At 42.3% G+C, this 144,179-nt stretch overlaps 2 protein-coding genes across 8 annotated transcripts; one reads left to right on the forward strand and one right to left on the reverse strand.

Annotated features, from left to right (window-relative positions):
- The first annotated feature begins 36,583 nt into the window (after positions 1–36,583).
- Positions 36,584–98,283, forward strand: UXS1 (UDP-glucuronate decarboxylase 1). Of its 7 annotated transcripts, XM_049834269.1 has the most exons (16): positions 36,584–36,781; positions 49,900–49,927; positions 52,641–52,689; positions 54,428–54,471; positions 58,537–58,597; positions 63,820–63,894; positions 64,697–64,877; positions 73,151–73,255; positions 74,604–74,663; positions 77,026–77,147; positions 87,402–87,521; positions 89,952–89,995; positions 91,203–91,263; positions 92,746–92,803; positions 95,270–95,373; positions 97,408–98,283. In XM_049834269.1, the coding sequence occupies exons 1-16, from the start codon at positions 36,685–36,687 to the stop codon at positions 97,537–97,539; spliced, it is 1,341 nt and encodes a 446-aa protein (XP_049690226.1). In that variant the 5' UTR covers positions 36,584–36,684; the 3' UTR covers positions 97,540–98,283. The 7 variants fall into 7 exon arrangements, with proteins under 7 accessions (XP_049690226.1, XP_049690227.1, XP_049690228.1 ...); XM_049834270.1 differs by lacking the exon at positions 63,820–63,894 and having other exon boundaries at positions 64,670–64,877; positions 97,408–98,282; XM_049834271.1 differs by lacking the exon at positions 63,820–63,894 and having other exon boundaries at positions 97,408–98,281.
- A 6,596-nt stretch (positions 98,284–104,879) lies between these two features.
- ECRG4 (ECRG4 augurin precursor) lies at positions 104,880–122,926 on the reverse strand. The gene is made up of 6 exons (XM_049834358.1): positions 122,776–122,926; positions 110,594–110,658; positions 109,802–109,899; positions 109,051–109,098; positions 107,211–107,368; positions 104,880–105,286 (listed from the first exon to the last, which is right to left on the reverse strand). The coding sequence occupies exons 3-6, from the start codon at positions 109,884–109,886 to the stop codon at positions 105,125–105,127; spliced, it is 453 nt and encodes a 150-aa protein (XP_049690315.1). The 5' UTR covers positions 109,887–109,899; positions 110,594–110,658; positions 122,776–122,926; the 3' UTR covers positions 104,880–105,124.
- Positions 122,927–144,179: the final 21,253 nt, after the last annotated feature.

Raw genomic sequence — 144,179 nt, forward strand, 5'->3', positions numbered from 1 at the left:
GAGGAGAAGCAGACACTGGAAACTGGGTGACTTCGGTTCTGTAGTGCACAGAATTACTTGCTTCTCGTGTTTTCATTGACAGATGGTCTTATTAGACACAGTTTTCATCCCGAATGAGATGACTGTAACACTTGTGCCTTTGAAGGGTTAATTAGAACTACATCACTGAAAAATGCCTTTTCCTATGCCCCTTTGGGAACTGAATGACTAAGGCTGCCTTTGGATCATGTCCCTGGGTTTCTCTCCCTGAGGCTTCCTACACCTCCAAATCATCCTGAAGCTGCTATGTTCTCCAGAAATTACAAGCTGAGGTGAAGCAAGAGTCACCACATCGCAAGTCAAGGCCAGACTATCTAGTCCCCTAAACTGATTGCTGACACCTCAGGGAAACCAATTGTTATGTGCAATCGGGGGGATGAGTGACTACCTTTCTATCAGGCTGTGTCCCCAAAATCTGCCTGGAATGGCCGATGTCCTATGAAAGCTGGAACCTCCTCTAAGAGAATTATTCAAACTTCACGTGGTATTTGCGTACTCGTCTTTTTACACAGCTTGTTTATTCAATCAGTCACTAGTTTTATACAAAGTAGAGTTCACTGAAGACACGCTCTTTAATCCTCTTTTATTCTCTAGCAGAAGCCAAGCCCTCCGGGGTTTCCTCAAAATACTACGTGACAACTGTGCGATGTGCCACCTCACAACCCACCCTTACCTCTCCTCGTGCAGTAAAAGTGTGCTTAGCACAGTCCTTAGCAGTAACACCTTTGTATAGTGCTTATCACACCAAGACCCTCTATTCACAGCGGCTTTGCCGCTGCCAGTCACTGGCAGAGAGACCACACTCTGGGAGCAAATACTTATTTCACCATGAGGCAGCATGGAGAGAGCTATTTCTTGGGTTTTATGACAGTTCTCACTGCCTAAACCACCCTTACAACAGTGTCGGCCATCTGAGAAGGACCTGTATTTCTTGCTTTTGTAATGGCCCCTCTGAACGACTGCAGAGACACAGAGGTCCTTAGTTTAAATACACGGACCGCTCGTGCCGCTGCATCCCTCTCATTCCCACCAAGGGGACCCCTGAGAAGGGGACGGACAGGTTTTTCCCTCCTTTGCCCCACAGATCGAGAGGCCGGCTGTGGATAGGCAATGCAGACTGTCCTGCTGTCGCCTGGCATCCCGCATACGGCTGGGTCCTTCGATCTGTCCCCTCGCATGGCACCATTCTCCAGGAACGCTCCCGGCCTCCGGACCAGACGCAGCGGTGTCTCCCGTCAGGGGAAAAAATCTGGGAGACCTTCAAATGGGTGGGTTTAGACCGCAAGAGGCCCACACAGCTAGTGTCTTTGAGCGAACGAGAAAGATGGTTTCTCAAGACGGTGACTCAGAAGTAGTTCTTCTCATTCCTCTGCTCTACAAGCACTATGCCTCCCTCAGAAAAACAGTCTGCTCCGCTGATTTCTTGTTATCCTAGCTCTGTTGAATCAAATGTGGGTGCTGATAGTTGCTAACGAAGGCACATTCAGCAGTTATTTTTGCTAATATTTGCTAATGAACGTGCATTCAAAAAATATCCTATAGCCACTATTAATTTAGAGTTACCAGGTAAAGCATTCATTTGCTCACGATATAGATTACGGGGTGTGTGGGGGGGGTATATATAGGTATTCATGTGGTCTTTACATGCCTATAAGTCAATACAATGTGTAAATGAACCACATTGTCCACTTTAGCCATTGAACTGGTCTCATTTAAAAAAAGAAAAAGAGAATTGGTAAGATTAAAACACAGGAAACAACTAACAATGGTAATGATTCAGAATAATAGCTAAGCCTTCTGCATATCTTGAAAACACTGATACCAAAGAGAGCATTTCATTGCTTTCAATTAGTACTGGCTCCAACCTAGCAGTCACTTGCACTCCAAGGACAGTAGCAGTCGTATGCATTAAAAAAACTTCTTTAAAAAAAAATTAAATTAGATTAGACCTTAGATTTAGATTAGTCCAAGGAGCAAAGGTGTATAAATAGGAAAAGGCAGAGGTGACATCATGAAAATAAAACGCAAAATGCAGCAACATTCTGCTTTTCGTAAAATAATACAAAAATGCTGTGCTAGCCAACTAATTACCATTTCATTTTTTCCTGAAGTGTTTTCCCTCTCAGATTGTCCATTTTTTCTTTTTAAGCTACTACTTCAAATCCACTCAATTATATGATTGCATTTGTAACACATATAGTAATGCAGTTGGCATTAAAAGGAAAATCATGTTCAGAACAAAAGTTTTAATTACATCTAAATATAGATTTATAGTTATTTCAAAAGGCTTTTGAATCATCAGAGGTTAATTGTCAACATAATACTGATGTGATTAAAGGGAATAACTATGTCACATTGACTTGGCTCAACTATAACCCACTAAGTAAATCCTAAATCACTGCATTCCCTCTAAATCAGCCTGGTTATTGAAAGTAGGTTCTTAAAACACTACGATGAAATTATCTGCTTCAGTCCCAGAGATTATGGTAATATTGTTCTAGATAATTGGAATGCTATATATCTGAACAAGCTGCCAATGCATGAAGGTATTGCACTGATTTAGCAAAGCACTTGCTAGGTTGGGCAATCCCACGGGTTTTTGAGTTCTTTCTGAGGCATTTTGCTTACGTGAGGACAAGTTACTCAATCTGCAGCAGAGCCGAGCCCCCAAAACTCTTGACAGTGTTTAATTTGGATGTGGATCTTGTATCGCTGAACTCAACTATTTTTTTTCAAAGAAAAGCTGGAATTACGCCTGGTGCTGCCGAGATGACAGAAATTGCTGTTTCCAAATATTCACAGCAGCAGCTGATGCTCTTCACGGAGAGGCAGAGCCTGGCAGAGCCAGGCAGCAGGGATCCGATGGGTCTCAGGCTCTTGAACTGGCACCGTGCTAGCTGCTGTGTCTAAACTGAGCGCCCAAAATGAGGGGATGTGACTGCGGGTACACAGCCGCCACCCCAGTAATAACAGAATTGTCCTGGACACCTCTAGAAAAAGGTTAATTTAAGGTATTGCCCCACCTCAACTTAATGAGGGTGAGCATTTCTTCCATCGTCGGGATCGGTAGGAATTTCTTCAGCGTGGAAATCAGTCCTCCAGGTGCCCCTTGTGCAAGCAGAGGGAAAGAGGCACTTGGAGGTGGAACGCATCCCCAGCCGGAGGTGATGACCTCGTTCCCTGGCCTACAAGGGCAACTTGGAAAAAAAGACTAGACATTTCACATTTGTGGATTGCTAAAATTAGCCGAGAAGATAACCGCTTTGTGGGTCTAACTGGGTCTAATGTGATTCTTCCAGCTCGTACCATGAGCAGACTGGTGTTGGATCAGCGTACTCGGTAGAGGCAATGCTCTCGGGAGTTCATGTTCTTCCTTGCTGGTGCTCAGGGATGCAGCAGGCTCCGAGAAAAGCCACCGAGTGCCTGCTGCTGCCATCCCAAACAGCCGCACGCAGGGCTACACGTTCCCATTTCCCCACAAGAAAAGCCCCAAGGACCAGGCAATGGAAAGGACGCAAGCTCTTCTTCAAAAATTCTGCATGGCTTTGTAGCCAGCATTTTCAGCTTGCTGCTGCACTACAAATAGTGAGGGCTTTGGGGTTTTTTAGGGGTTTTGTTTGTTTGTTTGTTTTTTCTGCACTCAGACACAGCAGCGGGGAAGAGTTTTCTTCCAACTTCAGCACATTTCTAAATTCCTAGAGCAGGGAAGCCCCAGCATGTCTGAAAACACACTCCTCTCTTTCCAGCTATTGCTGCAAGAGTAATCTAAAACTTGCAAAGCAATTTTAACTATATCAGGTGCAACTTGTCTGTCACTGAGCTGTACCAGTACCTGAATGTGCTGTGGCTGGTACCACTCTACAACCACTATATACAAACCTGCAATTTTTGCATATACAAATAAATACAAAAGCTCCAGAGCATCTGAGGGAAAAAAGTGGTTGTAAGAAATTCCAAAGTAGCCACACAGCGCAAAATTAAAAAAGCTGGCATCCACCACTAAATGTAGGCCACCTCCTCCTGTCCAAGGAACATCTCTTCACTAAAGGGATTTTGGTTTATCTGCTTCTAAAGATGCAGGGGAAAGCGTAGTAGGGTTTGGCTAGAGGTACGCTGAAGGATGGAAAGGGAGTTAAAAAAATCACCACCTCACTTTGTGAGGAAGGACAAGCTTAAGGGGGCTGGATCTTGCAGAGCCCACTGCTGTCAGGGGAACTGGGGCACCCACAGGACAGCGCAGGAGGGTGAAGGGGTGCTGGGTGACGAGAAGCAGATTCCTGAGAGTGGGTAAGAGCAGGCTGAGCCCGTACAATTCCTCTCCCAACTATCGCTCCACATCCCACCGTTTGCATTTGTCTTCTGGCCATGTGTCCGGCTGTCCCTTGAACCTGTGTGAAGTTTTAATACCCAATTACACTGTCTGATAATCTAAAAACATAGTGCGGGAAGGAGACTGAAGCAAAAACCAGTACAAAAGGTCTAAGAACAAACTTCCTACACGAACTGTAACCATCTATGAGTGACATATAAACAAAATCCAGTCAAGGGCAGAGATGAAGGCTTGCTGCAGTTTTACTTCAAGCATATTAACATTTAATAACATTTCCTGAATTATGCCTTTGTTACGCTTTTGCTATACTGTAATATGTAATGTGTTAAGCTCCGTAAGTAATCCGCTGAGAGTGCCTTGTTCCCAAAGAAATTTTGAACATCAGCTATTGCAAAATGTGTTAGAAATTGTAAGTCAAGGGAAGAAGGTAATTTATAAGCAAACGGCTTCCTCCTTTCGTGCTACTCGACTTAACAGGGAAATGGGCATTTTGAAGACACAAAAGTGATGCACAAAACCTTCCAGGAAGGATAAAAACAAAAAATAGAAAGTGATAAAATATGTTTAGACAACACATGTAAACTGGAAACTGGAGAACTTGTTCGGGCCACTGTTTTTTTCCCAAGAACAAATCAGAAAAAAAATACATCCTATTACAGCAAGGGGCTAGTGTATGTATTAATGAAAAAAAGGGAAACAGAGGCATGTAAGAGACGAAAATAGAGATTAAAATACTTCATAGAAAGTAAAGAATCAGAGGCAATGTCTACTTTAGCAAGGACGCAGGTGTAGGAGAAGTGGCTCAGCATGGCAGCAATCAGTGCTTATCTTATACAGCTATACAAGATGGTACAGGGCTTTTACTTCAGATCAGATTTGATCCATTCCCCTGGCTGTGGACTGACGTTGTCCAAAGGACCGTCATCACTGATTCAGACCCTTAGGTCTTTTAGGTGTTGAGGTGCACTTGATGCACAGCAGGAGCACAGCTTCTGGTTTAATATCCACCAAAAGGATATTGGGTTTACACACATCCAACTGCTCTACAAGCCAAATCAATCAACGGACGTATGGGGACAGCTGGGGGAATTCACTACGTACCTTCAATACTGCATCAAAGTGTGACGTCGATGCAGCTATAGATCCCCATAACACGCTCCAGAAAACGTCAAGTCATGTCTTCTATGACCTGCTTGTCTTTAAATCAGGAGAATTAGTACGGAACCATTGAAAAATTGGAGATTGAAACGTAACTTTTTGGTGGGAACGTCAGTATTTTTTCATAGCTGGTAGGAATGTAAAATATTCATGAAAATGAGGAGCCTGTGTGGGGAGGAGGGGATTGTGGAGATGAATCCTGCTACTGCTTTCAATTTAAAATCACAATAAAACCAATACAACTTTGTGATTTCACACTGATTTTTGGACAGACATCAAATCATATGTGTGTCATATTGGATAAAAACTCAACTTGCAGAAAATTTCTTTAAAAGCAGAATAAACAGAATCTGTGAGGAACTGCATAATTTTTCAGTCATTGTTCTCCTGGTTGAAAAGATTTAGAGGTTATTTGCTGTGCATTTCATCAGTTTTGTCTGTCACATTAAAAAATAATTCACTTTTCAGCCACATGAGAACTTTTTCTAAGCTGAATTTTCTTTCTCCATAATGTGTTATCAGCTTGCAAATAAAATCCAAAGTGGGATCCATTCTTCCTGTTACTGATTCCACAAAGCAGGTTCTTGGAAAGCTGTTGTGTATTATTAAGATAATGAATAAATAAAATACAAAAATTTCAAATTCTAAGTAGAGCTTGCAGAATTTCAGTTTCCTTGTAGGAGACAGTATTTCAAAGTCCAAACTTGTGAGCTCCTTGTTCTTTTTGTATGAGTTTGGGATCAGAGTGTATTATTAGACTTCCGAAGTCATGTTGCCCTTCATATTCAATATATGGCTTTTGGGCTTTTTTAGATTATACAAAAAGAAAATCCATTAATTTTGGTCTTTACGAGACTACAGCACTGGATTTAAACACATACATACCTGGTTTCATAATTTCTGTTTCAATTTGAATAGTCACTCCCACATAGCTACAGTTTAAAACATGTATTCAAACTTTCTTCATCATTATCTGCAAAGCCCCAGAATAAAATTCCTTTGCAAGCAGTGGATTGAACACTGGCTGGAAAACTGGGCAGAATAGGAAAGATGCATCAGCAAGTGGAATTCATTGCTTTCAGTTTCCTCACTGATTCAGCATGGCCAAATGTGCTGAGCAACTGATGCCAAATCAAACAAGGACAAGGTGGAAAGTGGAAAATAATGACTAAGCAGAAAGTCTTTGCCTCAGTATTAATTTTTTCTTATCACTTACCATGTGAAAAATTAGGTGTTATGAGTTTTTCAAGCTTATTCTTGGTCAACATGTTCTCCAACCATCTATCTATGAATGTAAGATAACCTTTCAGTTTAACAAACAGACTACACAAAGAGTCAGCATTGCTTACCATCACACTCTTGTATTAACAGCATAGAAGCAGGGAAGACAATATTCTAAGAAACATTAAAAAGTCAGTGCTCTAATCATCCTAGATACTTCCTGATGGCTAAAAGAACTGTGTGAAAATTTTGAACAAAACCAATTTTTAAAGTTTTCAATTCCAAGTTTTCAGTCAAAATCATGAACAGCAGCAAATCTCACTTCTTTTTCTGAAAAAAAAAAACCAAAACAACCCCAAATCCTGAAAAGCAAAAAATAATTTATTTTTTTGAGAAATTAAATATTTCAGTAATCAAAGGGGTCTTATTTAAGAAGCCCTAATGTAAAACATAATGCAAATCCATTGTCTCAAGCGTCCTTGTTTTCCTTGGGACAGAATCCCAAGCATGATTCCTTTTCCTGGTATGGATTTCATGTGGGTACTCCCAGTGTAACCTCAAATGAGTCTTCAGGATGGGAGACCACAAAACACAGCTGGGGCTTTATTTGAATGAAGGAGCCTCACCTCTACAGAAAAGCCTGCCATGAGAAACCCAAACAACAGGTCCTGTGGGTACCTCTGAGTTAATCTTAGATCTTTTATTTTTAGTATTTTTCTAATTTCTGGATTTTCTTCTAATTCCTCCATAGGTAAAAAAAAATAAAACCATTGGCATAAAATAATAGAAAACAAAGTTGAAGGTTCTCAAGAAGTCTTTCAGTTCACAGGATCAAGTAGACACACACCAATTCCAGAAAAGTCAATCTACCATGTTTTTTAGTTTTCAGTGGTGTAGTTTCATAATGGAGTTTAAAAGAGACACAACAAATCCCAAAGTATACAGCAAATGAACAATGTGGATGTTCTGCAGCACAAGAACCATTTTCCTTGACAAATATTCCTTTCCTCGCTGTTGTGAGGGCAGTATCTTAAATCCTGGTAAATTCCAGAGCCTGCTACAAGACCTGTATTTGTTGACACATATATTACGTTTTTTGCCTGTTATGGCCAGGAAGGAGAAGACATCTGCTGTGGGAAGTGCCTCATGGTGGAGAAGAGGTGGTGGACAATCTGTAAAAGGATGTGGCTATTCAACATTTAAATGTTATCCTCTCCATCATTTTTTACTGACCTTGCTAAAGTTTGAAAAGTTTTGAGAAATACAGAGTTGCAACCCGTGAAACAGACATGTGCTTCCCTGTGCTGGTAAAATTTGTTTAAAAATAACCTTTGTTCACTTTTTAAAGAAATAGTAAATGCCTCTGGTAGAGAAATTGTAATCTCAGACTCATAAAAAATTGCTCTAGAGCACCCCATTCTGAAAAAGACAAGACTTACTCAAGTGCCACCCAGCTGCAAGTCTTTCTCCGGACTCTAATACCTGGACAAAGTCAGTATATATGAAAAAATTCCCAAGCTCCAATATATGCAACAGCTGCCTATGTTCTGGATGTCTTAGAGGGCTCAGGTGAGGGCAGAGAGGAGTCATGGTGCGCCAAGTCCTTTTTTTCCACGGTCCTAGAGATCTCTGTGTCCACCTTGCTGGACCTCTCAGCAACTGAGTAATCCTTAGCAATTGGGTATTTCTAACTTGCCCATAAAACAGAGTATGAAAAGAGGACCCAGAAATAGCTTTCAATCCTTTCTCTGCAGCAGAACTCAAAGAGGTTTGAAAGAGAACAGTTCCTCCTCTCTGAAATTCTTACCACTAGAGACTTGTAGGGTTTGTTATTTCTGCTGCTTCTTTCCAAAAGCATAAGACCACAAGATGCTGGGAGTTTAGCTGTGCTGTCCTAGGGTGGCTCATTTTCTGCTGATGGAGAGAATGAGCCACACTAGAACTTCACTGCAATTTTTGAAGCTTCTGAAACCTTCCTCCCCAAAAAAGCAATCTTGGATGGAAGGCAGCTGTTTCAAGGGAAAGAATGGTTATCCTGACATAATCCGGTCTAGAAATAATAAGTGCTTCGAAGAACCAAATGTACTGGAGATAGAGTTTTCCCCTTCCATTGAAGGAATGGGACTAGTGCAGCACTTCAGTAGATTGTCTAAGGGCTCAGAGTCCCCATTAGCTGCTCAACAAGTAATTCCCAGGAATGCAGGGCAGGGCAGCGGGTAGGTGAATCCTGAAGGCTCCTTCCAACCCCCTTTGGCACACTACTCTGATGGCAATCAAGCATCCTCCACAATGGAGTAGACCTGAAGATTTTGGTAATCTTTAGCAGATTTCTTCGCTGTTTGATTGTCTCCAGAACTGTTGGTGCCACCATTAACATTACTTCAGAAATCACTGCTATTCCAAAATTTTCATCTGCTCCTAAGCCAGAACTCTGGAATGCTTCAGAAAGTCTCAGCAGAGGTGTCATTATCAACCCAGCAACATCACAGTGGCAACAGGAATCAGCATGCTCAATTAGTCTTAATGTACTGTATTTGCGTTCCTAATTTAATAGCCTTGCAACCTTTCCTGCAGCAGCTGTTAGCTGCAGCAAGGTCATCAGCTCTTTCATTAGTGCTGAATGGCAGAAAGAACTGGCAAAATGCAGTCTACTCTGAAGACCCAGTTTCCTGAGTGTCACTAATGATTATTATTATAGATAGCACTGCTTTCCTACAGAGTCACTCTGCCCTTCGGTAGGGTTGGAACTAGGTTAGCAAATGACAATTCTTCAAACTACACTAATTCCAAAGATGGGAAATTCGGTGAAAGAAGGACTATAGACAAACAAAAATATAGTGAGTTTAATAATATGTACCTTACTTTCTCAGCAATAGGAAAAAAAAGTCGGAGAGGGTGTGTAAATCAGAGAGGATGTGTAAATCTGCAAAGTATCAAAGGTACTGGTAGGGATGACTTCTGAAGCTTCTCATTAGCTTTGTTAGAATTCAGTTGCCCATAAGGAATCCTTGACAGAAGTACAAAATAAACTAGTTAGCTCAGTTAAAACTTCTAAAGCAGCAGCATAGGCAGGATAATTCAGAAGAAAACATGTTATCTTCTCTGGACCAATTGGACGTTGGTCATCTAAACTGAGGTTTGCCATGGTTAGGTGGTAATTTATTAATTCTAATTGTTCAATATGTAGACCTAGAAACATATATAGAACTAAAATCATGGAACTGTGGAAGTTCACAACTCATATGCACCAAGAGGTTTTAAACAAGATATTTTTATAAATATAGACTGTTTGCGGAAATGCTATATAGATGAATAAGAATAGAAAGCAGATGAATCAGCACAACTGATACTGGTCTGGTTGTGGCTATCCCTGGAAGACATTACAGTATCCTGAAACTGAGGCCATAGTTTAACTGGTGAAGCCTGCATAAGCAGCCCCTCCAGCTAAATAATCACCCCAGCTGTCTGCCAATCCCCAGATTTAATAGCATACTAAAAAAACCCGTCTGTTTTCACCAGGTCAGTTCCCAGTTTGGTTCACTGCAGCTGCATGAAAGGCAGGATTGCTTCTTTCAGCACACGTACGGTGCCTTAGATTATACAATAAAAATAGAACAGCTCAGCTCTCCAAAGGTAGGTAGGTCACTTATAGCCATGTTCTGCCTCCCATACTTGAGCTGAGTATCTGGTAAATAGTCAGGGAGAACCGTCATGGAAGGAAGTACTCAGTAACCTGCACAGAGAAGTAGGCTATGGCCACCTTTGTCCTTTTTGCTTCAGCATCCTACTTGTAAAATTGGAGTAAGAGCAGTTCCCTGTTCGGTGGGGCTTACTGTAGCTTGCCAGTGTCTGTGGGGCATTCAGCATCTGAGGCAGCTTGTAAAATCACTGGCACCAATGCAAAATGAGTACAGCCAAGCCTGAAGGCTTGATGAAGGGAAGCATGCAGGACAAACCTCAGTTGACATTTGGATATTGTTTTAAGAGGAACTCTGCTACACCACAATCAACTCTGAAAGGATGCCTACTAATACTGATTCCTGCGCATTCTTGATCTAGGTAGGGATCTTTACAGATAGTGACTGCCTGAAAAAAGCAGATTTTGTGCTTGTTTAAAAACATCTTTAGCCAGGACAGGTCACATTCCAAAACATATATCCTGTGGTATAAGGATAAATAGAGTTGAATTCTCAATCTGGTAAAATGCAGAAGCACACACATCACCACCACCAAACACCAGTTTTCTCAGGGTCAAAGTGTTGCTGAAAAACTCGGAATAAAGAACGTATCGACACCAATTTAGTGTAGATAAGCAGACACTTCTTTATTGACGGTCGGGTGCGTGGGTGAGTCCTCTCACGAACCACGCACACCGAACTCCAAAATCGTACGCCTTATATTGAAATTACTCATTCATATTCATTAGATTTCCAAGAAGTCATTAGCCTACATTAGCATATGTTAATGTCCTTTACGCATGCGCATTGAAGGTCTCTGGTGGTCCTCTAGAGTCCTCTGGTGGTCTTTCATAGTCTTCCTCACTTGTCCGCTTCTTGACCTCCTTCAGGTGATTCTGCGCAGTCTGGTCCTTGGTAAATAACTAACTATATCAGTTTCCATTAATTTGAAATTCTGACATCTTCTCCATTCTTCTAGTTTGCTATAGTATACTCCCACTGACAAACACTATATCACTAGTTTGCTATAATATACTCCTACTGACAAACACTATGTCAAAATCATCTTAAATCTCAAGCTTGTCATCTAAGTTCTAAATGTTCCTACTAAAGGATTTTGACCAATTCCTCCGGCCTTGGTAACAGGTTATACAGAGAGTTTCACAGCAGCTGTCGGTTGTTAATTAAATATGCAAAATGCAATAAAAATACCTTTGCTAAACTATTTCTTACCATTTCATATTCTTAATAAACATGACTTATCCTAACTACTATCAGATCAATAATAAATCAAAGCTACTAACCAATCAATAACAAATCAATAACATAATCAATAACCAATCAGTAACATTTTCCCCCCTTTGAAAGTGTTGAAAATTATTTCAATACTTTCACATTAACTGCATAATATTTCTCTACTACTATTTTGAAGGTCAATATTTGTTTCAACATATTGTGGTGGTGGACTATATTCTGGTGGAATAGTTGGAACCTCTCTCATGATCATGCGATTGACTGCAATTCTATTAGTAAGTTGTCTCTTTAGACAAACATACGTCAGCATGATCATCAAAAAGACAATTAGTAACAGAAACAAAGTTTTAATTATAGATTTTAACCATGAACTCAGATTCCACCCTAACCCGCTAAAAATTTTTCCCAGCCAATCTTCTGACATATCCTCTCGAATGGTCTCGGATTCTTCTTCAACTTTACTCAATAGCTCCAGATCATGTTCTATGTCTTGAGTAACATTAGGAATATGAATACAACAATGGTCCAATCTATCCTTGAGGTATCCACACACTCCGTGTTCTTTAAGTAAGAGTAGGTCTAAGGCCATTCTATTTTGAAGAGTCATCCTGGAAGTTGCTTGCAGCTGAATATTTAATTCCTTAAACCCTCTCTTTGTAATGTTTGCCAATTTTTCTACCTGACCTGTTAAATGATAAAGCCATTCTCTATTTCTATATGAAGCTATAGGGTTCAAAAGGGATTCCAGAGCCCAGCCAATTTTTATTCCTGTTGATGGTTCGTTCCATATCTCGTCATCTGTCTCAGATCTCTTAGTCTGTTTTAGCCTTAAATTCTCCAAGGGCCCTTTAAGTGGTGCTTTCTTCCAAATCGGACACAATGTTGGCATGCCTAAAATAATTTGTTTTACCGTACCATCTAATGATAACTGAGTAGTCCAGGTTCCATCACTTAATGCCCAAACCAAATGTCCTGGACTCTGAATGGTAGTTTTTCTACAACTGAAAAAGGTTCCTCTTTTAGGTATGAATGTTTCAGTTAATTTGAGATCATTTTTAAGTCCCCTACACAAGCAGCCATATTTCAAGGCCGCAGCTAAAGGGGGAATTCTTTCTATTGCTGGGTCTGTAGTACTACAATCGTAAATTTTCTCACATTTCCACCAAGATACTATTTTCTCTTTTATTCCCAATGTGCTCTTTCTGTCATTTACAGATGGCCAGACTGTAAAAACTGATCCATCCCAAACAATACACCAAGAAGTTTTGGCCATATATTGAAATTGAGACATTATGGCCATAGACCATATTGAATCCCAACTAACTGCGCTTTCTGGGATAGTCTGATTAGTCTCATTACATTTCCATTCCATAATGCTCCGACTCCCGTTAGTTTTGACTTGTACATCATACGAGCACCAACCCCTAGGACTACCCACAGCAAACATATCTCCTATAGGGGAGGCCGGTGTAAATTGATGATTCAATAATTTCAGACAATCTTCTTCCCTGCCCATCCATTTCCATTGTTTTCTGATGACCTTTACCTGCTCGGACCATTGTGTCACTGGCACTTGTTTACAATGAGTGGTTCTGGTTTTATGTTCCAGGGTGGTTAAGTTCATAGTTAGAATTCCCCAAGGGATAGCTTCCCCTACTGCTCTTGGTATTGGTAAACAAGCAGTGATCTGAGTAACATTTTGTAAGTGGGCAAATCCTTTAATCAATCCTAACATCAAATTTTCCTCAGCCGATTTTTTGGAATGCCAATCAATTGTTCTGTTTCTACTTGTCTCTTGTTCCTATTCATCAGTTCCGTCCAGGTTCCCACCAACATCATCTGCCAAACCAATATAAAAGAACAATCACAAACTGATATGAAAAATTAGACATGTTTCAGAGTCAGTTTCAAAGTCTTTGGGTCACGGGTAATAATTTTCCATGAAGCGGGTGCCATCTTCACTCGAGTGTAGTGTATCCAAGCGTCTGATTCGGCAATCTTAATCGCCGTGAAGGTGGTTAACAGTACCTGGAAGGGTCCTTTCCAGCGTTCTTGCAAGGGTTCAGAAGCCCATGTTTTCACGTAGACATAGTCTCCTGGTTGGAAGTCATGGACCGGAACTTCCAAGGATAATGGTCTATTCCACACCACAATCCTCCGAATTACAGCCAAAGTTTTTCCTAGGGAAAGCAAATAGTTATACACATCTTGTTTCCCTTTTACATACATGTTTGGGTTTGGTTCTGGGGACTCATAAGGTTTCCCATACAACAATTCATAAGGTCTGACGGAGGTTCCACTCTTTGGCTGTACTCTAATTCGTAATAATGCCAATGGAAGTGCTTGAGGCCATTTTAAATTAGTCCCCTGACAAATTTTACTTATTTGCCTTTTTAAGGTTTGGTTCATTCTTTCTACTTTCCCACTGGATTGTGGTCTCCATGGGGTATGCAAATCCCATGTTATACCCAGAATTTTACTAACATTTTGAAGTACCTCTGCAACAAAGTGTGGACCTCTGTCAGAAGAAATTCCAATAGGAACTCCGAACCATGGAATTATTTCTCGTAGTAACCACTTTACTACTTCCTTTGCTTGTGTGGAACGACAGGGAAGAGCTTCTGGCCATCCTGTAAAAGTATCAACCCCCACCAGGATGTACCGATACCCATTTTGTCTAGGTAGTTCTGAAAAATCTACTTGCCAATAATCTCCAGGCTCTGTACCAGATTTTATTCGACCCATTTGAACCTTTTTCCTGATCACTGGATTATTTTTTAAACATACTTCACATTTTGCAGTTATCATTTTTACCATCCCTAACATTTTGAGCGATACTACTTGTTTTTGTAAAGAGGCTACTAAGGCTTCTGCTCCCCAGTGACATTCCTGATGTTTCATTTGAATTATTTCTCTCATCAGAACCGGTGGAAGTACCACCTGTCCTTTAGGTGTTACCCACCATCCATCTTGGTTTTTCTTAGCATTTAATAATTGGCCTAACTTGTTATCCTCTTCTGAATATCTTGGTTCCTCCCTAGGAAGGGTTACTGTTTTGGAGGGAATTAATGCCATTTGTAATGCTCGTTCCTTTGCTACCTTTCTTGCCGCTCTATCGGCAAAATTATTTCCAGCAATTTCCTTTGTGTTTCCAATTTGGTGTGCTTTACAGTGCATGATTGCTACCTGATCTGGTTTTTGAACTGCCTGTAATAATTGTAAAATTTCATCTTGATGTTTGATATTTGATCCCTGAGAGGACAACAATCCTCTTTCTTTCCACAATGCTCCATGGACATGTACCACCCCAAAGGCATACTTTGAGTCTGTCCAAATATTTACTTTCTTCTTTTCACTTAGTTCCAAAGCTCGAATCAAAGCAATAAGTTCTGCTTTCTGAGCTGAGATATTACTTGCCAATGCTCCTGCTTCTATAACTGTGGTGTCTGTTGTTACCGCATATCCAGCGTATCGGACTCCTTGCTCCACAAAGCTGCTGCCATCTGTATACAATTCCCAGTCCGGTCGCTCCAATGCTACATCCTTCAAGTCTTCACGACTGGAATAAACGTACTCAATAGCAGCCAAGCAATCATGTTCTAATTGTCCTTCTTCCTGTATGGAACTTAAAAACACTGCTGGATTTACCAGGTTAGTTGTTTTTAAAATTACATCATCTTGTTGAGTTAGTATTACCTCGTATTTCATCATGCTGCTCGGAGATAGCCAGTGTCCCCCCTTTTGTTCTAAAACAGTTTTCACCATGTGTGGGACATAGACTGTTATTGTCTTTCCCAAGGTTAATTTCCGAGCTTCTTGTATGACCATTACTGTTGCAGCCACTGCTCGAAGGCAATTTGGCCACCCTTTACTCACTGTGTCCAATTGTTTGGAGAAGCATCCAACTGATCGTTTCCAGCTTCCCATCTTCTGGGTTAACACACCAAGTGCCAAGCGTTGTCTTTCATGAACAAACAACTGAAAATCCTTAGTTAAATAAGGAAGGCCTAAAGCAGGTGCAGACATTAAAGCCCGTTTTAACTCCATAAAAGCCCTTTGCTGTTTTGGACCACACAAAAAAGGAGAGTTCTTTTGGGCTTCATACAACAGTTTAGCTATTAGACTGTAGTTCATGATCCAAAGATGGCACCACCCCACCATTCCCAAGAATGCTCTGAGTTCATGGACGTTTTTTGGCTCAGGTATACTACAAATAGTCTCTTTGCGATCTTTTCCCAATTGTCGCTGACCTTTTGAAATCTCAAAGCCCAGATATATCACAGTCTGACATGCTATTCGGGCTTTCTTCCTGGATACCTTGTACCCACTTAGTCCTAGAAAATTTAAGAGATCAATGGTTACCTGTATGCAGGTAAATCTTTCTTCTGTAGCAATCAGGATGTCATCCACATATTGTAAAAGTAAATGTTCAGGCCTTGGTTTGTCCTGTTTCCAGATTTCAAGCTCTTTTGCCAGCTGATTTCCAAAAATTGTTGGGCTATTTTTAAATCCTTGGGGTAATCTTGTCCATGTCAATTGCATCTTTCGCCCAGTTTGTGGATTTTCCCATTCAAAAGCAAACAGCTTCCTGCTTTCTTTCTCCAAGGGTATGCAAAAGAAAGCATCTTTTAAATCAAGCACTGTAAACCACTGGTGAGTCTCCTTTAACGCTGTTAGCAACGTATAAGGATTTGCTACCACAGGATATATGTCCTTAGCTATTTGATTCACTGCTCTCAAATCTTGCACCAACCTATATCCACCTGAGGGTTTTTTGACTGGTAAAATAGGAGTATTATATTCTGATTCACATTCCTCCAAAATTTTATACTCTAAAAATTTGTCAATCAATTTTTTCAGCTCCTGCCTAACTTCTGGTTTAATTGGATATTGTTTAATTTTTACCGTTCCTGCACCTTCCTTTAAATCTATTTTTACAGGTGCTGCTAATTTTGATTTACCAGGAATATCTGTTTCCCACACTGTAGGAATTACTGCAGAGTCCACCTCCAGTGGAATTTCCTGCTCCTCCACCTTCTCTTGTATCATCAGGATTTCTCCTGTTTTTGACTCAGGTACTTTCAAGAAGAGTTCTCCTTCCTCAAAAACAATCTGTGCATTTAATTTAGATAACAAATCCCTTCCTAACAAGGGTATCGGGCATTCTGGTACATACAAATATTCATGTGTAATTATTTTATTTCCAAATTTCAAATCTAGAGGTTGCAGGAATGGTCTATTTTCCTCTTTCCCTGTTGCTCCTACTATGTTTGCTGTTTTTGTTCCAATTTTTCCTTTACAAGTATTTAATACCGAGAATGTCGCTCCTGTATCCACTAGAAATTTAACTTCTTTTTCTCCCAGCTTAATCATAACCAGAGGCTCAGCTGGGTTCCCCTCCGGTCCCCTTCATTCATCCAAAACCATCATTCTGGCTACCTCCTTCCAAATATTTCCTCCTGAACATTGCTCATTTTTAGGACAATCTCTTTTCCAATGTCCTTCCTCCCTACACAAAGCACACTGATTCACTCCTAAGGGGGTGTTAAAACTTCGATTGCTAAAATTCCTAAATCCTTCCCGTCCACTGACACCTCGTCCTCTTCCTCTACCTCGTCCTCTGTCTGCCGTTCCTGTCATTATGGCCAGTAATCTATTTTCTCTGGTTTTCCTTTCCTCTTTTTCCCTGTTATTATATACTTCCCATGCTGCCTCCAGCATTTTATTCAAACTCCTTGAATCCTCTCCCTCCAGCTTCTGAAGTTTCTTTCTTATGTCCGGTGCCGACTGTTGCATGAAAATCAAAGCCAACTGTATCTGGGCTGCCTCTGTATCTACTCTTAAATCAGTATATTTTCTGGCAGCTTCTTTCAGCCTCTCCAGGAACGCTGAGGGAGATTCATTCTTATCTTGTCTCACCTCATATATTTTAGACCAATTCAGAGATTTAGGCATAGCATGTTTAACTCCGTATAAAATCCATTTCTGATACTGTCTCAGCTTTTCTCTATGTTCCACATTATTTGGATCCCACTGCGGATCCCCAGACGGAAAATTCTGCTCTAATGTTCCACCTGTTGTCCCACTTACTACAGCCACTTCTGCCTGTGCTTTGCCAGTCTTTAGTACCATCTGCTTTTCTGTATCATCTAACAAATTATCCAAGATCACCTGTAAATCACTCCAGTCCGGATTTTGCATTCTGATTATAGTATCCACCACTCTACCTACTCTCTCAGGATCTTCTCTATATACTCCAGCTGCCTGCTTCCAAGCCATCAAGTCCGTAACCGAAAAGGGCACTTTTACATACACCGGCCCATCATTCCCAACTCCCTGCCACAAGGGAGCTATTGTCTGTGCCTGCTGTCGGGTCCTCCGAGAAATGGGAGTATGAATTACAACTTCAGACGGTCCTTCCCCCACATCCTCTATTCCACTGCTTTCTGGTTCTTCTATCTGTTCCCTATGCTCTTGATCCCAATTCCTCCCTCTCCTAGGGGGGGATATATCCAACTCCGGCCCTTCATTTTCTCTGGGGACAGTTATTTCCTTTATACACTCTTTTCCAGTATCACACGTCAAACAACATTTCTTCTCTTTCTTATTATCAGACGTTATAACTATCACCAAATTGTCTCTATTAATTAGCTTACATTCATCCTGCCAGTCCCGTCTCTGTCTTAGATAAAAAAATAAATCCACATATGGTATTTCACTCCATTTCCCTTCCCTTCTACAAAACAACATTAACTGCAGAATGGTATTATAATTCAGTGTCCCATTCATGGGCCACCTTTCCTGATCCTCTAATGTATACAGAGGCCACCAATTATTACAATATTCAATCATTTGATTTTTCTGCAAATCATCCTGAAAATCTCTCCAATGTGCTAATAAACATCCTAACGGAGAAGTTTTCGGTATCTTTTCATCAGTGGACAGATTTCGCATACTCTTACTCTTAAATAATTTGGCCAATGCCATTATGTTTATACCCTATACCAAGTAGCTATTATATATATATATCAAATATCAAAAATCAAATTCAATTTGATCAATTATCAAATGTCCAATACCAAACTAAATATCAAATGCCAAATATCAAATACAAAATTTCAAATACGAAATGTATACATCAAATACCAGATATCAAATAAATACAAATAACAATTGTTGCCAGGTAATGGAGTCCACCTGCTCGACTAGGGCACGGACAAAGCCGACTTCCCTAGGCAAGAGTCATAACCAATATCCCCTGGCAAATTATTAACCAACAAAATGTATTCACACTTTATAACTTCCAGCCTCAGTCAGAGCTGTACCATACAATATATAATTACTCAAACCCGACACCTCAGTCTTCCAAACTCCACACTCGGTTCGTGCACGTCTCACACTTACAGCACTCACACTCACACCTTTCCACAAAAATACACATATATTCTTAAAGATTCCTTAAAATTGGGACTCAAACCCCAAGTTTCCAAAATGCTTTTGAAGCTGGGACTCTAACCCAGAATCCTCAAAAGTTGTGGGACTCTAACCCACTCCAAAATGCTTTTGAAGCTGGGACTCTAACCCAGAATCCTCAAAAGTTGTGGGACTCTAACCCACTCCCAAATTGTCCAACCCAGCGATAGCTTTCGCTTATGTCTTACGGGCAGACACCTAGGCTTCCACTTCAGGATCCTTCAGTCTAACCCTGCGCAGCATTCGCTGCGTCTGACACGCAGACGATACGGTGGGACTCTAACCCACCAGTGGGACTCTAACCCACTTTGGTGGGACTCTAACCCACTATAGTGGGACTCTAACCCACTATCCCTAATATTTCAAAGAAAAGAAGTGTCTTACCAAAATCCAGGGGACGTCGCAAAGAGCCTTATGGATCGGGGATCGATGGGTATCCCTGAGAAATCCTCGGTGCCGGCTGGAACCGATCAGTTCCCCGACTCCTCCGGTCTCTCTCAGCGAGGTCCCATCTGGGTTGCCAGAAACTGTTGCCGAAAAACTCGGAATAAAGAACTTATCGACACCAATTTAGTGTAGATAAGCAGACACTTCTTTATTGACGGCCGGGTGCGCAGGTGAGTCCTCTCACGAACCACGCACACCGAACTCCAAAATCGTACGCCTTATATTGAAATTACTCATTCATATTCATTAGATTTCCAAGAAGTCATTAGCCTACATTAGCATATATTAATGTCCTTTACACATGTGCATTGAAGGTCTGTGGTGGTCCTCTAGAGTCCTCTGGTGGTCTTTCATAGTCTTCCTCACTTGTCCGCTTCTTGACCTCCTTCAGGTGATTCTGCGCAGTCTGGTCCTTGGTAAATAACTAACTATATCAGTTTCCATTAATTTGAAATTCTGACATCTTCTCCATTCTTCTAGTTTGCTATAGTATACTCCCACTGACAAACACTATATCACTAGTTTGCTATAATGTACTCCTGCTGACAACCACTATATCACTAGTTTGCTATAATATACTCCTACTGACAAACACTATGTCAAAATCATCTTAAATCTCAAGCTTGTCATCTAAGTTCTAAATGTTCCTACTAAAGGATTTTGACCAATTCCTCCGGCCTTGGTAACAGGTTATACAGAGAGTTTCACAGCAGCTGCCGGTTGTTAATTAAATGTGCAAAATGCAATAAAAATACCTTTGCTAAACTATTTCTTACCATTTCATATTCTTAATAAACATGACTTATCCTAACGACTATCAAATCAATAATAAATCAAAGCTACTAACCAATCAATAACAAATCAATAACATAATCAATAACCAATCAGTAACAAAAGTACTACTGATTTTTCTTTTTGGAACTATGAAAAAAACCCTCAGTCTCAGGAGAATACAAAATATAACAGGAGCAATTACCTATTCAGTGTTCAGTGTACTCTCAGAGACACTGGAGCTCTGGATACAGTGACTCCATAGCTGTTCCGTGTGTTGTGTTTACTCATCCCAGCTCCTTTACCTTGATTGCACATGTATTGACCAGAAAGGGTGGTTGTGAAAAAAAGCTACCAGTTTCTGCTCTTCTGAATTATCTGTCTGTACTTCAAATAGAGGTAGCTGCTGATGATCCTATGAACACAAGTTGGCATAATTTCTGGAGGGGAGCGTTAAATTATAGTGAGGTTGATGGTCTGAAAAACTTCCTCTGGGAAAAACCAAAAAGGATTTCAGTTTTAAATATTTGGGTTGTAAAAGAGAAACACTTTCAGGGCTTGTTTTCCCCTAGAGTCTCAATGGAGAGCTAGAGAAATGGCAGGGCTATGATACGACACATACTAAGAACTCAGAGTGATCAAGCAAAGCAGATGAGATCATCATTCACTGTTTGAAACACCTCAGTTGTGCAATTTGTTGTTGTTTGATTAGAGTTAGTTTACATTCATTTAATTAAACTATCCGCAAGAAATACTGTGTGAATCACTCAACACCTCGGCTCTTTTAACTAGATGCTGAATAAGTCTTTCAGCAAAGGTATAAGAGATAAGATTTCTGCTCCTGATATTTCCAACATTAGAAAGTGAAGCAGAAAAAAAGTGGGAAAAAGCCTGGGAAGTGCTGCTCATTCTGCAAACATGAAACCTTTCATGGTTCTGCATTTTGTTCTCTTGGATTTTTTAAAGAGAACTGATAAACTTTATTCATCTTTGCAGATCACCTGCAGTGAAATAGTAGGTACATGCTGACCTGCTGATCCAAAGCCAGCTGAATCTGGACCGAGACCAGAGCACTACATTATTTTCTCTCTGTGGAGCCACACAAGATGGTATTTGGCATGCCAAGACTCAGTGCCACATGCCAGTTTTGTTGATTAACCTTTCCAAAGCAACTGATACATCGAGTCTTTCCAGCCATTTGATAAAAATATTTTACTGTGCCCAGGTCAAGTTAAAGCCATGGGGGTTTAAAAATTACTTAGTCCCTTAATCTTGAACTCTTCATTTTGGTGACAGTGAATAAGCGTGAGTAAAGGAAGTATCAGCAGTCTTGATCAGGGATCGTGCCTATCGGCTATTCTTTGCCACCTGTTAATACTCTGCAAAGCACCCACACAAGAAATGGCCTGTGTTTGCAAATACATCCAATGAGTATGCATGCAAACTAAATGTTGATATTGCTGGTCCTCCAGTTCCAATCCCTGTATTACCAGGCTTGTATTTGTTTGCTGTGTTTCTCCTGTGTTCTGCATTTTTCATTTATTTCTGTTCTGTTTTCATTTATCTCTGTGACACCAACAGAGAGCACAGATTGCCAGGAGCTGACATCAATCTTCTGATAAGTTGCGGTATGGTACCAGTAAAACACATCAAGAAGGAAAATATACTTATAATGACATTTTTATGTTTAGCAGCCAAAAAAAAGAGGCAGAGAGGCAGGGGAGTCCACTTACTGCACTGCAAAGCACTTGCTGGTTGGCAGACTGAATTCCTTAATGACATTCTTATTAAGTTCTTGCTGCCAAACGCGGTTTGCTTTTGCTGTCAGAACTGTCTCCATTAATAATGAGTAACTGCTTGGAAGCTACTTCCATAAAGCATTGTTTTCACGTCACTGCCATAGACAGCATCTCTGAGCAGACGAGAGAGCACCTTGTGAGCGGGTTCATCGAACAGTCCTTTTTAAAGCACTCAGGATGGGACAGCGTTTCTGTGGACACAGTCACATTGGTCTGGACTACAGCACCTTCAGGATGATGACCTACCATAAGAGCTAAGACCTAAGACCTAATGTACTCTTCATCTGAGTGGTCTGATATCATACTTTCACTATGTTTGCAACTGAGTTAACTGCTGTGAAGACAGGCTTTTAGCAGTAGTTATGAGAGTAGCGAGTGAGGTAGTTGTGGGAGACCCTCCAGACAAATGTGAACACGCTGAGTAAGCCAATGCCCTAGTGTAACACCGTCTCAGAGGTAGAACCCTCCTGGCAGATGGGGAAGGGTTGCTACACATAAGTGAGCTTTCTGGGAAGCCTTGTAAAGCCTTGCAAAAATTACACCGTTTCCAGAACAAATAAACCAAAGGAAGATGTCCCTTTCATTCCACACGCTGCAGTTTCTATCTTTCTGCTTTTGCCTCAAATGTATCGATGCTCTTATTTCCCGCTGGTCAACACCAGCTCTGTATGCAGAACATATAAAGAATACATAATACAGAGTGAATGTCTGACAGTGAAATTTCCACTGTGGAGCTGATTTGCTTGCAGTAATTTGTTACTGTGATGATGTGGTCTGTGTGAGTTCTGGATATTGCTGGGAAGTTGCTACCAGTAAAATTCTCTCTTTGTGAATAATCTTGTGTGTAAATGTAATCCAGTAACTGTTGATGGATCACTAATACGTCTTTTCCAGATAAGGTCTGATGTAGATTTAGCTGTAGGCAGCTAAATTGTTTTTGAAAACTGCAAACGAGGCTTTTAAGAGTGAGCAGTACATAGCATGTGTTAGAGTCCTTCTCAGCTTTAACAAGGTATTACCAAGAACAAGTTTTAAAAAGTGGAAAAACCATGTAGTAGTAATGAGAATTTAAAGGGGGGAGAAGCTCTAGGAGAAGCCTACAAACCTCTAAAATGTCAATCCCAATGAGCACTAGTCCAGGTCATACAGAACTTGTGTAAAAAGGTAGAAAAGAGCCTTGCTGGCTGAAGAAAAGCCACAACTATTTACTTATCCTCAGATATGTAACCCACGCTTGGCCCCCTGGCACATTGGCTCCAGTGTGATTGTATCACCTGCGTGTTGGGTAGTTGTATTCACGCAGTGTAAGGACAAGCATGACTGAAAACTGCTTAGAGAGACAGACAGACAAAAAGAAGAGATCCTGTCTACTTCCAAACATCTCTGTATAGTGTATATAGGTCAAACTTTCACACCTATCCGGATTTGACTTTACTGGAAAGGAGCACAGTAACATTGCTTTGGTAACTCAAATACCAGCAAAACTACATCAAAATTAGAAACTGAAGCCTAACATACATTTCAAGTTTTATCATTTTTAAGTATGGTGGTGAGAGGGTGTATGACTTTTTTGCCAGGTTGGTTAGTTCTAGGTGCCATGTATTCATACAGTCGATAGAGATTGTTGCAGTTTAGGTGACATCCATCCTATTTCTCAGTGACAGATGAAGAAAAATATCCATTCACACAATCAAAACCAGACAAGCCTTTATTCTTGGTGTTGAAACCAGACTCCTTGTCAATGAAAAGCATTGAATCAGAATGTGAGATGTAGCTAGCTAGCTATGCTTTGTGGAAATAGAGAATAACAGCTGAACTACCAAATTAATTTAGATGCAAAAATTAGTGAAAGACTGAGAGAAGAGCCTTGTTATTAAGTTCTTTATAAAATCTCTACAAACCTATAGTCATTCTTCCAAGCTTACACAGACCACCTTTGTTATTTAAATCATGTAATACTGATTTTGCTAGCTGTTCTGCAACCACTCCAACCTGCAACCCCAGGGTATTTTAGGTTGCTCCATTGTTTTCCTCTTTTTCATGAAACAAGGGCAAAGATAGTTTTGATCTAGTCCCATGATGATAACCGGTGCAAGAGAGGGCTAGCCACAATGAAGGATGTTCAAAAGAGAACTAGTTCTTGTGGGAACCTGGTAGGCATTTTGAGCTAGAGCTGATGAAGGACACAATCACCTAAAATTTGAACCCCACAGAGTCTAATATTTAGACGTCTGACCTCAAAGTTGAAGCTATACCCCTGTGCCTTGAGTTCTTTGCATAATATATGAGGAGACACAGCTGGCTCAGGGTAAAATCCATCTGAACAATGAACTATAAAGTGTGTCCTGTGGTCCTGGCATCAGGCAAGTTGTGTTTCCAGTAGATTCAGGATTTCAAGGAGTTCCCCTATATCATACTAACTGTTTTGCTATAATGCTTTAGGGTGGGTGAAGGTTCCACTCACATTTTTCAACTTACTAGATGCTATTTGACCCTGCAACACAAACCATTATAGCTAAAGTGGGGTTACAAAGCATATAACACAGTTTCAAGACGTGCTTACATATGAATTGCAGATACAGCCCTTAGGAAACAGGATACAACTAGCATTCAGCAAATGCATTTTTCAGTGGAAAGTACAGAAGACTAGTGCTTCTGGAATTCATGTTTGGTAATGGGGTTAGTGTCTGGAATTAGTGTTTTAATGTTTATTTTGAAAAACAGGAAAAAGTCTGAACAGAAGTGATGCAGCTTCCATTAGAACAGCCAGACAAGATTCTGCTTCAGCATTCACGGACCTTTTGTTATCAACCCCCAATGCAGAGTTTAGTTTGTGTTACACCATGTCCAAAAAAGATGATGCTATGATCTGGTCATTAAACATGTGGCTTAACACTGTGTTTACAACAAATCATTCTTAGTGATTCACTATTTTGAAATTTACTTTCCTTATTTTCCTTGCTTTTAATTTGTACCTCAAGGAATTCACCTGATTTCTTCTATGAGGCTATTTACTGACTTGCAGTGACCCACATTCATAAAAGGCATGTTTTGTATGTACAGCTTCCATTAAATTCACAGGGATTAGAAAGACTGTTAAAAGGTGTATTCTGGAAGAGGGGCAACATATTAAATATTGAAGTGTCTGACTGAATAGCAGTCCCTTAGCTCCTGTCTTCCCTCTCCCTGAGTTAGCTTGCTCCTGCAGGATTGGAGGGAGGTAGCGCTCACATAAATAAAAAATTATTCCTCTATCCAAACCAAGCAGTAAGTAGGTAAATTATAAATAGACCTTTCTGAATTTTATCAGATTGAAGTAGAATTATATAAACTATACGATCACTTCTGCTGATGGAAGAGATTTTAAATAACATTTCTCCAGGTCTTATTTGGAAAACTGGATGGCCAGATGATAATTATCCTATTTCCATTTCGAAGTTATTGCCAGAGGAAGCTCAGCTATTGCAGTCTAGCAGAGACCAACACCTCATCAGGCTCAAGAGGCAATTAAACTACTGAAGTCTAAAAAAAATGCAAGCATGAACACTTTTTCAATGGCTTGCATTAATTGTTCCAAAGGCTTTACTTACCTTCCTGAAATCGTCTGATCTGTAAACTGGGAAGATCTTTTTTTGCATGATGCTAATGGAAATACTATATACATCAAAAGGATGGAAAAATTACCCTAACTGCCTCACTTCTAGTGACCGATTTCAAATAATGAACCTAATCAGGTTCAAGGCAAAGTATTTCAATGGGTAAATCAAAGATCTGAGCTGTAGAGTGAGTGCTTGCTCTGGCTTTACTGCAGGGATGCATAAATTCTGCACTGGTTACTTTACTATATTCAGAGCTCTACCTTTCCACTCTGTCCAGAGGTATAAAATGAAAGACAGATGAGGAAGGAAGTGTCTGTGTGTTTGGGGGAAAATTAACTCTTGAAAAGTTGAAGAGTAAAAAAAAAAAAAAAATCGTCTCAAGCAGAAGCAATACCCAGGGACAGGGTCAGTGCTGGAAGTAGTATTTTGCAGACAAAGTCATTGAAAATATAAATTAGAAAGTATAAAATGCCGTTTCACAGAAACACCTCCTAGCACCCTCTCCTTCCCCTTTCAGCCTGCATTTTTCCTATTTGTTTAACAAATATCAATGGCCTTCTGAGTTTCCAAGCCATGTGGACCAACAGATGGGAAGGAAGCATTTGCAAGAGCAGTGAGCCATTTCACGTAAGCGTACGGAAAGCCTGACCAGACCCCTGCCTCTAGCTGGACACTGTAGCCATGTCAGCAGCACATGTCTGCCTACAAGCGCCAGCTGGAAAACCCCATTCGAGACCACAGAGCATACTTTTGCAGCTCCTTTTGGTGGTCTAATCACATCTACACACAGCATGGAACGTGCTAGGCTGTCACACCTATGCTACAAACCCAATCAATATCCCACACCCTTCCAGGACCCTTCTCCCCTCACTTGTTTGCACACATGTACTGGTTTTGACTGGGACAGAGTTAATTTTCTTCATAGTAGCTCATATGGCGCTGTTTCGGATTTGTGACCAAAAAAGTGTTGGTAACACCCATGTTCTAGTTATTGGTGAGCAGTGCTTGCACAGCATCAAGGCATTTTCTGCTTCTCCCCCCACCCCACCAGCGAGCAGGCTGGGGGGGCACAAGAAGCTGGGAGGGGGCACAGCCAGGACAGCTGACCCCAACTGACCAAAGGGATATTCCAGGTGCCATGCTCAGCAATAAAAGCTGTGGGAAGAAGAAGGAAGGCGGGGACGTTCGGAGTGATGGCATTTGTCTCCCCAAGTCCCCATTAGGTGTGCTGGAGCCCTGCTTTCCTGGAGATGGCCTGCCCGTGGGAAGTGGGGAATGAATTCCTTATTTTGCTTTTCTTTGTCTCAACCTATGAGTTTTCCCAGTTTTACATTTCTGATTCTCTCTCCCTTTCCACAGGTGGGAGCTGGCGGGGGAGTGAGAGAGCGGCTGCGTGGGGCTGAGCTGCCTGCCGAGATTAACCCACAAGACCAGCTCTGTACCTCTCTCTTACATCAAAAGCCTTCCTTTTTACTGACTTTGTCCAACACCTTAGGTTAGCTGTAAATTGGGCAGATTAAAATTTTGGCCAGGTATCCACATCTCTGGACCATTGCCATCCTCTGCTGCTTAACTATGGTGTCCCCAGGACCTGCATTTGGCAGCCCCCAGCGGGAGCTGTGAGCATTTGAACCCATAGGAGTCATCAAGACTGGCAGTGGGACATACTAGATGGCATGTGAAAGCTGGGAAATACAAAGATTTTTATGCTGTTGTATCAGCTGTTGCACTCTAATGGTGCTTTTATGTGGGGTCTGAGACCAAAACAGTGAGGACCATCAGGAATTTGGTAGTAGGGTGTCCTTCAGCTCCCAGTGAAGGACAATGGCCCTATAGATATCATCTTAACTAATTGTAGGATGCAATATAGAGAGCAACTACTGCTAAAAAGAGAGGTTTCTTTGTCCCTGGTAATACACTGTAACTATTTCCCAAAGTGCATGACTGTGTTGAAGGGCATCAGAGGTCCTTAATAGCTGGGGTTTTAATACAGTTTTTGTTCAGGTATAGCTATTTCTATTCAGCGACCACACAGAGTACATTACCCCATAAATGTAGGAGTATAGCCTTTACTAAAGCTAGACGAATACAACGGGTGCCACCTGTAAGAGTATTACAGATTTTATAGTCTCACAAGACTAATTTAGGTGCTATAAGCCATAAGTCTACATGGCTGTAAACACTGAAATAAATAATAAAGGTAGTCAGAATGTCTCTGTAGACAAGCACACTAATCTCTAGACAAAGCTTGCTGATGTAGTCTTTCGGTATGTCCTTTTCTTTAAAAAACAAAAATGGAAAACAACAACTTCCAAATGCATTTTCTTTTGAAATGACCATTGGCATGTGACAAAACCATACAGAAGAGAAATGAATGGCCTGACAGATGGAGTACCAAACTGGTTTTACTTGCACTTGCTCTCCAGTTGGCTGGAGTTAGCAAATGAAGCCTTCATGAGAATCTTGAGTAATCGGAGTCTCTACAGCCAAGTTCATTTAGGGTGAGAGTGGGTGGGGTGAGCCAAGGCACACTACCCAAGTGCCATTCATGTGGATGACACCCTTCCTTCTTCTCTCTGCATACAAACAACCTCTTCTTTGTAAAAGCCATGGAGTACTGGGTGTGGGGAGAAAAAGGGATCAGAAATCTGCTTTAGATTGTTATCATCTGGCATTCTTCTCAAACTCCTTGAGAGAAACATGGATAATTAAAGCTTCTGCTTCAAGATATTTGGGCACAGTTTCTTAGTTTCAACAGACTACTTTCTTTTCCTTTCCCCTTCCCGTACTACTTTCCATCTTCTTCTGCAGATTTCTCTGCTCCTGGGGCCCCATTCATTTGTCCCAGAATCTGGCACTGCGGGCTTTGCTGTTAAGTTTTGCTACAACAATTAGTAACTCCAGAAACAGAAGAGCTAATTAAGCCTGGTTTCCAAAGATTTTGTGTCTTGTGGTCAGATTGTTTAGTATCTAATAAATTGTGAGCTCTGATTGAAATTCTCATAGTCACAGTGTTCATATGTCTTCCTCCTGCATGGACTCTTTGCTGCCTAATAAGAGTTAAGCATAACGTATATATTTTCCACCTGCCTATCACCATTAAATGTATAGGGAAATTAACATCTCTGAAACCTATGCTATTTCAGATGAAACAAGCTGTTGATTAACAAATTACTGAGGCACTAGAGAGACAGGAGAGCAGGGAGAGAGACATAAAGAGACACAGGAATGTGTACATACATTTATACAGGTGTGTACCCAGGCTAAAAAGTTCACAGCCATCACCAGCACAGACATTGGCAAAATGTCAAGTAACAACTCATCTTACTCACATTGCTTCATCCTTTTCAGGGTACTAGTTTAAGCTATCCTGGCAAGAGACTAATTTTTTCAATATAATCTACGTGGGCGCAGTTGTGCTATCTGGAAGTGAACCCAGTAAAACTAGGTTGGGAAATGCTTCTGTATGTACAGTAGACATGCTCCTGAGCCACATATTTGTTGAAACTAACAATAACTTGAATCAACATGATGATTTTCCTTTTAATAGGCACTAGAGTTTGAGATCCTGTTCCTACCTAGTCAGCCTATCGCAAGTGCATAGAAGAAAGGTTTCCAAACCTTTTTAATCTACAGCCTCCCCCAGACTTCAAGATGTATGTCTCCTGATAATAGCATTACTTTTTTTTCAGAACCTTTTGCAGAATGCTTCAAAGCAGTCCACATGTTGAAACTTCAGGATCTAAGAATACTTCCCAGATGCAGTTCAGGTATATGTTCCAGCTTTGTTTTCATTGCAGTCCTTCCTCAGTTCACCATTCACCTCGCAGTATTGTTTCCATAGCTAAAAAGAGAAGGTTGCACATGGTATTGTCCAGGCCTGGCCTAACCAACTTATCCTAACTGCCTAGTGTGAAGCCCATGATAAATGTAAACTTGCTCATTTATAAAACCTTCCCATGGAAGCACTGGCATAACATGAAAAGATAAATTTCTGATAATTATTTTTAATCTAATAATGCAAATGCTGTATGCATTAGACCTTCACTCTCTTTTGTTGGTTGCTTTTAATAAGCACTGCAGCAATAAATCTTCAGTGCTAACGACAGGTACAAGGTAAAAGTGTGCACATAAGAATTGTCATAATTCTGTCTACGAATAAGTTTCATATTCAATTGTTCACATTGCTTTTACATGATTTGGATATGTATGGGGTATCGCTTTCACCAGCAGTGAATTTATACTCTGTGTAACAAGAAAATTCAAGGTTTGGTTGGTTGGTTGTTGGGCTGCAACACAATTTCCAAATCCATTTAACTGGTATTCACTAGGGGAATTTACTGTTTATGTAAGACCATAATTTAACTTTGGAAGGCAGCAATGAAAGTTTATTTGGTTAAATCTCATTAGCTACTGGAAAACTTATCTGGAAATTCCTAATCCTCCTTACTTCAGAACAGAAATTTGATACTGTAATTTACCTTGACCATAGGCTATAATTCTAAAGGTTGTAATTGCAAAAGAGAGTAAGGTTACACAGAAGGCTGTTCATTAGTTTCTTTACTCACATGAATATTTCTATTGAGATAACTAAAGCCAATTTATGCAAAGGCAGGCACCCGCCTGGTTTTGTATCTATTCAGCTGTATCCAGAAAAAGAACAAAAGCCCACAGCTAAGTAAAATATGTAGATCTGTGCTTTTGTTTGCTTTGTAAACACCAAACCACAGAATGACTGAGGTTGGCAGGCACCTATGGAAGTCACCTGGTCCAACCCCCCTGCTCAAGCAGGGCCACCAAGAGCTGGTTGCCCAGGACCATGTCCAGACAGCTTTTGAGTATCTCCAAGGATGGAGACTCCACAGCCTCACTGGGCAACCTGTGCCAGTGCTGGGTCACCCTCCCAGTAAAACAGCATTTCCTGATGTTCAGAGGGAACCTCCTGTGTTTCAGGTCATGCCCACTGTCTCTGGTCCTGTCACCGGGCACCACTGAAAAGAGCCTGGCTCTGTCCTCTTTGTACCCTCCCTTCAGGTATTTACGTACATGGATAAGATCCTTCCTTAGCCTTCTCTTCTCCAGGGTCTGAACAGTCCCAGCTGTTTCAGCTTTTCCTTATAGGAGAGCTGCTCCAGTCCCTTAATCATCTTAGTGGCCATTCATTGTACTCTCTCCAGTATGCCCATGTCTTTCTCGTACTGGGGAGCCCAGAACTGGACCCAGCCCTCCAGGTGTGGCCTCACCAGTGTTGAGTAGAGGGCAAGAATCACTTCCCTTGACCTGCTGGCAACACTCCTCCTAATGCAGCCCAAGATACCATTAGCCTTCTTCACCATATGGGACCATGGCTGGCTTTCGTTCAGCTTGGTGTCTAGGACCTCCCAGTCCTTTCCAGCTGGTTGGCCTCCAGTTTGTACTGGTGCCTGGGGTTGTTCCTCCCCAGGTGTAGGACTTTGTACTTCTCCTTGTTGAACTTCATGAGGTTCCCGTCAGCCCGTTTTTCCAGACTGTTGAGGTCCTTCTGGATGGCAGCACAACCCTCTGGCATATCAGCCACTCCTCCCAGTTTGGTGTCATCTGCAAACTTGCTGAGGGTATAGTCTGCTCCATCATTCAGATGAGCCTGCTACATGAGGCTCTTCTGTTTGCAGCTGTCCTAGATCCTTCTTCATAAGGTCATGGACTGTCACAGCTAGGGACCACACAAACTTAATAATGGTTCTGTGCTGCATTTCCAGAAATGTGTGGGTGTATGTCTTCTCTCTGTCATCCACCTAACTTCTCTGACACTACAGCTAAGGAAATTTGTGGAAGAAGAATAATATCAAACATCAGTAGGAATATGTGCACTCCAAATACATTTCAACTGGGCTGTGATACAAACATTTCTCAGAAACTTCTTTCTATAAATTCAACTGTACAAGTTCTCCAACACCTTTAATGACCTTGTTTACTTTCTGCTTTGACAGCATTAGAGTAGTTGAACAGCACTAAGTATTTTCTGCCTCAGAGGACAAAACACCAATAGATATATCTAGACTGCAGAGCAGATGTGCTCTCCAGCACCTTGCAGTCCTGCTCCTCCAGTTACTCAGCATCAGCCCCTTAATGGAATTAAGCTGATAATCCTCACATTGGTGTAACACAGAAACACTGTCACTGGGGTGGCTTGTAAACCATCTGCCTGAGGCTTGCATGAGGAAAGAAGCAGCAGACCTTTTTTATAGCATACTGCTAAAATGGCTAAAGTCACATCCAGCTAACATTACTTCAAGTAAAGATGCAGGAGAAAAACAGCTTCCCTGTTCCTAGTGCTGCAGTGCCCAGCATAGACTTCCAGCATAAGCCCCAAGTGGGTTTTCTTAACAAAAAGCAGTCCTCAGCCACTACATCACATGCATATTACATGCATATACATTCCTGGCCCACCCCCAAAATAGGTTTATTCTTGTTCACTTTCTGGGCCGCTGATACACTGGGAAACAGGCATACAGTTGCGACTGCTCTGTACCATCATACAAAGAAGCCATGGGCTTCTTTGGTACTAATTCCAGCATGATCTGGACTGAATCCAACCCAAAATAGATCCATTCAAAGTCACTACTTCCCAAGTGCTGTAGGGTAGAACGATGCCAATTAAAAAGCTCCAAAGGGCTCGGGGAAATTATGAAATGTAAACCAGCAGTGAACGAATAACTTACTTGCTGACCTAGCCTAATAAACTAGCTTCTTTGATGGGTGATAAAAGAACTCCGAGGAACAGTGGTTTTAACTGCTCACAAGTTTTTATAATCAGTAATTTAGCCACTATCTCTGCTATTTCATTCTGACCCAATTAGCAGAGAATCTTGCATGTGGCCTTTTGTGCTTTCAGCATAGATACAGCACCTTAAAATCTTTTTCCAACTTTGAAAATGTACAGGGCTGTCTTCAGTTGCCTCAGGGGAAAAATGCGTCATGAAGAACAAATACTTTATGGAGGTAAAGCTACCAGTCCATTTAGGAATGTTGTTTGACTTTTTTTAATCTAGTCAGTATATCAATTTCAAGCCTGCAGCCTGAAGCAACTTTTCTGAGTAGCGTCGTGTGTTGGGTTTCTACATACTTAATGTAAAAAGGAGAGCTAACATTTACAGAATGAAATCTTGGGACTACTCCCACATGATACCTAATAAAACATGTTAACAAAATACATGGACTGTACTGTAGTTTGAAATACAATTATTTCCTTATATGTTATAATTTATTCTTTGCAAATATCTGTCTAAATCATTAAATGAGTCACCTAATTTCTGAAAATCTGTATTTAAGTAGTCGTTTTCATATTATGCTTTGACACCTGCTTGTTTGTTTGTTCACAATTACCTGATGATCTGTCTCTTAATTTGTATGTTTTCAAGGTCTGGGATTGTCTCAATTCTGTATTCACATAATACTTAGGGCAGTTGTGATCTAGTTGTATTTGAAACTGTTTATTGCCATCACCATCCAAATCATAAATAATAACTGTCTGAAGCACTTGGCAGCTTTTTTTTCTTTTGAGATGTTAACATTAAAAGAGTTGACTCTGTTCCTAGAACTGCATGTTCTTTTTTCATCAGTCTTATAAAAACACACACAAACCCTCAAACTTCTAACCTTCCCTGAAAAGAAACACTACTAGTTTTAACTCTTTTTTTTTTTTACCTGAGTTCCCCTCCCCACTATGATCTGCTGCTAAAAGTAGAGTTCACCAAAAAAAGACTCACACTCCAATCTTTTTTGAAAAAAAACCCTATTTTCACATTTTTACTATCTGGCATTAGTTTTTCAAGATTATCTAGGGCTTTGTATGACTGGATTGTGCCTATGCAGTACAACAGTGTAACTCCACAGAATCATCTGTGGATTAGAGGAGGATCAAGGTACCAGAACAATTCCTCCCAAGTAAATCACTACCTGTAGGATGCAGCTGAATGGTGAGGAAGGGCACACATAGCTGTGCAACTCTGTGTTGTTTTCTTGGCTACTTTCAGCCTTAACTAACTTAGAGACCAAAGTCACAAATGATGATAATACCGTGGTAGTAATGGCTTGTTTCTTATTTTTGCGGGTTTTTTCAGTGCTTTGCAACTCATTTCCTTATCTCATACCCAGCAGTTCTCTCTGCTTGGGTCTCAGTGCCCAGGGTCCACTTCTGTCTCCCAGATCATGCAATGGAATGTTATCCCTTGTAGAAACATGACTGGGACAGAAAGACAAGATCTTTCCTGTAATTACGCATGGCAGAAGAGTCTCTCTCATGTGGCATCATGTGGAAATTGTGCAAATTGTGGCAGTTGGTGTTTTTTCTCTGATTCTGGAATGACAGCTGGGTAATTGCATGGTTCTGATCTGGTATCAAGGAAAAGTACATTGCAGGGGTGCTGTGAATTCTAAGTTCATACTGGTCATTCAGGTAGATACACCTGCACATTCACATTTTTATCATTAAAAAAGTAATTTAAAAGAATTCTGTAATTTAAAATCCTCCATCATTTTACAGGCTGTGTTTTAGTGAAAAAAAAATATCAAAATACTCTCATAAAGCACTTTGAGATCTAAAGTTGAAAACTGCAGTACGGGAGACAGGGTACGTTGCCTGCAAACCAGCCCAGAGAGAATTGCCTTTAGCTGAGGTCACGCTATCAGCTTGAATAAGAAAATGACCTGAAGGCAGATGGATGCTTGCTTCCTGATCTATACCGCACTCCTAAGAGTCAGCACTCAAAACTGTATCATCCCTCAGCCTTGGCACATTTAGCAGCCACTACACACCAGAACCTCTGCTATCGGTGCCAGTCCTTGGCACAAGGTTGTGAATGTGACCAGCTGTATCCTGAAATAAGCGTCCCTGCTGTTGGCCATCATGTGCCTGGAGAACTTACAGTGCTTATAAGGAACATGCCTGTAGTTGTAGTCGAGGTATGACAGACTTGGGCTCACCTCCCTGCAGTTAAGTTAGATGTGTTCTGGCTCACTTGGAGTGACATAGACACAGCTGGCCCTGTTTTTTGCATGACAAACAGCTGGTGCTGTAGAGAGCACGGACGGGCTGCCTCCCACAGGGTTCGCGTCTCCTCCACCGCAAAATTCCATAAAGCATCCTGCTCCTTTGCTCTCCTTTTCCCATCTCCACGGATTGCAGCCTGCCTCAACGTGTTTCTGCAGTAAAATTGGCCCGAACACCGAGCGTGGTGCCAAGCAAGGTGCCTTACGTAGGCAGCTTGATCGAGTCACGGATTGTGCAGCCCAGCTTAGGGCAGGGCAACTGTTAAAAGCGTCTTGCCTACCCCTAAAGGCTTGTGGAATTGGTATTGTGTATGGGGATACCATTACGGAAAATCCTCACTGAAAACAATGCGAGTTTGAGGTGCAGGATGGGAATAAGACTGTAATATTCTCTAGCTTTCATGCAGCACTGTTCATCTATAGCTTTTTGATGGCCAAATTTACTCCTGGTATAAAACTCTGTTACCAGTTGAGCGATCACTACGCAGATGAATTTGGTGCTCCATTGTGCTTTAGATGGTGATATTTTTATTGCCTTTTCTCCACATAGCTACAAGCAGTGGAATTAACAGGCAAGTACCTCAAATACAAATCAAAGGAAACAAAAGTCAAGAGGAAAGGAGTGGCCTTACAATCAAAGCACAGGGTTAGGAGTTAGGAAATTTCAATTCTCAAGGCTTCCTGAATAAAGTCACTTTGCCTCTCTGGGCCGCAAGGAGATATTCTTAATCACTCTGAACAGCTTCTTACTGCACCTACCCTTCCCAGACTCCCACATTTGACTGACTTTACTCCTTGTAAGAAAGAGGAGGTTAACTCTTGTTAACTGTGCAGGTCTCTGACAGAGGTCAGTGTTTCTTTGGTGTAAACAAGCTGTATTTCTATACTGAAATTAAAGGATCAAATCCGGTAATTTAATTCAAGAACACTTGTTCTCGCAGTCTTCCCCTGTGGGAGAGGAGTGTTGAGAAAGAATATCCCTTAACTGTGCGAAGGCCGCACTACTCAGGGGGGACGGTTGGGTTGTGGAGGGAGATTTCTCTTCAGACTGAGTGTATTTTACTGGCAGGAGAACACGTTTTGACACGCGAGGAAGGTGCCTGCCGTCCCAGGCGAATAAGGATCTGTGGTTTGCAACAGGCCACAAGGACTTTGGATGGGAGCTGCAGTAGGAACGTAAACCATTTTAAAGGAACTGCAATCTCGTTATCCTGGACAGAGGCCAAATTCATAAACTGTTACTTTTGGGGTGAGGGGGAATCCCCAGGTTTTTCATTTACCATAGCAAAGAGATGGAAAACACATCTGGGATGAGGCAAATGGTGCCTCCAAAGTACGACACGCTGAAGGAGGCAGCGTGACAACACATTTTGCCTGCATGTGTGCCCACGTCTGTCCGTCCGTCCATCCCGGCAGGTCACCACCCAAGGGCCACCACAGGGGGCCACCAAAGGGGGCCACCACAGGAGGCCACCGGTGTCCAAGGCCGCCGAGGCTGAAGCACCCCAGCAAGCCCAGGCCAGGGGCACGGAGAGGCTGCGGACGCCCTTCCCTTCCCTTCCCTCAGGCACTCTGTGTGGGAGGCAGCCTCTAGCCGAGCACCCGTCGCTTGTTACGAAGTAAAGACGAACGATCCCCGCGGTAACGCAACCCCACAGCCCGGCCGGGGAACCGGCAGAGACGGCGGCCCCCACAGCGATCGCGACCTGCGCATGCGCCGCCACCAACCGCATCTACCGCGGGTGGGAGGGGAGGGAGGGCAGGCGGGAGAGCGGGTGGGCGCCACTGCGCCTGCGCGGACGGTTCCCGGGCGGGGGGAGCCGAGCGGAGCCGAGCCCGGTGGCGTGGCCGGCCGTGCGGGCTCCCGGCGCTGCGTGCCGCTGGGCATGGTGAGCAAGGGGCCGCTGCTGCGCTTGTTGACCGCCATCAACCGGAGGAGGATGAAGCTGCTCATGGGGCTCGCCTTCGTCGCTTATGTCGCTTGTGAGTGAGCCGGAGGGGGGGGGGGGTGGGTCTGGCCCGGCCATTCATTGCTCGCTAGCCGGTGGCTAGAAGGTGGCGGCGGTTGCGCCTCGTTGCTCTCTGTCCGGTTGCGAAGCGTCAGGGGGGGCTGAGGGCTTCCTCCCCTTCTGCCCGCTTCCCCGCCCTGCTGAAACTTCCCTAAGTCCGGCGGGTTGCCGGCTAGGCCGTGGCGGAGGACGCCCGTCAGGCATCTTTCCCTTGCCCCGTTCCGGGGAAGGACCACCCGCCATGACTCACCCCCCACCCCCCGTCGGCGGCCGTTGGGGCCGGCTTCCTGAGGGGACGGGCGGCCGCGCTTCTTCCCGCTCGGCGCCCCGCGGGAAGAGGGCGGGCGGCCCTTCAGGCCGAGCCCCAGGCGTGAGGTGAGGAGAGAGGCTGAGGGGGAGCGGTGACAGCGAGACGTGGCTCCAAGGAGTAAAGTATTTCCGCAGGAGAGCTCCTCAGACCGCTCTTTGTCCGCCTTGGTCGTAACCTGGTAGTGGCGTGAGGGAAGTTTTCCAGGGCAGGCTTCGTGTCTGGGTTTTGTAGACTCCTCCGATGTCCTTTGGGGGGTAAATAAATGTTTGTTTGTTTGTTTGTTAGCTCAGCGTGCAGCTGGAGTCTGAAGAACCTGACGAGGGGCACGAAGGTATTTGGGAAGATCTTAGAATAACCACCGACAGGGATGTTTATGACTTCAGTTATTAGGCGTGAGTCAGATAGTCTCAGATTTAGAACGTTGTCCTGTCAGCTCTCTTCCTTTTCTGGTCCAGATTTTTCTGTTGCACTTTTCATATTTAGTTTATTGTATGTTGGCCTGCTTTGGTTCAAGTTGATTTTATGTAGATGGAACATCGTGAGGAAGGATCTTTGAAGCCTTGTCAGCTTGGCTAGGGACAAGCGAATCTCTCAATGCTTCAAAGCACATATAGGTGAGCTAGCTTTGGGGATGGGTGAGTGCATCAGATTTAGGATCCTCCCTTTGCATTTGGGAGGGTGGAGAGGTACAGCTCAAGTTATTTGGCAGAAGGGGTGGTGTTTCCTACCCCAGAAACACGGCGTAGGAATTCACTTTACTACCATATGTTACCGTATTAGCAGGACCTCATTATTTAGATACTGCTGTTATTGTTGAAGTTGTGTGCCAGCTCTGACTCTTAGGACAGTTTGTTTGTCCAAGTGACTTCAGGTCCCATGCGTATTGAAGCAGGGACAGCTTAATGTCTGTTCTGATTTTGAAAGAGTTTGATGTTTTGCCAAAAATGATACTTAATTTTGAAAACAATGTTGCTAGGCTGCTGTGAAAATACTGGAACTGAGTGGCAATTGACATGGTCATTGGGACCTGGCTATTGATAAGATTCTATGCACGGTAGTTGGTCTTTGCTTTCTAGCTTTGTGAGTAAAAGTTAGCCTTAAGGAAGGGAAAAACTGCCATATGATTTTGGTTGTCTGGGCTGTAAGTCATAGAAGTCTTCCTGCAGCTTGTTTCTGGTTGTTCTTTGGGATTCAGAAAAAATGGAGGAGGAGAAGGAGTACAGGTCAGTGTGGCAAAAAGTAGCTTGAAAAGGGAATTGGTTGGTGTCTGATGGGAGTGTGTTTTTTGCAAATGTAACGTGTTGTTGCTGTGCTTTCCAGTCTTTTGACTAGTGGTCAAAAGTAGTGGAATCATTAATTACGGCTCTGTCTTCAATATAGTATGCTAGCAGATGCCACTGGTCTAACAGATTGTAGAGAGACTATTTTTTGTTTTCTTTTCTATGGAGGTGATTATGATCCCATCCCCCTATCCTAAAAGTGTACTCCTTGCAATATTACTGAATCATCACTGTGCTCTGGTTGCAGTCAGATAATGCCAGACTAAAATAGCATAGAATCTGAGAAAACTGATCTGCCGGTGTAGGTGTATGTGCTGGCACTTCTTACATTCCTTGTTTCTCAAGCACTCTCCAAAAGACAGTGTTTTCAGGCTGTGCACCTCCTTTCCGTGAATTTCCATTCAGTGTCAGTACATGGGGAATCAGATTTGGAGCACATTGTGTTACAGGGAATGAAATACTTGGCAAGTACATTATTTTTTTATGAACTAGGAGATAGGACTTTTTTGATAGTGCCATTGTGTCAGTTTGTGTGTGAAACCCTGAGAGAATGTTTAGGGAGTATCTTTTCTAAAAGTACCTTATTTCATAAAAAGCTTCTGACATTGAATGCAAATTTGTTACAAACGTGCCTGAAGAACTTCTCTGTGAGGGTTTGCAAACTGGAGGAAGAGCTTATTACAGGCGGTTGAAAGGCTCTCTGCTATCTCACTCTCGAGAGTCATTGAGGGGCTCTCTTGGTAGTTTCACAGCACAAGGTGTTGGATGGCTAAGCTGGCTTAGGTATCCCTTCTCCACATCTACTTCCCACCAGCATCCACCATGTACAAGGACTTAAATTTCTGTGCTGTGTACCAGCTAAAGGCAGTAGTCTGGACCAAGATCACCTTTTCAGATTATAACTGTTTGGCAGTGTGGGTATTCAGGCAGCTGTTTTGGCCCAACTGAGGAGGCTGTGCGGTGGTGAAATGGGCAGCTGGAGCGCTGTTTGCAGCATTGCCATCATGTGCTTTGCAGGTCTACAATTAGTGTCTCACCTAAGGAGTCTTGTTGACTTTGGTTAAAGTGCCACCATGACGTGAGGTGCATAGTCAGGCTCATGTTAAAGGTACCTAGAACTCTTTTTAGGGACTTCACTGGTTTCCCTAGTGGCACTTAGAGTAAGAAGGATCATTACTTTACATCTGGGTTTGAATTAAAGTGATATTTGATGTCTCATTTCTGTAAAACTAATTTCTATTAATTTAAAAAAAAGTTGTTCACTTGAAACAGTGTGCTATGCATAGTTTGTCTGTATGAAAATAGAACCCAAAAGGAGCATTTCTATGCAGCAGGCAGTTAAAAGCTGTTGTAGTTTAAGCAACTGTTCCCTGGCAAAACTGAAGTGAACAGAGTTTAACTAATGTTTACCTTCCCTGTCTGTAGGCCGTAGTTGAAAGGGGTGATTTTATTCTCCATCACCCAATTGATGAATCTGGAGATAGTGCAGCTAGGGAGCTGTCTGAATCACTCTGTAATCTGGCAGGATGCTACTTTTTTTTTTATTAATATTTTTCAGAATTGGCTCAGTTGACTCACTTGCAGTGCTATCTCCTTCTGTGAACGTTGCATAGCTATACTGTGCTATGTATGATGGGAAGCCTTGCCCAAAGGTTGAATTTTCATTGCTCTTTTAGAGGGACAAAGTCTTCCTTTACAGATTTTCTCTGGTTTAACCCCCAGCAAGATACTGCAGGAGTGCTAGTGCTAACCAAAGGAGAGGGGGAGAATGTGGAGGTGGACTGAAACAAATCCTTTCAGTTACGGGCTGCACTTGCATCATCTTGAAGCCTTTGTGAAACCACGGCTTAAGAACATGAGGTGATTATAAACACAAGTGAAGTGGTTTTAATTGATTTTTGTTGTCTGTAACAAGAAATGTAGATGGATCATAAACCAGCAACCAATTAAATAGATATTGTTAAAAAAAAAAATAAAATCCAGTGCCATCACAATATGAGTAACTTATGTGCAGGCTGAGAGTTTGGTTTGTTTGGGGTTTTTTTGGTTTGTTTTTTTTTTTTTTTTAAAAGCCCACCTGTTTGTGGGTTGGTATGTCAATACATAGACACCTTCAACTCATTCCCTTTGAAGTTTTAAATGTTTATTCAGCTTTATGTAGGCATACTGAGATGCTTTAGTGAGGCTATCTTTGTAGAATCAGGACTTTAAGTTGTTGGAAATAACCCTGTAAAATCTTGTAGCCAGAATTTAAAGACGAGAGCTTGTCAATCTGTATGGTTTGCTTTAATCTTGGTGCTACTTTAAATAATCTACTGATTTCTTGGTATAACAAGAGAGTTGCATGTTCTTAGTGAAAATAAAGTTAGAGCTCTATTTCTGGTAAAGAATAACAGTTTTCTGTGCTCATTTGTAGATCAAATGATTCTCAGGAAGTATGTCAGTAGCCTTGTTCCTTCTCCAAGGGAAAAAAGAATGAATAGTAGGGTGCTGTCATGAGATCCAAGATTAAGACCTAGTTACCTTTATAAGATAAATTACGGCACAGCTACTGAAACAACTTAAAAACAAAATGTCAAAATAATGTGAGGGAAGTACATCCTGCAGTGTAGTGGCTTGACTTCTCCCAGCATTGTTAGTTTCCATGGTTGTTACCCTTTGTTTTACAAGGTTAGCCATTTGGTTTTGTCAGATTTCCATCAGCTGGGAAGAATGTAATGTGCTCTTCTCAGAATATCAAGGTGTGAGTAAGCTTTTTGGTTTGAATCTTACCAGTCCCTTGCATGTTACTTGTCCTGCATGTGTTCAAAACAAAGGTTAAATGCTACTTAGTGTTGTGTTCCGATAAGCTTTTACTTTCACTTTTCATAAAAGAAAAGTAGCTGTGAATTTGGTCCTGTCCTATTGCTTCAGGCTAGCTGTCTGAAAGTTATTCAGCACTGCTGTGGAGAATACCAGAAATCTTCCTTCCCCAGCTGTTTTACAACTAGAGAGCAGGATTGACTGGCCATGGAAGAGTTAGAAGTGGTCTGATGTGACATCAGGCTTGCCTGCTTTTTGTGTCAGCATGCCATGGATTCTCCACCAAAACAAACAACCCAAAAACATTTGCATGCTGGCTTCATGTCCTGCAGAGCTGCCTTTCATCTGTGGGTTTATGCAAATAAGTTAACTGTCTTCAGCAGCTTCCAATTCCCTGCTCATCAGGCTTCCAACTAGCTGTAGCCGTGTAGCTTATGAAAATTTGTTCACGCTTCAGCTGAGTTTGTCAGAAATAGATGGACTCCAACTCTGCTTGGCTAGCCATGATGTTTTAAACCATTTTTTTGGCATCCTGGAGAAATTCACCCTTACAGTTCCCAGCTTATCTCCATTTAATATTTGTCTTTAGTATTTGTCTTTAATATTTTATCTCCCCTAAACATTTGTCTTTTCTGTGGCTTGTGCAGGAGGTGGTGCTGTCGTCATTCTACTCAAGGACAAACAATCTTAGGGCTTTCATCTTCTTTCCCCTCTGTCTTTGCAAAGAGGAAATGTTTCCCTATCATTTATATAGCTTGTTTTATTCCTGTAAGGTTGGTTGACCAAAGCAGAGTTCAGTTGAAACTGGTAGTTTTCAACTTCTCCTTCGTGGACCCTAGGGAGGAAGGGAGAGGTGGGGGTTACTGCACCAACTTACCTGAAGGGGTTTGTAAAAGTTAACTGGGAAAAGTGAGTTTGTTTCAGTTACAGTGCTGACCATTGGAGCATGCTTGAGTCTGCTGAAAATGATCTTGGCAGTCAACAAACTTAAAATGCTGAAGATAATCGATTTGAGTCATGACTCCTCATTTGATTGCTACCCTAATTTGAGTCATGTTACTTTGGGTGGCTGCTCAGTTTCTGGGGTTTGACATGCATGCTGGTGTATCAGCGTTATCTTGGGAGTGTGGAACATTCTCTGCCTCTTTGAGTTTCTTGAAAAATGTCCCACAGTTCTGCTAGCCATGTCTGGGAAACCAAGGGAAGGTCAAGGGCTAAATTAAAGAAGACAGTGCCCCCCTGCCTTTTTTTTTAAAAAAGGCATTTGAAAAATTAGGGCTGCTGTCTAGATTGGGGAAAGCATGATTTGTGTAAAACTGCATATGATATATTCCAGTTGTTGAGATAATAGTTCTGCTGCTTTCTCTTTCCTTCACTCAAAATAGGGAGATGTGTGGCCCTAACAACACATGCAGATCTGTTGGCTTAGAAGGTTTCTCTTAGTTTCTTTAACCTGCTGTGTTGCTTTACAGCAAAGGGAGAAAATGCTTTTCTCAACAAATTTTGTGCCTTTGAATTGTGTAGATCGGATTTATGTGGAGACAGATGTCATTTTATAGTTTTGTGGGTTTTTTATCATCTGCTGCTATTTAAGGAAAGGCACTCAGGGTTTTCAGTTCTTTCTCTATTATTAAATGAAAAGGGGACGCAGGGACGTTAGCAATTTAGATTGCTTAGCTTTCACATTGCCAAAATAATTTTGACCTGATTCAGAATGTAATTATTATATGGTACTCCAGTCAGGCATAGGTCAAAGTCCTTCTGTTGTCTCCTTGGGAATTTCAAACCTTTTGTAGGAAGTCAGTGTATTTGCAAACCACTTTGTTGTTTCAAGCCAGTGAATTCAAAGCTAGAAAGTTTTATGATGTTCAGGCACACTCAAGTATATGTGGTGATGAAAATTGAAGATCCTGTTTGGAAGTACGTAACTGTGAGTTACGTGCATTCTGTTTTTTTTGTTTTAAATATTGGGTATTTTTTTTCCTATTTGTAGTAACTGACAATTGGAGTCTATTACCTTACTTGTGGAAAAATACAAAGGATAGACAAAAATGGATGAGTAGTGGTAAAGAATGATATGCTAAAGATATGAGATAGGAAGGAGTAGAAACACTGAACAGAGAACTGGAAAAAAGACTTAACAGAAGAGCTCGAAAGAATTTGCCGTCGGGGAAACGAAGAAGAGAATTCAGTCGTAAAGTGATGATGGTAACTGAAATGTTAGAATAAGTATTCATGGTTAGCTTCCCACCCGATATGAAGCTCCATTAACTCTTGTAAAGAAAGAAAATTTGCATAATGTTATATCTAACAGCTGTAGGAGTGTATCAGTTTGCTGTAGTTTAAGTATTTGTTCTTAAGAGAAGATAAAAAAAATGTTCTGGTAACCGTTACCTTTGTTTTGCTAGGTGATGACTAGCTGAGGGATTGACATAGAGTAGTGGTGTTTTCCAAGTTGACTAGAAAGCATCTTCCCCTTCAGAAAACCCTGTATCCTGGTCTCTAGGGTACTTCCCATGTGGGAAAACCTACAGTTCCTATCTGCTGTCTTTGATTTTGTTCCTGTAAAGCAGGAACTTTACTGTTGAACATGATGTCATTTCAGGAAATATAACAGTATGAACTACTTGCTGTACAGAAATCTGTATAGACATACCAGAGGAGTAGACTTTTTTATTTTTTTATATTCAAATTATTGTACATTCCCCAAAGGCATAACCATAAACATCACCCAGGAAGGTGACATTCCATAATAAAAAGTTATGATGAGTAATTGTATATTGTTATTGCCACTAATACTGCAACATACTCTAATCAGTCTAATAATTTTCAAAAGCAAATTAACAAACTACTGGAACTACAGGTAGGATGCAATCGAGTTGGGTTTTTTTGTTGTTAACGGAATCCAGACTACAAAATGCAGTTTGAAATGCTTTGGCCAGCCAAATCACTCTCAGTGCATTCATAACCCAGTCTGTACTGATACTGGTGATTACCCTGACCCTGGTGCCAGACCTTGTGCTCAGCCTTGTTGAACTTCATGAGGTTCGTATTTGCCCACTCCTTAAGCTGTCAAGGTCCTTCTGGATGTCATCCCTTCCCTCAATGGCACTACTCAGCTTGATATCATCTGCAAACCTGCTGCGGGTGTGCTCAATCCCACTGTTTGTGTCTTTATTAGTACCGGTCACAACACCGACACCCGAGGGACACCGCTTGTTACTGATCTCCCTTTGGACGTTGAGTGGTTGACCGCAACCCTTTGGATATGGCCACCCAACCAATTCCTTATCCATTGAGTAGTCCATCCGTGAAACCCGTATCTCTCCAATTCAATGACAAGATATTGTGTGGGAAATAATAGTTTCCCAAAGGAAATAAGTTTTCTTTACATTACGACATATCTAATTGAGATCTGTAAAAGAATTAAATTAAGACTTTAATGCATCTCTAATAATAAGCATTTTATGAGCTCCCTCTGCCTACTTTTCATTTTTGTCAGGTTTTTCTCTGGAATTTCTGGATTTCTACCAGGAGACTGAAGCTGCTGAGTGACTATGGAGAGTCAGATTTAAGGAAAAAACCAATGTTTTGAATGACATTGCATCTCTTTGAAATAGAAAGTTTGGCTGAAGCAATTAACTAGACATTCAGAGCTTACAATCTTGCTTTAGAAATTCAGGTTATGACCGTATATCAATTCATATTGTTCCTACATGCTGTTTCTGTTGATAGTGAGATCTGTTTGAAATGAACATCGTCTTGTACTCTTTTTATTCTGAGGAGCAGAGGTTGTAAGGAGGGCAATACAGGGAGAAATTCCTGTGTTTTCAGCTATATCTACTTAGACAAAAATTTGTGTAAAAGTTTTTTTAACTGAGTGTCTTGAAAATGCAAACAACAAAGCCATTGGGAAAGAAAATGGTTTTAAAAGAGATTGCATTTTTTTTTTATATATTTGGGTCTCCTTGGGCATCATGGTCTCTCTTTTCAAAACATCTGTTTTAAAATGCATGTGATGTTGAAACTAATATTGTCACTAATAATTTCAGATTATGAGTGGTTATTACTGTCAGTGCCTTGAGATAGTCTATGACTTGATTTTAATGTTATTTAAAGAGACCCAGAGAAGAGGGCTTATCCTGGGGTAAAGGCACAGGCTTCCTTTGAGATTCTGTTTTTTCCCACCTTCATACGGTGATAGTGTTATTCTTCTGGTTCCCAGCCTACTGTGGATGAGTTAAGGCATGCAAGGTTTCTGGAGTAGTAATGTGTGGTTTATAGAAACCTATACAGTAAGTATTATTGCAGATGACAGACTCAGAGGACGTTCAGGTGAAAGCATACATCCTTTTCCTGTATTCTGAGGATCTAGAAGAATCGTTCTTGCCTGCTATGAAGTGCAGCTGGTCAGAGTTAAAATTCTGACTATGATAGATAGGGAAGTGTCCATTTAATCATGGATGCTCAACAGCAAATTGCTTGGGATTTCTGTCGTACTTTATTGAGTGTGACTTAACAGATTTTGTGTTTGGTTTTTTTTTTTGTTTTTGTTTACTTCATGTAGGCAGGGTTGGCTTGTATCCAAAGGATAGCTCTTGGAATACTCATTGCTGAAAGTAGCCCAGTCATTGTACTGCTCTGCATCCGGCATAATTTCAGAAAGGGTCTTCTCTAGAAAAACTACACAAATCTTTAAATTTCCAGGAATATGAATGTATTCAGTAGAAAGAAAACCATTCTTTACTCATCTATGACTGACTGGCTTTTGTTTAAGGTAGTTTTGAGATGTTTTGGAAATCTACAACAATTTTACCATAAGGCTGTGCTTGCCAAATAGTTCCAGCTTTATCTCTCAGAGGCTTGAGGGGAAAAAAACCCAAACAACAAACCAAACAAAAAAAGAGGATTGGGGTTTTCTGAAAACCATGAGTGATTAATGTTTAGTTGGCAAAATGTAAATACCTCTTTAATAACAACATGGTGATTAAGGCTTTAAGAAACAAATCTACTCTTTTCTAAAAGTACAGCTCTTTATCACTTCATCCAAGGCACATCATTCTCCTCTGGAAGCTGTCACTTTAATGTCTGTGGGAGTGATTAATGTCTCTGATGTACTTTTAATCTTCATGATACTTGCAATTAATCCTTGCAAAAACGCTACAATAAATTGTTCTCATTATTTTATGGAAGGGATGCAGAGGGGAAAAAACATCCCAGAACAGATCTAGCCCAAATAGGACTACACCTTTCTCCTGCAGGCTGTTAAACCAGGCTTTCATGTGTCTCAGAAAAATCTGTATATTCTGATCTCTTCCCTAATGGCAATTTATTAGTACCTTAATCTGTCATTGGGTGAGGTTTACAAATAGTCTTTGAGAGAATAAGCAGAACCTTTATTTCTTCTCTCTTGTGGGTGAGTGTCTTAATTGTTTGGTTACAAATCATGCTTTTGTTTGTCTAGTTGAATTAATCGTGAGTTCTTCCTTTGCACAGTTTCAGGAGATGGCAGGAAGACTCTCTGTCCATGAATGCTCTCTAGCTCGATCAATAGGAAGTTCTTTATACAGTATGTACTGTGTGTGGCTGTGGGGGGTGAGGGTGTTAAATCTCTAAGGTTTGAGAATTGGCATAGGACTATTATCCTGAATGAATACCACTTGGCTTAAAAGATATGGCTTTAGAGTTGGAATTTTTTTTAATTGTATTTTTTTAAGACTGGCTTTTACAGTGAGGTGCTAAGTTATGTTAGTGTTTGCTCAAATTGGGTCTATTAGGAGTGTGATGCTTTTGAAAACTGGGTTTATGTGGAGTGCCTGATTCATGACCTTGCTGGTATGGAAGCTTTTTTAACCATCCACACATCTGCAGCTTTTGGTGCGTGAACTTGGTGGGCTTGTCAAGGGTTTTTATGGTGCCTGTGAGGGATTTCATCTTGGATTCAGGCTTGTAATTCTGCATCATTCTGCTTGTGGATTTGGGCCCACTTACCTTAATATGTCTCCATCATTCTTGCTTGAATATCAAACTGGCCTTGGCGTAACCTTTAGGGCAAGAAAGCAACAAGTCAAGGAAATCTTCTGTAAGTCATAGTCACACTGCTGGTTCTGCAGCTGTGTAAGCCCATTATATAAACAATTGTGATGTGCATTTAGCAAAAAAAACAACAAAACCTGTATTCCACTGTAGTGCAAAACCTTACCTCTGATCCCTTCAATCTTGACATAAGCTGTATGTGAACATGCAGTAGCCGAAGAGATCCTCCTTAGAATTGTGTGTTCAGAATCCTTTGTGAGGGCTGTACATTCAAGCGAGTTTCTGCAGCACCTCTCTGTGTGTGAGAGAGACTTCAGGGTTCTTCAAATCCCTCCATATGGTATTTCCGATGTGGTTCATTTCGCAGTTTCTTTCTTTTTTGCAATGGTACAAAACTACGCTTCCTAGAAGTTTAATGGAAGGTCATTTACTCTTACAGAACTGGGATATCAAGCATAGTGTTTCTGCAAGTACACAAATGCCTCTCTGAGCTCCCCTTCTGTGCTGTGGACACTGAGCATGCACAATTAACATGTTTTCTTTAGGAAGCCCATTTCTTGTATTCAATATAGCTGCACTGTCTTTGCAACAAAACTGGCAGGATGGTATCTGTGGTGCAGCTGGCAAGTCATTTTTTCATCAATTCCTGCTTCACCATCTAAGCCCAGATGTTTCCTGCCACTCTGTAAACAATATGTTATGTTATTTGTTTGGGTTTCTGTAGCCCAGAAAAATAACTGCTTGTAAGTATAGCTGAGTAATGTATAACTTGAGAATTCTTTACCTGTAGTTGCCAGATTGTCATCATTCACTGAAAAAAAAAAAAAAAGTTTTTCCATCAAGGTTATCATAAATAATTATGAAGTCCCAGCCAGAGGGTGAATAGCTTGAATTTAACTTAGTGCTTAGCACTGTATCCCTTTTCCTGCAGAGAGTTTACTTTATCTAATTAACATAAAATCCACAGTGTTTTTAAAATTTGGTTAGATTTTATTGATCATCTGCTCTAATATAAAGCTTCCTTATCTTTTCCCCAGAAGACGACAGAGGTTTTGTGATGACACTACAGATATTGCAGTGCCCTCTTACAGTTTGTTTGATAGTCTGTCATGGATTCGTTTGAGTGACTCTTTGAATTACTCAGCGGCACACAGGAGTTAAAGACAGTTCAAGTAGCTTTCCCATCCCCTGAAGGGTGGAACAGTGACTGCATTACTGCATTCTCCCTTGTGTCCTCCCCACTCCTCTCTCCTGGGTATGTTTCCTTTCTTCTCTTGCCTGGGAGGTGCCTGTGACTGTAGCAGAATTTTTTGTTTTCTTCTTTCTGTAACGCCTCACCATTTGCTTGAGATCAGTAAGTAATAATCATGAAAATGTATGTGCAAACCCTGAATCTAGGCAAAATACTTCATTAGCTGCTATGTGAGGCCTGAAGCGTAACTTAAAAAAACCAAGGACGCTTCAGAAGCTTTCTATATGTATGTTAATAACTGTATATAGGCTGCTACTCCTTCTTAACACCCAGTGTAATCTGGATCCTTAGGTTGAGCCTTGACTCTTAAAGAGCAATTGCAGAATGATTTTCTGGAGATATTCAGTATATATTTCCTGTGTTGCTTATTGTTGCAGAGTCCCTTATGTAACTGTTCCATATTAACCTTGTTTTGATGATCTGAAGTTGTCAGCTCTGTAGTTTAGCCTGATTTATGGCTTCTTTTTTTTCACTTCAAACTACATTCTCTGTCCTAGTTGAAAGTTAAAAGGAAAATCCATGTTCTGATAGTCTTCGTGTAATCACTTAAACCCTGAACAGTTTCAGAAGATTTTGTTTTCTAGTAGAAAATAAATTGGGCAGATGAATCTTTTTGTGAACACAGAGAAACAGCTGATACATGTTTGCTGTGCTATTTTATACTGCGGTTTGTCTTCCTTAAAACTTTTTTCCATACACACAGTGTAATAAATGAGCTTTGTTTGCTTAGTGAGGCGTTTGGTTGTATTGCTTAGGTACTTTTTGTGTCTGCATCGCAATATATGTGTATATATTTAGAGAGAGAACGTGTGTCCGCACAAGCACTTGCTACCTTTAATGCAGGACTCTTGTGGCACCTCTTTGGACTGGTTCAGCTGTTGCCTGTAGTGGCCAGTGTTTTTACTCTTGTCAGTCTGCAATTTCCAATTTGTGTGGTTCAGGTCTACAAGACTCCCTTCTTGCTCTTGCCATTTTTTTCAATATCCATAATAAACAAGTCCAGAATTCTGGTTTGTTGAGTCTGTGCGTGGTGACAAATTATAGTCCAGAGAATTCTTGTACATTTTGTTTATGTAATATAGTGTGGGGAGAGTGATCAGATAAGTGTATCTGCTGATTTACTGGTCAGGTAATTCCAGGTGTGCACTGGAATAGTCTAGTCTTTTTTTTATTGAATTACTGTATTTTCCTACCTTTTTGTAGTCTCATGTAATTTCATCAGAATGCCTCCCATACTCTTAAACTGTGTTCTAGTCACTTGGTGTGTATATATATATATATACCATGTATCTAACTTAGAGAATTTGTGATTAACATAATATAGTTTTAAATGCCTTCTGATGATAACAGGAAAAATGACCCCATGTACTGTTATATGACACTGTAATGTTCTCCCTTTTCTTTTTTTCCAGCTGTATGGGGAAACTTTGTCAATATGAGGTAATGTATATAATTTTTTTATTGAATATCCCTATCTGAAATAAAATTAATTTACCTTTCCCATTAATGTATATCACTGTATATCAAGTAGGGAGAAAACAGAACAGCAGCTCACACTGTTTGGCTAAGCAGCTGATAACCATTTTTCAAATACAAGGTGTTCAATCTCAAAAATGGTTATATGTTCTTTACAGAAATTAATCTTCTGATTTTAGATTTTTCAGGAAAGTTGGTTGGCATAGCTGGGCACATATGCTTGAATTCTGCTTTTCCTCAGCACAGGTCTGACCGTATGTCTGTGACAATACAGGCTTAAACATTGAAGACCAGCAGATCCTCCGCTGCTTGCCATAATTATGTTTCTGAACCTAGAATTAGAAATGTGGTTTTGAGTTTTTTTTCTCCTTCACAATTAATTGGGAGAGAATCTGATGGTTTAACTGCGAAAAGCAAAAAAAAATCCTGCACTGTCCCCTAGAATTTTTGCCCTTAGAACTAGGAAGGCATAGCATACGCATGCAAAACATGCAGATTTTCACGGTGTTTCTGCTTGCATGTGAGTGTTTGTCCTCTGGAAAAATTCACCAGGAAGACACAACTGGAAAAAGTGAAAAGAATATGGGGACAGCCTGTTCCCTACAACAAAGTCTTTGGGCATGGAGGGCAAAATATTTCACCATGTTGTTTTACGAGTAAAGGGTTTTGGTACTCTGTTGCCATGCTTAGCAGCACAGAGTAAAGAAAGTTTGAGGCAAAGTAAGAAAAATAATGAATTTTCTGTGGGCTCTGATTCACCAGGACAGCTTACCCTGGGATCTGTTCCTGTCCCAAGCTGTCCACTTTACTCCTCTTGGAGTTTCCTACCCTTGCTGCAAAGAGTGTTCAGCTGTTAGGCAAACAGCTGCTGAGCTGCTGCAGCTTGCAGGTGGAGATATCATTTAGATTACCATGTTATCGTGACCAGCAAACTATGGCAGCTTAGCAGCTGTTAAGTGAGCAGCTGAGCATTTCCAAAGGAAGGACAGGAACCTCAGAGAGAGGTTTGAGGAGGACAGGTGGACACGGGATCCAGCGTGTTCATTCCCTGATAAGGTGTCCTTACAAATTCTCCCATTAGCTTCATCTGACTTCTTTTTTGAGATGTCCATTATAGAGCTATCGAAGGGGAAAACTTTATTTCTGAAGGTCTGATGTTGGTCCTCGGCCAATAAGATTGTCTTTGTTAGGAGAAAGAGCTCATTAAAAACCAAACTGCAGAATGCCAGTCCATAAGTTCCAGGATTTGTGAATAAACAATAGTAGCAACCGTTTTTGAGGGGACTTTTTCATATTCTAAGGGGTTTTCCAAATTTTCCTTGCTCATTTAGCAGAGAGGAAAGGCTATGTATTCCACAGATTGTTCGCATAGCTTTTTGTAGATTTCTGTTATTTGGGAAAACGTGAAAAATTCACAAGAATTACTTAACATTGCTTCCTTATAGTAAATTGATACTATGTTAACTGGAGGGATTTTGTTTGCCACTGGTACAATAAATTACAATTTGTTTTGAAAAGATGGTTCAGGGTCTGTGTGTCTTAGTGTAGCAATTTACCGCATTCTTTACTGATATGACAAAACAAATCTGGTCAATAAGATTTTTGCCTCAGTAATAGACTGAACTGACTTTTTAGTAAGGGAGTTTTACAGAGGGATATGAAGGGAATTGCTCTAACTTTAACAGTGTGGCTAATATATATATCTGCTTAACAAAGGATCTTCTGTTTCCCTAGGTGTAATGACTTCAGGTTTCAAGTAAAGGAGCTCTGTTTTATTTGAAAGAACTCCATTTTATCTTGGATACCCATGAATCCTCTAGTATGCAAAAACTTACTACTGTAAGATAAATAATTCCCCTTTCAGAAGGTTTAATTGAAAAAAAAAATTATGCAAACTTAAGGAAAATTGCATAGACTAGATGCAAGAGGTAAAATTTAAAAATACATATGCTACACTTGGAGAAGTTTACTCAAAGAATAAACACAACTAATTGAGATACTTTACACAATTAGATGCTAAATAAGACCACACAGATTTGTGTGAGACACTAACTTCTTAGTACTCTGTTTTCACAAGTTACCTTGACATCCTTCACCCTTGGCTTCATTTCAAATGAGGAACACTTGTGTGAGAAGTCAGTATTGCCCATCAGATGGTCACTTAAGTTTTAGTATAGGGTTTTGGTTTTTTTCCCTTGTGTTTGGAAAAGTTCAAAGTCAAAGCTAGATACATTTGCCCTCTTTTGCTTGATATTAGTTACATTTGTGGCATTAAGGGAAAATGTTTTGCTAGCGTACTTGTGGCATACAGTAAACAGAGACCCTCAAAGAAACACCTTAGGAATTTGCATAGTAAAGCTACACTCACAAACAGTTCTGCTGGCCCTACCTTAGTGCAGTGATTAGACACTTTTCTACAATGGAATTAATTTTCTCTGTAAAATGAATGCCATTTTTATTGTTATTATTCTTTCCTGTGGGCTTGGTTCAGTTTCTGCCAAACTTCATGACAATGGGAATTGAACCACCCGCTTTAATTTGCTCTGAGTATGTCTTTGAAATAATACTAACTTGGGATGTTTTGAAGATACTGTTTTAACCGGAGAAGCATGATGCAGGTGCAGTGGAGCAACTATCGCTTAGGTATGGATTATGTTCTTTCTTTTCTTGCCAACAGGTCTCTTCAAGAAAATGGGGATCAGAAGGTGGAAAGTAAAATAGAAGAGGTTGGTTTGTTAACAGTTGTAGTCTGTTTTGTTTTGAGGACTCTGTTTCACTCATTTCTTATTGAAAGGGTGTATTTAGTTCTATCTCGTTACTCTCCGTTCCACTAAAACCATTCAAAGCATTGGATTTGTGTCTGTATGTAAGTTTTTGAACTGTTCTTTGCTATAGAGGAGTTTGACATAGATCTGTGATTCTTTTTATTTTTTTTCTTCTAAACCTTTCTTGAAATTAATAGTTCTACTGTCTCACTTGCTGCGGAGACTGTGGTACAATCCTCCTGAGAAATGTTTTTTTGTTGCTGAATGAAGGATATACAGAAATTCTTTCCTCTGTCACCCTTACAAAATGTTAAGTATATATAAGTTTCATTAGAAATTTGAAACCTCCCAAAAATGCTGGTAAACATTGCAACAATTGTTCTGAAAATCCCAGGTGTTTAAGAGTGGTCAAATGTTTGAAATTCAATGGCTAGATCACAGTCACTGTAAGGGCTGGGAAGTTGAGCATTTCTGGATCTTGTTTTTAAAGCTTTAGTTGCACAGTATCGTCAACCATCAGAATAAGTGTAAGTGTTTCAAGAACTATTTGCTGCTCCACAGAGCTAGATATCAACATCCCTGGAGGTATTCAAAAAGCGAGTAGACGGGGTACTTCAGGACATGGTTTAGTGGGCATGGTTGATGGTTGGACTCGATCTTGAAGGTCTTTTCCAGCCTAAATGATTCTATGATTCTGTATTTAATGAATATAAATGACAATACTGTATTACTCTTAACGTGAATATGCAGCTTGTTTCAGTTCATGAAGTTCCTGAATTGTCAAGCTCTAACCAGCAGTATTTGTATAAAACAAATTCATGGTGGTTGGTGAGGTGTTGCTGTGTAGTACCATTTCAAGTGATAACCCTCTGATAGCTTTCAACTTATGTATGGCCCTAGATGGTAAATTTTGTGACAAGGTTTTAGTAAACTTAAAAACAAGAGTTCAGGCACTTGTTGAAATTTGGCAGGACTGTTAGAAATTTGGGTCCTGTGATAAAGAACCTGAAACCAATGCTGACTTCAGTGATTCTCTCTTTCAAAGCAGTGAAAATGCAAACAGAAGTTGTGGTAGGTGAACTATATTTTCTAATAAATTTCCGTTTAATATTTTGTTAAAGCCTAGATATACCCTCAAATCATGATGGAAAATGTGTCTTAGATTCTTAAACATGATTCTTTAAATTTGTATACCATGTTCTGAGAGAATTACAGCCTTTGCACTGGAACTAATGCCTCTGTTTCTGTGTCTGTGTACTCTTCAGTATGTGTATCTGCTGTCCATATAAATAGTTGAGGTTTTACCAACTGTCCTGTTGTGCTGTTCTCAATATAGATTGCCTTTGACAACCTCAGACAAGTCACTTGTCACTTCACTTTGCCTAAAAGGAATCACAACATTGGATGTTCTTATCAACAAGGCTGTGGCACTCACAGCCTTGAGGTGTTTTGTTTTCAGTGGTTAGCTAAGGGATTTCACGCTGTATTAGGTGATTTGATTTTTGGTGAAAAAGGTTCAAGGATTTTTTGACATAAAGGATGCTTTAAGATACAAGTTGCTTAGAGTGTCTTCAGTGAACCTGTTCATAGGAGACTGTTCGCCATGATTTTTGCTCTAAAGTAACTTCCTATATGCATGTTTTGTAAGGTGAATCTTGTTCTATTCTTCAAAGATTAAGTATTATTCCTCTTTTTTTAGGCTGTTGCACCTCTAAGGGAGAAAATCAAAGATCTAGAAAAAAGGTATGTCTCTTGCTAAATTTGGGAAGCAGTTAAAAAGTACAGTGTCTGTTCTGTAGCAGTCGATTCTGTAGTTCTAGGCTTGAGATAAATGTTTTGTATATACCCTCAGTACCTTTGGACTTTTATCGTATCTAAGTGAGGATGGGGCCTTGAATGCTGGAAGACATTAATGCTTAAGGTATTCAAGTTAATTAATCCCACTAAAGTAAACTGGGAGTGCTGGATTTTTGTAAAGTTCACATCCTGTGGAGGAATTTGCTGTTTTGAGTCCAGCTGGTGAACGGATTGCCATGGTTTAGTAAGTCCAACCCAGGTGTGTGCTAAAACATATTGGTTTCAACTTCAAGAGACTGAAAATATGTTTTGCCTCACATTTCCCACACTTGTGATCAGTTACCATGGTTCAGCTCATGTACAGTGATTTGCTTATGAATCTTAGTCTGTGCATGTGCTTTGGATGAGACTGACTGACTCACCCCTCTCAGGATTTGTAAGGAAATGTGTTATCTTGGATTAAACTGGATGATGCAATTGAGCAAAAACAAGCTTTTTGATGAGCTGCAGATATTAAATATGTGCTGCAGTTTCACGAGCACCTTAAATTGCCATAGTTGTTAAAAAAGAAAAATAAAATCCAAACCTGATCTATTTCTCCCTGGCTGCTTGTGTGTACCCTGCAACATCATTTCCTCATTTTTATGCCAGCTGCACAACTTGAGCGCTGATAGTAAGCTGGATGGGGAAACTTGACATTTCAGTCTCTTTGCAAATAACTCCCTTGCTCCCCAGCCTGGTTGCCTTTCCTCCAGATTAGTTCTCCCATCTGAGCATCCTCCTGGGCAGATACTTTTCATCACAAAATAAGGTCTGGAATAGGGGTGAGAATTGTCAGCTCTGACAAGGACACTGCTGCTGTTGACAGTGATACTGGCTCACAGGTGGCCCTGTTGATGTCTAAAGCAAACAGCTAGCTGAGAATGCTGCGTTACAAAGGGCCAAGTCTGGACTTATCCAAGCAGTACCAGTAAGCCTGGATGGTTATGTATGGCATACTGGTGGTTGTATGCTGTTCCTCTGGAGAGGGAGGCAGAATCCCATTACTCTTGGCCAGAGGTATGCTCAACGCCTGCAGTGTTTTGGTGTTTTGAGTTTTGTCTTGCAAGTGAGCCAGTTGCCCTTCTCCCACCACTCCTGTGCTGTTTAAAAAAAAAAAAAAGAGAGAAAAGAAAAAAAAAGTTGTCAGTTGTTTTTTTACAATTGATTGATAGATTCAGTGACCTGCCACATGCAATTTATTCCATTAAGAATACTGATCTGATTGCTCATCTCTTAATACAAGGGTGAACTTCATGGATCAAACTAGGCGATGTATTGGCAACATGAAACAAATTGCAGACTGTGTCACCTGTACTAGTTGCATGGGATACTACCATACCAATTACAACAGTGAAATTACACAGTGAAGATTTTATGTTCAGATGAAATTTTTTATGTCCTGCCTGAGTTCAGTTGACTTATTTAATCTTTATTGATAGCCCAAATATTTTCAGCTTCTGTTGTTGGCAGTTCAGGTATTTCCTTCTGCCATTCACAGAGGATCTTTGTGGACAGGTATCCTGACTGGCTCTTTTTTTTATAGTTGTTATATTTTTCCAAATGAGCAATGAGTTGTTGGGTGGAATCATTAAGTTAAAACTTCTCCCAGGAGATATCTAAATGCTCTTTTCATTATGAGTAGTGTTTACAGTGTATTGATGAGTCTTGTTTCAATTGTCTAGCAATGAGGAGAAAAAATCAAAGTATTTTTTTTTTTACATCTGTATGAGCCAATCTGGGAATTACATTTACACAAAATGTGGGATTATGGGCTCTTATAGCCCATACAAAAAGTATGGACTCTTATTGTTATTGGGTGTTTCAAATAGTGTAGCCATTTACCTCTGCTGGTTCAATGGTATATGGACTGTTGCAATTAATAATTTTTGAATTCTCTATTTATCTAAAGTGATGGTAAATAACTAATTACTCACTGTCAGATGCCTGCAGGCTGATCCTACTTGCAAAGCTTACCTCTAGTGTCAATGGGGTTTTTTTGCCTCTGATAAAAGCTGATTAAAACCTGAAAGCAAGCCATCATCATCATTTTGGGAAGCAGGAAGGACAAGAATTCCTTAATGCTAGTCTCATGACAAGAGATTTTTTAACTGAAGCTAAAGCTGGAAAGTTTTTACTAATAACTTGCACAGCAAAAGAATTGTTGTGTAGTCATCAAAGCAAGCATTAGGTCAAGATAAACTCACCGATGTTGCCAAAAGATGAACATTCAGCTGGATCAGTTCTAGACTCCTGCCCACTGCCTCTCAGCTAGTACTGGTGTAATGGAAGGTGCAAAAATGGTTGGGAGGTCCCTTTGGCAGCAGTATGACTTTGTGCTGGATTAATGTGACTTTAAAAGAGTGGTCCTAAAAATTGAGGAGACTGACTTTTACTTTGCATCAAGTTATTTGGCGCTTAACTTCTTTTTAAACTCCATAAACCTCTTGTTATTGGTGGCTTTGCCTTTCTGTTACAGGAAGGCTGTGTTTTACATGTCTGCATTATACTTATGCACTGCTGTTTCTCATTGTTTCAGCTTAAATCAAAGAAATAGGGTTCCTGTTATAGTTAAGTGTAGGTAGCTTCTTATTTCAGTCTTGCTGTATGGGTAACATTAGAAGATTCCACTGCTGTATTTCCCCTATCCAGCAACCTGAAAATGTCTTTCACTCTGAGATGAAAAGTTGACACAAGTACAGAAGCATCTGTGCTTTGCCTCTGAAGGATTCCTGTTGAGCCAGTACTGCGGGTTAGAAGCAGAGGAGGTGCCTCAAGATCAGAGCTGTAGGGTCAGTTCAGTCAGAGTATATTTGTGAGTAGATGAAAATGTAATCTCAGCATGAACTCTTGGCATACATGCCTCCCGCTTGCTACATCCAATTGCATTGTTAGCATGTGGACTTGCTGGAGGAGAAGAGTAACTGTAGTTTGATTTCTGTCCAGTGTCACACTGATAGTTAAGAAGAAGCTGAGCTGTTGAAATGTTGCCAAGACTACAATGCTAATTACTGAAATAACTAAATAAACTTCACACCTTCCTTCAGAGTTTGTTGCTGTATGCAGAATGTGTACCAGTGGGGGGAGAAAGAAGTGATATAATACCATGTCCCTGAAATCGTCTAAGGTTCTGAGCATCAAGAGCTTGAGAGACCACCTAAGATTCGTATGTCACATAACTCTATTTTAGGATGCCTTTGTTTTGATGTAGTTCCGGTAAAGAAGAAGGTGCAAAAAATTTAAAGTGAAAGTAGTTTGAAGACCATCAAAACAATGGCAGTCTAGCTATTTCTGAGAAGAAAATTAAGACTAGCTTTCATACTGAATAAGCTCTCCAGTAAAAATTGTTGAAGTACCTTAAAAAGAGTTTCTTTGACATTCTGATTGTAAACTTTACATTGATTACTGTGAAATTTTAAGAATTAAAACTTTATATTGTAAACTCACATTGAAACTTTAAGAAGTGTTGTGGCGATCTACCACACTGACTTCAAACATCTTTCTTTTCTAGAACTTTTAAGAAGGTTTTTTGCCTTTTCAAACAAAAAAAAATAATCAACAACCCCCCCCCCCCCCCAAAAAAAAAAAAAAAAAACAAACAAACCAAAAAAACCAACCTCCAGTTGCTGCTCATGGTTCATTTTTTTTATTCTCTTGTGATGTCATGTCTGGCACCAGTTCTGCTCTCAAAAGATAGAAGTGATTCATTCTAGAAAATCAGTTGAGAAATTTTAAAAGCTCTTTCTACAGATCAATTTTGATATTTCTCTCAGTGCTTTTATAAAGCATATGCATTTTCTCATGTTGGCCCAGGTCTTTCTTTAGAAAAAAGGACTAAATATACCTTTAGCAGAACTTTAAGAATGGGAGCTTGTCAGAGTAGTTTTTTGTATTTCAGAGACGCATATGTGAATGAAGAAGCAAGGCTGAAACTTATGTAGTTTCTTTTCTTTGTTTTGAAATGTTCTGTAGTTTCACCCAGAAATATCCACCGGTGAAATTTTTATCAGAAAAGGATCGTAAAAGAATCCTGGTAAGTTGGTATTTAACTCGGGGGGTGTTTTTGGGAAATAAAAAAAAAATTTCTATGGAATGTATTCAGTCTTGCAGGATTAATTAGAGACAGGAGCAGGAATAAAGTAAATTTACCTTGGATGTTGTATGTGCTGCACAGGGTTTAGAGTAGTGCTTCACTTACTCTGTGTTGATGTTCTCAAACTTAGCATATGGATAATAGTCCTGGGCTCTGATTTGGAGGTTCAACTTGCCAATTAACCTACCGTTCTCTGCTTATAACATCTCAGGAGTGTGTTGCCAAAGGGTCTTTGTGTATGCTTCCAGATGGCTTAAACTTGCAGAGACTGGGAAACTTTTTAGGCACATCTTGATGGAAAGCTTGCGTGACCGAATTAGACAAAATCTAGTCATAAGGCTAGAAAAGCAGCTGCTCTGCAGCACTGTTAAGAAGGACCAGTTAATTAGACTGAGGGAATGTTCATCTCATATCTTCTCTGTTGTTTCTGGTATTTTGAAGCATCATAGGTGTTTTAGGGTTGAAGAGGAAGGCAGGTAGTCAGGACAAGTAGTTGTCCAAGGCATTCTGAAACTCAGTGCATTGTGCTGCAACATCAGCTTTCCAGTTTTGTCTACAAACAGTTTTGAAGTTTGCTGTGTCCTAAATTTTTCCTTGTTTCTATCTGTCCTGGGGGTGGGGGGGGGGGGTGGGGAATTGTCCCCATGTTTTGAAGAGGCAGAGAAAGTATAGCTGCTTGAGATGGATAAATATAAAGCATGTTCTTCTGCCTCTGTAGTAGAGAGTAAAGCCTGAGAGAAATCCCTGGTAAAGTGCCTAACTTATCTGGTGTTCTCTTTTGCTTCAAAATTTTGAAGAAAAACACTGAAAATACCCAAATTAAAACAAATTTTGTTTTTCCTGTGTTATTAGACAGTAGTCTTCATTGCTATTGCAAAACTTCATAAAGAATAAGTGTTACCAAATTAGTTTAGTTCTGCAATGTTGTTCTGTCATTTTTATGACAGTCTGAAGGAGATAGACCTGCAGGCTCCCTGTTCCCTTGTTGAATATGGAAGACAAGGTTACAGCCTTGGTGCACAAGGGAAGAACAACTGATGTCATCTACCTGGACTTGTGCAAAGCGTTTGACACTGTCCTGTGTGACAGCCTTGTCTCTAAATTGGAGAGGCATGGATTCGACAGATGGACCACTCGGTGGATAAGGAATTGGCTGGATGGTCACACTCAGAGTTGCAGTCAATGGCTCGATGTCCAAGTGGAGACCAGTGATGAGTGGCATTCCTCAGGGATCAGTATTGGGACCAGCGCTGTTCAACATCTTTGTTGGTGACATGGACAGTGGGATTGAGTGCACCCTCAGCCAGTTTGCTGACGACACCAAGCTGTGTGGTGCGTTCAACACGCTGGAGGGAAGGGATGCCATCCCCAGGGACCTTGACAGGCTTGAGAGGTGAGCCTGTGTGAACCTCATGAAGTTCAACATGGCCAAGTGCAAGGTCCTGCACACGAGTCAGGGCAATCCCAAGCACAAATACAGGCTGGGTGATGAGTGGATTGAGAGCAGCCCTGAGGAGGACTTGGGAGTGTTGACAAGAAGCTCAACATGACCCACAAATGTGTGTTTGCAGCCCAGAAGGCCAACTGTCTCCTGGGCCACATCAAAAGAAGTGTAACCAGCAGGTCGAGGGAGGTGATTCTGCCCCTCTACTCTGCTCTTGTGAGACCCCACCTGCAGTACTGTGTTCAGTTCGGGCCCCCAACCTAAGAAGGACATGGATGTGTTGGAGCGAATCCAGAGGAGGGCCACGAAGAGGGCTGGAACATCTCTCCTATGAAGACAGGCTGAGTGAGTTGGGGTTGTTCAGCCTGGAGAAGAGAAGGCTCCAGGGAGACCTTCTAGTAGCCTGCCAGTACCCAAAGGAGGGCTACAAGAAAGATGGAGAGGGACTTTTTACAAGGGCATGTAGTGATAGGACAAAGCGTAATGGCTTTAAACTGCAAGAGGGTAGATTTCGATTAGATATTAGGAAGAAGTTCTTCACTGTGAGGATGGTGAGACACTGGAAAAGGTTGCCCAGAGAAGGTGTGGATGTCCCATCCCTGGCAGTGTTCAAGGCCGGGTTGGATGGGGCTTGGAGCAACCTGGTCTGGTGGAAGGTGTCCCTGCCCATGGCAAGGGGGTTGAAACTTGATGATCTTTAAGGTCCATTCCAACCCACACCATTCTGTGATATGCAGAGGAAAATAGCAGAGAGAGTCTTAGTCCTGAAAATTCCTAAATTGTGTGCTCACGTGTGCAAGGGTAATAAAGTTACCTTAATGTTGTGTTTTCTGTGTAAGAGAGAAGGTGCTTTCAAGAAAAGTATCAGTGCAAGCTATTAATAGATTATAGAGCTCTTAATATTAACTTTTAGACTTTGGCACTGAAAGGTACTGGATATTTTGTTGAAATCTGTTACCTCAACAGAGGTGACAAGTAGTTGGAATAGCAGTGTTTTCTGCTGACCTAGAGGTGAATGGTTTTTTGGTGTCCAGATATTTTGTAGAGTTTAAATTAGTAAAGAGAAAGCTGGCCAAAAGGATGAGTGAGTTGTTCAGTCATTTCTTCTCTGTCGGGGACTAGTTCAGTGCGAACTTGGATGGCCATTCCCAGGTGGGCAGTTTCGTTCTGTTACAGTGTTGCTGTCATAATCCTACAGGAAATAATAATCCATGTTCTTTTGAGTAGCTGAAATCAGTCCATAAAGGACTTGTGTAGACCTTGCATGACACTTGGAAATTTCTCAAGAATTGGCGAGCCAAGCAAACTTTGGTAGATGATTTGCTTCATATTTTGTTGATGCTGCATCTTTTCCTAGAATCCACTCTAAATTCTGATATATTTTTTTTCCCTCTGAATGCACTCTGCAGCTGCAACCTGGAGATACCCACAGCACTGATCTCACCAGACAACAGTTCTAGCAGTTATTTTTTATTATACTGCATCTATTTGGAGATGATTGCTAGTAGGGGTGGTATTTCAGCTGAGACTAGATACTCGGGCACTTTTGTTCAAAAGAGCTCAGGTCTTTGTCCTGTCATGCATGATTTATCCATTTCCTCCCTTCCCTGAAGTGACTAGGCCACAGGCTTTCATATGCAAGAGAAGGAATTCTGTTAATATTATGGAAGATAGTGTTGACATTGGTTCAGTCTGTTGTGTGGATTTTTTCTGAATTGAATATGGTAGACTAGTAAAAGCATAAAATAAAAAAAAAATATAATTTCCATATGGGACATCAGATGTTTTGAATCTGACTGCAGACAGCACAAATGAACCTGTGTAACAAAGGCACAAACTTTTAAGTGCCTCTAGTGGAGGAAATGATCAGTAATATTTGTGCCTTTTAGAAGATGCTGAAATTGCCAAGCATATTGGCACTACTAAGTAATTAAAAATTTTTATTAATGATGTCTTATTAAAGAATGCCTCTTTATACCCAGGTGCTGGTGCTTCAATTCTGTTATGGAAACGTTTCACATACAGTACATGATTTTGTAGATTAGTATGTCATTGTGATTTGCAGGAAGTCCTATTTAGAAATGAAATATATTGACCTTGCTTTTATGAGTGATTACAGGAAGGTTATACAGAGAGCTTCAGTGATAAACCATTTTTTTCCTTTTTTAATGTAGTCTCAAGTAATGATACAAAAAATAATTTACACAGTTGTTTACTTTTCCAGGGGAAATTCAGCTCCTTTTCCAAGTAGTTCTTTATCTAGTACCTATGGAAGTGATATATTAATAAAGCTAATGTAGATTTGTCATGAAAACTACTTACAGATTTAAAGTAATTGGAAACTTCTTTCCAGACAAAATTGGTTTGTGCTTTTTTGTTGTTGTTTTTTTTTTGCTTGCATATAGCATAGAAGAGTGCTGTCAGCAATACTTGGCTTCATTGTGTTTTTTTCCAAAAGACGGGGAAGGAGACAACACTTTCTTTTACTGCACCAAAGACATACTGCGAGCATCAAAGTTTGTCTTCTCTGGAATCCTGGAAACAGAAGTAGCAGCAGGGGGATTTCCTTGGGCCTCAGTTGAAGGAGTAGGTTCAGGTCATCTACAGAAAACTTTTGTCCTGGTCGCCACAAAAAGGCAAAACCCTTGGAATGTTCAGCAAGGCTGCAGCTCGCTTCCAATTCAGGATAAGCTTATGGCAGTAGGTTTTCAATGCATATTATTTTTCCCTTGGTAAGTGGTGGCACCTGGCAAAGGGCTGTTCTCCCTCAGTCACTACTACTCTTCTTTCCTTGTTCACAGCATTCTGCCAGATACCTGTTCTTCACTCCTGTCTGTTCTGGGGTAGTGGGAGCCTTAAGATAATTTCCTTCTTTCAAAGATGGTTTCTCCTAAATCCTCTTTCTCCTTCAGGTTTGTCAAGGAACTGAATCGCATATTGAGTCTGCTACAAGGAAGCCCTGACAAACCCAGAAGAATACTAAACAGACCAACTAAATGATTCTTTTGTTAACTGGTACTTACAATGTCTTTGACACACTGGTGGCCCTGAATTTTTAATAAGAAAAACAAATGTGAGAACAGAATAAGTGGGCATTCAAGTTTTTTACAGAAGAAAATAGATGTAGTTATCTTTTTTTCCTTTTCAGTTGTTGATAGCTTTTTCTGTGCCTGTGTGTCTTTCCTAGTTTAAGGAAAAAAAAAAAAAAAAGAAGAAAACTTCCACTAATCTGGCTTTTTTCAATAGTGGATGGTGGGGGTGTGGACAGGATAAATGTTTAGGCTTTGATTAGCCCGAAGTGAAAGAACTCCAGGCATCTACATCCTTCTCCACACAGCACTTTGTCATTGTAGCACACCATCCATTCATTAGATTCCTGCTTGACAATTGCACCATGTCCTTTTGTTGTTTAGTTAGTTGTCACTGCAGCTGAAGAATGGAGATCAACAGCTGAATCACTTTCAAAATGTGAATTTGATCATGCAGTCATATAATATAGCTGATGCCACGTGGGACTTTTACAAACCCCTTCATTCTTTGACAGTGGTGATTGTCATGTCTTTGGTGTTCTTGAAAACAGCTTATGAAGTGCAGAGAAAATAATGGCTTCTGTAGATATGTCTGGATGTGTCACAACTTGCAGTTCTACTACTTACTGTGTTGACTGCTTCAGTACTGAGTTAGTGATTTTTTTGTTTGTTTGTTTGCTTCCTGTTAGACTGAGGTCCAGAAAGGGGAAAAAATAACAAACTTCCCTGCTTCTTCTACATTTGCAATGGAACAAGAGTACAAGGTTTTAAATATTTTATTTCTGCTTATTTCTTTGCAGTAAAACGTCATAAAGTTCCAAGATGGGCAAATGCTGGATGTCAGAGCTAGTGGTGTAGAATAGAGTATTTTCAGTTGGAAGGGACCTGCAACAATCATCTAGTCCAACTGCCTGACCACTTCAGGCCAGAGTGATGTGGGCTGTGGATGCATTAAACTACAAAAGGAATAATTTTGGCTTTAGTAGATATTTCAAATGAGAGGTCTTCAAAGACTTGCTCTCATCTAAGAATACCCTTCCTTCCTTCTTTCTCTGAAGGGTGAAAGAATTTGTAGTACTTGCTTAGAACACCCAATATGTCTTCTGTTTAAGCCAGACAAAAGCTGGATTTGACATGTCTGATACTATAAGTCATGCACAAGAATAACCTGGCGTTCTGTCATCTTTTTTCTGAGAAAGGGGAATTGCAAAGAATTCTCCTCTTACCTTTTTGGATCTTTTTAGGCCTTGCTGTTGCATAAAAGGGCACAATCCAATTTGAAGGAAAAAAGGAAAATAATCTAATCTGAAAAAGAAATTTTGTTGATGTGAATGGTTAGCTGAACTCCTAGCCTGACAGTGATGAAACATGTCAATCATGTCTCTTGAAATTTTAAATGCTGTAAATATTGGAGGGAAAAAAAAAAAAAAAGCATGGAAATGGAGTTGTTTCCCCTGGAGTAAGCAAAGATCTGAAAGCTACTGTTCTTCTGTCTTCATGTTTGTAGACTTTGTCTGGTGTTTCTGTAAAAAGAAAAAGAAATTTATACCAACTGTCCTAACGCAGATAACTGGAGGAGCAGGGTTTGTGGGTTCTCATCTTACTGACAAACTAATGATGGATGGCCATGAGGTTACAGTTGTGGACAACTTCTTTACGGGCAGGAAAAGAAATGTGGAGCACTGGATTGGTCATGAAAACTTCGAACTGATAAATCACGATGTCGTTGAGCCCCTGTACATTGAAGGTGAGTAATCTCTGCTTTGGTATCTGCACTTCGTTATGCTTTACCCTCATAAGTATGTATGTCTCTTAAGAAATGGAATTTATGCACTGACTTCCAGATTGATTTAATACCTTTATGCTTTGCTTATTATTAGCCTATTTTCTGTGACCAGTGTGGAGTGAGAGGTTCAGAATGCTTTTGTCTTTGAAATCAGCTGCTCTTTTCTGAGTGGATGGAAGGAAGGAAATCTTAAAAACTTCCTAATGTGACTGATTTTGTGAGAAGGCAAGATGGCAGTGGGTCAGTCTATCTGTCCCATCCATTGTCTCGCGTCCCTGTGTGCCTTCACAGGCTTATGCCCAGTCTGTGTCTATATATGTAATGAACTGAGAAGTTTAATTCAGGGTTGCAGTTACACTAGGCAACATGCATCCTGCAGCTATGTAAGGTCAGTTGAGAGGAGACTAAGCTCTTTCAGAGGGCAAGTCAGCTCACTTTCCTTAGTTGCCTTAACTGTCTTCTGTGGAACACGTTGCTCCTACTTTAGGTACAAGTAGTATTCCACAGTCTGTAGAATAGGAAAATGGCAGCACTGAATTTCCCCAGTTTCCAACAAAACAAAAACCTGAACAAAGAAAGAAAAAACCATTCAGCTTTGAAGAAGTAACTCAACATCTAAACTGTCATAAAACTCAAACTATTATGCCAAATTGTAAGGCAGCATTAACACAGCAACATTTGAGATGTGTTTATAGACTTATTTGGGAGTATATAAGTATATAGTGAATCAATGAAAACATTATTCAAATTACACTACAGTTCTGGTGGGTTTGCTCCATCCCTTTAAAACTTTGTAGCAATATAGTAGTTAAAAAAAGAGAAAAAAAAGAATGAATCTGAGGTATTTTTTATTCTTTCTAAATTCTACTGGATGGATTTTCACAGGGAAAATCTCTAGGAATTGCATCTCTCCTGTTATTGCTTGTGATGAATTCCTGACAACACTACTGAAAGAGTCCTGCAAATACATGCTCCTTCTCTGCTCTGACAATGCACTGGTTCAGTTACTGCCTGCTATTTTACTTCAAACTCCTGCTTCCACTGACAGGATAATGGGACTAGGATCTTATTAATTGGCTCCAGGTGCTGGTAGCTTATACCTCACCCAGTTCAGTTTGTCAGCTTTCCTAATCTTTCCCCTGTGTTACCTTCTTTCTGACTGATTACACTTGAGACCTTCTCAGAGAATTATCATCATTGCTAATACTGTTGCCCAGTTACTAGGCACTAATTAATGGGAATTTGGAGATCATTCAGCTACCTCTCTCATGTTCTATGTAATTAAGACACAAATTCCCCATTTTGTGCTGACAAGAAATTGTAACATGTTATTCAGTGGGTAGTTTATTGAATGTATTCTCATCCTCCAACAGCATACATAAAAGCTGGCAATGGCTTAATGTCAATTGGATATACTAGTATAGGAACATGATAAAATTTCATTTCAGTGCAGAGTTTATAGTCCAACGTGGCGGTGGGGGGGAAGATGAGGAAATGAGGGTTAGTTATTGTAACTAATTAACAAGTTGGCATATGGACCAATACTTCTTTTCTTAGTCCCAGTTTCTCCTTTTTACTTGTAAATAGAAGTTGGAATGACTGTGAAGTCATGACAGAAGAAGGTTTGTATCTAAAGAATTTGTGTTTATTTGCTGTCCTATTTAAACAAGGTCGTATAAGGTTGTTTGACACTTAAATTCCAGAGAGAGTAATCAGTGCTTCGTTTCTGAGAGACCTCATTTTTGATCTAGAAAGAACAGTGTTTGCACTTTTGATATGGAAAGTGAGTTTAGTCTCAAGATGCGTAGCTTTCCCTAAATCTCTTGATGCGTTATTTTTTTTTTTTAGCTTCACAGTGATGCCTACGCACAATCTGCCTTGTCTGAGTCATTGTCTTTGATCCATGACATGAAGTGGCACTCAGCATTTTTGGATCTTGATCTAGATTGGCCAGAGACAGTAATAAATCACCTAAATACACATTTTATTTCTTAGCCCTGTGGTAACTATAGTTAACTGTAGTGCTGAATGACTTTCTTCTCCTCCACTAGGATTTCCTTTACTTCAGCATTTGGAGAAGATGTCAGTAGAAAACGCTTAAGAGCATAGGCCTTTTCAGCAGAATAACAAAAGCTCTGAATTTTTTAATGGAATGAAAGTAGTTCAGGAAATTTGAAAGACAGAAAATAGTAAAAGTTTTTTAAAAAAAGAAAACTCTGAAAAGAAAGTTTTCAAAACTTCGTATAATAGTTGTAGTAACCCTTTTTTCTATCATAATTGAGTTCTGTGTTTTTAAAGTACTTGGGATTTTTAAAGATATTTTCATTTCAGCCTAACCTGTATGTTGAGGTTTAATCCACTAATAAATGGGTTTTTTTGGTGCAGGAAGACAGGTTTTTTTCCTGAAGAGTGGTGTATAAAGGAAAGAATCTCTTACTACTCTTCTCTGTATTATCAGCAAAAAAGTATAGAAATCCCCTTTGCTTATTTTCTGCCTCTCATTCTCTACATTATTTAAGATTCCAAGCTCCCTAAGATGATTACTTGAGAGCACTGTGGCTCAAGTTCCTGCAAACTGTAGCGTAAAGACACATAGGTATTAGTTGGAGAACAGATGAGAATGAATGCTTGATCTGGTGTTACTGTGATCTACCCCAGTTCAGGTTAATAGATAGAATTGCATTAAAAACTATGAAATGAAATTTTAGATTAAATAAATGTAGGTCAGATTTCATTTCCCTAATCACAAATGCACAATCTGTTCTGAATGCTTTATCGTTATATCAAAAAATGATGTAACTTAAAGATCCTCTTCCCTTGGAAAGATATTCACAGTAGTCCTCAAGGGTTATGCTTTTAGTAATATGGTTCCACTTAGAGGTTTTTCTTTTTCTTTCCAACTTAATTAGATCACACTGCCCGCTTCGGTTTTGAGCCAAAGGAGCACAGTTGCAGAGTAGGAATTTTGTTCATGGCCTCCAACATTTCAGTGCTTAAACAGGAGCTCTTGGTAAAATATTAGTACAATACTTCTAAAATTGCAGTCTGTGGCAGCTGAAGGCAAAATAGGTTATTTTTATTTTTGGACAGAGCAGTGAGGAGTAGTTTCATTCTGACACTCAAAGGCAGACTTTTTTTAAAAAAACGCAAGTACACTGCCTCACTAATGTAATATGAAGTGACAGAGAAGAAAAGTGGTCGTAAGTGGTAGGTAAGGATGAACTATTTCATTACCTTTGTCCTGAGATTAATTGAAATAATTGATGCAAGGATAAGTTAAATAAACCTGTTCGGTTTTGGTTTTTGGGTTTGTTGTTTCTTTTTTTTTTTTTATTCTTAATACCAGCAGTCTGGTTTCTGGCGAAACATTTCTTAAATGTTGGCTCTATTTTCAGTGACTGTTGTGAATGCAAAGGTAGTTTGGGCTCTTCTGACTTTCATTGAAAAGCTGTCAAAATGATAGAATAAAAACACATTTTGCAAGTTGAAAGAAGTGCTGTAAGCACGTGGCATACATAGTAACAAGGAGATTGGCTTTCAGAGTTTTCAGAAAGTATGAAGTTGTTAGTAACAGGCACATAGGTATATAGAATAACATTATTTATAGAACTTTAATAGATCATTGGCTTGATTGGGACTAAAAATGGTTTTATTTTTAAGGACTTTGCTGGCTTGTGAGTCTGAGTTGACTTTAAGGCTAAACCCAACAGTCTCAAAATTGGCCAAAAGAATAGGCTATAGCCTTCTTGTGAAAAATGGCCTTCCAAGATGATAACATTTTACTAAACACTGTTCTACAGTATCCCAGAATTGTTCAGTCTCCAAGTCATTTCACAGGTAACTTAAGGGACATACAAATACAACTTCTAATTTTTTGTGTGAGTGCCTTCAATACATTACCCTTTTTTTGCTTCAGTACTACCATCCCAGATTTTTCTCTCCCTAGTCTTCGTTCCCTCTGCCAGATACTCAATACATTCAACTTGATGGTTTTAAGTTGGATAATTAGGGAAACTTACGGCAAGGCAGAAGATAATATATGCCACTTAATTTTATTTGTCCAGAGTCAAGTGCAGTGGTGCCTGGGTCTCTTGTGAAGCTCTGTAAAACTGCTGCAGTATGAGCAATATGGTAAACCTTTATGAAGTTATTCTAGTTTGCCTTAAGTTACGGACAACATCTCTAACATCAGGAAAATGAATTTGTATTTGTAGTCCTTTTTACTTCAGTGCCATAGAAATGTCTCGCTTCACTGTGTCAGCTTCTCTGGCCTGACCTACCGTGATGGAATTGGCATAGCTATTCTTTACAAGAAAAGTCCATATGTTTAAGCTGTAGAAACTTGTTTGTACGCTTCTGATCAAAGCTTTTCTGCTTAGTGCTTCCTGACTAGCAAGTACAGTGATGGATGCAGGTGCTTAGTGGACTTAGTGACCCGTTTAGTCCTTTCTGGAACCATGACACATGTTGAAGGCAGAAATTGAAGATGAAGGTCATTCCTTAATAGGAAGGAATGTCATTTCCTGTGGTAGGAAAGGTGATGGATTCTACCCTTACTGTTCACTTAAGAAGCACACAGAACACATGCAGTGGTACGGCTGGAAAATAAAGATGGATGATATGAAGGAAGGTAGTTTTATTGCAATATTTTGTGAAAGTGAGTGGTTATATTGATCATATTTGTTTAGCGTTAAGGAAAACAGAAGACCTGAATGCTTGTGTCCAGACTTGGGTATTACATGTTCCATGTATACTAAATTACAGGGGGTTTTGAGCTTTTCACCCAGAAAAGGACACAACTGACAAATTCTAGTTGCTGTTGATCTTGCAATATGTTACTGAAACTATTTATGTTGATCATAGATTTCTATATTTGTCACTGTGTACCTGATGGCTTGAATGTTTATGCCAGCTTCTATGTCGGTGCTATTGTGAAATGGATTTAATTTTTTGCCTTTTTTCAGCAAAACTGTAACACAAAAAATTTGTTAATGTTTCTTTGTTTTATCGCTAGTCTACCATCCTGTGCTTGGTAAACTACTACTTGCTGCTGTGTTCACAGTGGCTTACAGAGTTCTAGTCCCTGGTGTAAGTTACATACAAAACTTGCAGAATTTTGTTATCATTTGTTCTTTTATGGCCCTTATCTATCTATGTAAAGCTTTGCACAATTTTTCACACAGTTATTTTCAATTAATTGCAAAGCTAGCCCAAGGCTTCTTAGTGGGCACAATTAAATGTTGTAAAACATTTTTACTTTACCTCATAAAAAAGGAAGAGGCGTGGAGGTCAATTACAAAGATGCATTTGTTCCTATTCTTCAGTGGGTGCTGTCCCAGGCACCCAAACAGTTAATCCTCTGAAAAATTGTAGCTAAGATAAGCCTTCCACAGTTCTGGCTTGAGGAGAGTTTAAGTTGCCTGCCAGAGTGCACAAGGTTGTCAGTCAAGCTAGGTAGATGGCTTTGGCTGTCCTGCTGAAAGTCTGAGACAAAAAAGTATGAGTTTTTTAGACCTGACAGTTAAAAGAGGGAAGGTGGAAGGAGAAATAATTGTACTTGTCTCAACATCCTCAGCTTGATGGATCAAATGTGACCCATTTGGAGTAGAAACTTGTCTTTCCACCCTTCTGAAATGTCCAACATTCTTTAAATGTTTTGGAAAGACTGTCATTTTTAATTGGTCTAAGGCTTGATAGTCTAAAGATTTCTTCCTGGGCAAGAAGGAAAGGTCCTGGAGCTGCCTGGCTGCCTGTGCCTTTGATCTAGAAGATGGCCACCTGACACTTGGCAAATGCCTCATCTTCCATCTATCTGCTAATTCGGCTCTTGCTGAACCTTTTCATCACGGGGGTCTATTTTTGCCTTTGTTCATATGGGAGAAAGTACATTGAGGCAAACCAGACTCAGACAGGCAAGACTGAATCTCTGGCAAGGAAAACATTTCCCCCCCGCCCCCGCAGCTCCTTCTCATCGTCAAAATACAGCTTTGTTCTGTATTGCTGTCATTTGCTACTGCTTGTTAATTATAAAACACCTGAGAAAAGAGTTGAGAGAAATGTTTGAGTGTACCATTTGACCAATAGGGTTCTCTTCCAGAGTAAGACAGCCTTACGCTATGCGATATTGTCTTCTGTCAAAATAGTAGCTAGCCTTGACTTTTCCAGGTTCTTTCAGGTTTCAGTGCTGAGTCTTCTTAAAAAACCCAAAATTTCCTTTTGTAACACAAAGAAGGAAATACTTTCCCTTTCTTCCATCCTACCATTCTAATTCTTACATCACCTTTTGACTACTTTTCTTGGATGACCTTGGTGTAGGGGACTTGTTCTTTTTATTTCTTAAGCTTCACTATCTCTAATTTGATCTTATGTTTAATTTTTCTGGCATTTGCTCATTGTGGGTTTGTTGGGTTTAGGTAGTTCTGGCTAACTGTGATTCGTGTTACATAGAAAACAAAGACATTTTTATATTTGCCATAGTTGTGTTATGAAAGGCTTGCAGATGAGGTTTGTTGAGTATCGGATACTGCTTGTGAAAATGAGTCCCATTTTCATTGGTTTGTTTTTATTATAATTTAACAAAGAAAATCTTTTTTTCTTGTAGCATCTCCAACCTTTGCATTCTTACCTCGTGCAGTGAATTTTGCAACCCTGATAATGCTGAAGCTAGTCTCAAATTAGGATTTGCCAAAGATTTTCGTGATTACCAATGTTAATCAACTACTATCTTGGGATTCTTTTAGTTTTCATATTTAAAACTGATTCTGGTGTACTGCACAGCTTATTGAGGGGTTTTTTTTAGTTCTTTAAATTTTCTGGGATGAGCTGAGCTCTGAAGTTCAGAAGTACAGATAGCAACTTTCCTGATGGCCTGTTACAAAACCAAAGTTGAGTGAAGTCTTGTGTGCTTGTGTTCCTTGTATCAAATACCATTTATCATAGCCATACCCATGCATGTCTTCTGAACTATAGAAGCTTGATAGAATGACTGCCACGCTTGTTCTGGAAATAGACGATTGTATGAAAATGGGTGAATTGCTGAAAATAAACAAGAAAGCCTGAGTACTGGATGAATAGACAGCAAACCACAATTCATTTAGCTTAAGATAGAAATAAATGAAAGTAGAAAAAGGTAGAGAGAGAAAGAAGCCCTGGTTAATGATACATTTGGCCTTTGAATTAAAATATTTTACAGCTTTAGTTCTTTTCTTTCTTTGTATGTTTGTGCTAGGAATAATTGTTAAATAAAGAATCCTGTGTTTTTATCTCGTCTACACTCATGAAAATGGTGTAACTGTTTAGTTTTGTTGTACTAGTCTCTTATTTTGCTGTTCTGTTGAATATGTGTTTCCTATGGGTGATATAATTCTTTACATTTGTTTACACTGCAGTTGCAGAAATGTAGCAAATATAGTTAGTTAAGATTGGGACTTGTACTACCTGGGCAATCTGTTGCCAATACCCAAGCTACCTTATTTTAAATTAAGTTAGGAATCAGTTTACCTTCATTCGTTGTAAGGTACTGTCTAGTGTGTGTGGTTAATTATATTTCATAACTTGGGCGGGGGGGGGGAGGCTGGAATCTCTGTATTGGGGATTTTTTTTTATTTTTTTTAAAGCTAAAATGCTGTATTATCCAAAGTATGGCATAGAACAAAGGTAACAGGAAAAATGACGAAAGTTGCATGCCTATATCTTGGGATACCTATTTAAAAAATAAATGTGATACTAATCCTGTTAATTTTTCATTGACAAGTGGCTTACAAATAAAAATACAGTACGTATTTTTCCCTAAAGGTTCCTCCTGGTGTTACAAAATGTTTCTACCATCTTTGCTTGGGTTTCTATTTGAGAAAAATATTCGGAAGCTGGTAGTCACTTAAAAACTTCAGGGTGATAGAATGTTGGTTATACTTTTGCAGCTTCTAAACCTCTCTGAAGTACTCATAACTAAAATTTTTACAAGTGGAAAGTGTCAACACTCACGCAGACTTCTGTATCTGTGTCAACAGTGTTGATAATATATTATGCTTTAGGTTTTGTTTTACTAAAAATTAAGTCTTTGGGTTACAACAGGTCTATGTACATATCTGTATGTAGCAATATAGGAAGTGCTGAGCTGCAATGCTAGGAAATGCAGAAAGAAGTGCTTGTTTCTTGACTATAATGCTTTCTCATTTAATATGTTACATGGGAAAATAATAATGCTTTCTTCCTTCCTCTCTGGTTTTCTGTAGTGGACCAGATCTATCATCTTGCATCTCCTGCTTCTCCTCCAAATTACATGTATAATCCTATAAAAACATTGAAGACCAACACTATTGGGACATTAAACATGCTGGGTAAGTGGAAATTTTTTCTTACTTAACTTGGTTAGACATAATATAACCTGGACAGAGTTACTGGGGAGAGGGGAAGGATGGAGCAGATGAGTTGCACTTTTAAAAAAATTGTTTCTTTAAGAAAAATAAGGTGGGTTTTCTTCCCTTCTCTGAAGACTTTTGTATTTTTCCTTTAGATACATCCGCAAATGAATTCTGACAACAGGCAGGCTCAGCTGTCAAAGGACAAGAACCTCATGCCTGTAACTTGGCTATTGAGTGTGCAGCAGTTATAGAAGTCATAGGAACAATTAAGAGCATGGGATTTTTATAGCAAAGTAGTGTCCGTGACTGCACTTCTCACTCTGGTGACTGTGGAACATTCCCACGTTTGCCATGAGTGACTGTTTATTTCCACCACTGGAAACATTCAACTAGGTGGAACTGCGCTGGCTCTGTAAATCCCGAACATCAAGAGTACTGCACCCTCTTGTGCATGCCTTGGCTAGCAAATTCTGCAAGAAAGTTTAATGTCTAGCTTCATACTAGATAATTACAAGGCAACATTTTCAGCTTTGTCTATTGGTTTTGATGCTGGGAATGGGCCTATGAAAAGGTGGCCTCAAGCCTTCACTACTTTTTCCTCCCATCTTTGATCTATTTGGCATATGCTGCAGCTTGAACTGGGTGTCAGTGATCCTGTTGTTATGAGAAAAAAAAAACTCCTGGGCAGTAGCTCAGCTGAGTTTCTCATTTGAGTGATACTCTAGTGAGTACAATTCAGAGAATTGAGTGATTTAGAAGCTGTTGAGGTACCAGGCAGTTGTACGGCATAGGTGAGAGATTTCTTTGATTGGCCCTGCCAACGTGAAGGCCAGAAAGTCATTGAAATGGAGTGCAGAATAATCTGGAATGATGGGTAGGATCCTCCAGGCAGTTTAAAGGGGCATAATGAAGGGAAAATGATTGGTTTTGTCCTATAACATTATTCTGTATCAGTTTCTTTATGTAGCTTATCTTTTTTGGAAATCATAATATAGGGTGTTGTTTCAAGATCCCGATTTCATAACTGGATTGGTTTATGCTTCCTTGACCTTTATTTAGAGTGTAATATATTTTCTTGGATCTTGGTTCAGTGTAACTTTAAGTCCCAGAAGTAAACACATCACATGTGGGTGCTGCTCTGCTGTTTCCCAGGTTTTCTAGTTTGGGAGTGGGAGCTATGGATGTGATTTACAGCTAGATTTATCTAGTGAGAGAAACTGAATTCTCCTTAAAAACATGTAAAACAGGTTCACACTAAAGCAGTTAACTGAAAGATTCTTGCACTTGCTCTAATTATGTTCTTTTGCTATTGCTTAAAATTTAGGGTTGGCTAAACGTGTTGGAGCACGGCTGCTGCTGGCCTCTACATCAGAGGTATATGGAGGTAAGACGGATAAAACAGTGTTCAGAGCTCTTGAGATGTGACTGTGTGAAAGGGTATTTACAAACCTTTTGTCAGAGGATAGAATGATAGATTTCCATGACTGTCTTAGCTTGATTTCTTTATCAGATGTACTTCTCACAGTTTAGAATGTGGGCGCTAGTACTTGCTTTGAATCTCTAGTCAGAGTGGTAAAAGGAGGCTTGGACTGTTGTCTGTAACTTTCCTGTGTCTTAGTTTATGTCTCTCTTTCCAAATGTTTGCAGGGGAATTTTGAGTGTTGAACTCTAATTAAAATCCAGATGCCATAAGGAAAACATGTGAAGAAAGATAATTTCAGTAGTAAATCTGCATCTCTTTTCCCAGTCGCTTATGTGTTGTATTGTTACCCACCAGGGCGATTGCTAAATTGTAAGAGACAAGGACATAACCTCTAAGCTAAGAAAATAGTAATTGTGAATGCAGGATCTTGTGGTGTCTCTTAAAATGTAATATTCAGCAATAGTGCCATATCTCTCCATCTTCCTTTTACTAAGAAGTGAAGTAATGAGAGAATGACTGATAGAACTGCTAGCTGGATGCAGTGAGAATCTTTAAAACTTCCTTGGGGTGTGTAACAGATCGCGTACCTGCTGGAGAAACTTCTTGCTGTTGTGAACTCTTGCCTAATTGATAATAGCAGTATTGCAAGATTAATGGAGATTATGTAGGCACAGTCACCTGCTGAACATGAGTAGTTACGAGAGTCTAGGTTTTAAAGAACAAACAAGCAAACAAAAAGTATTCATCTGTGTAACAAGATACAAAACTTTGTGAGGAAGAAGTGAGGAAGGACAATGAATGTAACTCAAGGAGTACACTTTTGGTGGAATAACTTCAGTCAAGAAGATTCAAAGCAAATATCTAAGCAAGAGAATCACCAAGATGACTGGCCAACCAAATAAGTGGCTTGAGCCTGTGCAGGATTCCTGCTGCCTCCCTTGCCTTTGATAATCCGTGGTAAGGCTCCACAGAGAAAAATGGTGGCCCCAAGGACTCTTCTGTAATTGAGCAAACTCCCTTCTGGAACAGGGGACCAACAGCCAAAAAAGGCCCCAAGTTTTGGAGCCTCACTGCTCTGCTGCAATCTGCCTGCTGAAGTGGAAAACTTGGGACTCCTATTATCAGGCTTTGTTGCATCTGTAAATCCAATGTAGCAAGGAGAGTTTACTCACATTATACTCTGACTAAAAGGGAAAGTAATTCTGCTGAAAAATAAAGGACAGAAAAAGTCAGAAAATACGTTAGCTGTTTCCACAGGATTTCTCAAAGCAGTGTTGCACAGAGAGTTTCCAAGTGCTTTGTAGGGCTGCCTCTGCCAGAAAGGAGACAAACTGCAGTGGCATTCCAGATCACAGCATCTTCTGGGGCTTTTTTTAAGAATGCTACAGGCTTTTATAGTTATGTGAAACATCTCTTCATTTACCATTGCTCTGTGGCTCTTGTATGACAGGAATTCATCTGTAATCATGTCTGAGCAGCATAAAAACTGGAAGGGTTAATTGGAACTGATCATCAAAGTTGTTTCAAAAATTAGCCTGGAACCCTTGAAAGTTTTGTAGTAATGTATGCAAATTTCAAACCCAGTAAGAAGTATACGGCAGCACAGATAGCACAGTGGGGAAATGTAACAAAGTGATTGTATTGTTTCAAGTGTATAGAGTGCACACACAGAGAGATTCCTAGGAGATTTTTGGTTGGTTGGGGTTTTTTTGTAATCAAGAACTTCTGTACTGCATCAAACCAAAGGACTGTCTAACCTGATTGTCTGCACCCAGTGATAGCTAGTAAAAATGCTTAGGATAAAACAGAAGAAACATAGCAAGTGCATTGTGGTACATTGCTCTACTCTTTCTTCTTTAGGAAATGTAGAACTTCTCCATTTTTCTATCCTCGTTTCTTATTTTATAAAACTTGAAGATGCGTTACTTTCCTTTTTTTCCTTCCAGTAAAAAGTGCTGCCTAAGTAACCTATAATATTTCCTCTGAATTACATTAGATAAGAGTCATATTTGTGCCCTTGAAGTAGTCTGTCTTTACAGAGAAGAGTTGAATTTAACCCACTGTTAGCACAGTCTTTTAGGGGAAAGCAGATGACGGCTGTTGTTTGCCTGCGCTCAGTTATGTTACTAGTATCATATCTCCTGTAACTGTCATTTTCATGGTTCCAGTGAATACGCTTCTAAGGAATGGTGTTGAAACTTAATATTTTTAAATGCATAGTTAAGAGAGAAGCTGTTGAATTGTATAACACCAATGATCTACTGAAAGATTCATGATATATAGTCACTTTTTTGATAGAAGATTATTTTTTTTTCCCCCATAGATCCTGAAGTTCACCCTCAAAACGAGGATTACTGGGGCCATGTGAATCCAATAGGTCCAAGAGCCTGCTATGATGAAGGAAAGCGGGTTGCAGAGACCATGTGCTATGCATACATGAAGCAGGTATTAAACTTGTATCAGATTCAGTGGATTTTCTGTAATTAATGAAGGCCAAACGTATGGCAAAACTGGAACATGTGTATTTAGGGGTAGGAGAGCAAAAGAGAATGTTTTGAGTAGGAGTGCTCATACTGTAGCTGCAGAACCTGTTTTCTGTAATGCAAAAGTTTTATTGGTCCCATCTGTTGAGTTTCTTCAGATGAGCAGTGTTCTTCAAGAAAATGTGCTTTAGTCTTAATAGACATAATGTGTCTTTCAGTATTGTAAATAGTTTTTAAACAGATTAAACTGAGGTGACGTTACTAATTTGGGAATCGGGTAAGAGTTGTTTTAAGTTGGTCCTATGCTGAGAAGTGCTTTGCTGAATAGGGCCATTACTGATAAATGTGGAATGTTTAATGAGCATAACTGAAATCAGAATGTACAGGTAAAAATGAGGAAGTTGCATAACGAGTACCTACATAGGAACAACATATTTTAAATCACTTTGAAATGTCTTAAAATTATGTAGGTATAAATATAGACCTTAACGGAAGATACAAATACTTAGCTTTGTAGTGCACTTTTTCAGTCAAATACAGTAACATGAGGATAAAATGCCATTTAAAATATGTTTGTGAAATAATACATGCCAGTTTCCCTGGGTTTCATAATCAACAAGTAGAAACTCATCATTAACTAACCCGGCATCGACTCTTTACCTGTATGTGAATCTTTTTTAATTGCTGTTCATCTAGTCTCTGGGAGACTTCAATTAGAAAATGTGGCACACTAAAGAAATCATATCACTATTACTTGGTGTTTGGAGCCTTAATATGCAAAGGTATAAATCAAATGTAATATATTCTGTAGAATTTTAAACCTTTAAATGATAAAATACAAAGTGCTTTTAAAAACCTTGAAAACAGAATTAAACTTAAGTGGTAAGACTTCAGGAATGGTATTTTAGTACAGAGGTTGTAGTAATTTTCTCTCATCTCTTCAGCTAGACAGAGAAGGCAGAGGTTCGTGTCTCCTTTGTTCTCTTAAATCATTTAAGGTCCAACATGGTGGTACTGCTCTTGTTCAGGACGATGTCTTCTATACTTCACTGTAGCAAGATATTCCTCATGGGTCTGGAAATCTGTTTGCAGTTGAATATTGTAGCTCTTACGAGAAATTCTTGTGCTGTAGGGTATTGAATTTTTGCAAGTTTGTGATACACACTGCAGTATTCTTTTAGAAGGGCAAGACTGTAGGTCATTTTGAAAACCGTGGGCTGTATCTTAAAGCCACAGGATGAGTCATGATACTATCCCATAAATTTTATGCAGGATTTACAAAGGATAGTAAAGGTACATAAGGTGGAACAGCAATGCACACAGTAAGTGAAAACTCATGATGCAAATGAGCTCTGTCCTAGGGGCAGCTCTATGAGATATTTCTTGTACTTTATCATAGGTTAGCGAAGTCTGCCCAAGCTTGTCCCACATTCACATATATTCTGAAACACTGTTGAGCTGTTTTGGTTTGGGTTTTTGTTTGGCTTTTCTTCCAGAGTTTAGATGATACGCTGTTGTTATTGGAGGAAACGTTATCTTTTGCTAGTGGAAAGGTCTGACTTCTACTATGCAAATAAGTATTCTGCTTTTAGGAGGGTTTTCAGATAGGAGTGACCTAGCCCAGAACAATTGGATTTACAGGATTTCAGGCTAAAATATTTCCAGAATCTTCTCAGCTTCAATAAAAAGAAGAAAGAAGCGAACTTATTTCTGAATTTTTTTGTCATTTCTTCCAAAGATTTCCGTCATCATGCATGTTGTTAGGTACCTTAAACACTTAATCATGTTTCCAGAAAAATAAAAAATAAAAATTAACTTCTACATTATACTTCCAGACAAGCTGTTTGAATCAGAACAGTTCTTGAATCTAGTCAAAGATGACTTCTATTCACAGTTGTCAGAGTTCCTCAGTAGCTCGTCCTGACCAAGATCTTTTTGGTGCATTCTTTTCTGCTGGCAACATTGTTTTGTTCTCTTATTTTGTCCCTATGAGTTAAGCATTTCTTGATTTTTATCTCCACTTTACAACTGCTGTCTTTAAACAAGCCCAGCAGTACTTTCTTATCAAAGAGTCCAAGGGCAGTAGTAGCGTTCAGTAATATATAAGCATCTGCTTGAAAGGAGAGGTGGGGGGTGAAACATTTGCTGGAGAAATGCAGGGCTCACAAATTCAAAGCACGTACACAAGTTCATCTCATCCCCATGAGGCACTTGAGTGTGTGGTTTGAGAGGATATTTGCTATAGGCTTCTGGGAGCGGCTCTTCCTCCTTAAATTCGTGTGGGAGCGTAGGTCAGCCATGCTCTGTAGTGTGAGTGGAAGTACCTACTTCTGGAACTTTTCTCAAGCCACGGGAAGCTTTAGTTCCTTGCCCTGTTCATCTGGGAACTCATTTGCATCCTGTGATTCAGACTTCTTCAGAATTCCCTTCTCTTCATCTCTTTTGCAGGGCTTGCTAGCACTCCCTCCTGGAAAGCCTTTTTCAGTTCACTCAATTGCCTTAACAAGATGCAAGGCATAGCTTTGAAACTCTCTTACAATAACAGCTTGTCGATCTGTTTGCTTTCTCCATTCTGTACTCTTATCTTTGTTACTATTCTGCCTATCCTTCCCTGTCCTTCTGAAGTGCTTTTTTTGCATAAAGTTCATATACAGGTTTGTGACTTGCTATAGATGTGATATGATTGTACAGCTAGTAATTTTTCTCCTCCACAGAACTTCTGCTTTACTAGATAAAGTAATACAACCATTTTCCAAAATGAACAGCATTTTCCAAATGCAAGTAAGGTCTTCCTGGACATATATAGTTGGAGAAAACATACAGGTGCGGGGATGAATAAAGAGGTGGAAGGGGAGTTTCAGCACGTAGTACTGCAATGCGAATTTTGTGCTTTGTTCAGGAGTTGCCATTCAGTATGCATTTAACTTTTAAAAAAAATTGCAGTTGGAATTATGGAGCTACCTGGAAATCCAAATATTTATGTATTGTCCAACTCTGGTTTCATTTAAATACTAGTCAGAACCTGACACTACCTTCATGGCAGGGATCTGGTATGTTTGCATAGGCATGTTGTGAATACAAATACACAGCATTTTAAATGCTTAGCCTATTAAGGTTGCTTTGTGAACTAGATTTAACTTCTGCTTTTACACTGTTGATCTATAAGGAAATTCTCCAGAGCTGAAGTTAACACTTCAGTTCACCATGGAATGTTGCGGGGAGATGTTTCATCTCCTTCCACTTTCTTCATCCTTGTTTTCATACCAACTGCAAGCTTCAGTGGTAGCAAATGGGCTTAGTTGTACATGATGTGATGTGATAGTTTTGAAATTGCCTTAGAATAGCTTAGATCTTCCAATTTAGAATCCCACTGGATGCCTTTCTAAGCATATAGGAGTGAATTGAGTTATCGTAATCAAATATTAAGTGTAACTTTGGGACAAGTGTTATGCTCTGCATTATAGAGTATTCTATAACCAGGACTGTGAAGACTCAAGGTGCCAAAAATAATAGGTAACGGGAGAAAGGAAAGACATGTTAGAGGTGAAGTTTATTATATTAATGTGAGAGAATAACACATGCAAACTGACGTTGAAATTTGTTAAATATAAAAGTGTATTGCAGTTGCAACACAAGGGTGATTTTCTGGTTTATATTGAGTTGTAATTTCCCCCTAATCTTTAATTCACAAATTGAGTTGGTTTCAGTAATCATAAAAAGCCTTGATGTAAAATGTAGGGGTAATGAAAACTGTTGATTGAATTGCAACTGAAAAGCCATTGGATAGTGAATAACCAGGTAGTTACTGAGTAATCAGAAAACAAATAGCTGTGTTGAATTAAAGCAGTTTGCTTTAATGTCTTTTGGGAGTTCATCCCGTATTCTCTAATTATTGCTCGTTGTTTTCTTTCCTTGATATTCAACATAGATTATTTTTAAGCATGCAGCATTCTCATTTTGGTGTTGTCACATGAAGTTTGCTAGCAATTTGCTTAAGAAAAGATGCAGAATTGAGGTATTTTGTGGGAGAATGGAATTGAGTTATTTGTGGTTCTGACAGCACAGGGGGAGAAGCAGCAGCATTGCATTTCCTCAGGGCCATAGTCAAAAGCCCAGACAACAGTCCTTTAATGACAGAGATGGTGGTTGCTGTTGGATGTGTGCCAGGCCAAAGCTAAATTGTAGTGATAAGACCTATCATGGATCCTTTTAGCTTTTTGAAGCCATGCAGAGGAGTTTCACATCCAGGAATATTAGTGAGGCAAAGGTTGGAGAGGGGAGTCTAAGATGCTACAGGCAGTCAGCCACTTTGGGTGCTGCCCGTAAGGTCAAATTAAGATGCTGCAGCCCCTCTCGCTGCTGACTGAGAGGGCATTGACACCCCTAAAGTGCAGGTGTCAGCACCACAACTAGTGTCCCATCTGAGTTGTTACATATCAAGTCAGTGAAATTCAGAAAGAAAATAAAAAAAATCATCCACAATTCATTTCCTCTGCAAAGTCTGGGAGGTCACACGGTCACAGTTATATTAACATTCTCAATAAATGTGGCAGTTCCATTGAAAATTTCAAGTACTGTTTGCTGTTCGTAATAATTTAGAGATAAATAATGCTAAGCTTTTGAAACTAGCTTGTTCCAGTTACCCTCATACAGTCTTTCTGATAGTCCTGCCATTTTCTAAAACCTTCATTTCTCTGCCCTATTGGATTAATGGATCTGCACGTTTTCTAGTGAGTTGTTAGAGCTGTCCGTAATAATATTTTTTTTTTGCCATGTAGGAACTCTGCACATGAACCAAACATTGTATTTGGTCCTATACAAATGCAGGAGTGGCATATAGTTTTCCAAAGCTATCTGTTGCTTACATTCAAAAGGGGAGGAGAACACTGAAGTAACTAAGGCAGTATTATAAAAACGCAACCTGTTGTTTCACTGGTTCATTAGTAATAGGACCCTCTCTGTAAGTGGAGAGTTTCATTAAGTATCTATTTCTAAATCGTTTTGTTTTATCGTGAGTTGTTAGAACTTCCTAATACAAACATAGTGTGGATATGATAGGAGGCACTTTTTTCTCTCAGTGGAGCAACGCTTTTTCCAAATTATATGAAAATAAAGCAGGAAAAAACTGACAGGTCTTCTGGCCTGTATTCAGACACAATGGTTTTGCTAATGCTCTAACATCTTTACTGTTTCGATGTGCTCTGTGCTGTTAACAATTCCACAAGAACCTCGTACCATAGACAAGGTTAGAAGACTGTATTGCAATGATTATCAAAGCCGTGGACTAAACAAATGCAGGCAGTTTCCTAAGAAAAGTCTGAATACTTTCCGTAGTCTCTCTGCTCTAGTTTTTTGTTATTTTATTTTCTTTCCTTGCTGTGCTGTAAGAAATGCCACTTTCTGATTTCCCTCAGGTAATTGGAGAACTTCTTTGGTTTTGATATTGCTGCACTGTTGTGTAAATTGAATTTTGAAGTTATCGAGACTTCAGACTTTTTTTTGGAGATTGATTCACTTCAATAAGTTCAGTCAGTGTTTGAATAAGAATATATCCATAGCAGAATGCACCTTTTGATGCAAGGTGTGTTTTGTTTCTGATATTCTTTTCAATTTGATATACCTCTTACTTCTGGCTCTTATGATGCATCCTCCTCACACAGCCGCCAGTGCTCTAAAAGCACTGGTAAAGCATTTTCTTTCACGTGTAACTGTCGTTGTTACACTAATTCATGAGTATAACTCTGAACTCTCTGTTATGCAGATGACTAAAATTAAATTGTTTGGAGCATATGTTGTCGTTTGTTTGCATGTATTCCTGACCCTTACTGGAAACTGATACCGCTCTCATTCACTGGGTATTAGTGCACTGGTTGTATTATCTGCTGCCTTATGCTCAGAAGCCTTGTTGTGGAGTAAAATAGTTAAAAGCCCTGTCTGAAGGGAGTATCCTAGTAATTCAGGTATAGATGCACTTAAGTGGGTACACGTCCCTTCCCAATGGCAACGTCTCCTGTCAAAGTGTTGGTGGAACAGGCTGGTGGCTGTTTGCACTGGCCTTGTAGAGTACATACAAGAGGTATGCAAGCTGAGGCAAGTGCTAGAAATAGGACATATTTTTAGGCGGGAAGTATAAATAATAGTATGAAGAGACCTCTAAGAGAAGTTGCAGCTTCTCTAGTCCGGGAAGTGTTGAACTAGAAGCATGGTAACGTTTCAACCATAAGATAAGACTATTGGAGGTATGCCTTGCCTTGGTTGTGTTCAGGAACCTGCATTATGCCAAAAGTAGAGTCAGATGATTGTGCTTGTGCTTCCTAGCTTGTTTAGGAGCTTTACTGTTCATGAAATTCAGATCTCAGCATCACTATTTTTGCAAAACGTTTTTTAAAAAGCTGTTAGTAACCAGGAGTTAATCTCATTTTGCTAACACCGTAGCCAGTGCATACATATAAAATACCTTGGACCAAGCCTGAGTGTAGAGTATTGTAGCTTAAACACGTCACAGATGGATCTTGGTGAATGCTGTGCTAGTAATTCCGCTGTGATTACAATTCAGGGCTTTGGGAACAAAATTTTGAGAGTTAGTTAATGATCTCTGAAACACATGGGAAAGAATATAAATCAGTAAGACAGTGACTAATAAAGCAAGCAATGCAGGCAATAATCTTAATAATTTTAGCTGAAACATTGATAAACACTTGTATCAGGTCACAGTGATATCCATGTAACTGTCTGGGGTTTTCCCTGGCAGAGTTTTTTAATCCAGTTTTCTGCTGGAGAGCAGACAATTGCAGCTTTCCCTTTCCTGATTTTGTATGCAGGAAGGTCTAATTCATGCTTGCTGTTCAGATATATCCAGAGACTTCACAAAGAAGGAAGTGTTAATTAGTAAGAGAAGCTTGCCTGTTGCCTGATATCCTTATGAATTACAGCTACAGCACATGTTCAAGCTGTTTCAGTTAAAAGAACCTCTTGACATTTGAGTTGTATTCTGTATTGATCTATTTTCTGAGACAGTCAACACAAGGAGATATGTTTTCTTAAAAGGCTTATAAAATTCAAATACGTCCTTTTAAATTAAGGTGTTGTTATAGCATCCTTGATATCTTGATACTTTCTGGAGCAGAGATCTCTAGAACTAAGTGGCAAAGACTCATGCTGAAGACCATGGACAAGTTTGTTTTGCAGGGGAGACTGGGTAACTAATGCTACGTTTTGACTGACAGCTGTAGAATAAGCTGAGTATTTCTTCAGCGGAGGTATCTCTGTAAGCCATAACAGTCTTTCTTGCATCTTTCCTGTCTTTCCTCTCCACCTGTACAGGCATGGTCTCTGTGAACGTGGTAAATAATAGAGTGAGCTAAAGTGTTTTTATAGCCCACAATGCTGCATTTATTAGCTTGCTCCCAGGCCCTTTTTTAGATTGCTCAAGTAACTTTCTCTCTGATTAATCTGCTATAGGAAGGCATAGTCTTAAACTGTGAGGAAAGAATCCAGTTGACCACGTTTGATCCCAGGGTCAAGGATTAGTCTCAAGCTCTCTTTTGTTTAGCAGTGTAAATGTGGGCCAAAGAAGTTTTTCTCCATTCTCTAGGATATAATAAAATATTGTCTGTGACTTAGTGCCACAAATCTGGGGAATTAATTGGTTTTGCTAGTGGTAATATGGTGGAGGTAGTCATAATTAACATGGTTTTGATATTCAGACGTAGGTAAGGGTGTACCATAAGTGTTCATAGGCAGTTAATATAAAAAGGAGTAGAGTTATCAACATGAAAAAAGATCACTTCACAGGAGATGTCCGTGAAATGGTGAAAGGAAGCTTAGGACAATTTTTAAGTTAGTGGCTCCAAAATCTCTTTCTCTGTGGAAGAGTTTCTTTTAAGATGATAGATCCCAGTTTTACAGGCACAAATGATTTTTTCAAAGCAGTAGGCTGCAGAGAAAAGCTTTGCTAGATGACTCTATAAATAAAAAGTTACTCATTTTAAAAGACAACATTACAGTGAGGGGAGGGAAATAAATAGAAGGGAAAAGAAATACTGGATTCACTGTGGCTATGAGTAAGTGCCTATAGAGAATGTGTTGCTTTGCTTTTCTAGATCCCTTGCTAGTTTCCAGCCAATACTGGAAAACAAGGCTGCTGCTGTAGCTTGTGCAGTACAAGAGAGGCTTTTTGGTCAGCATTGTTTAATGAGTTATTTTTATCTTGAGTACTGGCTTCCAAGTGCCTCATTTTCTGTACTTGTTATTAATGGCAATATCTGGAAAGCCAGCATGAAATACAATCCCCCCCGAAGGAGTCAGTGTCCTTTTTAAGGTAGAATGCTGCGCAAAACGAAAGAACGAGCAATGCTATCAGAGTATGCATTTCCAGAAACAAGGCATTGGGAATGGCTCTGCAATATGCTGCTGGAAGTATGTTTGACATGTTACACTGCCATGCTTTTTTAGCTAATAGGAAATAAAGAATATGTTCCCAGCTGATGTGTTTTGTATGGGAAGGGGCTTCTACTCTTTCCAGGGTCTCTCAGCAGGGCCAAGTGGATGTTGTGAGGTTATTTTTTTGGCTCTGTTGTGGATGCAAGCTTGTTATGTGACGAAGACCCAAGACTGTAGCTTTTCCTATGGCACAGCAGTTACCTCCCTGGTTACTGTTAGTTTACAATTTGGTTGCATATATAACAAACGTTTGATCATGGTGAGTGAAACCTTACCTGCGGTTAAACAGAACTGGATGTTGTTTGGCCTTTTCCATACTAGGAAGTGTTGAGCTTTACCTATAGTACTTGGTGTTTCCCATTTCTCAAAACCAAGTAATAGCTAAAGTGTTAAATGTACCTTTTGCCTCTCTCACTCTCTCATCTGTAAAAAGCTAATGCTATTGCTTTCACAAAACTTCAAGGATTTATCTTTTTCTGAATCACTTAAAGACCCAAGAGAGAAGATCACATTTTCCTGCAAGTTTCTCTTGTACATGAAGCTACACTTACTTCCAATAAAAATGTGTTTTCCAGGTCTCTCCTGAGTTAAGTGTGTGAGCTGCAGCCTTCAGTCACAGATGTGCCAACGACACATCTTCCACGCGCTTGTCTTCCAAGAAAATGGCAAGCAATGGTTTAAGCCTTAGTAAAAGGCATTGAAAATACAAAATGTTCTGTGTATCCTCTGAAGGAATAACTGAATGTTTGCAACTCCACAACATTGTGGGTTTGACTTCAGTTGCTTCAGTTGAATCAGCAGCGCAAAGTTTGCTTCACATGGAAAGTGTTTCCTGTGACTGATAGAAGGATGGCTGCTTCTGGGAGAAGGGAGGACCAGGGAGTATGAGGAGGATGCACAGGCCTGGGCTGAAGTTGACATCTTCCTCCCTGCCTTGTGGCTATCACTCTCACATGGTAGCATCTGTCTGTTTACAGCATACCACACTGTTCTGAACTCGTCAGGAGCCAAGTGCATGCTTCAGCTCACAAAGGCCAAACATCCTTTTTGTAGGCTTTATCATGAACTGTGGCTTGTCCAGATGAGTAAGTGTCAATAACCAGAAAATACCTAGAGAGAGAGATTACTTCAGTCTCCAGTCTCCCAGTGTTAAAATGTTTTGTCCCGACAATTTCCAATTTCACATATTTGTTGCATTTTGCTTTGAAGATTTGCAAAATATCCTGCAGAAAGGACTTCTGGGAATGATAGAAATGTTTCTTCGAAAAAACTAAGCCTATGAAGTTGCTGGGAGCTAAGAAACATTGTGGCTGTGGTCACAAAGCCACTTTATAGCATTCATAAAGCTACTTACCTGAAGTGTTCAACTTTTCTAATATTTGGAAATGCTACCTTGGTACTGTATCTGGTGATTGTGAGGCTTCGCTTACGTGCGAAAAATGAAGGTAAGTCCCAGGTGAAATAAGTTGCTGCTGGAAACCTACAAGTTTTTGTTGGAAGAAAATGCATGTACTGAAATCATCAGCTGTTCTAGCACTGATTTTGAATTTGTATTACAACTGAGAGCCAGTATAAATTACCTTGCTGTATGCACTACAGTTTCCAGTAGTGTTGAGGAGAGGTTAGAGGTATTTCATGGTGAGAAAACAATGCTTGTTAAAGCTGTAAGAGGGATTCTTAAGAAAGCTTTTGGACAAGGGACAGTTAATTTGCAGTTTTAGGAAGAAAGACACTCTCATTAAGGTAGTAACAATTCTTTTTTCTTTGCCTACAGGAAGGAGTTGAAGTGAGGGTTGCCAGAATATTCAATACCTTTGGTCCTCGAATGCATATGAATGATGGTAGAGTTGTCAGTAATTTTATCCTACAAGCTCTCCAGGGAGAACCGCTAACAGTAAGTAATGACCTCTCAGTGTTGCGAAGAACCGTTTGTCTTTATGCCCTCTTCTCATGTGCTATGAAAGAGGATGGATTTTAGAAAATACTTAGGTTTCTTCCCCAACACTAAAAATCTAGTCTTTCAGTATATCAGGTGTAAAAGTATAGAACTATATACCTAAAGATGTGCTCTGTGGATGGTATCAGTGTTCCTTTCCCAGACAGAAACAAGGCTACCAGTTGCTATCTGAGAAAGTATTTTATTCATCCTGAACTTGAATCTCTGTTACAACTCTTCTATGGGGACATGGTGTTGACACGGCTTACAGAATCATATTTTGGTACTTATTGCTGTTGAGGGACTTTCTCTGAACCATTTTTAGAAGTTAGGCATCTAAATGTCTTTTTGCAAGCTTGGACATCAGCCTAAATTTTCCATGTATAACGTAACATTAAAGGCCTTCAGGCTACGTCGCATATTGGTAAATAAAGCCATCCAGGACTTCTTTTTGTTACCATTGACAAACTGGTTGGCATGACCCGCATCTATACAGCTAAATTTTCCTGCTGACCTAAGTTGCCCCAACCAGACTGTTTGCTGTGAATGATCCTTGGCTCTTGATAATGCTTAAGCTATGTCACAACATGGTGTGGGAGAGCAAGAGCTGGCACAGGCCAATACTCTGCCAAAGATGCTGTTGGTAATTTAGCAATACAAACAGTGACTCACCTGTGCCCAACATCACTGCTCTGCAGGGAGGAACTGCCTGACATTGAAAATTACTGAATATGAGAAAAGAACTAAGGGGTGAGTTGTTTAGCTGACCAGGTCAAATAAAATGAATTGTCAGCAATAAGCAGAAGTTGAGACCAAAAAAAAACATTTCACCCTTGCATCATCACAGAATTCGGCTGACAGGAATACGAAGTGTTGACCTCTTTAGAAATTGAATGTATTCAATCTCTTCGGTCAAAGTAGTTTTTCAGATGGAATAAATAATCTCTTGAGGAAACAATGTCTTTAATTTGAAGGAATTATAGCATATGACCATTGTTGCTTTGTATTATCGTAAAGGAAGGGTTTAGTAAGAGAAATTGGGAGGTATTGAGAGAAACCAGGAGGAGGAAACTACGTTGTATTTTCCAGCCACTGCCTGCACATAGGAAAGGTAGCCACACGGATGACTTTGCAGAAATCGTGCACAAATGCCTTTGTTCTGTAAAACTTATCCCACAAGCTAAAAGAAAACAAGCAGGATGCTCTATATACATACATACAGTCTGCTTCCTGATTGCTTTGGGAGTGCATCAGGCTGTCAGTGTGTTCTCCTGGTACATTCCTCTCAGAATCACTTATTGGGTAAACTCTTAAACCCCTGATCTTACCCAATGCCTACTGAAATGTGAAGTCTTCTGGCTCTGAATTGGCCTCGGAGAGCAGCAGGCTTACCAAGTGACACATGACAGCATGTATACCAATTGTATTGTCTTTTCTGTCCCCTGGGAAAACAAACATACTTTCTATTCTGCCCTTCCAAAAAGCTTTTCTGTCATAGCAGGTTGATGGTAAAATGTGTGGGTCCCCAGTTAAACTGCAGTGTTTTCGCCACTTAAATATGCCTACTGATAGTTTTCAGAATTTAAGCACTCATGTTCTAGGGACTTTAGTATTGCACGCAATAAAACTGTGGAAAAAAATGTTATCTGTTACCATTATGTACACTTAAGTATACTTTAATGTCTGAACTTAAAACAACTTGCTTGCTCCAAAGTGCCAGCACGCACAACCTGAAAAAACTTCTTTTTGCCCTTCTAAGATTTTGGTACAAATCTGTACAGGTGAATTTGGGAGTCGTATCCTCTAGAAATTCTACCTCCCATTTCCCCAGATAGTAATATTTAGAGTTACGTGATTTTTTGTATTATTTTTTTTTTGCGCTCATTACTTTATACGTTTGCAGGGATATTTTTCTTGACGATTTTTTTAGGGACCCCTAACGTCTGGTGGTCTCTTTGAAGCTGGCTGTAGTTAATGAGTGAACAAAAATTGCTCGTCATAACCACATCTTAGTAGTCTGAGGTTTGCTTTAAATATTTGGTGCTCTTTTCTGGCTGAGTGCATGCTGCAGCCTCTTTTCAGCATTCCAGGAGAGGACAAAGCATCACTCTGTCCTACATCCCTGAGAATGTTTCCTACATGCAGAGTCTGGATAACAAAATGCCTAAGGATATGTTTACTGGAGACATGTCCAAGAGGAAGAAGACCTTCAGAGAACTGATACTTTGCCAAAGGTTCTGCAAGCATATCTTTTTCTATTCCTGTAACATTGAGCTTGTGTCTCAGGTGGTTTTTCCTTGGGACGTTTTTCTAGAATGTTGAGAAGATAATTGGGCTCAAGAGGACTTTTATATGTATGTAACTTTTCTAATTTTCATCTGGTTTTAGGTCTATGGGCCTGGAACTCAGACAAGAGCTTTCCAGTATGTCAGGTAAGCCTTGTTTTTACTGTCTGATATTTACTTCTGATGGCTCTTTGAGCTTGGCCATCTTTGTATGCATGTGCATTTTAGTCCAAGAAATTATGTTCATTCTTAGTCCAGCTTTACTTCCAGAAGGAAGACACTGAAGTTTTTTAAAGTACCGAGGAATAAAATGTTAGTTGGTTTAGAACTTTGAATTGAAATATTAATGTGTTCTTTCCTTCAAGGAACAGCAAGTAAGGGCTAGGTAAGTTTTTAACGCTGAGCAGTTTGTCCCTCCTTGCATTTTAATGCAATGCTGCCACCTCGTGTCTTTGGGGGTGCTGTGGTCAGCGTGTCTGCTGTACATGCCCATATCCCCTGCTGGGGGAAGGAACCGGTTGAGGGAGTATTGCTGTAGCTCATATTTGCAGTATAAGCAATGCCACCAGGTACTTTCACAACAAAAAAGTGAATCTGTTCCTCAGAATCTTTTGTTCTGTCGTGCTAGCTAAACTTCTGGGTTGGTGCCAGGCTTCTGGGTTGTTTTAATCATTCTGCGCTTGGAAACGTTCTTTCTCTGTGCTGAAAGTAATAATAGCAGTGGTAGAAGCTATGGAAACCCCATCAGTTCAAAATAGCCACTCCTTTCCTGATTATGAAACATAATGAAAGAGAGCTGCTAAATTTGTTGCCGATAATCCAAAATAACTGGATTATTTTGCTGGGGGGAGGTAGCACCAAAATACTGGGTTTTAACAAACTTGATTTAAGAATTTCTGAAAGGGAGAATACAATTCAAACAACAAACTGTAAAGCAAGTGGTGGTCTTCTGCCTCTGTATTACAGCTTACTCTATTCTGTTTGAAATGTGTTGGAAATGGGCCTCTAAATATGCTTGGGTACTGGAGGGAAGAGGAAGTATTAATTGTTTTTTAGTAACTTTATTTTTTTATATTCTTTCATATGCTCAGGTGAACTATAGCCAGTGTATCCCAAAGATAATCGCCCTTTCAAACTAACTTCCAGTTCAGTAGATCTTACAATAGGGTCTGTGGAAAAAACAGCCAAGAAAACATGCACCCATTGAAGTATACGCTGTAAATCTGATTTCAGCATTCCTCAGCTGCCTGGTCTGCATCACAGGAGCTCTGAGGAGGCAGCTCTCTTTTTAGACAAAAATAATATTTATAGGGAAGTGGAAATTGCCTCAATCTGTTCTTCCTTTTTTTTATAGTGATCTTGTGAATGGGTTGGTGGCGTTGATGAACAGCAATGTCAGCAGTCCTGTCAACTTGGTGAGTATGAGAGCTCCACTCTACTGTGTTTACTATGCAGTGGCCAATATCACCTCTGTTTTCCTCTTCATCACTGATCCTGATTTGTAGAAGAAACAAATGGAGCAAAAAAGCTCTTTCCATTATGAATAATGTATTCTTCCATGGTTTTCCTTTATAAATAAGAAGATTAAGTCCCTAGATGTTGAGATCTTGTGGTTCCAAGAACAGGATAAATTTTCTAGAGTTTTTCGTTTGTTTTGGCAAAAAGATGTATGTAATTAAAATATGGAAAAACCCAATCAAAATACGAGCTGGGGGGGTGGGGTGGACACGACAGTGGACACGGGACGCATGCAAAATATACTAAGGAAATGATTGAAGTCTGGGTTTAATGAAAAAAAGTGCTGAAGGGAATACTTGGCTCCAAATAATTAGAAATCACTTCATACTAGCCTTGATTAGAGGAAAATGGGATAGTAATTGATGGTATAATTTTCTAATATTGATTAAGGCTGCTTAGAACTTAACTTTTCTTATAAGATTTTTTTTATTCTGTCCCATTTGTTGTCACCTTACTCTCAGCAGTGGATATAAGACTAGTAAAAGGATTGTGTATGCCAGGTCATTTCTGTGTACACCAACTTTTGCCAAATCAGATATTCACCTCTGTGGGGCAATTGTTCACTAGATTGTCCTTTTTTACTGTGGCCATGAATTCATTTTTATGTTTCTATCCAAATGCTTATATTTTTAGACCCCATCGTATCTTCTGTCCCAGAAAACTCAGTGTTTAAATCTATATGTACCTAAATGTTCAGCTTTAGGTCAAACAAGATGTAGTAAAGAACAGTTTTGCAACAAGGAAAGCTAGGAGTAGAGGGAATTAAGTCTGATGAAGGTGAGTTAATGCTAACAGGAAGCTTTCAGCATTTTGTCCTGAAATGTTCATCAGGAGTTCATGTGCAAATTGGTTAAAAAAGAAGTTAAGAAAAGGAATATTGTATAGGAAAGCAAATAGCCCTTATACATATTGACACATAAGCTGTAGTAAATATGGAAGCAATTGCTTGCAGCTAAATTAGTTTGGTTTCCTAACTTTGGATGAACTGAGAATTTAGCATACTTCTTCATTTACAACATTTGTCCTCAACTCAGCAAAGTCCTTGAATCCAGATTTCAAACTGATGATGTGGTTTTGTGGGCTGCTGAGTGGCATATATGCCTTTACTGTGATTGAGGTGCATTTGCCCATTGTTTACAGACTGATTTTTTTGGGGGCACCCCCTACATACATTGAATTACCAAGGCAAATGTAATGGAGGGCAACTTTTCTAATGAGTAGAGCTTGTCAAAGTTACATTTTTTTCATCAAAGTAGGAATAAGGCATAATGTGTAGATTTATCAGAATTTAACATGACCCTGTTAGAATTGTCTCATGTCAGAAAGCTAGCATGTTGTAAGGTGTTTGTTATTGTAATGAATATCCCTTCTATTTCTAGGGAAACCCAGAGGAGCACACCATCCTAGAATTTGCCCAGTTAATTAAAAAACTTGTTGGTGAGTTTGATAAGTAATTCTTAGTAAAGCTTATGAAGTACTTACTGTCATTAGGTGATTATTACTTGATTAGTGTGTGTAATATACGGATAATTTAATTGGTCTTTGGATTTCTTAGTAACTTTATCAAAGGCATTTAATTGTATCCTGATCCCATAATTAAGTATTAGTAAGATAATCCAAATACTCTCAATTGTATGTAAAATATTGCATGAACAGTAGATTGAATACATTCTTTCTGTGTATCTGTGCAATCTATATCCATTATTTTGTATAACACATGCATTTTTTAGCTTTGTTTTGGCACAAGGACAATACATAAATGAAATGTAAAACACATGAATGAAAATGTCTTGCATAACATCTCAGCTGAAATACAGATACTTCAGCAAGTTGATTCTTCACAATTATGCAGGCTGTTCTCCTTCACCTACGATTAGAAACCTCATGCTGTGGTGACAGTCTTTCTCTACTTTTCACTGATCTACCAGTGATGCTTGCAAGGGCTGCTAGCACCTCCCTTGTACGTGGATGGGAGGAAAACACTGGCTTTCTCTGCATTCTTGCTCTGATACCTGTAGCAAATCAGAGCTCTCAAGAATGGAAGTGAAGGGCTGTGCTTAGTCTTCTAGTGTGGCTTTCTAATGATATGAAACATACTGATGCCATTAGCCAGGGTTTTTAGTCTGTAGATTCCAGAAGTGCTTCTGAGGGATCTGAAAAAGACAAGTTCAAACATAAAGTACTGAAGTACGTACATGATGCATGTAATGTTTCTAATAGGAGACTATCCCCTCTGGAAAACTTCTGTGAATCCACAGATCAAGGAAGGAAATTTAAAATCACAGCACCAAACCCATCAGTCACATAGAGTAATTGTTACCTCCATATGTCTGTTCACAAACAACTTGATCTGTTTCAGTCTACCCAGAGAGGTGGTTTAGTTCTACTTCCATAAAATCCCCCAGGAACATGGCATGTAAACTATTTGCTAGATTTGGTTAGAGAAATTGCCCTGTTTATGTGTATTGTCATGAGGAGGGGCAAGTAGTAGGCTGGCTATTTAAATCGGACTGGAGAGTAGGGGCAAAGAGGAAAGAAGAAACTCCTTTTACAATGCAAAAGGACTAACAGAATCACGGAGTAGTTGAGGTTGGAAGGGACCTCTGGAGGTCATTTGGTCCAACCCTTCTGCTCAAGCAGGGCCACCTACAGCTGGCAGTGGCCCAGGACCATGTCCAGACAGCTTTTGAGTATCTCCAAGGCTGGAGACTCCACAGCCTCACTGGGCAACCTGTGCCAGTGCTGGGTCACCCTCAGAGTAAAAAAAAAAGTGTTTCTTGATGTTCAGAGGGAACCTCCTGTGTTTCAGGTTGTGCCCACTGTCTCTGGTCCTGTCACTGGGCACCACTGAAAAGAGCCTGGCTCTGTCCCCTTTGTGTACCCTCCCTTCAGGTATTTATACACATGGATAAGATTCCCCCTGAGCCTTCTATTCTCCAGGCTGAACAGTCCCAGCTCTTTCAGCATCTCCTCATAGGAGAGATGCTCCAGTCCCTTCTTCATCTCCATGGCCCTTTTTTGGAGTCGCTTGAGTATGTCCATGTCTTTCTCATACTGGGGAGCCCAGAACTGGACCCAGCCCTCCAGGTGTGGCCTCACCAGTGCTGAGTAGAGGGGAAAGATCATCTCCCTTGACCTGCTGGCAGCACTCCTTCTAATGCAGCCCAAGATATCATTAGCCTTTTTTGTGGCAAGGGCACATTGCTGGCTCATGTTCAACTTGGCATCCACCAGGACACCTGGGTCCTTTCCTGCCAAGCTGCTTTCCAGCTGGTTGGCCCCCAGCCTATACTGGTGCCTGGTGTTCCTCCCCAGGTGCAGGACTTCGCACTTCTCCTTGTTGAACTTCATGAGGTTCCCGTCAGCCCTTTTCTCCAGCCTCCTTTCTCAAGGTCCCTCGGATGGCAACACAGCCCTGTGGTGCATCAGCAACTCAGTATTGACTCCTGGGCTACACGACTAGTTACCAGCCTCCAACTAGACTTCGTGCCACTGATCACCACCCTCTGGGCCCAGCTGTGCAACCAGTTTAAAATCCACCTCACTGTCTGCTCAAGCAGTCCATAGTAAGGATGTTATGGGAGACAGTGTCAAAAGCCTCACTGAAGTCAAGGTGGATGATATCATTTCATCATAGAAGGTTATTAAGCTGGTCAAGCATAACTTCCTTTTTGTGAATTCATGCTGAAATCTTTGTGAAATGCTTTGTGAATCCATGCTGCTGTGAGACAGCTGGTTCACCCAGCTGTTGCATGCAGTGCAGCTGTGTCTGTGGAAAGCATTTCATGGTAGAATTATGAAGCAGAAAGCTGCAGAAAGACCTGATGCTCCAATAGGTAGGACAGATGTAAATGCAAAGCATGGTGAATTGCGGATGATAATGCACAGTCTCTTGTTTTACAGGCAGTGGGAGTGAAATCCAGTTTCTCTCAGAAGCACAGGATGACCCTCAGAAACGAAAACCTGACATCAGAAAAGCCAAGTTATTGCTTGGCTGGGAACCTGTGGTATGTACAACTGTATTACTGTTGTTGTGTGCAGAAACACAGGGAGGCAGAGGGGTATGAGGGAGGACTTACATGATAACGATACATTTAAGTTATCAGAATATCTGCTTAACACAGCCTCCAGGACAGTTGTTTAAAAGGCTGTCTCTCGCATGTTGCCCTAGCTCACGATTCAAGAACTGCTGGGTAAGATTGTATGGCCTGTGCCATGCAGAAGAGCAGATTAGCATTTGTAATAGACTTAAGTAGAAAAAAAACATTGTTAAGATAGACAACTTTGTCACATGCGTATTATGCAGTGTCTACCTTTCTGTAAGCCTGATGAATCCTTTGAAATATGTGGTACACAGTTCTGGGAGCTAATGAGTTTGCTGTTGTTGCTGCAATCCTTATTCCTCTTGTGTTGTAGTAACATGCATTATGGAAGGAGAAAATTGCTTTTATTTAATTAAAATATTTTTAGAAACATCTTTGGAGTAAGACTATTTTTAAGATTATCTGTAACATTGTAGTCAAAAAGTTTGTTTGGATTAATAGGAAGAAATACAAGCACCAGAAAAATGTTCTGGGTTTTAGAGTTTGTTTAAAGGGAAGTATGTGAAACTCAGGCAAAACAGAAGCTAGTCAGAGAGAAATTATACTTTTATTTAATTCTGGTGGACTGAAGTAAACCAGAATAAGAAACCCTTATTTTGGACTACAGGTATTATACGGTGGAGATGTTCAGGGCTTGTTCTGTGTGTTGATAAACTTGAAACATACTCGGGGTTGGTCTAACATCTCACCACCCACAATAATGTCTGTCCAGCTCTAAAGGGTAGTTATCAGCCGTCTGAGGTGATGTCAAGATTGTGGTTGTTCTGCACAGCTAATATGCAAGAAATGCAAAATGTCTGTGGTTGCTGGTTTTTTCCTTTCTCAACCTTTTTGGTGACGTTAACTGTGTATAACCAGGCATAGCTGATAAGAGCTGATTTTGTTTGGGGAGGTAAGGTCTACTTAATTCCCAGAAGGGGCATGACTTTTTTAGCCAGCTCCCCATTCTAGCTAGTGCAGTGGTTTGTAGGCTTCTTTTAGATTTGCAGACAAAAATCTTTCCAGGAAACATGTAAACCTGTCTAGTAAATGTAAGCCTATTGATAGAAAAAGGTAGCTCCAGACCCTTCTGAAAGAATTCACAGAGGCACCCGATATTAATAGACTGTGCCTGAAAGCACAAGGATGAAGGCAAGTGTTAAATCACAAAAGGCTTAAAATATTTAACTCGTACTTCTGACCGTCTGTGTTTGGCCCAGTCAGAAACAAAACTTACTCTGAAGTAGCAATACAGTGTTGATACGTTAGGGCAAGTAGGTTTGGGGTTTTTTGCTGCTATGTTACGTTATCCTCCTGTATCAATGATGGTATCAGGAAACATGTCAGAGCATATGGCTCCTGAGAAGAGTGGGTAGTATTTCTGTTGTTCCTGTCTACAAATCGTAGTGTTTAAATACAGGCATAGAATATGAAGAATTACATTTATTTCTGTAGGATTTAAGAATATCAAATGAGATACTGGATGATAATTTGTATCCCTTTATCTGTATATCAGTGGAGTGCTGAAGGAATAAAAACTAAAAAGAAAACCCACTACATTTATACCTTTCTGTGGTATGTACCATTCTGTGAAACAGAAGGATCTGTAATCTTTAAAAACAGAAGGGGCTGAAATTTCTGTGTGCTTATCTCTCAATGTATTAGGAATTGAAAGTAGAATTATGTAAGTCTGTTTTGACATTAAACAGACCAGTCATAACCATCTGAGATCTAAATTTGTTGGGTTTTTGGACTTATAAATCAGAAAATATACCTGTTTAAACATCCATTAGCAGTGCAGAGATGTAACCAGTATGTGGTGCTGTTAATACTTACATTGGCTAAGAATGAGACTTCCTAGCAGTCTATTTATAGCTGTATTAAAAAAAAAAATACTGTTGTGAAAAGAGCTGATGTGAACTTAGAATGATATGATTCTCTCCTCACTTTTGGGAACAGGTCCCATTGGAAGAAGGTTTGAATAAAGCAATTCATTACTTCCGTAAAGAGCTTGAGTATCAGGCGAACAATCAGTATATTCCCAAACCAAAACCTGCAAGGATGAAAAAAGGAAGAACAAGACATAACTGAAGACTATTAGTTGGACAGGAAATTCCCTGCTTGACATTTGACGGATGTAATTTTTGTTTTCTTCTTGGGTTGTTTGTTTTTTTTTTGAGAGAGACTTTGAAACAGGTATCATGAAGAACAAACTGGAATTTCATTCTGAAGCTTGCTTTAAAGAAGTGGATGTGCCTAAAGATAACAAACAAATATTCCCTTTCCCCTGCAAATCTTGCCTTGCACTTTTTAAATCTGTCTTTTTATGTAAAATAGAGTAGAAGCATCTTTTAGTATCTTCAAGTTTTATATCTTGCTGTGAGATCATTTTGTTGTGACTGTCCTTGACAGTTTTATTTACTGGTTTCTTTGTGAAGCTGAAGATAAACACAAACGGGATGGAAAATGCCAATTTATTTATAAAATGGGTACTATAAAATATGAGATGTTCTACTATGCATAAGAAAAAAGCTAGTGGTATTGTCAGGTGAGAGACACTGACATCTAAGTATAGAGGAGTTTAAAAGAATTCTGTATGAGAGCTTTATGTATTCTTTAAAGGAGAGATTTTTTCAAAGGTTTAGTTTTAGTTGTACACTTGAATTTGAGATATTTTCATTGATTACCATGGATAAGGATATTTTGAATCACTACTGTGTTGTGCGTACTCTGGGAATAAAGTTAATGTATTATTGGTTACAGTGGTTGAATATGCTATTTTAATAAAATATTGAAACTTCTATTTACTAGTTTCAGGGTTTCACTGTGGGCACTTCTCTGTATTACACATCTGTGCATTTATTGTCTATTAATTAGAAAGTAACAGTCTGTAAATAATTGGCTCAAAGTTAATAACATTGGCCTTTCATTGCTTGTCTCTTAACAGATACATAGGAAGGGCTGCAGGATGTCTGTTGAAATAGATTGGACAACAACATCGTGATTTATTCCGGTTCAGGTAGTTGATAGTGATGCAGGAGTGTAAGATTTTCTTTAAACTGTAAAGTCTACCTTCAGCCTCCCTAATGGAGGCAATGTTTCTATTTTAAGCTGTTATTGAATTGCCAGTAAATGCTTTCAACTTTGATAACTATGCCTGTCATCTTAACAAAAAAACCAAACAAACAAAAATCCAATTCCCCTTATTTTTAATAGTTCCTCTTTAGTATAGTTCCTCTTTAGTTTTAATACCCAAGACTGGATACCTAGGAGAGGAGATTGGCAGAGCTTTTTAAAAGGTGTTTTGGCTTAGTGCCACTCAACATTGAAAATCTGCAATCTCATCAAAGTGACTTGACTTTATCTCATTAAAGCCTGATGTTTCATTAGCTTTTGAGTATCTTTAGGTTGATGGTCATAGTGGAAGTTACCTGTAGCAATGACTTGATGCCCGGACCCAGGGAGGACTCTGGGGGCAGCGTTCTATTTAGGCCCCCTCGTCCGAGCATGCCATCTGCCAGAGCCTCCTGGAGTTTGAAGGCTTGAAGTCCCATCCAGTCTGTCTGGTAAAGTTCCCTAGGACTCCAGCAATGATGGGGCTGCTGCATTTGTGTGCCCTGTGTGGACCGGGTCTGCAGTGATTCTTTTAAGACAAAATGGTTTCTTGCCTGCTCACATGCACAGATTTTCTTCCAGTGGAAATCTGCCATGCAACTAAGATGGGGAGCCAAGGAGCATTTTTCTGTCTGGACTCAGAGGTAGAATTTAGGTATTATACAGTGCCTCCATTTTTTCACAGCTGAGCAGCTTGAGGTCTGCTTTTTGTTGGAAGCATTTTTCTAGGTACTTGATCTGGGCATTTATTCCGTATTAAATTGCCTGAAAAGCACACCGTGGTGCGCCTGTTCCAAATGTGACTGTAACCTATTATTACTGATACGGTCTCGAAGCACAGCTTCTCTCTATACTCAAAACCACAGCTGGATGTATGTGAAAGCAGTGCCCCCTGCTTTAATAGTTCTGTGGTGAGAACTGTTAATCAGCTCCCAACACGGTGTTTTTAACCCTTGAGTTCTAGATTGTATTTGGGGGAAGGTGCTCTGTCTCCTTACGTTTTACTCCTTGTGCAAATTGTGCCATTGGGTGCCAGAGCATCTGTGAAGAGGTGGTGCACAAGGGTGCAACCCTAGTCCAGCATTTAGAGCAGCCATTGAGAGTAAATGGGAGCTGTGGGTGCCAGCTGATACTTCCAGGGCTGTTTTTCAGTTTAATCCAATGACTTCAGTGCAAAATACATGAACTATACTGGAACACATGTTCTTCTGCAGACTAGCACAAAATATGCTTTTTCAAAAAAAAAAAAAAAAATCCCTCAGGATGTCAATGTTTGGATACTACAGATATGAATTTAAAAGCTTTTCAGGTTACTTCACAGCCTGACATCCTTCGTAAAAGGAGTGAATTGGGGAGAGGGCAAATGGCTGGTACCAGTACAACCCATCTGTGAGTATGTGGCATGCCTCCCACTGGGCCTGAGTGACAGACCGTATTGATTTGCTACTTGCCTTGTACTGTTTCTAGCTTTTGCTTCAGAGGTTCCTGGTTCAGCTCCTGTATTCTTTCTAAATAGTGTCTTCCAGAAACAGCAGCTGAGGCAGCTGTTGCCCTTTGTGTTTGAAGCCAGTGACTGGCCTTCTAGCTGATTCGAAAGGCATGAATTGTGGGTGTTAAAACAGAGTTGGCTGGTGCTCAGGACTGAAAGTCTGGGGTAATTTCACGTTTGGTCTGGTCTGAACTGAGTCTTTGAGAAGGCAGGTGAGGGTTGGCATGTTGGTGCTCTCTGCTCCCATTTGGGGTTACACATCTCGGTAGGAGAAAGGGGCAGCAAGGTTGCAGGGAGCCACAGGCAAGAAACAGCTGCTGTCTCTCCAGAAAACTCACTTTTGATGGAGGGCAGTGGAATACAGCACTGAAAGCTTGGAAACATAGGACTTGGGAGGAGTAAATGAAGCTGAGACGTTCTCATTTTCATGCCTGAATACAATGCATTGTAATTTTTTTTGCGTTGTATTTTGTTCTAAATTTTTTAATGATGTACTTCTGCTTTATATGTAGGCTGCTCAGAAGCATTGTAAACCACATTGCTGGTCTACAGACAAGCTACAGTGGGGCTTGCAGACCTAATTTATTTTAAGTAGTTCCGTGAAGGTATAGTCTACAGAAGCCTCATGTCTATCTTTAATTTAGATTCTTTGCTATGTGGGGAGATCATGATCTGACAGTCTTCCTGTGTGTAAGGTGTTTGCAGCTTCTCTTAAGCTATATAGACTCCGGCAGGTTTAGTAGCCAGTGAGCTCACTGCCCTCTGGGCATTTACAAATGTCTCTGTCATCTATTTTTTCAATAATTTTTTATATATGCAATATATTTGAAAACACTTTCACTTTCATCATGTAGGGTTGGAATTTGGTTTCAAAGTTGAGAGAAAGAGGCAAGGAGGAGAGGGAGGACAAACACAATTGCACAAATTCGTTAGCCTTGGAGAACAGGCTACAGAGGGCAAAGCAGGGCTTTGATTAGTGTGATGGATTAAGCTAGTCCCCAGTCTTATTAGTATTAAGTTTAAAGCTACTTGAGACCAAGAAGTCCTTGAAGGTTGTTAGAGGCTGATCGGAGAAGACCTGTCCATAGGAAGAAGATGCTTTGTTAATTGCAAGGGAAGTACGTACTCAACGTTGCTAGCCCTAACATCCATACGTGCCCTCCCTGAAATCAGTGTAGCAAGCACAAATCCATAATTGCTCTGCTGTGAACATTCCCTGTGCTTGGATCACAGACTCTGGTTCTCTATTCCTTTTCCCAGTCCCTTTCCTTCTCTCACTTGCCTGTTCCATAACAGCAAACATGGCAACAATTTTTTGTCCACCGTGTTGCCATTTATAGCCTGAAACAACCAACAGCCGGTGCATCCTTGCTATTTTTTCCCTAGTTTGACATGCTCTTCAGCAAGGAGGGGGATTCGCTGAATGCCTTGGTCCATGCCACAGCTGAAGCAGCTGGAAGGTCCAAAACATGAAGCTGTAGGGAACTGTGGGGTGGCCTTAAGTGCTGTCAAAGTCAAGCACAACAATCTGGGCTCTGTCCACCCCATTGCAGAGAAAGCTGTTTTGAGCAAGGAAACCTCCACCTTCCACCTGGGAAACAGTCCTGGGATAAAAGTGCCCAATCCCCCATCCCCAATGTGTTTGTGTTACGTATTTAAGGCTGTTGCTGAAGACACTGGATTTGGAGAGAAAAATTTGTCGAGACTTGGGGTTGTATACGAGAGTGTCTGGGGGGGCGCACGGCAGTAGTAGTTCCGTGCTTTGACAGAAGGGTTACCTGGCAGGTATTATCAGCAGAGGAGGCAGGACTGCCCTATCAGTCCAACCGCTGGACTTGCCTGGCTGACACCTGCAAAAGGGGATGTGGCAACATCGGGTCTTGAAACATGAAGCACTGGGCCGTGACCAAACGGTTCTTGTTCTGCAGGGAGCCACAATGAACAATGGCTGCTCTTCTGTCTTGCAGGAGAGGTTACGTGATGTCAATGCCAGGGTGGCTGGGGATGATGATGATGATGTGAAGGGGTCTGTGCTGTCTGCACAGCAGAATAGAAAGGCTGGGAGAGGGCGCACAGTTTTGTGTGTGTTTTGGGACAGGGATAGTCAAAGGAAATAACTTTGTTAATGTAGTTAACTTTGAAGCACCCTGTCCGTATTTAACAATTTTCTTTTTAAGTTTTCCTCCTTTTGCTTAAACCTGTGATGGCTCAAACCTGCTTGCATTCTTTGTAGCTTATTGCATGTACTTGATGGTTGGACTCGATGATCTTGAAGGTCTTTTCCAACCTAAATTATTCTATGATTCTACTTTTGCATCATTGCAACTGCTGCACTTCAAATCAGGTGGACCCCTCTGCAAGCAGGAAGGTGCCCTCCCCTCAGAGCTATTGCTTTGTGGTGGGTTGACCCCAGCCTGCAGCTAAGTACCCACAGCCGCTCACTCACCCCACCCCAGTGGGACAGGGGAGTAAATGGGAAGAGCAAAAGTAGGCAAACTTGAGAGTTAAGAGTAGTTTAATAAGTGAAGGGAAGAAGCGGGGAGAAAAAACAGGTGATGCAAAGAGCACTGACCAGCAGACTGATGCCTGGCCATTCTCTGAGCAATGGCAACCCTAGGAGACAAACCCCCCACCCCCTTGTTCCTCTTCCCAGCTTTCATTGCGGAGCAAGACATTATATAGTATGGAATTGGTCGGTTTGGATCAGCTGTCCCAGCTGTCTCCCCTCCCAAGCTCTCGCCCACCCTTAGCCTGCCTGCTGGGGGCCAGCGTGGGAAACAAGAAGGCCTCGATGCTGTGCAGGCACTGCTCAGCAATAACTAAAATATTATTTATATGTTGGGTTATCAACACTGGTTTACTCTCAAATCTAAACCAGAGCACCATACATGTTGTTAAGAAGAAACTTAACTCTATCCCAGCTAGACCCAGTACATGGTGGGAAACTTCAGCGTGCAGCACAAAGTAATGGAAAACATTTTTTCTTTTTTTTCTCTTAAGACCATCCAAAAGAGAGAGATTGTAGTTTTTGTTGTGAGTCTGCAAGGCACAGAAAGCTGCTGGACTGGGTCAGCCTGCAGGAATGGACACAGTTTGCCATGGCCTAGGGAGGGATGGTATTTATTTACAGCACTTTTTTTAATTCTTCCTTATTCAGCAGGTCTGAATTCCCGGTTGTTTTATATTCTGGGAAATGATGGAAATTATCAGCATGTTCAAACATTGCCAAATTCGGTGCATTTTTTATGATAGGACACAAAATGAAAGTATTCTTCTAGGAATAGGTGTTTTCCAACTGTGCAAAAGAGCGTGCGCTTGACTCAGAATGATTATTCCGTATTTGGAATAAAGGGTCTTCTACCAAGGAAATACGCCAGTTTAAACCGATTAAACTGGCAAGGATTCTACTAAGAGCAAATGCTCCAAAACCTAGGGGAAAGCTGAGTTTTTGGAGCACGTTAGGCTAGCGCGTATCTGTGCGTGCAGAGGAGAAGCGACTAGCATGTTCGTTCAGTTCGGCTCCCTCGGCAAAAACCTGGAAGGGTTGCTGCAGGGAGTGGGATAGTGCTGGGCTGCCTCTCCTGGACACCAGTCCATCACGCCGCGGGGACTTTAAGTGAAAGATTAGGAAATACACTCAGAGTTAAGAAAGAAGTGAAGTGTAAAGAATGGTGTTGCCATGATCCGTGCTTTGGAAATTTTTTGTAAGCTTTAGGTGACAGACAGCTAAAGCGTCTGTACTGTTTTCTGTGACTGCTAGAGTTTGCAGTATGCATTTCATCTCTCTTTTTATCCCGATTCTTCAGCTCCAGAAGTCATGGAGCAGCCAGCCTTCCTCACCTGCCCGTTCCCCGTCCTCTGTGCTTGTCAAGCTCCAGCAGGGCTTTCCCCCACCAAGCTCCTCCTGAAGCCCCGGACAGCTGAAATCTCCCTCCCAGGCTTAGGTCTGCCTGAGGACTTTACAATAACGGGAGAGAAGCAGCGACATGGCTGATGTTGCTGTGGTAGAAAAGTTGGTTGTATTTTGGGGTTCTTAACACATGCAACCCCACCAACCAACCCCCCCTTTAATCCGCTCTACTTCGTTAACAAATGCCTAGTCTCTGATACATGTTGATGTGTCTAGATTCCAGTTTGAATTGGGGATAGAGGGAACTTCACAGTAGGAAATAATGTCTGGGGATTGTGTTGGATACTGTCTGATACTAACCTCATTTTAAATAGCTTAGTTTGTTATTTTATTCCAGACTGAAAGCTTGCAGCTAAGTGGAAAGGCCACAAAGGGGAGCATTCGTTAAAGATAACCTTTGGGTTATCGTGCCTGGGAGGGGTTGCAGCCATTCAGGTTAGATGCTCTGCGTCTGGGCGATTACTTCTGACGGCAGGTTGCTGCACGGAGCCCTTTCCCTGGAGAATCCTTTCCTTTCACAGGCTTTGCAAGGAGGTGAGCTCCTCTGCACCGAATTTAGCTTTTGTGAACGTCTGTGTCCTTGCCCCAGCAGGCACTAGAAGTGCCACGTCACTCGGGTCTGGAGGGCTGTGCGCAGTAGGTATGGAAATAGCAGAGGAGGCAACAAGGCAGGACTTCAGTTGAGAGGAATGGGGTTTTTTTTCTTTTCTCCCCAAGAATAATAGGATTTATTTGTTGACACAAATCTGAATGAGCAGGCACATCTGAAATGTATTGGCTTATATTATGTATTCTATATGCCAAACTAGATGATAAAATGTAATTTTGCAATTGATTGTAGGAGAGGAAATGGAAAAGCCCTTTGAAAAGGAATCTGTAGTAATACAGTTGGAATGAAACTTGCTGTTACAAACTCTACTAAATAATGGCAACCTGTTTATTTTATCAAAAAAGCTTTATTTCTATAGCACTTTATATATAGTGTACTACTAAGTAATGATAATTAAAAAAAACTTCATGTTGCTTGCTTCGAAGTCTGGCAGTTCCTTTACTCTTGCTATTTTACATGAATAAAAGGAAAGCAGGGTCAATTCTGACTGAGGGAGGACTCAGCCTTGCCCAACGCAGCCCTATAGGCACCAGCTATAGCAAGATAAATGGCATTAGTAATCATCATAGTTGACACCTGCTCCATGCCTGAAGGTGTGTGGATTTCGTGGGCCAATTGGGGAATCTTCATCGTAGTGGTGTTGGTAGTATCCACCGTAGTATTCATTACGAGCACGCCCTAAGCTTGTCCAGTAGGAGATGTCATCTTCAAATTTCTGCCAAAAAAAAAAAAAAGAAAATACTTGCTTTCCAAGCCTGGAACTTTACAACGAAGAGAGTGAAACAGAAGCGGTGCAAGAGGTTCTCTTTTGGAAATTCAGATCCTTTGTGTATTTGTCAAAATGGGATCTTTAGATCTGAGGGGTTTTGTGACTTGCACCTACCTCTTCTATGGGATTATCAGGGTCTGGAGTGCAGGAATTGTCCTGCCCAGCCCCACCTGGGACCTCCCCTCTCTGCCTACCGTCAGGTGCTTAAACCGAGAGCGTCTGCAACTGAAACTTGCACTGAGCACTTTTAATATTTCTATTACCTTTTCAGTGGTGGACTATAAAAACATGTCACTGTTTTGCACTTCAAAGGTTTGGTTCTCCATTGCCCCGTGCCTTTAGATACGATGCCCCTGACTGCAAAGTGGGCACGACAGGCTTTTGTTTTATGCCTGTGATCTTTCACTCCCATTTCGCATGGGTAAAAACGAAGGTACAGTGCAGCCTTCTAGCTATGGAAACGCAAGAAGCGGTTCAATTCTGCTCACAACAGCAGAGGAAAAACTGTGTGCAAGGATATCAAATACTTGCCAAGCCAAAGCCTTTCCATCTGAATGACTCTTTGGAAATATTTTTGGCTGAGATTTGAAAAAAAAGTTTTGCAAAATACACAATGGGTAAGTATGGCCCAAGTCCTTTGCTGGAACAAACAGTTATTTCATTGTTAAAACTGTGTCTTAATACCCAAGAAAACCTACTAAGTGGATTCATTGTATCCCACAACAGACCTCATTTCAGTTTTTGAATTGCACACAGGAACTCTGAGGAGAATTCATCTTATGTGCATGGTTTGTCCTTGTTACTTACTTCTTGGTATTTGCCCCCAGTCTTCAGTTTCTGATGCATAAAACCACTTTTCCCATTTTTCCTATTCCTGTTGGGGGAGGGGGGATATAGCCATGCTGTTAAAAAGTCACTTTTATCTGCATAATGGCCGGGAGGATACACAAAAATGTATCCTTCATTATTTCAGTCCAAGCAAAGGATTATTTTTCTAATTGTTCCAGCTTTGAAAATGAGTGCATTCATCTTCTAAGCAATCCACGTAGCATGAAGGCCCAAAATGTACTCCAGTTTGCCTGTGCCAATGCAATCTTGTTAAATGTATTCATGCAGCTGACAGAAGCCAAGAATTCAAGATCTATAACTATTTTTACCTCTTATTAACGTAGAAATTATTCCACATGTGGGACTGCAACTAAATGCACATTTTTTGCCCCATTTCGCCTATTTCAGCATCTGTTTAGCAGAGCTGGGAACTCCTGATTCCACTCCAGTGTTCTTACAAATTAACTTTTTTTAAAAAATGTATCCTCATTTGAAGGGAGGTTGGCTGCATGTTATTGAATGGTTTTCCTTCCACATTTCGAGTGGAGGCACAGCTGCCAGCGCTCGTGATGGTCAGGAGCTGCCTGCGCCTGCATTTGGTGGGTAATGTTAGTGCAGTTTCACTGAGGAATGCCAGTCAGGGCCAGCATGGTGTGGATTTCTCACCATGTTAAAAAAAAAATTGATTAGGTTGAGGCTGCCAAATTAATTTCCTGAAATACGATTGATTGCTTTGGGTCTGGCCACCTATTTCTCAAAGCAAACTTTGGTTGCAATTCATTAAGCTGAAGTCCAGTAGCAGCCAAGAGCTCCACGTGAGATTTTGATGTCACTTTTTTTCGATTAACAACGCAGGAATCTCTAACAAATAACGGACCTTCTACTTCTGTGCAACATTTGCTACTTTAAAAAAAAAATAAAAATGGCAGTATCTGTGAACAGAAGCCGGGCAGCTTCTCCCCAGGTGCCCCCGTGGCTGTGCATCCATGCTCACAGCCGCGTATTCTAAAGCTTTACCAACCCTTGAAAGCCTTATGCTCACCGCCTCGTCGAATCCCAGGTAGAGGAACTGCTGGTACCACTGCTGCACGTCGGGCTGGCTTCTGTCCCAGAGCTGACGCCTCTGCCGTCTCAGGCTGCTTAGGAACTCCTTGGCCACCGCTTCTTTCACTGACACCTCGGACTTCGTGGCAACAGGGGCTGAAATTAATTCCCCCCCCGGCCCCCCCCCCCCCAGAAAAAAGGCATGCCAGGAAATTTTTAGTCAGCCTGAAGCGTACAGCTTGCAGCAAGAAAATGCTTCTCGTATTATGCCATCACGTTTGTGCTTGGCAGCGCGACGCGTGTAGCAGCAGTAACAGTAATAAACCCAGGAATCATCGATGTAATAGGATTTCTCAGCTGCCCTCATTCTCTTAGATTTTCAAAAAGCTCTTCTGAGCTCAAGGACAGAAGCTAAGTGAGGTATTTCAATAAATAAACTCAGCCTCAAGGAGCATATACACAGCGTGTTTGTGCTTTGTGGAGAGAACAGGAGACCGGCCTCTGTGTGCTGCTGTTACAGAAATGGGAACGAAGATGAGAGGTGGAGTTAAAAAGCGTGGAGAAGCTGGAGTAACACCAGTAACAAGCTGGTGAAGGGAGGTGTACCTCGGAAAAGTATGGATGTGAGGACCGGCTAGCCCCCTGCCATGCACAGAAATGATAAAACGTGGTAGGATGTTTGGTCATCCTGTGAAACAAGAAGCACAAGTAGGAGGAATGTCTTGGCTTTAGAGGGTTCGCTGCAATGAGGGAGAGACAAGAGCTTGGGTGCGGATGAGTATTTTCGGAGGATGCGAGGGAAGAGGCTGGAGCAGACAGGGAAGTCAGGCGGAGACGTGAAAACCATTGAAGCGGGAGCCGGGCAGACTCAACGGGGGAGGCAAAGAACTGCAGCGGGCAGGAGAGTTGAGAGGTAAAAGTGATGGATGAGTTGTTGCGGGAAGAGTGGGAAACGGCAGGCTGCCCTGCAGTGATGAGCTGGAAACTGATAACTCGCCGTGGGCTGGAGCTGGGTGTTATTACTGGGAAGCGGGACAGCGGAACAAATGCCGTGTGAACGAGCCTTACACGTGGGACGCTGCCAGCGAGGGAACCAGTACTGCGTACTTAGCCCGCTCGCTTTAGTGCCCAACTGGAAAAGGGGAGCGAGGCTGGAATTAAGTGGCTGCGTGCTCCCTCCATCACCAATTCAAGGCTTTGCAGCTCTTCCCGGTCTAGGCCATGTTGTCTGCAGGCTCCAAAAGCCTTCTCCTGGATGGTCCCTCTCACCAGGGGACCTGAACAAAGAAGTGGACTGCTGCTGGACTGCATAGAAAGCAGTCTGCCAAGAAGGGGCCAAGAGAACAAAGGGACCAAGTCAAAGCATCGCGAGCAAGCCCGCTTTGCACGTTTTCTTCTCTGCACCTGAGCCAGCAGTCTTTCCATGCATTGTAAGTCCTTGGAAAAAGCTTGTGACTTCCCAGAATAAACCAGATAAATGCCGCGGCTGCTGTGCACATGCTGGAAAAGGTAGGCGCTATATGCTGCGCAGAGCAAAACACAGGCATGCTGCCTGAGGCTGGGAAACTTGGTTTTTGGAGGGGGCTGCGGTAAGTAGAGCCTCCAGCCTTGCCAATTCCGAGTCCCAAACGGACACGCGGGCACAGGCTCCGTACGTGCGGAGGTTTTGGTACGGTACGTAGCGAGAGCGGCTGTGAGCTACCGGCTTTGAACGGGGTGTTGTACGGTGCTCCTCTGCCCGCCTGCTTGGAGCCGGAGTTAGAGGGACAACACTTTGACCGATAGCAACTGCCTCAAAGGAAAAATAAGGGAAAGCACTTTGCTGTCTCTTTGCTTACCTTGGCGTTTCTGAAGCATCAGTTTAAGCTTATTTCCCCTTGAAACATCTAGACAAGTAAAAATTAAACACATCCATTTACTAAAAAGGAAATAACAACCAAAAAAAGATTGTATCTCAAAAAATACTGGCATTATTTTTGCCACACTTCCAGCTCGACATCAAGTTTCTCCCACTGCCTCCCTTTGCTCCCATTTCCATGCTCGAGCGCAACATACGCTGCAGGGAAGCTTCTGACACTACGGCATGCTCTCCCCAGCAATTCTTGGCCAGGGTACCCCAATACTGGCCTTCTTCACCAATTAAATTATTATATTTTGCAGCAGAAGACCACAGCTGGTCCCAGGACCGTGACACAGTGTCCAGGGTGGCAGGATAATCCTGGAAAACCCTAGTCACAGGGAGCGAGGGGTATGCTAACAACCACTGCTGCAGAATTTTTCTTTGCAGAAAAGTCCCAAAGCACATCAAAGCTGTTGTCCTGCTGAAGCCTTTTCCCAGAAGGGATCCAAGGCTTTAATTTAGCCCGGGGCTAGGCAGTGCAAAGGAGACCTGCGAGTACTCAGCTGCTCCCAAACGCTTTATTCACTGGAAAACAAGCTCTTTAAAAAAAAAAAAGTTCAACTTGCACAACTTCTGGAGGGACTGAAAGCGTTCACCCACACGGGAGGCCAGGGGAAGGCTTTTTCCTACTCCCTGGGACATTTCGGTTTAGAATTTCCCTCCCCGCACCCCAGCCCGCACTCACTCACCGGGGGCTGTGCAGAGCAGCGGGAGGAAGATGAGGAGGAGGAAGGCAGCCCTGGGCAGGGCCCTGCGGGGGCACGGCAGCGGCATGGCGGTGACCCACCTGGGCGGGAGGAAGATGGAGATGATGGAGCCAGAACCGGAGCCGGAGCGGTCCGACCCGACCCGATGCCACGGGGAGGGGCAGGGAGCGCTCCCGGTATCGGCAGCCGTGGGCTCCCGTGGTCGTGTGCCCTTTGCGTTCAAAGGTGGAGTGAGATGAGTTTCGGCAGGATGAGGCATCCAGGCTTTTGTTTGGCATGGCACAGTTTGCCAGTTCCCAGCAGCGGTTTGGGGGGGGGGGGGGGGGGGGGTTGGTGGTGGTTATGCATAATCCAGTGCAACTGGCAAAGAACTTTTAGCAACTCATGCAGGCTTTTCTTACAGGGGACTTAAAAAAAAAAAAAAAATAGCCGTAGCACATCACTTAACGTTTCTCTACACGTAAAACCCGTTTGTCAGTTGCCTGTAACAGCAGACGAAAAGCAAGAGCTTGTCTTGGTGGGAAAACAAAATCAGAATCGACCAAAGGTGGCTTAGTTCAGGTTTTTTTCTCCCTCTCCCTCCCTCCCACCCCTCAAGTCCACAGAAAACCACAATGCATTTTAACCGCTCAGCTTTAAAAAAATAATTCGGCTTTCTTTTTCTACATATAGACAGGTTTAGCTTATAGTAAGACCTCAGGGACCAAAAGCCGAACTCACAAACTGAAAGTCCTTGCTCAGCAGGATCGTAACTGTAATGGTGCCTAAACTTACGCTGCCTTTTCCTAATTCGGACTTCAGCTTCCCTCGGCGAATTCAGCTTCTCTCAGCTCCTTCCCCTGCAAATGCCAGAAACGCCCCAGATGAATCCTAGCGAAATCCTTGCCCGTCCTCGGACACAAACCTCTCTCTTCCCTCGCGGCAGAGACCCGCGACACTTTACGGGCGTCTCGCCTCCTGCTGAAGCTGTGCCAGGGTCCAGCCGGGAGCGCAGGGGGAATTTAAGGGGGGGTGAAGAAGAGCCGGGCTCTCTCTGTAACCTGCTTGTGAGAAATCTGGCAAGCGCCAGGGCATCGGCTCCCTGATCCAAGGATTGTTTCCAAATTGGTTGCAGATCAGTACATGTACACACGGTATGTATATTGTAGTTGTATATAAATACGTATATTGGATACGCGTCTATATATACGTATACGCGTGTGTATGGCGAGGGAGCTGTGCGGTGGTGTGGCAGCTCCCCGTGATGAGATGAGGAGCCCGTCAGTGCTATTTTCAGGCACAGCTAATTGTGGGAGCGGGAGGAGACCCTGTCGCTGGCTTTCCCACGCATCATAAAACGCAGAAGCGGCAGCGGCACGGGTTCCCCGGCCTGAATCGTCGCTTCGGGTGACCGTCCCCGTCGCCCCGCGCATCTCTCCCCTTGTGAAAACCGTACTCGGTGCTGCACCCAAAGCCCTTCCCCTGCCTCCCTCCATCCCCCAGCACCCTTGAGCTCACGCTCGGGCCTCTCCGCTCATCCCGGCTGAAGCGGCAGCAGCAACACCTTGAAAAATCAATGTGGTCTCTCCAGCCGAAGTGGCTCAGAGGGGCAGAGCAACTCCCAGACCCCTGCGATGGAAGCACTCGCATAGGAGACCGGTGTCCCAGCTCAACTCCCATGCAACTGGGAAGCAAAATTAGTTTGTCCTTTCTGTCGCTGCTTTTGAGTGTTGGGTTTTTTTCCCCTACAGCCCCATGTTTCGAGTGGCAGTGGACTTAACACCGTGTGTTGGAAGCAAACGCCCCTTCTGCTGAATCAACGCACTCTTTCATCGGCTTCACGTTGCCAGCCTCTTCACTAAAACCACCCGAGGTTTTTGGATAGCTAGTTGCAGAATATAGCTAGAAGGGACAGAAGCGAAGAGCACATACGTAAGGCCACATGAAACAGACATGATGTAGGTAATTTATAAAACCAGGGCGATAACTCATGAATATTTATGGTCTGCTGCTCTACTGGTAATGGCAAAAGGTGTTTTGTTCTGCTGGTTGGTTTGTAACGAGCCTTGTGTGGGAGTTGGGCCTCTGCAGGACTTCAGGTACTTGGTGCCTCTGAGCCAAGGGAATACAAAGCACAAAACCTCCTCTGTATACCAAATATATCACGATGACTCAAGAAACCGCTGAGATAAAATGCTGTCTGGTGAAACCCAGAGAGTGGATTGACTCAAGTGCAAGGTTATTGTAGAAAATTGTTGCTCTAGTGGTGGAAGAAGTGATTGACAGAAGAATATAATGCTTAGGGTTAAACTGAGTGCAGTATCTTCCCAGAAGAGGTCAGTTTCTCAGTTCAAGGCACAGAAATTTTTGACATAAAGTAAAAAAGTTGTGTAAAAATATAACAACACTTATTTTCAAAGGAAGTGGTGAAAGGTGACGGGAATTTTCCCAGTAGCAATCTTTATTTCCTTTCTAGGTTGTTTTAAGGACTAAGGCAGCGTTGCCCTGGTGTTGTAGTAAGACACATTTTTTTTCTGCTGAGCTTGCGACTACTGCACCTTTATTGGAAGTATTTACCTTCAGATGAGTATCCATGCTTATTGATATGCCTGTGATACCCCTTTCTGCTATTTGCCACGTAAAACCACAGCCGCTGTGTGTGCAACTGCTACTGCGCTGTTTTCCTGGGCTCTATCAGCAGTGGCATCACCCTCTTTAAAACAGCACGGAGGAGTTTAAGGCTTGTCTTAGGGCTTGGTTTGCTTCCACTGGCACGCCGGTGCTGGGAGCTCTCTGCCAGCACGGCCCCGCAGCATCCCCGAGGGCTCTGGGTAAGCAAGTCTGCGCTAATGACGTCATTCGGTTAACGGTCTTTCATCACCACTGGTGATAATGGTAGACTCCTGGTGTCAAAAATTTGTTGAAAGAAGTTAATTAACGTCGTCAGCAGGACTGTTCCCCAGACAGCTCTGGGATGAGGAGTGCTGAGCAGGGCCCTTTTCACGCACCGTGTAAAACTCCGTCAAGCCCCTTAGCGTAATGAGGAACGCTAATCGGAGGGATGCCCGTGCCAGGATAGCAGGATGGAGCTGGCGGGTTTTGCCCCATCCCCAGCATGGGGCTAGGCTGTGGTCTTGCAAGCCTGCGTGTCGAGGCAGAAATCTGGGAGCAATCCAAAAGAAAGCCACTCTGAGCCTGACCTTGAGAAACAACGGGCAGGAGCCAGGCAAGGACCTCGACGGAGCCGGAGAAATCCCGATCGCCGAGCCTTACTGCCGGCCAGCGTTGTCTTCGGAGCCTGCAGGACTTTGTGTACGTTTTGGGGGGTAAGCAGATAAGGTTCCAGCTGATTTTTGTTAAACAGTTCTGCAACTCACTGCCTGTTTCACCAAACTGCTCAGGTGACCCTGTTTCCCCTGCGTCATCTCCAAGTTTACGTGTTGTGGTTTTAAGCCCGGTGGTTGCTACAAATTCCTAAAGCGGTGTGGGCGTGTGTGGCTGTTTAACAGATCTAAACTAAACCGGGGAAAAATCTCGGCCCCAAAGCATCACTGAATCTGTGTCTGAATGCTTTTATGATTATTGTACATTTTGCCTAAAATTAAGTACAGAGAGATTCCTGAATAGCAGAGTGACACCTCTGCTTTCGCACCTCATCACAGGAGCTGTTGGGAGAACTGTGTTGTGTTCATTAAAATGTAAGAGATAGCATCAGTAATAACCATTCAAGGATATTCAGAAATTCAAAGCACAAAAAAGGGTGTTAAAAAGGTTGATCTTGGATTCTTTCCTTCTTCCTTTATTAAGCTTCATGTTTTCAAGGATTTCAACACAATAATGTTTTTAAATGTAGTGTAGATTAAATGCTCATATAATCACAGGACTCCCAAAGCTGGATTTTCAAGGAAAAAAACCCACCAAATATAACAAGACTTATGATAAAATACTGGGACCTGGCATGAGCTTACTAACTTAGCAGGCAAATAGATAAGTTGGAAATTGGCCAAGGATTGCAGGAGATGGCACTTTGTCTTTTGCAAAGAAGCACCATGAAGATTTTGATGATCTGCTAAAATGACCCCTTTGATCAAGAACGGGGCAGCATTGAACAGTGTTCCCGACACCGAGAAAATTATTATTTTCTGTATATGAGGATTTTACAAAATCTCCCAGCCATATAGACCCGGTCGCTAGCCTTAGGACAGAGGCACTTGGCACCCCAGATTGCTTTCTGCAGCCTGTTCCAAGAAAACTGCAGGAGTAATGTTTTCCTTCCAAACAGAAGGAAGAACATTTAAGTCATTGGTCAGTTCTTTCCAAAACATTTTGAGTTTCATACTATTTCTCCCACTGCTCCAGAGTCCTCCTGATAGTGACAGGACCAGTCCCAAGTCCCAGGACAAACACCTTTAAGGAAAGTGTATTTGTTGCTGGCTATGAGTCTTGTTGGCCTCGACACATGGTTTGAGACACATTTCACCCACTGCGTCTCATCTGGTCGCACCATTACTTCGGTCCATGTCATTAATTAATATTAGTGTTTATATTTTCCATAGAAGATAGCTTAAAATACAGTCTTTCCCTTTTTTTCCCCTATGCTTGGCTACTGCTGGTATTTTCTGCAGCTTGTGGCTCACCCTGTCAGATAAGAAATGGTGTCTGTTGGTCTGTCCATCCTCCTCCCTTCACTAACTGACAGTGCTTTGCTGCCCTCACTACAGAATTAACCTTATTGCTCTCGTGATAAGCACAGTGAGAAGCAGATTAGTTCGGCAACATTATCTGATCACGGCTGCTTCTTTCTGCAGAGGGATACAAAAAATTCTCTCTCTAAGAAATCCTTCTCCTTTTTCACTGCCTCCAGTATATTTTTAGGATAAACCTGTAAGTATATAACAAGTCTGTGAGTCCGATCTAACAGGAAGGGAGATGGAGAGGGACTGTAGTACATTACATTACATGTCTTTTTACCACAGCCTGACTTCATTCGAATCACTCTTTCTTTTACTGCTGTCTCTTGGGACTCTTCCTTTTATGCTTCAGAACATTTTTTCTGGACTCTTATTTCTGAGCTATTTTTTACTTATTTTCATTCCCTTATTTTATTATTCACAACCAGAATGCACGCACATTCTTTAAAAAAAAAAAGAAGAAAAAAAAACCACCCAAGAAACAGGCTGCAACTGTTCAAAGATTAGTAAATGCAAAGTCATAAAACCTTAAATTTAGCAATTTGGTTTTAGCATCCCTCTTCCTACGCATTATTGCTGTCTTAATGGTTTGTACACGTTCTGGTTCTTTCCCCAAAACTCTGGGCTTACTCATGGGGTGGGTGTTAGTGATATAATAAAAAACGCTCTCTGACCTTGTGCTACAACATCTCATCAGTGACCACGCGCTGTTCACGGTGACCGAGCCCTTCCCTGAAGAACGTCCCATACCACCGCCAGCTGCCCTGTCCTGGCTGTCACGGTTTCCCTGTCTTCCCAAGCCCCCAAGCAAATCCTCATCACGAGAGCATGATTTCCTCCCTTGTGCTTCACCAGAAAGCTGTTCTGGGGACACACCACCATCACGTCAGCAAATGCAAGACCAGGGGAAGCTGCGAGAAGAGGAGTTTCTTGCAAGCCCAGCCACCTTCAAACACTTGGGCACCTTCATCACAGCTGGAGGAATATTCCTCCCTTCACCACCCGCAGCCCTAAACTCCTTTGCAAAACAGTGTAAGTGAGTCTCTTTGTAAAGGAGCCAGCCTTTCCAGTGCCTGGTTCAGTACCTTCTGATGAATCCAGCACAAACTGGAGGACAGCTGGGAACCGGGTCGTTCTTCCCAAGGCAGCTGCCTTACCCTGAAGAGCTTAAGTCAATGTGGTGGCTTGCTACTACCAAGAGAAGGAAGACTCTGCCCACTGCTACCTGGTCCTCCCCTTGTACCTGCACTGGCTCTAGTACTTCTAGGAGCCAATTCAATGTGCTAAAACAGCAGACCCACAGTCAGGTTTACTCTTGCTGGGTTAGTTTTCTTCAAGACTAGTGAGCTGCGATGGCTCAAGTAGGTGATTTGCAAGAGCTGGGGCCAAGGAAGAAGGGAGAGTATGGCCAGAAGTGAGACTGGGGTGAAACTGGTGAAACAGAACTTCTCCTTTTTGCTGGAGGAAGGTACTAGGTCTACCGCACCCTGTGGAATAGCTGGGGGTCGGGTTCAGTCGACGAGCCCGAGCAGAGCAGAGAGAGGGGTGATCTGAACGCACACCGATCCCATCCCGCCCGAGCACCCCACTCCGGTCGCCTCCTCTTCCCGGTTTGCATTTGAGCCTTCAGCAATGCCCAAAACTGCTCCCTTACAGGCCAAATCGGTGTCTTCGTGACCCTTTAGCAATGACTCGGATGCCTGTTAAATTTGGGCACGCTCCAGCGTGGATTTCTGCCTCTGTGGGGAAGTTTACGAGCAGAACGAGTTTGCTTGCGGAGGAGCAAAGGGCTTTGAAGCAGCGACAGGTCGGCTCGACCCAAGGTTTCCTTCCCGGTGCCTCAGTCCCAGCAGCGATGCGCGACAGCGTGGGAAGCAGGGCAAGCCCCACGCATCTCCGCTGCAACCTCACCAGCGTGGACGTAAGCCTCAGAGACCTGCTGGGACGCAGCGCACGCCTACTGAGCGTGTGCTTTAAAACTATTTTTTGTTCTTTTTTTAATTTGAAATGGGACAAAGTGGGGTCGTTTTCACGGGGAAGGCAAAGGGGCGCATCCCAGAGAGCTGCTGCCACCCCTCGCTCCGTTTGAAGCCCCTGTTTCAGAGCACGGGAGCCAGAACATCATCGCCTGAAGCCCACCAGGTATTTTTAGCATAAACAAACCAACCTGCGATCCCCTGCCTGCCTTCTCAGGCAGGTAGGAACCACACGGGCTGAAATCTTCAGCAGCACCACCAGCCTGCCTGAGGCAGGCCCCCGGCACGCGAAACATCTGCCCGAATGGTCAAAATACGGCAAAGTCATCCGTGGCGGAGGGCAGGCGATTGCCGTCTCCTCGGGTCGAACGTGAGCCTTTGGGAGCCTTAATAACAGGCAGCGCGTCCCAGCTCGGAGCACGGTTCTCAGGTTATCAGAGCAGAAACCTCGCTTGTCTTCCTGACGTTATCACGTGTGACCTTACACCTCTCTTGATCTGCTTCGTGGCTGCTCTTGCTGGCTCTGCTTTATATCTGCGCTTTCCAGTTTCACCAGCGCCCTGCCCGTGAACAAGCCCGCGCCTCTGTTCATCTGATGTTAGATTACCTTTCTGATTTACGGTTCGGTTTGTTTCCAGGAGAATGCACTTTCTGTAGTCTCTCCGTGCTGCTGCTGCTGCTGAGTAAGAGATCGTGACATCTTTAATCTTCCCGTAGGAAGCCCCACTGCACCCGGCTGTGCTCGGATGCCGGAGACTTCAAAGGGCGCGTGTGCCAACCTGGCAGTACCACGGCTGCGGGGTATGGAAATTTAAGGGGAGATTTTTTTTTTGCTCGTTGTAATCATTTAGGCATCTGTCCTGCCGGTATTCATGCATGCATGTATTTTTAATCATAAGCGCCCTACAGAATCCCATTTATCTCAGAAAGGTTAAATCCCAGTCTGCTGCCGCTACGCCTGGGTCTTGCAAAACACCGTCGTACAGAAACGTGGCTCCCTTGGAAGGGCAGGCGTCCCATCCCCGGCTCTTTGCTCTCCTGGGGCTGTGTTCGGTGGGGAACACCGCCGGGCTCCGATCCCAAAGCCCGGCACGGGGCCTGACCCAGCTCACCGCAGGGCCCATTAGTTCCGTCTGGGCTAATTAGGGCTGCACAGCTCCTGAACTCAAGCGGGGTCTCCTTCACCCAAGCAGAAGAACTTGTGCACGTTTGTGGATGTAGACAGGCTGCTGATGTCCCTGCTAGCTCCTCTTGGCGTTGACGTAATTGCTCTTACGCCCTGGAGCTCTTGCCACGGGGGATGGATGTGGCACGGAGGAGCTAATACGCTGCCATCCATCTCCAGCATGTGGTTTGCTCTCCGTCAGAAATGTGCTGGTGGGTAAGACATCCCCGTTCTGGACCAGACCAGATATACGCTTTAACCAGAAAGCTAATCTGCTTCAGAAATAGGAATTCTGAGGCTGTAATTCTTCAAGGTGGGGTGAGCGATTTAATCGCTTACTTCTACCAAAACCAACACAAAAGTCTTTTGCCTCTTTCTTTCTCAAAATCTGCCACTATAAACGCTTGTGTCCAACTCCTTTTTTTTTTTTTTTTCCAAGGACGACTGCGTGATTTTTGCTTTAAAGAACATTATCCTGGTTTAACATCTCTTCACACCCTGCACTGCAGCTCTGTAGTACTCTTCTAAGCAAAGGACAGTGACCGCTTTTCTATTAGGTAACGTTACCACCTAATGGCCACAATGGAAAGATGCTTTCACCTGGTAATTAGCAACGATGCAGAGGCTGTAAGTCTAATACGTATTAGCTGAACATTATTTGGAGCTGAGCAGGGTAATTACACAGTGATGCTCTGGTGACACTGATCTCTTTCTCTCCCATACGTGTCCAGGTTAGCCATACAGGAGTGAGTAAACACGCAGACAAACCTTCGAGGACTTCTTGTGCCTTAGAGAATTGACACGAGCACAGTAATGAGTACGTGATAGATCAGGAGAGGCCGTGCAGTGGTATCGGATTGTTTCTTTTCACTCAAATAATAACTCGGTTAGGAACATCTTCTTAAAGATGGTCATTTAAACTTTTATTTTTCATGTTGATTAATGCAGATGCAGGGCCAGTATGTAACATGCAGTATAACTTTGCTGTTGGTAATCACTTGTTAATCAGAAGCGGTAAGATCATAGAATCATTTAGGTTGGAAAAGACCCTTAAGATCATCAAGTCCAACTGTAAATCTAACACCGCCAAGTCCACCACCGAACCATGTCCCTAAGCACCACATCTACACATCTTTTAAATACTTCCAGGGATGGTGACTCCACCGCTTCCCTGGGCAGCAGGGAGGAGACAGGAGCAGCTAGGAGGCTTGCTGCCTTTTTCTTCAATGAAGAGAAAACCAGGGGAGCCCAGATCAGTCACGCTTTGAAGCATCCAGTACCTGATGTGGGAGCACATATTTCAGAGACCTAGCCTGGCCTGCTGCTGAGCTAATTTTAGGCACCAGGACAAGAAGAATCCTGGTCCTGTTGATTCAAATGCAACACTTGTTCTTGGGTTTAGTAAAATCAACACTTTACCCTTGATCATTTCATAGGAAATTTTTGTCATGGGGGTTTGGGTTGGCCATTTAATGAGAAATAGTGTTACAATTTAAAAAAAAAAAAAAAAAAAAAGCCCAATATAACCAAATCACTGAATCATTACAAAGCTACTAAATATGCCTATGGAAAAGGTTTTCCATAGTACTAATCTTACATGATGTATTAATTTATTTTTTACTTAAAACGAGCCATACTGAAATGTTTAGAGAAGAAGGAGAGAAATACACAGAAGAAAGAGAAGAGAAATGCACAGCAGAAAGAAGGGAGGAATACATAGCGGAGAGAAGACTTTTTATCTGAAAAACAGGAGCATATGGTTTAAGGTATATATTTTAGTAAAGAAGCCAAAACCCTCAAATCTCCACTACTGTCACCATTCCTATACAGTTCCCATCAAACCTACAGTCTCAATATGTGAAACAATCCATCAGTCTCCCCTAGCCATGGAGAGATCCTGCTGCCCAAGGCACAGATTGATTTCCCTGCGAGCGCGCAGACAACTCCAGGCTAGGCTAAAAAAAGAAGCAAAAAGTAAAACAAAGGCTGACAGAACACCTTCATTTTGGTTTCATTATGGACAAATTCCACCTCTTCTTATTTCATCAGATGTTTCTCTCTCATATTCATCTCTGGTTTTCACTTAAACATCACATGCTTTCGCTTAAAAATAAGTTATCACAAAGAGAACGAAACCCTTATATGTAAATAAACAATACAAACCAGGAATATTATTCAAAGATCTAAGCACATTCTCCACATAGCAATATATTGGGAAAAAAAAAAAAATATAATCTGCCTCTTCCCTCCCCAGACTATGTGAGCAGCTTCAGGAATGAATTATCCAAAATGATCTGAGGCTGAGTTTGTGACAAGAACAATTACAGTTATGAAACATGTATATTTTTTTTACCAATATTTGAATTCTGTGCACTGGCAATGCCTGTGCAGGTAGCAGAGCAGGCTCCCTTCTGGAGAGCTTATAATCTAATTGGATGTTTAATGGGCTCAGAGTCTAACTTGTGAGGGAATATCTATCTATCTATCATCTCGGATGGGTGTTAACAAGCACGTGGAATGTATAAGACATTTTTCTTGGACAACACTGGAACAACTTCAGAAGGATTGTCTTGGACTACGTGGATCTTTCTTAATCAATGAGGGAGGGAGGGTGGTTCTTGCTAAAAGACAGTCTCTGTCACAAGTACTCTTCTTGACCCTGAAACATGAGTTTACACAGGGATGTCAGAGGATCTGAATTATGTAGGTGGTCAGCCCAGAGTGATGCCTTCTAGCCTTGAAATCAATGCATCTGTCTCAGATGCGAAAGGAAGGAAAAGACAGGCGGTAGCGTAGAGTTTGTACATTTACAAATCGCCCATGAAATTGATTGCTCCATATTTACACAAAAATGTCAGCCAAAGCCAACTTTCCCTCAACCTAACCGTTATCGTTTTCCCATCAATTGCACGGCAGTGGTTTCAGGCAATATCTGAAAAAGGACGACGGCTGATGACTATGCTACGAGGAGCGGAGGGGCTGCAGGCGAGCAGCAGAGCAGGCAAAGGGTGGTAGCGTAACAGATCGGAAAGACCAAGGGGCAAGAGCGGGACCCAATTCTGCAAGGCCTTGACAAATTACATTTACTCTCAGAAGTGAAAGACTTGTGTCTCCTGCTGAGGATGAAAGCTGCGTGGCGAGTGGTGAGAATATTCTCTGCAAGCACAGCCCTCGCAAAGCAGAGTAACAAAGAAAGAGGTGCGTTTTCCCATTGCTACACCGCGACCCAACCATCAGACTGGCTGACTGCCATAGGGATGGACTGACATAAGGGCTTATCCTTCCTATAAGTGAAAATCCAGGTTTGATCCACGCTCTGTTAACTGTTCGGTTCCAAAGGCTTTAGCATCTTTTCTCAGTAACCACACTTGGCAATCAATATTTTCAGAAGCTGTTGACACAGCCTTAAAGGCATCCCATCTATGTCTATCAGCAGAGAGCTGCTCATCTCCGTATATCCGCATTAGCATTCACAGGGAATGAAGCAGTATTAGAAAAAAGATATTGAGCATAAGACCTCTAAATAATACCCGCACGGATTTATTACAGTGTCAGTGTGGTGCAACATCCAAATGAACATTCAGGAGAGAAGCCCCAGAAAATATCAGACCCCGCACAGCTTCTTCCAGACAACCCTTCTGTACATCATTAAGTCTTGCCTATAGAAAGTCAAGCCAAACACAGCATGCAAACATTTCTGTATTCCAGCCTGTGCTAAATAAATGTTTTCCCCTATTGTTTTTTAATGACAGATGTTTCCCTTTGAATCTTCATGCACTAGCACAGGTCATCCTACTGTCCCCTTAAAATTCTGCACTTGTACATGAATGCAGGTGAATAAACCGCAGCAGTCAAACATGCAGACAAGTGAATAGACCCCTGCATGGAAAATTTTTTTAAAACACTGTCTGTCCATCACCCTTCCCTGCACTTGCTAGGGGACAATGTTCTTCCACCCTACTCTCACATTAAAAGCTTCCTTAAACCAGCTAGATTCCTAAAATGCCCAGAGTCAGACTTGTTCAGGAGAGCTCTCCTCTCGCTTAGGCATTTGTTTGAGGCCGAGAATATTGCTTGGCCTAAAACAAGACCTTGGCAGGTCTTGGCAAGAGTTCAGCTCAATGAGTCTAGGAGAAGTCGGTGCCTGATTTAACCGCGTGCCTCCAAACAGCAACCGCAAAGCAGGCTGCCTCTCCCCAGTCCCCCAGCCCAGCATTTCCCTGCACGGCCGCGTTCGTTAGCCGGGGTCGTGGTGAATCGTCACTTCTGACCCTTTTAATCGGTCCAGCCGGAGGGATGCAGCAGCTGGGCTGGGACACGCGTGCCCTGTGGCTGCGACTGCATCGCCACGCTGGCAGAGTACGCCTTCCGCAGACCTGGTTCAAGTCCTCAGGTTATATCTGGACTAGGAGCTGGTAAAAACCAGCCTTGGGAGGGGGAGCAACCGAGCCGTTACAAACATATTAACTGATGATCAGATCTGAGGATTAAAAGTATAGTGTGGCCGCTGCCTTCAGCTTGCTTTCAGGAATCACAGCGAAGCTAAGCTACTCAGTCTCCAAGCTTGCTTTTGTAAAAAATAAATATTTTCTCTTTTTTCCCTGAACATGGCATTCTTAACTGCACCTATAAATTACTTCTTCAGTCCTCTTGCATAGCAGCACGGAAGGCAAGTTTTGAAATGGAATCTGACAAATCTACAAAAGTATGTAAACCATAAGGCATCGGTGCTACAAACGGCAGCTTTCATTAAAGTAGTGATTTTTAGTTATTTCCTCGTTGGTCAGCTGCAATAAAGAAAATATTAAGAAACAAACAATAGCATTACCAAAGACTCTGCTAATAGCCCTCTACATCCACTCGCTTCTAGTATTTTCAGCCATCTCCTCTGCTGTGGAGTGTGTATTCACACCCTGGCGTGCACACACACACGCGCGTGCACAGACGGACAAAGAGCATCCTTCCAGCAAGGAAAATACCCTGCATGAGACTACAGACCGCCAAAGAATAAAACATTTATTTACGACACCCCACACTTGTTGTCAGGGCAGGAGTAAGACACCACAATAATTTTTTCTGAAGAATACTGACATGTTTTTGACATTCCTCCCCTTCCTCCAGCAAACAAATATTTTATCAGTTTACCTTTAAAATAATACGCTTCCTGTCTCCTTCCCAAATGCCTGGCCAGAAGAAATGACCTTTCCTGCCACAGAACAAGTTTCTCTTTATTTCAGCATGTCTTGCCTCCCGCAAGGAGGGCAAGAAGCGACCGAGGCTGCGAGCGCGGGAGCCGCGGGACTGCCGGGGATGCCGGGCGTGAAAGGCGCGTTTATTCTGCTTCTCCCGAATCCCGGCCCCTCGGCTGCAGGCGTCTGCTGAGCGCTCCTTGGACCAAGTGCGGAGAATCACATTTCTGCTTAATCAGGCCGGCTGCCTGGAGAAAGATGATTGCAAGCAGATGTACCCATGTTCTCATCTGAAAGGAATTTGGGGTTTTGTGTCCGCTGTAGGATGAGCGGCCGGCTCCGGGGAGTATTTTAGTGCTCTTTAATTTCTTGCAGGTGCTGGAACCGGTATGCATCGGTGCAGCAAAGCTGAGACCCAGCATCCAGGAGGTGCGTGGAGGGATGGCACACCTAGGGTCAGCAGGAGGGCCAGAGGAGAAGTCACGACCGGCAGGCTCGTGTTACTGCAGGAATTTGTAAAGACCCGTGCTCCAGGTAAATGCCAGCCGTGTTCAAAACCTTGCAAGGCTGCAGCAGCAAAACTATGTTTTACTCCAGGCGCAGTGGTTTTTACCTCTTGTTACGGGGCATCCAGGAGGAATTAACAGGATGGATATCAGTAATATCAAAATAATTTCTGTGAATCGAACTAGTCAGGGACAGACAACGAGTGTGGCATCTGCGTATCGAAAAGCTCTGGTTTTCAATGGGACATCCCAGTAGCATTGCAAATGGCCCAAGGAAGTCACAATCAGTTTAAAGACACTTTTGAGGCAGTTACGGCTGTATTTTGGAGGCACATTATGTATTGCAGGCACCAGAACAACTAAGGCAAGATGCATATCCAGGTGTTCAGTGGAAATGAATGTACCCTTCGGATCATACCTCGGGATATCTGGCCACATGAGGGTGAATATTCATAGCCGTGGCACATATCTGGACGTACAGCGGCGAAGCAGCTGTATGCAGTCCATATGGTCCCAGATATTCCAGACAGGGTTCACCTACAGGCAACCAGCCACACGTCCACATTCATGTAGGAGTACTGAGAAGTGAGGCTGTATTTACTGCTGCCTCTTGGGAGTAACATGATCATGCGGATCTCAAAAATACCACTGCTGTGGCTTGCTGTTTACTGTGCAAAACCCAGTCCACGTAGCCTAGGCATTTAAAACTAAAGGAACAGGACCTGGAAAACTCCAAAAGTGGGGTTTTTTTGTTTTCCTTTGTTGACTCCACAGGAAACATCAGCGCTAACCCAAAGAGATGCCCTCTTAGAAACCTAAAATTTAGGTTCAGGTCTGGTCCCCAAGGCTCCAATGAACATTTTTTAACAGCAGAGATGGGCTAAGCAAACCCTTCCCTGCCTTTCCCCACACTGTTGTGTCTGCCCATAGAGCTCTCCATAAAGCCATGCAGCGATCCAGATCAGGGAATTGGTCTTGGCTGCATGTATCCCAAGGGAAAAAAAAGAGAAACCACCTCCCCATCGTTTCACCTGATCTCCCGATCCACCCTGTCACTGACTGACTGAGCCACAGCCCAGCGGACAGGAGGGCACCAGGCAGGGATGAGGACCAAGTTAGATGAGACTGAGCCACCCTGACGTCTCACCACCATGGACAACCTCTCTTCTCCCTTCATCTCTTCCAGGAGCTGCTCTCACTGCTTACACCACCTTGGGTCCAAGGGCATGTCTCTTCTCCCAGCCAGTTTAGCTCACTGAGCCGGCAGAAGAATAATCCAGCAGAAGACTAACCCAGCAGCAACGGAGGTGGGCTGCTCTCCTAGCTGGCTTCGTGAGCCAAGAGCAGTGACGTGCCCAAAAAACATATGACATGGGACCAAGGAGGACGTGGAAATGGGCAGCGGAACTCGAGCAGAAGGGCTCTCCTTCGAACGGCAGCGAGGGGTGAGATTGTTTCAGCCGCCCGGCAGAGCATCATCCCGAGCACAAGAGGTGACTTGGGAAGCATTGCGTGGCCATGGCAGCCACGAGCTGGCAGCAAGGATGGTGAAATCAGGCAGACCGGATTCATCCCTGATTTAATTGTGTGCTGGCAGCAGCCAGATGCTTCGTGCTAAGGGCTGTACAAACACAGGGAGGCACGATGCCTCTTGCTCGTAGGTATTCCTTAAGAAGCTCTCGTGACTCTTCTGCCTGGCTTGCTGGAAAATGAAGAAGCCTCTGCAGAGATACCTGCTTAAAAGCCACTTGATGCCAGCCCCTCCGGTATTTTGTCCTGCAAGGGCTTTAAAAAAATCCCTGGCCCTCTGTCCTGCCCAAAGGTCCTGTCCCTTGTGAGTCATTTCCCTGCAGCAGGTGAAGGGCTGCCAACCAGAGCAGATTCAGGAGAGAAATCCAGTCCTCAGGAGGCTTTTGGGCTGGAAGGAGGAGAGACAAACCTGCCACTGGTATCAGTCTTACAGCAATGGGAATGAAAAGGGACTCCAGTGGCTTGGTTGCTTTTTATCATCTTGCTAACTCCGACTTTTGCAGCAAGAAGATAGCGCACGTCCCTCTGTGTCCCCGAGCACTAATCTTCATGAAGGTTTCTGTCTGCACGCACCCGGCGGGGTATTCAGAGACTGAAGCACGTCCCAAGGAGTTGCCCTCGTGGTACCTTATGGCAGCAGGCAAGAGACACCCTCCTCCACGGCCCCACGGCCGGGGCTTCGTGCAACTTTCTCCTCCGCTGTATTTATCCAGCTCGTAGCACCCTGACCCTTGTTGCCCAGGTGCCACAGAGCAGGGGATGCTGAGGGCACCCAGCCCCTTGTCGTAGGCTTTCATGGGTAACTGGTCACACTGGTGCGGCACCGTCCCACGGCCAAAAGAGCCCGACAGCTGGCGGGGGGCAGCTACATGGGACAGACACCGCAGCGAAGCGAGCGAGCGAGAACAATCCCGGCGTACGGCCCCATCCCAGCTCTTTCCGTGGGCTGCATTTCCCAGCCTGAACATTTGGTATGTGGATGATAGAACAAGTTGCCTATCAGGCAGAAACCTAATTCCCTGCCTGTCTGGGTAAAAACCACCGATAGGTAGCAACTCCGGGAGATACCTACAGAAACTGATATTTCAGCTAAGCGAAAACTCTTGCATAAAAGGATTTTTGATTTTGTACACAGCTGCCTCTCCTATAGTCCATGACTGTAAGTCTGTGTGGTTTTCCTAATCAAAACTTTCCTGCTTAGGTCCAGTGTCCAGGAGAACAGCTCTTAAGCAATACCTCAATTCAGAGGCACAAATCTTTGAATGCTACAACCAGTTGCTCAGATATTTTTTTTTTCTCTTACTAACAAAATAAGGATTATAAAAACAGTCATGAGACAAATCAAGTAAGACTGGGTGAGAATTTCGCCTCAGTAGATAGCCTTGTGTTATTAAGCCGGTAACTGGAGCAGAAAGCTACTTCTAGACAGATGCAAAAGGAGGAAAAAAAAAAGGGGGGGGGTTGACGAGTCATTAGTCTGAATTACTGGAAAATGGGCAGCAAACTGACAGGTAGCTTCCAGCAAATTTCTACATAAAGGTTTACTAGAGCCTTCCCAACGAAAGCTTTGAGAGGAATTTTATTCCTGATCACTAAGAAAGGCTTAGACATTAGCCCGAGGAAGCTTCAATATTTAGAAATCTGATGATGCAACTCTGATGGGGAAATGTCAGAAGAAGGTGTCTGCTTTTAGCACCGCGGGAGACGGACAAGAAGGGAAGGAACACAAATCCCGTTCATGAAAATATTTTATTTCAGATTTCCTGACCCATATTATTTAAATAGCACGTCAGCCTAAATCAGAAAGAGAGACAGTTTCTTTTTCTTACATTTGCGATTTTGCTTTGTGTTGCCTATAATAGCGGTAAACAAATCCTGCAGTTTCTGACCTATACAGTAGCTAAACCAGCTATTTTGGGGAAATTCTTCCTGTTCGCCTGTGGACTCTGCCTCTTTTGGCCGCTCCCCCTGCCTCCTCACATTCCAGCCACGGCTCTGTTTATATGCCTGTATTTCACAGCACCAGTAACTCAGACTGGAACGCATTTGTACCTCTCTCCCTTATGCTAATGGACCACGCTATGAATGGCCCCTTCTGTGAGGGCACGCGCGAGCTCTCAGAGCTGAGCAGCGTTTTGTTGAAGGCATCGGCACGCAGGTACCCTGCTGCCAGCTTTATTCCATAAATAATGACAGCGGTGTTTTTTCGGGGGGAATAAAACCCACAGCACCCAGATAAACGAGTGCATTCCATCAAAATCCTCCTCTCCTTCAGACTTCAATACTTGTCTAAAGCAGATGGCCCCATAAATAATGCATCCTAAGAAACTCGATCAGCCACCTCTAGGATATGCTTGAGCTCCTGTCTCTCATCATATCATCACTAGATTAGCTCTGGGAATTCTTTTAATTTAATCCTTTTAACAGGTCATGTGCGCAAGAAGCGGTGACTGGGAAATTAGACGCGTTTGGTTGGGCCACGTCGTCGGTAATCTGGAGCTGGCAGGTCCCCGCTCGCTGCGTTTTGGGGCTTTTGCCACCGCGCTCAGCTGCCGACCCCTCGCTGCCTGAGCCCGAGGCGAGGGAGCCCAGGGCTGATGTGGCCGAACACGGGGGAGGCCGGGAAAGAGGGGCCGACGACAGAGTATCCGAGCAGTGCCGTCACACGCGGCCAGAGCCTTCAGCAGGGAAAAATGTCCTTCAAGCAGGGAGGCACTTGCTGCCTTCACTGGGAGTAGAAAATGTCATATTTATTTTAGGATAGAAGACGGAAATCTATGAATTCCGTTTTCTTTAGTACTCCCCACTTTTCAAATTACTGGTTTTTAGCAGGTGCCCAGGGAGGCTCACAGGATTTATTCTCACCCCCACCAGGCCACTGGGCAGAAATACCAAGTACCAGTGATGAGGTGGGTCCTTCTTCCAGTTCCCCCATGGTGAGGGCAGGCTCCAGGCTTCCCGTCCTCCTGCCCTCCCTCCCCTGCTCCCGCCCGAGCTCCGTACACATTGGCAAAATCGGCATCGGGGCAGTCCCGGCTCGGCCAGTCAGGTCCTTTGCGAGCTGAATTCATCTCCCCAACCTCCACTGTGCTGGGAAATGTGTTTACAGCACTGCTCTGTGAACAGCTTCACCAAAATAACCCCAACTAAAAAAACCACAACCCTTCCTCAGAGCAAAGCAAACAAAGAAAAACCTCCACTTGCTATTGTTAAGCTGGAGCTTCCCAAGGCCTCGGTGGACAGAGCTGCTCCCCAGTTTTATCTGCACAATTCAGGCGGCAGCAAAATTGCAATGCAGAGGACGGAGAAACGGGACTCTTCTGAATGATTTCCCTGCCAAGAAAATTGCGTTGCAGACCTGCACGCTGACACTGCAACTCCTGGCGTGCAGCTTATGCTTCTCGCATGGGAACCACAAACCAGCCGCCTTCCCTTGATGTCCCCTGCCACTCATTCCCTCTCTCCCAGTTCATCCCAGGCACCAGGGAATGGACGTGGCTGGAGCCCTGGCCAGGTTTGCGCTACCTTTATTGCATCCGCAAGGATGGATGTGCGGGATGCAGCTGGGGGGAGAAGAGCATCCATAGGTACGGGAGGGGAGATTGATTTTCATGCCTTCATGTCTGTGGAGCCACAGCCTGGTCCCTGTGGTCACAGGGCCGAGCTCAAAGACCCGTTTCCAAAGGTTTTGGAAACCATTCTGCGTCTTTAACAAATGGGAGCGGAAAAGAAAAAAGCTGAGCTTGAGTCCTTATCGGGAAATGCCTGCAGGGTGCAAATATTTGAAAGTAGCACTGCTAAACCAGAATGGCTTTTAAATCATAACAAATCATATCTTGCATTTCTGTAATGCCTTTCATCCTATGTTCTCTTAACAAACATAAACACATGAAGTTCAACAACACATCTGGGGAAGTATTGTGCTGTGTGGGAGCTTTCACATCCCAGTTCGGTAGATGCACAGACACGTGGGGTGGGTAGTGACCCCCTGCCCCACGTCAGACAGATATCTGCGGCAGCAGTTGGAACGTGACCGAGATCTCCTGACCACCAGCCTTATGCTCAAGTTGGGAGATATCTTTCCCTGGTAGACCTGCGGATGTATTTGTCAAGACACTGGGTCACAGATCCAGAAAATAAATTTTTTTGGGGGGGAAGAATGCAGGGGACAAAACAAACTCAACTTTCCCAGTTATCTTTTTTTGAGCTGTTCAGTGTCTGTCCAATGCATTGGCAATGCAGAGATGTCACCCCATTTAGGCTTCTGTCTCCTGCATGCCCCGTTGGTATCCTACTGGAAACCGATTATCAAGAGACACGTTTACTGTGTGGCGAATCAGAATTTGTTATTATCACCACCCCATTAATTTCCACACACATCTGCTGGAGTACTTGTTTCTGCCTGTGTCTCACATTTATCTTCATCTAATCCACTTTTTACTGCCCTTGTCTTAGCGCCAGCAACTATCATGAGGTGCCGTAAACACTTGTTAGTTAACCATTTGCGACTGCCAGCTCTTCAAACTCCGCATTATGCTAAGCCGTTGGAGTTTAGCTAGGTTAAGTCAAGTTCTGCGATATCATGATTATTTGACTACATTTTAAAATAAGCACCCCTAGCCGGTCCCAGCTCCCCCAGGGGCAGGAGGGGAGAGGAAATTTGGGATTTTCAAAGACATCTGGGAACTAAGGAGCTAGTTCCTCCTGGATGTCAGCGGGGCTGGGCTGGGCTCAGCCCGTGCCAGCTTCTTCTAGAAAGCTCAGCCTAAATCCTTTGATAAGCAAATAAGTCAAGAGGTTTTTGCACATCCTAAGCCTTCTTCAGGTCCAACACCAGCCTAAACGTGCCCCGGCAGCCCCCGTCCCACCGGCCGCTGCCGCCCCTCCGATGCGGCAGGGAGGTGGAGTGGTGTTGGCTGGTAGGAAACCTCAGCCTCAGCAGCTTTTTATCTCCTGGCTTTCAGCCACCTTCCAAATAGGACACGTCCCCAGTGAAGGGGAAATGCTGCTGAAAGAGAGAATGCATCCCGCTCTCAGGCACGCCGGCTTTTTGTGCCTACTGCCTACAGGACACCTCAGGTTAAAATGTTTTCTGCTGAATCAAAAAGAATTTTCTCCCATACTACTTGACGGCCTCTTTTCCTCTGTCAAATGTAATTAGCTTCCCCTAATTAAAGGGCTGCAGCCAGGCTCAGCAGGAAGCCGGAGGAGCTCAGTCCTCAACCAACAGCTTTTCCTTTCTACTCAGCGTTCAGGCAGCCGGAGGCCAGGGAAGCTCTCGCTGGTCCCCTCCGTGCCACCGCGTCGCGTTGGCCGTCTCCTGCTCGGAGGGTCGAGCAAAACCCAGCTTCCAGCAGCCGAGGAGGCTGTGCCGCTGCTAGGGATGGGTGGGCAGCGAGTCCTGGGCTCTGTGGGACACCAGGCTAGCAGCCGGTTTGTGCTCGGTGTGGTGGACACCGGCAGATGTTACCCAAAGGATTCTTCTGGTCTAATTCTGTATCTGGTAATGGGCTAAATAAAATGTCAAAAGCGGTCTCCATACCATCTCCCAGCACCACATGATTGCCTCGGTGTGCCGTGATCTGTCCTGTTTGGATTTATTGCACCCAACTGGAGTTAAATTTCTTCTTTCTGCCTTTATCTGAAATACATATCTGGTAGTTGTACAGGACAAAACATATCCCCCCAGAGCCCCTCGGGCAATTGCACAAAGCTTGGATGCAGGGAGGTTCGTTGCACTGATGGCCTTAGCAGCACATGCCAGCACTCCCCAAGCCTCCCCGTGGAGCAAGGGGACAACAAACAGGGTCATCGTCGTATTTTCATCTGTACAGCCCTCCGCAGCAGTGCCAATAATATCCATGTGTCTGTGCCAGAACCTCCTCTGTCCCAGTTTTGCCTCTGCACCGGATCTCTCGTAGCTTGCTCCCTCTCGCCTACTCGTCCCTCCGCGGCTTTGTACAGATGACGTGTAGTTGATTTTAGAAGAGCAGCATTTCGTAAAGGGCGTCTGTTATTGTATACTGACAGAGGTGCCCAGTGTAGTCGTGAATGGACCCCACCTCCTCCCCTGTTCAGGCGCTCCGACATCCCATTAACTTTCGCAGTAGGAAACTACATCTTGCATCAAGGTTGAATTCGTCCGACTCCAGTTTCTACCCACCGGATCTTGTTATCCGCTTGCCTGCAACTTTACACCACCCCACCGTTCCCTTATCAGATAGATTTTTCTGTGTATAAGAACGTAAATCACCGCTCAGCTTCCTCCTCGGTAAGAAAGCCAGCCTGTCTACCTGAAGTCACATCAGGCAAGGCTTGGTCTCCAGGCTGAGGGTCACCCTGACCGTCCTTCCGTGGGCTCGCCCCAGTATTTCCTCACCCTCCGTGCGGCGTGGACCCCATATCAGGGCATCTCCCTCCAGAATTGCTCTTGTGCATCCTGCACAGAGGCACGGCAACGTGCCTGGTTTTCTGTTTGATGCCCCTCTTGTTGCGCAGCATCGCCTTGGGAAGTCATGTCGAGGAGGTTATTCATCTCGCAGCCTTCCCGGGACAGACTCTCCTGTCTTACAGGTACTCCCTTTATTTTCCAAGCTGCAATTTGCCTCCGTTTTAGAAATATTTAAACATGTTTTGGATGGTGATTATTAACCAGACATTAGCCTTTCTCAGTAACCTGTCATTATCACCGCAGTTTCGTCCACTAACTTTCCCACAGTGCATTTTATTTTACAGCACAGGCTGATCGTAACACTTAATGATTTAAATACTAGATGAAATTTTGCTGGTTAATATTCTTGAATTTATTTTTTTTTTTTCCACAGGTCTTCTTGACTATAGTTAAATATGTGTCTCTTCAAATCTGTTTCTGGTGGTGGCTTGGACTGTAATGGTGGCTGTCATAATGATGCTCCAGGCTTTTGTAGCGTAGAAGACAAGACGACTGTTGATCTCGATGCCAAAGGTAAGTCCCAGCAGCTTATTTAGAAGCAGTTTAGCTTCTAAAGTTAACGTTTAATTACTAAAGTACCTGAACATTTACCAGGTTAATTAGACAGGATCAGCAAAATCTCATTCAGATGTAGTGGTTTCCTTATTTCCATTTAGATATGGATCTGTTTCGGCTTCAATGGAGTCTGCTGTGAACCTTCATATCCAAGTCAGCAAAAATGCCTGCAGCCTTTTTTCTCTTCTCACTTGCTTTTTTTTCATTTCTTTCCAATTTTTGTCAGTGTTGGTTACACAGTGGTACTCTGCTTCACTCCAAATACGTAGTTCTATCTGAAACTCACTGAAGCTGATGAAAGTCCTTCCATTGGTCTCAGAAGGCCCTACCTGAGGCTCATGATCTCTGCATTACCTTGACTGTAAGCATCTGAGGTACGTAAAGAATATAATCTCTTTCTATCATGTCTTCTTTTTGTTCCTTTTTTTTCAAACAAGCCATACAAGCTGTTAATGGAGCAAATGACATGGAAACATAATCTGTATTCCTGCAGGTTTTGTGGCTGTGCTTGCTGCTTATTCCTTATCACCCAAAGCGATAAAGCCGTGTTGGTGATACCATAATTGAGTTTAGTGGAAGTGATTTATCAGGTGGCTAACGGAGAATGAAAACTTCGGGGTGGGGCGGGGGGGACACAAGCAGCAGGAGAATATGAACTTTTCAGAAATACGAATCTTGTTTTTTATTGCAAATGGTTGTGTTAATGAAAACCAAAGAAAAAAACATAGTCACAACAATTTTGCTTACAGAGCAGATGATAGCTTATCTAAGGAAAAAGGATTTCAAAGCTCTTCCTGAAATGTCATCTGGGTTTCATTATCTCTCCGATAACGCCTAGTGTGTAGGATCTACTCTTAAGTCTGTAATTCTTCATTATGCAGAGAAAACGTGGAAGACTCCCATACTTGAACACAAGAACAACAAACATACTTTTAGCGTTTCTTTCGTGGGAAAGAATAATTTTTCTCAAGAGCTAAATCGAAGTCCTAATGGGCTCAAAAGAAAGGCCTCACTGATTTCAACAGAGTTTGAATCAAGCTTCCGTTGAGTTTATTTTCCTGTTCTTACTTTTATGAATTATTACCTAATATTTGCATTGCAGGAGCACTCAAAAGCCCTAAACCCAGGGTCCCGTGGTGCTGAGCTCCAGATAAGCACCCATGAAGACATCAGGTTTTGTAAGTGTATGATGTGCACCTAATGGTTGCTGGCGCTTGTGAAATGGCAGAGCCCTGCAGCCATCCTCGGTAGCCTCAGGCCTGGTGGCTTCCACTCTGCTGAGGCCGTGGAGAAAAGTCACGTCTCCCAGCAGGGACCATGACCACCAGCAGCTCCTGAGGGTGACACCAACCTGCCAAGGGGGACAGCTGGTCAGATGGCCAATACCTGCGGCCACCCGTTTGGTGAAACTGCACCTCAGGAGTTAATCGGTGAGCCAACAGAGTTAAGCTGGTGCTTCCAAGTGTTGCTGAACGGCTTAGGGGGAAATGCTGAGACCTGGCACCGATAATTTAGTCATGCTCCAGATCGAGAGCTCATACAGTTTCTGGGGACTGGTGCCTATATACGCCGCTTACCTTCTGAGCTCACCAACTTCCTCACCAAGCCCCAAATAAATCCATTATCACAACAGGTTTGATCTTATTTGGCTGGGGAGTCACTGTTTTGGAGAAATTCTCCCTTTAGTTTAATTCATTGTTTTGTTTTCCACTCTCAAGGTAGAGGAACTGTGAAACAGCCCTATCAAGAATTTCTAATTTTGATAAATTAATCGCCTCCCTGTAGAGTGATCAATTACAGGAGATGCTGGGTAACGCGCTTGCACGTTTCAGAATGTCTCAAATTCATTAGCTCTTCCACTTGACTTACGAGTTAGCGAGCAAGACGAAGAAAATGCCTTTGGAATAACTCTTTGCAGCTCCTGTGTTTTTAAATAAGCAGCTAACAATTCACCATTCCCTCCTTTTCAGTTGTTTTATTTTTTCCTATGTAAGAGAATGTAATCAGCTTTTCTATTAAATAAAAAGATGAGGATAAAATTCCCATTGTTAAATCACATCTACTGGCATCTCCTTATCTCCACATAATAATTACCATTTTCTACATCTTCTATTTCCAATTACCCTGTGTGCATGTAGTTGCTGCTTGTTCTACCAAGATTTCTCTAAGGCAGGCCTCCAAAATTGCTGTGGCAACATTTCGCCTCGTATTTTCTTCTCTTGTTTGGTAGACAGGGGTGTCTTCCTTGCTTATAACTCATTCCAGAAGCCAAGCAGGGCTCATTACCATGGGACCGGCGTGGATCTTTCCGTCTCCCCTAGACCCTCCATGGAGCTCCCGTGAGAAGCCTGCACCACGGTCCCCTGTGGTCTCCATTTCAGAAAAGCCACTGAGATGCTCAGAGGCGCTGGGGGGGGTAGTGCAGGAGGTACGTCTGGTCTGTCATAGTTCAGGCTGCATTCGGACCCTTTGGTCACGGGAATCCACGATGAAGCCCTGAGGAGCAGCTCGGGTACCTCTGTCTCAGCCCCTGCGCGTACCCTGATCGTTCGTGCCAGGGTGATGCCTCCAGGATGGTAACGCAGCCACGCGGATTCACTAAATGATTGTGGAGTGAGGATGATACTCCCAAAACCTCTACATGTCCACTGTCTGAGAGACTGCATGGTCCCACCTGATGAGAGACGTGACAATCAGAGGAGCAGGAGCAAGAAAACGGAGATAAGAAGAACTGAGCAGAGGCCTCCAAAAGCCCAGAAGAGGAACAGGCGTGAAGGAGTCGTCCCGCGAGTTCAGCCAAATTCTGCAGCAAACTGGTACGCAGAATAAGGAGGGGACTGGGTCTGCAGGATTGCCGTGGCTGCCAAAAGTCTGTCCTGTTGGTTCTTGAACTATTGTTTCATGATTAAAGCATATCCAGAGGCCTCAGGCAAGTTTAGGACTGTGATATGCAAAGAGACTCCATTGCTGCATGGAGAATGAGAAAGCCTTTCTCTGAAAAGGCAAATTCAGAAGAAGAGTACGGGATTTGAAGTCAAATCAAGGCTTCAAATCAACAAAGGCTGCGGACTTCAGGTAGTCCTTCCTCTGGGTAACTCATGACTTTCAGAGCTCATTACAAGAGGCCTACTCCCAACCCAGGCCTGAATGCAAGTAAAACATTGTCAGGGCATTGGTCCAGATTCTCCTACGAGCTCAGCCTGAACAACTAGTATCAGTAATGCAACTGGAAGAAGCCTGCTGAGTCATTAAATCCAGTCTTTGGCAGTCACAGGCAAGCATATAATGGAAGGATCCACACCCCTTCTTTGCTTTGCCACAGAAGACTTCATTAATCCATGACAAACTCAAGATCTTTGGTGCAGAAATAAAGCACACAACAGCCACCTCAAAGATCCACAGAAAGGTTGCAAAAAGGGTCCTAATGCCCTAGGACCATGCCAGAGTAAGAAGTCTATCTGGGAAAAAAAGTGCAGATGATCTTCCAGGGTGGACTGCACCCTGTGTTACCTCAGGAGGCAAAATCACCATTGGTTCTTGATTTGATTCTTATTTCTAACCTGGTCATCATCTCAGTTCTGAGTCTGGGGACCACAGAGATGATCCCACCGCTCACGAGGTTGCTTGGTCCTACACAGAGAAGCTTCAACTCTTGTCCACCTTCTTCCCTCCCGCTGTAGCCAGTCGCTGACCTCCAGAAGGAGGAGAAACACCAAGCATGGCTTCTTGTCCAAACCTTCTCTATTTCCCACAGCTAAACTGAGCATCAAGGGAAGACATGATGTGCCCTGGGTCCTACAAAGGACCATCAGGAGCATGGAAATCATTAATCTTTATCCCAACTTGGCAGGAGTCACAATCAATGGAGCATTTTGCCAGGGAATCCGTGGCTGAGGATCTAGTTGCATTTTCATGATTAACCCTGATTTGGAAGTTTAAATCTTGAGCCATTGCTGATCATCTCATATTGAAACATGAAAGCTCTTGGAAGTCATACATGCTAGAAAGGGACATGGTAGGTAGGAGGCCTATTGCCTGCCAAATTAATTTATTCAGGGAAACACAGTTCAAATCAGAGTGTAAGAAAGTAAAAAATAAAAATCAGGGCACCTTTAAAAGTTCCTCAGCTCCCGCTGTTATTTTCCTGCATGATGTCATGTTCTTCTATTTTTGAGATGATAAACACTTCCACAGCAACAATTTTGATATGACAAACAGAAAATAATGATTCCAGGAGAGAGAGAGATGAAGCAGGAGCAGATGACCTCTTTAAAATTAATAATAATAATCCTCTTTTCCTGCAAACACCTTTGGTGGCAAAAAGCTAGAAGAAAAGAAATAAAAAAATGAAGTGATATACAAGTCCCAGAACTGTCACTGAAGACTATGGTTTGTTTTAAAGCCTCCAAACAAGACATAAGTGGGTCTTTTGCCCTGTAGCTATTGCTGCCCCCAAAAAAGCCAAAACAAAATAAAAATGCTCTTCTTTCTACTGTGGAATTCTGACCAGAACATGGTCTTAAGCACCACATCCGTGCAGTTCCCACAGAAGACAAGGTCAGAATTTGACCCTCCACTTTATTTTTAAACACACTTTTTTGCATTTGAACATGTAAGTAGTAGTAGTTTAAGGAAAAAAAAAAAAAAAAAGGTCCAGATGCTTGATGAAATGTCGGCAAGGATTCAGTTGATTTTGCTTCCAGTTGACGCACTAAATGTCCTTACTGCAGTGGTAGACCACCATAGTTTACTTTCAGAGAAATGAACATACCCCAGTAGATACATTATTTCATTAGGTTGAAATGTCTCAGAAAATGACAGAATTGAAGGAGAAGGAAAAAGAAAAACATCAGATCATAAATTAGGGCAAATTTATGATCTGCCTCTAGTCAAGAGAATACATAAGATAAATCAGGGAGAATAGAAGGATGCTACGTGCAGTTCTGAAGGTGGGCAAGAGAAGAGATTCATTGAAGTGCCTTGAAAGAAAGGCAGACTTTGGAAAGAAAAGCTTCTTAAACATCAAAAGATAAAGGACACCAATCAGGCTTAGCCAGTTAGTCTTTGAAAAGCGGTACCAACTTCCAAGTCAGCAAAACATGTACAGATTTAAGTATAACAGCACAATGTTCTCTCGTACTTCTGAAGTTACTTTCACAAATGAGACTGCATGCCTCTGTTAACAAAACTCCTTTTCCTGCAGCCTATGTGTCCAAAAATAAACCAGTAAAGCAGAAAATCCTCATGTTGAGAGAAATCAAGAGGACTGCCTAAGCTGCCTATTTAAAATCTTTCCCAAGTTGGATGCATCCACTTGCTTACCTACGCTAGCGCACATCTCATCGCTGCAGATAATAACCCAATTACAGCACATAATTCAGATATTTTTGCATCCCAGATTGAGCACATCAGGTTGAATGCAGAGCACCTTCCTACCGTTGCTTTCAGCCCCCTGTTGGGAGGATATTTTAGCACTAAAATGGCAGAGCCCAGTTAGAGGAGCGAGGGGAGGAGAGCCGCTGCTTTTCTTGCTCAGCTGCTGAGTATAAAGCAACCAAACAGGCGGCACATTTAAAACGACGACACCCGTCCAGGCACACACACGTCCGTATTATTGGCTTCCACGAGATAAAAGGAGAGATAGAAAGCACGGTTTCATTTCCAGCTTGCAAGAGATGATTGCAGACAACTTGGAGAACAAGAGGACCTCTGAAGGGATGAAGGGTATTTTCCACAGGCGCTGCAATACAGCCAGCAGAAAGAAAACCAGGCTGAACTTTATAAGAGGAGCTAGACACATATATTGTAACGTAAGTATATTATTGCATAAATGCAATTTCTGAGGGACTTTGCCCCACTTCGGCGGGGAGGTTTGCCAGCAGCCCTGTGCTGCATACGAGGCAGTGTGGAGTGGCTCTTCCTCAAGCTGCCCCATGAGATGGAACAAGTGCAGCCGCCTTCCCCTTCTGGGGAGACTTTTCAAGGAAAAACTTCCATAAATCCAAGGGATCAAGATAGGGAGGCCCTTCTCTATTAAAAAAAAATAATAAAAAAAAATTAGCATTTCATTCTAGTCCCGCTAAGGAAGCCTGAATAAGGGAGAGACAGAAGGAAGATATTTACCTATTAAAAATAAATGATTCAGACATGAATTTTTGAGACACCATATGGCTAGAAAACTTCTCAGGGTAAAAAAAAAAAAAAATAATCCTCCTGAGACTGAACTTCTTTTTGATAGGAACTTGAGCAAGGGTGTGCTCACTGGGGGCCTTTAAACACTCCTTTTTAAAGCAGATGCCTCGCTGCTTACCTGTGGCAACGACACATGGCTTTTCCTTTCATCAGCGATTCGGTTTACTTTTGAGCGGTCAGGTTTATAGCTCTTCAAGGACTTTAAAAAAAACGTGACTTGTCGGTTCTCTTCCTATACACCGCTCCTTCAAGCAAAGACTAGACAGCATGCAAACCACATGCTAAATAATATTTAAATGCGTGTCCTCTTTAGCACCCCTGGTTTGGGGAGGCAGCTCTGTGCCGGGTGACCTCCCTGAGGTGCTTTGGGAGGAAAAAGGGAAAGAAAGGTCGCAGGCATCGCTCGGGCACGGATCGGGGGCCAGGCGGGTGTGCTGGCCAAACCTACAACCTGTGCCAGCCCCAAGCCCAAATTTTCTGGCTGGGAAAGTTTCCTTGCCTCACTTCAGACTCCAGTCCGAGATGGAACCAAAGGCACTGGGCATACTGGGAAGGGGTGGGGGCGATTTGAGCCAGCCTTATAGCGAGCTTGAGACTGAAATTCTTACAGTAACACGTAGGAGGGCCAGGCAGGCTGCGCCCCAGGATTCGGGATCAGAGAGGGAGAGCCTCGACCTTTTCTCTCACCTGCACGTTGGGGATCAGGCAGTAGGTTGACTGCAGAGGGTCCCTTTCACTCCATCCTTCGGCTTGCACCTTGCATCCCATCCCAAAGGAGGTGGGAGGAACAAAACCTCGGACCTGTATGGTCCAGACATCACACTGGTGTTTTATCAGCTCGGCGAGGAGGTGGGGAGTGGAGAAGGCAGGCTCCTGGGGGGCAAGGGATGAGACCTGCTAAGGAGAAATGGGTTCTGCCGCTCGCTCCTTGCAAACAACGGGTTAACTGGATGCGATCGACATGGTCATGTATGCTTTTTAATTATGTGTCCTTGAATCCTGACGTGTCAGGGTCCTGCTCAGGCAAAGGGACCGCAGAATAACAGAGGGAAAAACATCTTTGGGAGAAAGCGGTAGAAATTAGCCGGGACCGGTGCCGGGGAAGAGGCTACGGCCCCTGTATGTCAGTGATACACGGGATGGGGGGGGGACACGGGAGCTCCCCACCAGCTTTAACGCAGCTGAAGCCGGTCTGGCAGTTGATGGAGAGACCAGGTACCTGCAGAAGCTGCTTTGACTTCGGCACAAATCCTGCGCAGTGCTCTTTGGCTTTCTGGCTGTCATGTCCAGAGAGGCTCGCAGAGCTGAGAGCAAGCTAATGATTTTTCCAAGACAGCAAAGCCTGGGGTGAAGGAGGGCAGGCAGCATGAAGCCCTCTGGCCACACGATGTGGTTATACCCCAATTCTTTAAAAAGCAAAGATAGTTGAGAGGTCTTAGCCCAGGTCAAACTATCCTAACGCGGTCTCGCGGGGATGGCAATTAATCAGTAATTGGCACTCACACACAAAAAAAAGAAAAGGCCAGAGGAGAAGCAGGATGGGACAGCATCCCTGTGGACTCAGACCTAGCCCTGTTTTATGTTCCCCCTCCCCAGATGCAGGACTCGCAGCCCTGCCAGGTCCCCTGTCACTGCCCTGAACCCCGGAGTTCTCGGGGCCGCACTCACCAGCCTTCGTTTCACAGCAGCAGCTCCCCAAAATCTCCCCTGCTCGCTCGGAGGATTTCAGCAAAGCCTTACATCTTTTGGCTGCTTTCCCTGCCCCCAGCCCGCTTCTGCTTTGTAAGGCGGTTTCTGAAAGGGGGGTCCGTCCCCCCGGGATGGCCGGCACATTCCCAGGAGCCCGGCAGAATTGATGCGACTGCTTGGCTGGCAAGCTGCCGCGTCCTGGGGGTACGGGCACAACCCCACGGTGCGAAGACACGCGCCGAGTTGTGGGGTCTGGATTTTTTTTGTCTTTTGTTTAGCATTTTTCCGTATCTTATACGAAGCTGTACGTACAGCGCTACGGCCCTCGCAAGGGTGGATGTGTCTCATCGTGAGATGCTTAGCTCTCTCCTGCTGCCCCAAAAACCTGATCTTGCCGCTATTTCCAGCAAAGGGACAACAGTGCCTTTTGTCTGGGTTTGCTTTGGGCAGCTGGGCCTCTGAAATACGATTTACCCCCCCTTCCTTCTCCCTTTCTCAGTAGGCTCAGCTGAAGTGCTCGGGTAGCAGACTGCGCTTCTGGAAGTCGGGCGTTCGTGTGCCTTTGCTCTTCTCCTAAGACAACTTCAGTCCTCCCCCTCCGTACCGAGGCCCCTCTGCTTTGTCACCACAGAGCTGCAGGCAGAACTGGACTCTCCGAGACAATGATTGCAGGTTATGAAGTAATATCTGCATCGCATCGCTATTTTATTCGACACGGGGTGATCGGGTAGCTGTCACCGTCTCTCTCGCTCTGTCTGCGGCAGATGACAGCGGTATCTGCGTCCCCAGCGCTTTCAAGCCCTGCCTGTGCCTTTATCCACCACTGAGAGTCCCTCAGGTGACACTTTCCATTTTCTTCTGCTTCTGTCAGCAAAAACCACGAACGTTGCTTTTGCTGCTCCTTCCCTTCACTCTGCTCTGCCTTTCTGCCAATGCGCCCCACAGGACTCCCCCCGCTCCCCCAAACGGCAAACTATGTTAGTACAGAGCCAGCTGCAAGCAAACCCCAGAGCTGCAGAACCTGTAACGGGGTCTTTTGCGCTTACCCAGACTATTACAAGCTGTTAGTCAAGCATCTGAATGTATTGGGCTATGCAGAAAGATCATAGCTTTGTTTTCGATTTGCTTTTTCCTTTTCTGCAAGCTTTCCGTCACAGCAGTCAGACGCCAAACTCCTACCCATGCACTTAATTTTCGGTATGGATGCCTAGCAAGCGAGAAGTTAGATTGGAAACTCTCTTTCGCTGCCGCATCTGGTAAACATTATCAGCTAGGGGTCTGCGAGCTTTGATTCAGGTCAGCTGGCATCAAAGGAGACTCAGGAGTGTTTGCTTTCAATTCCAAGGGTGAACAAAATAATCTGTTCTAAAGCTCAGGCCTCCGCCTGCCCTTCATCAGGGGTCACTTTGCGCGGGGGGAATGGGAGAGAGGAGAAATGGTGTGCCGAGCAAAAGGCTCCGCTTTGTTCTTCTGTGTTACGGCCAGCGTCAGCAGACCTCCGAAAGAGGGAGGTAACCGTGCTACCACTTGTTCAAATATTTTGAATAATAAAGGCGTTCGTTTAATAAATCTCCCGGAGGAGGAAGAATTGCCCTAGTTCAGCATTTTCCTCTTTGAGCCTGGAGTAGCTGCGACTGACAGTTAGTGATCTGAGAGCAGGGGTGAAGGGGAGACGGGGATCAGGATTTAGCTTTTGTAGGACGTTTCTTTTGGTTTTGCTTTTTGGACATGACAGTCACTACTGCCAGTTCTTCCCCATCTCCTGCCTCCTTAAATCCGGAGTGGCAATGCGCAAAGCTGGAAAAACATTCGCTTTCCCAGCTCAGCCTCCGCCTTGCCCCAGCCATTTACCTTCCTGCTTAGGCAAATTCTGCATCTGCAAATACTAATAATTTTCAACACCTTTGCATATTCTTTCCTTCTGGTCATTTCCCTGCATTTGAAATTTATTTTGTGCAAAAGGAATTATTCACCCTGATTTCTGAGCATCAGCTGCGGTCTCTCCCAGGCAGAGCTGAACAGGCTGTAACCCTTCATTCCTGGTTCCCATGGAGAGGAAGAAGAAGAGTCTTGCAGGGACAGCAGGTTGCACCTCCGCTGATCCAGATTTGCTTCGTCGGTGTCCTTCTGCCTCACCTGGGGAGAGCAGGGCCAGCAAATCTCCTGCCCTCTCAGAGGTGCAAGAGGCAAAACTGATCAGAAGAGTGGTCAGATCCCAACGTGATCCATGCAGCTGTCAACAATAAATCATCATCATCATCATCACCGTTATTATTATTGCAATTGCCTTACGTTTGCTCTTTTTTTCTCTAGCCAAGTGACTACTGAAGCAAAGTGGAGCAGCTTCAACAGGAAGGTGTGTGAGACGCACCCAGGGAGCCCAAAGGAGAGAGGAGGAGGTTAACCCATATCTACCACGTCCTGCGTTAATGCTGGTGCTTTCTGAGGGGAGGGGGCCCTCTTCTTCCTCCCACTGTACTTTTTGAGAAAGGCTTAGTAAATGCATTTCATCCCATGCATCCCCCTCAGGCATCTCAAAGGGACCTCGAGCTGGGGAACGGGGCGTGCAACAAGGCTCTGCCCCGACACCAAACACAAACCCCACTCGGAGAAACCACGGGAAGCGACAGTCACTTACGGCTGGAAGAATAAAATCTACCTCCATGCAGCCAGCCTTTTCCCAGGCTCACGAGATTTCCTTGGCCTTCTGAATGTCACCCCAAACACTATGAGCAGAGAGGACCATCATGTAAAAGCACATTTTCAGCTTGTTGCGTGAGTGGTGGTCATAAAATCCTTCATGCCTCTTGCTGAAACTGCACTTCAGAAGCTTCCTAACAATTAAATGTAATGCAGCAGGACAACAGGACCTCTGGACATGCACCTGATTTCTGTACTGAGAATGGGCACGTTGCTTGTGGTGATACATAATCCAATATACTCAGCCTCTTTTCTGTTCTAGAAAAAATGTTCCTCAGCTTAATTAGGTCCTGTGAGTAGGTTGTGATCTTTTTTAAGTTTTTGCAAAAGCTGTTAACCAAAATACATCACAACAACTGTTGGCAAACTGTTATTTTTGCTGCTTCCTCATTTTTTTCTCTCTGCTCTGCATGACCGTTGACTCAGGTTTGACAACATCTTGGCGAGACCAGCTGAAGCCCTCAGCCCAGCCTGCCCATTCATACCACCTCAACACCCATTAAAAAAATGCTCTTTTTAGCTCTTTTTATCCCTGCCCCCCCCCCCCTCCCCCAGCTGCTTCTTTCAAGCTCTGATCTGGTGGCACAGCCCCATCCCCAGGGACAGGGGAACTCCGTCCTGTAGCACCGCTGCAGAATTCAGTGCTTCATCAGATCACAGCCTACTTGTTAATTCACTTAAATCACATGAAAAAGTGTTCTGGCTGTGGTGAAAGGATTGGGAATAAATAATATATCTTGCTCCAAAGTGTTATTTCCACTAAAATGCAGCACATTTCAGGATACAACAGTTTGATGAATAAGCCTCCCGTCATTGACCTTGCGAGCAAACGAAATGGTCAGATATGTGCCAGGGCTGAAGATTTACTGCTTTCCAGTACATTGCCAACTGCTTTACCCTTGCGCCCGCTCCACCATTCATTCCTCCCGTCAGCACCTTCTCCATCACCGTCTCCTACAGCTGGAGAGCCCTTCAGCAACTCCAGCCTCGTCAAAACCTCCCTTAGACCTTTTGCGCTGCCTGTTAAACCGTGCGGCAACAGCCCCACGGTGGGCACGGCACGGCACGGCACGGCTTCAGGGTGGTGCTGTGCCAAGGGCAGCTCTTCCACCCTTAGCTCACCCTGCCTTTTCCCTCTTCTGCTACCTGCGGATCCACGTGGCCCTCTGGCTCTTGGCTTCAAAGAGCTGGAATGATGAATATGCAATGAGACAAAGCTTGTCTTTTTTTTTTTTTTTTTTTTTTAAACTATGGCACGTGGATTGGTTTGGATTTTTTTAGTGATTTACTCTACCTTTGGGTAGAGAGTTGTGATTTACTGCCAGCGTCATCACAAAAGTACAAACTTCTGTGCGGGTCGTGGCTGTATCGGCTTGGAGTTGTTCACATCCACGTAGCCTTCTCTGCTAGACATGTGGGAATCGGGTCCCATCGGTGTAGCCACATCCATGCCAGAGGGCTGTCCTGATTTAATTGTTACAGATGGAGTGAAACCACCGCCAGAACCATTTAGGTAAGCCCTTGTGCATCACGTGAAAGCACAGCAGGGCTCTCCCCGCTGAATGAGGATGCTCAGAGTAGTCTATTACTTTCCACCCCACAATAACCCATTAGTGAGGCTTGGGCAGTTAGAATTCATCAGCACTTGACCTGGTATTCGCCTATGCAAATCCTTAATACAGCAATTTTCTTTCCTATCAGTGACTCTTTCTATTTTCCCTCCAACTTTCAGAGTCA

This window comes from Accipiter gentilis, chromosome 31 (genome assembly GCF_929443795.1).
Source record: "Accipiter gentilis chromosome 31, bAccGen1.1, whole genome shotgun sequence".
Taxonomy (NCBI): Eukaryota; Metazoa; Chordata; class Aves; order Accipitriformes; family Accipitridae; genus Astur; species Astur gentilis.

Coding starts and splice junctions, on each gene's coding strand:
- UXS1 (XM_049834269.1), top strand. CDS start 36,685: ATGGTGAGCAAGGGGCCGCTGCTGCGCTTGTTGACCGCCATCAACCGG. Junction 73,256..74,603: donor TGGGACATTAAACATGCTGG/GTAAGTGGAAAT, acceptor CTTAAAATTTAG/GGTTGGCTAAACGTGTTGGA. Junction 91,264..92,745: donor TCAGCAGTCCTGTCAACTTG/GTGAGTATGAGA, acceptor TTCTATTTCTAG/GGAAACCCAGAGGAGCACAC.
- ECRG4 (XM_049834358.1), bottom strand. CDS start 109,886: ATGCCGCTGCCGTGCCCCCGCAGGGCCCTGCCCAGGGCTGCCTTCCTC. Junction 109,099..109,801: donor GCTGCTCTGCACAGCCCCCG/GTGAGTGAGTGC, acceptor TTACTTGTCTAG/ATGTTTCAAGGGGAAATAAG. Junction 107,369..109,050: donor GATGCTTCAGAAACGCCAAG/GTAAGCAAAGAG, acceptor AATTAATTTCAG/CCCCTGTTGCCACGAAGTCC.